This window comes from Lithobates pipiens, unplaced genomic scaffold, assembly GCF_037356315.1.
Source record: "Lithobates pipiens isolate NorthernLeopardFrog02 unplaced genomic scaffold, aLitPip1_a1.2 Scaffold_16, whole genome shotgun sequence".
Taxonomy (NCBI): Eukaryota; Metazoa; Chordata; class Amphibia; order Anura; family Ranidae; genus Lithobates; species Lithobates pipiens.
Window position 1 is genome coordinate 536,067,061 of NW_027507748.1, and position 144,179 is coordinate 536,211,239.

A 144,179-nucleotide genomic window follows, 5' to 3' on the forward strand; every position below is an offset into this window, starting at 1 on the left:
CCTGACCATGTTCATCTGACCTGCCTACTTAAAGCTGTCCAGCTCACTTCACCTCTGCCTTCGCCTTGGTCACATCACAAGAAACCATCTCCTGCAATTCTGTTTAAAGACTGGCTTGCTGACATCCCTTCTGGCACCTTATCCTGCTTGCGGTTGCTCTACTTGGATCCCTGACTTCTGGCCTGGCTGATTACCTGATCTGGTTATTGAACTCTGGCCTGGCTGACTACTCGATCCGGTTACTGGACTCTGGCTATGCTTTGACTACGCTTTTTCCATTTACCATTTTTATTTAATAAACAAGTGTGATTTAATTGTAGTTCTGTCTCGGCCCGATTCATGGTTTCTGACAGCCACATAGGGTTCATAATGGGGAAAGCAAAACTTGCACCCATTTCCCGAACACACCATACCCAGGCTGGAACTTTGTGCTGCAGTATTAGCCACAGAGCTAGGTGAATTCATTGCAATCAGAGGCCCAGTGAAACTTGTTCGCGCTGACAGAGGGTCTAACTTTGTAGGAGCAGTAAAAACTTAAAGTTCCTTCTAACTTGGATGTTCTCAGAGTAGAAAGATACTTGAGTGAACCAGACTGCATGTGGATCTTCAACCCACCTCACTCTTCTCACATGGGAGGTGTTTGGGAGAGGTTGACAGGCATAGCCTGCATAATTCTTAACTCCATCTTCCTACAAGTAGGAACTGCAAGGCTTACTCACAAATGTTTAGTGACATTTATGGCAGAGGTTACAGCTATAATTAACACCAGACCTTTGACATCAATTTCAAGTGACTCAGTGGTCCTCACGCAAAAGACTAGTCTTGCTGGTGCTCCAGCTGGAGAGTTTTGTGAGAGGGACCTTTACAAACGTGAAATGGAGACAAGCACAAACCCTTGCCAATACCTTCTGGAGCCGGTGGAGGGAACAATATATATCTACTCTACAAGGAAGGAGACTGAACACACAGAAAAGCCTAATCTTAAACCTGGTGCTGTGCCAGACACTAAGGAATATGTGGCCTTCAGGTCTAGTCTCCAAAGTACTCCCAAGTAAGGATAATTGTGTCCGTAAGGTCGAGGTCAAGATCTTTCAACAGAATGAGGCTAAAGTACTCTTAAGACCAGTGACCAAACTTATTCTGTTGCTTTCTACAGGAGGACTCCGTTAGTGACATCACTTAACGTCAGGCGGTGAGTGTTCTGTCCACCAGATGTCTATGCAGATTATCTGCATCTGTGTTAAATTTACATGTAAAATGTGTAATTTACATAAGACAATCATATGTCGTGTGCAAGCTCCATCTAGCGTTCCTTTTTGGTATTGCTGCAGTTATTCTGTTTGACTCACTGTATCTGTATTTAAGGAAGTTGTTCGTACGCAGGGAATTCTGGGTAGAAGCCACCATTCTTTTAGAAGATACTCGGCAAGCAACACATGTATTTCTCAATCTATCGCCATCACCCCTTCGAGAACTTAAAAAAATATGTTTTTACCATCACATCTTGTATTGCAGGGATATGCAATTAGTGGACCTCCAGCTGTTGCAGAACTTCAAGCCCCATGAGGCATAGCAAGACTCTGACAGCCACAAGCATGACACCCAGAGGCATGATGGGACTTGTAAACAGCTGGCGGTCCGCTAAATTGCATATCCCTGTTGTATTGTATATCATTGTTTCTGCAATGTATGCTGTATTGTATGCAATATTGTACTTAGAGGTAGATTTGTTATTTTGCAGTTTCCCCTGGCTTGTTCTAATAAAACAGATGAAAGGAATATGGTATCTGAAGTTATTGGGATAAGAAAGTTAAGCTATATGTCCTTGAGACAGAACACTGGGTCAGCTGTTCAAGTGCCTTGTGTTCTGGTGGAGAAAGGTTAGATTTGATGTAAATATGCTTGGACATTTTGCACATTTGCTTTGACACTTTGCACATTTTAAGGAGGTCGGAATATACGACTTAGTAAAAGGTCTGTAGGTAGGGACCTTTATTGTGTGTGGGGTTAAAGATTGATTTGGGACGTAGTGTGGTATGTCTAACTGGGGGTGAGATGGGGCAATGTTGGGTAAGCCACTCTAGATCTGTTATAATTCTCGTCATATAATTCCTCAAGTTGAGCAAGTGCGAGTTGGTCTGTCTCATCGAATGAGACATTATCTGTAACAGATGGTGTCTGATAGGTAACTTCAGAGGTGGGCGCATGTTTGGAGGATTGGATGTTGAAATATCTCTGGACCGTAAGGTCTCTAATAAGTTTATTAAGATCTTTGAATAGTGTAAAAGTATTGGGTAGGGGCAAAGGTTAGTCCCTTACTAAGGAGGGAGATATTGTATGCGGTTAATTGAGTACGTGAAAGGTTGTAAATTTTTATAGCTTCCACATCTCTCCTAGTCTGCCTTCCTCTCTCCCCCCGCCCCCCGTTTTTTTCTGGTGACGACCGGCGGGGGTAGGGTAGATCCTAAAAATTAATTGTCTAGGTTTGAGGCCAGGGTGTTAGTAGTGGCCACAGTCTTAGGAGATTTGGGTTTATACAATTGGATAAGAGGTAGATTTTCTATCCAGGCTAGTTATTGCTGTTTATCGGTGAATTCAGGATGATTACCAGATTTATTTTGTAGATCATTCTGAGGATCCTGTTCTTGTGTAAGAGAGCTGGCTCGGTAGTAGGCAAGAAGGTAGAGAAACAAGCGCCACCTGAGTGTAGCATTAAAGAAAGCTTTAATGACACAGTATAAGGACACACTTACAGGAAATAGGAAATAAAAGGCTCATCTGTATGTTAATGATCCATTTGTGTTGCAGAGATGTAGGGCTGCAAACCGTTGTAGCTCGGCCTAGAGCATATCCTGTGGCCATCAGGACGAAGCTGGAGTTGGCGTGGAATGCATGCGACGTCACGGGTCACGCGATCACTTCCTGGAGCACTTCTGAGGAAAGACTTCCACAAAAGAGGAGGCTGGATTGGCTATGCTCTCGGAGCTACTGCTCTGTCAATTGGCCTGAAGCCAAGGTGTCAGCAATGTGCTATTTAAATGCAGCACTGTGGGACAACAGGTCCCAGCGTTGGCCAAAAAGCACAGCGCTGACGTTGGACCAAACAGCGTACAATAAATAGATAACCAATACGCATTATACAGATATCAAAATTCATATAAAAGAATAGCATTTAAAATCATGGGAAGAATCAATTAGTAAGTGAATGATTAGATAATGAATATAGTCAATAAACAGCTAATAATTGGCAATTACTTAAAAACTATACTACATCCAAGCACTTAAAATAATCCTATTTAAAAAAAAAAATGTTTAGCATGCGTGTAGGGTAGACAAAAATACATGCAAGATTGTATGATCGCGTGACCCGTGAAGTCACATGCATTCCACGCCAGCCCCAGCTTCCTCCTGATGGCCACAGGATATGGTCTAGGTCGAGCTACAACAGCTTGCAGCCCTACATCTCTGCAACACAAACTGATCCAGATCTGAGGACCACACCATGGACCATTAACATACAAATGAGCCTTTTATTTCCTGCTTCCTGCAAGTGTGACCTTATACTGTGTCATTAAAGCTTTCTTTAATACTACATGCAGGTGGTGCTTCCTTCTCTACCTTCTCCTGGCAATTCAGAGTTGTGGTTAAATTATTTGATGGAAAAAAATGTGGACTTATCTAAAAAAAAAAAAAAAAAAAAAACATATGTAAAAAATAAAAGTATATAATAGATAGATAGATATATCTATCTATCTATCTATAAATAAATGAGCCTGCAAAAAGGTTTACAGAGACCTCCAGAACCACTAAGGGCTCATTTACACTTGCTTCGACTTCAACACACATTAAAGCGCCTACAGCTTTTATGATGCGTTTTTGATGCTTCGATTAAGCTTCCTTGTTTATATAGGCAGACTGCCATTTTGTGTCCTCTGAACGATGATTACTTGTTTTCTTGTTGACCAAGTGTGGAACAATTTGACGTTCACATAATTGTCATTAAGGAATACAGTAAACCTATGAAGGGAGGTCAAGTTGTCATTCCAAACAATAAGTATATCATCGATATATTGTTTGTTAAATTATAGGGCGGACCAGTATCTCCCATACATTGGGTCATGTTCCCATCTTGCCATAAATTCGCAAAGCTGGGCGTGAATTTGGCGTCCATTGCCACACCCTTAACTTGTAAATAAAATTGACCATCAAATCGAAAGTAACTAGAACATCGCAAAATAAGATGTAAATTTTTTTTTTTTTGCATAGGGGGAATATAATCCACTGTCTTTAAATAAAATTCCACTGCTGGTAAACCATCCTCATGGGAAATGTTGGTATGAAGTCACATCAGCAGTGACCAAGTAAGCACCTGTGGGGATAACTAGTGTTTCAAGATCATAAATCACCTTTTATGTATCCTTAATATAGAATTTTGTATGGACAACCAAAAGATGTGGGGGGGGGGGGGGGGGGACACAAACAAACAAAAAAAAACAACAAAAAAATAAATAAATACATTATTCCCCTATTCTGGAGACCAGAGAATTAATGCCACTCGGCCTACCTGGAGGTTTTGATATATTGTGTATTTTATTCAATAGATCACTGGAATCCTAGGGGAACTGGGGGTTAAATAATCTGTCTTATTTAATATTTCATATTGAAAACCCCATTTGATCTTTTCAGTAAGGGATTTATAAATACTGGTATCCCCCAAAATATTCTTCATTTCAGCCATATAGTCCTGTTTTTCTAGTAACACTAGACCACCACTCTTATCGGCTGGACGAATGAGGTCATTCCTCTTAGCCAAACTTCTCATACCCAAAAATAAGGATCTGTCTTCATGCGTCTCATTCACAGGTAAGTTTTCTAAATCTCTTATGACCAGATCTCTGAACAAAGTGATGTGTGCGTTTGAACCACCCAGAGGGTTAAAGAAACATTTCTCAAATCAGTATGGTTTTAAACTGAAGGAACTGAATTATTTCTAGTAATGGTATTTAGCATAAAGTGTTTCTTTAAAGAGATCTGTCTGAACCGTTGCAATTCAATAAAAGTTTGAAATTGATTGTTTTTTTGGGGCAAACGTAAGGCCCTTATTGAGCACCAATAATTCATCCTTATTTAGTATTGCACTATTCAAATAAAAAATCCCTGAGGTGTCCAAGTTCTCCTCTTTTTGTCTTTTATTCATTTTCCTGCCTCTCCGTTTTTATCCTCCAGCCTCTGGTACTTTTGCATCCTTGAGCTTCCCCTGAAAAATGCTGGTAATAAGGAGCACGATTGTCCTGCTGAAGATAAGATGTATTGGACCTCTGATGGGATTCCCGTTGTTGATAGGGTCTATTTTGGGGTGTATGACCCTACTTGGCATTAGGTGGGCGAGTAGGAAAATTTCACCCTTGGGGTGTGGAGGGGGGGACCATATGTTGATGGCCCCATCACATGGTATGGGGGTCTAAAGTTATCTTTGGGCATTCTCAGGGGGGCCTCCCCATGGGCCATTCCTGGATTTACTAGGGGGATAATGTTGTGGCCCTCTATTATATTGCCAACCACCCCTTTTATTACTCAGCCCATCAGTGGATCATTGTGGGCATTGATCAGAAGGGTGATGTTGAATAAATCTATCCCTCAACTGCTCATCTTCCAGAGAGTATAAAGGTTTATATTGGTTATATGCATCTACACTAGGGGTGTCCAACTCCATTTAATCAAAAGGTAAGCAGTACGATTACCCTTAAAGGGCCAGTTGTATCTGGAGTGCACTATGTGCAGAGTTCAGGAGTGTGCTACGTGCAGAAATAAGGCATGTGCAAAGTTCAGGAGTGTGCACTATACAAAGTGTGCTACATGCAGGGTCCATGGATGCACTATGCATAGTGTGCAACCCAATCCCCCCTCCCAAAGCTTTCCCGCACCTTTCTCTCCTACCTGGCCTGTCTAGTACCTACCTGTGTAGGTGGCTCTGCCTCATCTTGCAAAGAGGTCATCTTTCAGCAGCGGGAGCCATCAATCTATTCAATCAAGACACGAGACACCAGCTAGAGCTGGTATGCTCGTTCCCGGCCCTTTAAGATGAAAAACCTTCTGCCTTTACAATCACTTTTGAGCCATTACTACTGTTGGTCCAGTGGTGTCCCACCATAAAGCAGAACTACACTCCACAAATACCTCGGCTCCAATGTCCAAAGTACTTCACTTGGCTTCTTATGGATGCTGGGTCTTTGGTTGCACAACTCATTCTAAAGACAAAACAGGCAAGTAAATTTGTTTCATTGCAGGGGAGAAATAGGAAATAAGATGCCTTTTGTGCAATAAAGAGCCTGCCTGCATTTTTCTTCTTTTATACTAGTTTCACTTAATGCAGCACTGCCTATAGATGAACCAGTGTTAAGGCTCTCCTACTTGTATGCTTGGAGAATATCATCAGATCAAAATTCACTTAGTATATGGCCAGTTTTATTCTTCCTTTAAAAGATGCCTAAAAGGAAGTTGCAGTGCATCTTCAGTGAGCTTACATTTTATATCTTTCCACCATTTACTTTAGTCCTGGTTCACACTAGTGCGACGACAGACATTGCATGTGATTCACATTGCTGCACAGATCACATGCAATGTCTGTACGATGCAATTTCAGCCATACAAACTTTGTCTGAAACCACATTGCATACTCACCAAAATGGTGCCGAACCCTTTTTTTGGTCCGCACTGGAATTGGATCGCATGGGTATTAACACCCATGTGATCCAATTCCTGCACCATTTTACAGTTCGCACTGCAATCTGCAAACCAATCTGGGGGCGTGTCTTTAACTTTACAGTGACACCCCCCAGCAGTTCGCAGATCTGTGTGAACCACGGTGCGATGCTGGAACCCGCACTGGATATGCAGGCCTCCCGCATCGCACCAATGTGAACTCAGTCTTAAAGTGCAACTAAAAAGGTAAATTTTTTATTTTTTTTGGTGTTAACGTTTTGGATATAATGGCAGGGGATTAGAACACCCCTCAAATTTTTATTGCTGTCTGTGCCCCAGTTGGAGAGATTCACCAACTCCATTTGTCCTGTTTACCATTGAAAGTAAAAGTAACTGAAAATTCCAAATTTTGGGTTGACATCAGAACTGTAACAGGAGAAGGAAAATCTCCCCAAAAAGGGGTACAAAGGACAAAAAAAGGACAGGGTTTATAACCCTCCCTTACTCGATCCAAAATGTAAAACTTTGATTTGACCTACACATGGTTACCAGTTCCCTATATTTAATGAACTGAAATAAAGCATAAACTAAATGACTAAATGCAGCATAGATTAGCTCTGCTAATAAACCACCAGCTACCATTGACCACCTCCCCAAGCCTTCATCTCTCCACAATTCAGATTGCTCTCATTCACTGATTGGAAACATTTAGCTAAAAGTAGTGGGAAAAAAAGCAAGTCTCCTTTTATTTCTTCTAGAATGAACACACTATATATTCACAGAAAAAAATTACATTATATACACAGAATATTTTCTTTTACGGTTTTAATAGCATGAAATGAAACCAAACAAACAAAACCTGAATTATCTTATGTAAACATGTAAGATGTCAAGTTCATTGTAAAATGTACTGGTCATAAAAACAATAAAACTGTTATAGGGGAATAAGAAATGTATGTCCAACCTTTGTTTACTATAGGTCTGTTAAAAAAATTAAAATCAATTGATTGCACATCACTCCAAACTTGCTTAAAAAAAAAACAAAAAAAAAACAAACAAACACACACCACACACACACACACACACACACACACACACACACAACAAAAAACGCACCATCTTCTTAATACATGTAAAGTTTTTTCAGAAACAAATCAAAAAACATTTAGGATGCAATGTTCTGTATATGAATCCAGAGGATATTGTAACTGTGTGCCATAGTCATGTACATTCAGAAATGCGGACACACACACACGTCTTTGCTTTACTCTACGAAGATGCCAGGTTGCAGGAAACAATGCATGCTAGCCCTCACATCCCCTTGTGGGGAATTGTATATATAAAAAACATTTTTAGAAATGGGGTTGTGGGCTTCAGCAGATCACATTACATTTGTCAGATGTATGAAAAATGAATTAGACTTATACCGAATTATTAGCCTAAAGCTATGTCAACAGTCTTGTTGGGATGAGCACAGAATAGTAGAAGAGATTAAGAACCCTGCTTTGCTATGAGTTTAGTCACATGATCACTACTGAGCAGGGAGGATCAGTGTTCAGATTGGATGACACGCTTGTCCAGCACAAGTCACATGACCTAGGCAATTGTGTAGCCATGAAATACATTCTATTCAAAGAGTCACAAGTATTTCAGCACTTGATTCACTACATGCATCTATCCCAGATGACTGTTAACAAAACTTCAAGCTGACATTTAGGTATAATCCAATCTGAAGATGAAAAGTATGTTGCAGATAGAAATCAGATGGATGACTTGTTTTGTATCAAAACACACAGAGAAATCCAAACTTTACATCAAACCTAAAATACAAAAATGTACCAACTTTAAAACCTGATAAAATACTTCTTGAAAAATATACATTCAGTCTGAAACTAGAGCAGTTACATCCAGAAATATTTTCATAAATAAAGCTTTGTACATTTTAAACACTAATATACAAAATGGAAAGTACTACATGCAAGCTACTGCATAGGGTTTGAGTCCATTTCACCACTTGATGTAAACGGAGAGACCGTTTTCAAGGCTTCCCTTGCCTTTATTCTTGTACATTTTGGGCACTCGCAAGTCTTAAAGCATTGCTTGTGATAGCAGGCCTTGCAAACTAGATTAAAAGAGAAAAAAAATGGTAGAATGTAAACAGTTATTGGGAATGAGCATAAAAAGGATGCGTGCAATATCCTTTAAGAAGCACACATTATCTACTCTAAATTGCTGGAAAGCTAGAATACAATTGGCTATCAAGGGTAAGCACATTGTTGTTTATATAAAGAGAAGTTTTTCAGTCTAGTACAGCAGTTTAACGTTCTTCTAAAGGCATCCAAAAAATTCCACCCTTTAAACAAAGTTCTAGTGGTTTTTGTTTATCATGCCACATGGAATTTCCTATAACATGGGTGTTAAACCTGTGGCTAGAACTTAAAGCAGAGTGCCACCTTGGAAAAAAAAAAAATTGACATCACAGACCTTTAACCACTTAAGCCCCAGACCATTTGGCTGGCAAAAGACCAGATCACTTTGTGATTCGGCACAGCGCCGCTTTAACTGACAACTGCACAGTCATGCAATGTGGCTGCCAAAATTGGCTAAACGAAATTGTCTTTTTTCCCCACAAATAGAGCTTTCTTTTGGTGGTATTTAATCTAGAGCTGAAACAAAATCAATTAATCGACAACTAATCGATTATGAAATTAATCGATTACTATTTTTATAATCGATTAATCGGCCAGTGACATAATGGGGCTAAAAAAAACCTAAAATAAGCCCTTCATAGAGAAAAAAAAAAAAAAAAAGCAAATAATCACTACTGTAAATATCACTTTCACTGTTCTACAGTAAAAATAAATAACCCCTTACAGTAGTGATTATCTGCTTTTTTTCTACTATAAAGAGCTCATTTTAGTTTTTGTTAACCCCATTATGTTACTAAACGTCTTACATCTGGTTCACACCTATGCGTTTATGGTGTTTTTTGCAGAAATGCACTACAGTTCATTTACATGGTTTCCTATGGGACACGTTCACATCTGAAAGGGTCAGGGAATTTTAAAGCAAAAAGGTCCTTTATTGGTTCAATACACTTCAATGGAGAAGCTGCAGAAAAGAATCTAATGCGTTTTTGCAACAATTTGTGTTTTTTAATCTGCCCAAAAAAAATGCAAATTGCAGTAAAATCACGTGCACAAAAATCAAAACGCACAGCAAAAAGCACTGCAGAAACAGATCAAAAGCAAACTGTATAGGTGTGTACCAAGCCTTATGCTGGCCACACGGATCAATTTTCAGATGAGAATATTCAGACGAAAAATCTTTGTACATTCGCTGAATGAAAGAATTTTGTTTGAAATTTTCACTTGTTTTTAACATTCTGTTTTTAAAATGAAAACCACTTTGACTAAGAAGTTTTCCATTTCCAAATTTTCCTGTCACTGTGGCTGAAAATGAACGTCAATTTGACCCACTTATTTTTTAAGATTATTAACTGATTAATCGAAACAGTAATCTGCCCACTAATTGATTATGAAAATAACCGTTAGTTGCAGCCATAATTTGATCACCTCTGCGGTTTTTATTTTTTCCACTATAAACAAAAAAAAATTAAAAAAATTTTGAAAAAAAAAAATGCATTTTTTTTTACTATTTTCTATAATAAATATCCCCTCCCAAAAAATATATAAAATGTTTTTTTTCCCCCCTGAGTTTAGGTCGATACGTATACTACATCTTTTTGGTTAAAAAAAAAAAAAAAAAAAAAAAAGCAATAAGCGTGACTGGTTTATGCAAGTTATAGCGTCTACAAAATAGGAGATAGTTTTACGGCAAGATTTTTTTTTTTTTTTTTTTACTGGCGGCGATTGGCGATTTTTATCGTGACTGGGACATTATGGAGGGCGGATCGGACACTTTTGGTGCCATTTTGGGACCACATTTATACAATGATCAGTGCGATTAAAAATGCATTGATTACTGTGTAAATGTGACTGGAAGTGAAGGGGTTAACCACTAGGTGGCGCTGTAGGGGTTAAGCGTGTCCTAGGGAGTGATTGTAATTGGTGTGGGGGGCTATGTGTGACATGACAGAGTCCGCAGGACCCGCGATCACACTCATGGAACTCTCGGTGGGCGCAAGCTAACCACACTTACAGGTGCAACGTACAGGTACGTTAATATGCCTGTACGTGCCCTTCTACCAACGTATACCGGCGTGAGCCGGTTGGCAAGCAGAAACATTTGGGGGGGGGGGGGGGCATTTTTTTCACACCTACCAGAAACACCCTGTTGCTATGTAGTGCTCCTAATCTGCCTCTTCCTGGTCCACAGCGCTCATCACTTCCTCCCTTGCCTGTGCTCCTGGGAAATAAGTCATTTCCCAGGAGTCTGGGCAGTACTGTGAACAAAAATTGCTTTTTTTCCAACAGGAAATGATGCAATTTAAGGCGGTTGCCATAACAACGGGGCAGGACCTTCCTCAGTCGCTGCCCGTTATGGCAACTTTCAAAACAATTGGCGCTACATCCGCTGGAGACTCGCGCATGAATGATATTGAGAGGTGCATGCTGGTCACCCAGAATGCACCTCACCATTCCTAATCCCGGAAGAGGTATCGATTGGGCTTCACATGCCCACAATTATCATGACAATGGCCAGAAGAGGATTTAATAAGTTGTGAGTATAAAATAAAATATATTAACAAAATCCACTAGCAAACAAAAAAAAAATCATTTATGATAATGCATTATGTTTGGCTACATGAAAAAATAAATAAAAAATGTGTCTGGAACTCCGCTTTAAAATGGTATTAAACCCAAAATAAATGTAATCTATATTGCAGTTTACCAAATCATTAAATGTGGTGGCTGCATTCATTTTCTTTATTTAGGCTTAGTGTCCCCTGCCCCCCCAGTTTTCACCTGTATTAGAGTGCCCCCACTCTGGTTTAAGGAGCAGACAGACACCTTTGGACAGCAGCATTGTCAAACAACACTATCAGATTCAAATACACCAATTGAAGCCAAACGCCAGCCAACACTTTATAAGCAGTTACAGCAAACAGTTTTGTTCCTTTTGGGATAAAAGTTTTACATAAATAAAAGCCGACCATTGTAAGCACTCTAGCCAGTAGTAAATGGTTTGTCTCAACTCTCTAACATTAACATCTGCAGGACAGCGTGTTCTGTTGAAAGACAAGACTTACTGGTCAGATCACTAGGTGAAAATAAAGGAAAGAAAGCCTAAAAAGAAAATAAATGCAGCCATCACATCTAAGAACTGGTAAGCTGCAATATAAAAAAAATATATATTTACTTTTGGGTTTAATACTGCTTTAAATGGTTTGTAACCCTACACTACAATTCACTGCCAGTCCCCCTATTTTAAGCGGCCATAATGCACTGTGTAATTGTTAGAAAAGAATCCTCCAAATACCTTTTTGTTATTTAGCTTCAGGCCGGTCACGTCACTCCCGGCCGCTCTAATACTCAGATCCAGGGCTACAGCAGGAGGGGCCAAGATCTCCCTCTGACATCAGCCTGGAGGTCACATGGCTGCTCTGCCCCTCCTGCTGTAGCCCTGAAAGGGATTATTAGAGCGACCAATAATCATGTGACCGGCCTGAAGCTACATTACAAAAAGTATTTAAGAGGCATTGTTTCTAACAATTCCATAGTGCATTATGGCAGCTTAAAAGAGGGACTGGCAGTGAAATTTTTTAGAAGTTTAGTTTTAACAGCAGGAGGGGGCGGAGATGGCTCTCACAGACTCCCGAGCTGACAGGCAGGGAGGGGAGAGAGGACAGAGAAGAGTGGAGACGAGAGCTTGCATATGACGGAGGCAAGTAAATTGACCACGGTGTCAGGACACAGCAGCCATGATAAACCGTGGCCAGTTTACAGAGGAAAGGGCAGAAACTGCCAGGATCATCCAGGTTTTTTACAGCTTCCAGAGGGAAATGGTAGACTATAATAAGGCTTACCTGTAGGTACTGGAAAGAGCTCCTAAACCTGTGAGATATTTAACATATATACGATTGCGCTGACGTCATTGGCTCATGCGCACTATAGAAAGGGCAAGATTGTGCCGTGACTGTGAGCTCCCACGTGCATGCGCGGGAGTGACGTCACATGACTCCAGGCAGTCACAGAGCTGGCGTTCACGTCCCCAGAAGAAAGAGGGGTGAACGTGGACGTGGGCGTGGCCACCAGCGGGAACTTTGCAGGCTTAGTTTGGAGGCAAGTGCCACATAATGGACTAGCATGCAATGCATACTAGCCCATTATGCTTTTAATTTGCAGGGGTATAAAGAGGAAGTAAAACCCATCAGGGTTTACTTCCTCTTTACGTTTGTTGTATGACATTGTGTCAGAGGACACTCTAGGATAATTTGACACAGAGTTGCCTTCCTTTGACTACACACCTTTTTGTATAACGGTTTAACTTCATTTAAATGCAGCTCTCAAATCCAGAACGCAGGTTTAGTCCTGGTTTGGATTGCCTACAAATATGGTGCATGTACTAGTCAGAAATAAAATTATATTTAAAAAAAAAAAGCTATTACATTTTTGCCTGGCTGTAAGCATATGTAGATATAATGAAATGTATAAAATGCACAAATGTTTAAGAAATAAAGTGATGATTATTAGTACATTCTAAACATGGTCGATATTTTGTGGACAAGTACTCCTAATAAGAGGCTACTAATAGTCATCTAATAGCTCATAATACAATCAATGGGAAACTGTTGGCAGCAACAGCTCTGTTACACCAGGAGAGTCAGAATTTTAGTGTCGCCTATAAAGGCCGGCAGTGACTGCTAGGCTAAAGGATAGGTTAACCTTTCTGAGCATATTACACCCATATTTAGGGTGCAACATGTTCAGCAACCTCTCCCAGCACTGCCACACATCCTCTCTCACACCCACTGTCACAATTTGAAAACCGAGTGGGCATGCAGGCCTCCACCCACAGAGTTCTGTCAATGATTGACCATTGCTGCAGATGGCTTGTAGTTCTTTATGAGCTCTCCAGTAAACAAAGGTTTGCTTTTGGGTTTAGTACTGCTTTAAGGCTCTGCAACCGCCCATACAGAAGAAAATGCACATCAATGCAGCAAACCACTACACAAGGATGGAGGAGACTGATTACATTTACAATACACACCTTCACATCTTCTACAGGTTTGTGTCTGGAATGGAAAGATCACCTCAGCTTCTTGGCATAATTCACAAATAAACCCCTTGGCTTGGCACAACTGGAAAAACAAACATCAGTACAAGTTACTGACTTTAAAACAGATTAAAGGAAACAGGCAGTTAATACTGTACATAGAGTTCTAGTTTTACTTTCATCAATGAAAAACTCTTAAAGCTCAACTCTAAGTAAAAGTGATATTTTGATCAGTTGTCAATGAAAGGTGAATGTCATCCTGGCTGCCAAGATATTTAAGGGATTTTGAAGGGAAAGATCTATTCACCAGATTTTAGTCCTGCTTAACAGCTGTGGTGGTTACAAAGCCCAATGTTGGTGTCCCTCTCCTAGTGAGACCACAATTACATTATGCCCAAGTTAAAATTCTCTGTTCTGGAGGGAGTTCACCCTGACCAAGACAAGATGGGATCTACACCAACTTCTGAGCAACATATCCCCCCCCCCACCCCCGCCCCCCCCCAGGATTAAACAAAATGGCCTTTAATAGACCCTTCTTGATAGATTTGTTTCTGGTGGTCAGAGCAGTTCCTCGGATTTTCCACTGGATATTTTGTGATTCTGTAGTGCGATTGATTTTGTATGTATATCCCTTGTTTATGCATTACTGTAAATAAATGAGCAAGTTTATTTTTGCCCTGCAGTAATCAGTTGTCCCCTAGGTGGCGGCATTGAGGTTGGCACCAGGCAAATTAAGCCCCTGTTCTATTCCCTTATTGTTTTTGCTGGAGTGTAGACAGTGACTTTCATCCCATTCTGGTGGGTTTGTCCATCAGCTGGAGGTGGGACCTGGTGAGTTCTATGGAGGTGGAGTTGGTCCCTGCTGCTCTTCTCCCACCTTCGCAGAGGTAGCCACCTCACTGGGCAGGAACATGTGTGCGTCAGCATCCCTCTCTGGCATATTGGCTTGTTGCTTCCTCTTCCTCCTTTATAGTACTCGTGTGCTTTCCCATGGATTGGTGCATTATGAATGGTTTATGATTGGCGCTGGTGGTCACATGGTCTTTCCTCTGCCCATTTTTTGGTACATCTATAGTTCGTTCTTAGGAAGTCAGATTTGCTGCTGCGGTTACTATGCCCATAGAGATGATCACATTGGATGATGGGTGGATGATCCATTTAGCAAAATTTAGTTGGACTGTGCCTTGTTCTTCTAGCGCCTTATTTTTAATCGATCCGTATTTTTTATAATTTTGACCTTTTGTATGTATTTTCTGCTCCAGTGTCCTCCTTGTTGGGGATTTGTATTTTAGGTTTACATTTTTGGATTGAAAACACACCCTTTGTGGATTATGGGCATTCTCAAGTCCTTTTTAAGTAGTTTCTGCTTTGCATTTCCTCACCTATATATTGTTTGGCATTAGGACACTATATATTTGGTATATAGCGTTATAATTAATATACTTTCTAGTGCCTACTCCATTGAGAAATCTTTGGTGTTCCCTGTGTCTCTTCAGATGTGGGAGTCATTGACCACCTTGCATATACAATTCTCAATTATTGGGTTGAAAATAGTGTGTACTACTCTGAGTCTTTGTGGGTAGTTCCCCTTGTTTCCTGCCCCTCTTCCACAAGTGGGTAAATGCTTGAGTGAGTGATATAGATACAGATTTAGATTAGTTTTGGGCACACTCATCTACTCATTTTGAAATTATATTAATTTACTGTATTTTCGTGTACAACCTATTGAGGCATTCCTTGTACTCATTCTTGCTTCCCCTTTCCCTACACTATGGGGGTCACCAAAAACCTACTGGCTTACTCCAGGACATAGGCTGATAATTTCTCCTCGTTTGGTAGTTTCTCATGCAAGTTGGTTCTTTGATTACCACTATAAGCTATTTATACACAGTGTACACTATATACATGAGAATATCCTTTGATGCATGTACAGATACTCCAACGACTTGACTGTTTAACGACTGCTTGGACTTACGAGCTTTCCCTACCCCAACGACCCGCTATACATCATTGTATTGTACAGTACTTGTATTCTGTACTTATGCAAAGTAAAACAACGTTATTGAGCTGGAGTTTTGCGTTTAGACTTTTTTTTTTTTTTTTATTTTTACAATACAGTAGTTAAGAATGCTTAAAATATGGATTTCTTCTGACTCCTCGTTTAACAACCGATTTGTTTAATGAACTGGTAATTGGAACGGCACCTGGTCGTTAAAGGAGTACCTGTATTCACATTCTAGATTGACCACCAAGCTACCCCTGAAGATTAACTTGTAATCCAAACACTGTGGGATTTACATGCAACAATTTGTCAAAATGTGATTGCTCCAATACAATAATTTGTGACATGTATAGTGTTGGGTGGTTATGATGTATTGGGGATTTATAGATTTATCTGACATCCATGGCTTTTTTTACCAAAGCTTATTTTGTTTAAAATAATTTTACAGAAATTTGGTTATTATCAGTGTTTTTATGTGGTGCCTTAAAAATCCCAGTTTGCTTTTTTGCTTCAATTTTAATAAGTATGGATGCGGAACCTTGGCATATATCAGAAAAGAATCTCACGCTCCTAATTCCAGCTTCATTGAGAGCGGAAACAAATTGAGTTGGGTTTTATTAGAAGTGACAAAATGACTGGCTGTGGTCGGCCTGCAGAGCTCAACAGGGCAAGATGAAGTTTACAAGATGACATTTTGAATAAACCAGAGCTGTAACTCCCATTCTTCCTCTGAATGACTCAAGAGGAGACAGCCATCTTGGGTATTTACTATGCATACCAGCAAGGGAATCAATAGATATTGTGTGAAACAGACAGCTACTTTACCTCACACTGGTCCACATGAGCCACCGCAGTGGCCAACAGTTCCTGAAGTGACGGCAAGAGGGATTTCTGTTTAACTTTGTAGAGGTCACTTAACGTGTAGAGATGTAGCTCTTGCGTCATATGAGAGGGCACCCCTTCAAAAGCCTTTATAATGCTGGTTGGTACAAAAAAGGATTTAAAAACACATCATTAGGAAAATTATACAATTAAAAAAGGTCAATATATTTTATTTGCAGTGCCCAGAGCGTACCAAGCCACTTGTGTCACTCTTTGCCCAAAAAGGAGATTACAATCTTATGCCCCAACTTCCAAACACATTCATGTACCTTGGAGCCAATACAGTCAGCTGTTCATGAGCCAACTGTGTGCTATGGAGAACCCTGGAGAAAAGCAATCAGAATACAGACTACTTCCACAATGAAACTGCCCCAGACATTACTGTAATCCATGCAGCAAGGCAGCTTCAATAATCATGGTCTATCAAGATCTTTAAAGTAGTTGTAAACCGCAGACCTAAAATATAAACAAAGAATCCCTCTATTGTGTGCACGTCTCAATCCAGAGCACCAAGCGTCATTTCTGTTCGCTGCCTCGTTGCTGTGCTATAAGCATGAGTCACTTGAGACGAGTTTTCCTAATGCCAAGAGAAAAAATGATGACAGAGGAGGGATCTCCAGCTGATTGACAGCCAGGTCCTGTGTGCAGGGGTGTGTATCCCTTCTCTCAAACTAGCTCTTAGAGCTCTCCTCCCCCTGCTTTTCAGTGCCGAGAGATCCTATGTAAATTCTTCAGGGGGAAGACAGCTGTAGTTAAACAGGTACAACTTAGGTAGGAGGATTGGTTTCATCTGTGTATATGTGAGGGTTTACAACCACTTTATGCAACAAAAACTATTCTTATTCCTCCAAAAGGTTGGTTTACATAAACAAAGGAAGAATTAACATTTTTGAACTAAACTACTGCTATAAAGTTGCCAATGAAATGTGAAAACAGAAGGATTTATTAGGCAGTGAACTATGACTGCCTGTGGGCAACAAGAAAAACAAATGTGTTTGTTTCAGGTAGGTTTCTGCCATGCAAAACATAAAAATTGTTAAAAGTGGAAAAAAAATAAAAAAATAGAGATAGCTAGACAGAGATGTGTGTGTGTGTTAAAAACTCAAACGAAAGAACAGGTTTCAGAATAGATTGCCATTGGACTTATATGCAAGTTATTGCCATAAAAAGTGTTTGGGAACTCGTCATGTATCAATGCAAAAAAAGTTTAAAAACTGATGTTTTTTTCAGTAGCAGTGATTTTAATAATGCTTAAAGAAACAATACAATAAAAATGAAATATTTTTGCCCCAGTAGAAGGACGTTTAGTAAGAAACATGTCGGGTAACTAGCCTGCTTGGCCTTATATACCGCAATGTTCTTATTTGAGGTCTGTGATAACGCTATGTACACATCTTGAATGATGTTTTGTACATTTTTTTTACTTATTTTATTTGAATACATTTTTATCCCAGATTTACCTGCATTGTTGAGGCCTTTTTGTTTTACCTTTTTCCCATGATTCATGCTGTCATTTGGATGACACACACCTATCTATTGTAGCCTCTACTGCGACCATTTACTACTGACCCCTCTGGAGGTTGATGCTGGTACATATTTTCTCTGCAGGAGTTCTCATTGGAGAGTTCGCTTTGGAGGATAATTTTTTGCTCAATCGAGCCAGCTACGCTGGCATGTCCAAGTTTTGGGGTAAGAGTACCCATTCCCCTCCTCCGGTGGTGGATGCACATCCCAGAGTGTCGTGTGTACAACTCACTTCCTACACTACATATTCATAAATTTTTCCTTCTAAGAATGATTGCATCTCTGTGTCATTTGTAAGAGACTATACATCTTTTATTAGCCCTTGTACACACGGTCGGACATTCCGAGGGACAATGTCCGATAGGACCACGTTGTCGCATAATCCGACAGTGTGTGGGCTCCATCGCACTGTTTCCGTATGAGTATCCGACGGACCAAGTTTTCCAGCTGGGCTATAAAATTTTCCGACAACATGATCCGATCGGACTCTGTCCGATTGGAATTCTCTACACATGATCGGACAAAGTGCCACGCATGCTCAGATCAAATTCCTAGACCAAAGCTATTGGCTACTAGCCTGAACATAGTCCCATCCTAATGAAATAACGTCATCATGTTAAGTACGATCAGATTTTCTGACAACTTTGTCCGACTGTGTGTATGCAACAGTTTGACAAAATCAGATTTGATTGTCGGAATGTCCGACCATGTCAACAAGGGCTTAGAGTCTCCACTGACTTTTCAATGTGCAGTATAGGCATATTGTGAAGCTGATTGGCCTCTGTGACAACATTCTATGTACAATTATCTTATGGACTATACGTATTCTGTTGGCTTTTGATTATGCCATATGAGTTCATTCACTGTTCTCACTTATGCCCTGAGCACTTTTATTGTATTTTGAATATTGTACATTTAACCACTTGCCGACCGCCGCACGCCGATGTACGTCGGCAGAATGGCACGGGCAGGCATAAGCACATACATGTACGTCCTTTGCCTCCCGCGGGTCGGGGGCCCGATCGGGCCCCCGCCCGGTGCCTGCGGCGGTCGGTTTTCGTTCGGGAGCGATCCCGGACGAGGGGACGGCCATTCATTCATGGCCACCCCCTCGCGATCGCTCCCGACGAATGGAAATCCCCGGTGACATCACTTCCTCTCCTGTAATGTAAACACAGGAGAGGAAGTGATGTATTCTCTCCTCCGTGTCGGTATTTTTCGTTCCGACACGGAGGAGAGCGGATCAGTGAGTTGCACCAACACATCCCACACACAGTAGAACATGCCAGGCACACTCACACCCCCCCTTTACCCCCCGATCACCCCCCCCAATTACCCCTGCCCCCCAGTCACAGTGACACCAATGTCATTTTTTTTTTTTTTTTTTTTTTTTTTGCATTGGTGTCATTTGTGACTGTAATAACTGTTAGGGCAGTTAGGGTTAGCCCCCTTTAGTTCTAATGTACCCCCCTAACCCCCCCAATAAAGGTTTAACCCCGTGATCACCCCCCGTCGCCAGTGTCACTAAGGCTGGGTTCACATTGCAGCGGTTTATGAGAACGAATGTGATTCGCACCGCACTGCAGTGCAAATCACATCCGATCTCTGTGCGATTCGAGTTCAGCCATTCGCCGCACCCGCCACACCCGCCGCACCCGCCGCAAATTCGCACGGGACCCTTTTTTTGGCCCGCAGCAGAATCGGATCGCATGGGTGTTCACACCATGCGATCCGAGTTTGCAGATCGCACTGCGATATGCGAACTGATCTGGGGGTGTCAGTAACATTTCACTGACACTCCCAGCAGTTCGCATAGGGCAGTGTGAACTGCCGCCGGGAGGCATGCGATGCGGGAACCCGCCGCGGATTCGCGGCGTTTCCGCATCGCTCCAGTGTGAACCCAGCCTAATAAGCGATCATTTTTCTGATCGCCGTATTAGTGTCACAGGTGACGCTAGTTAGGCAGGTAGGTATTTAGGTTCGCCGCAGCTTTTTATAGCGCTAGGGACCCCCATATACTACCGCATAAAGCCCCCTGATTGCCCCCTAGTTAACCCTTTCACCAGTGATCACCATATAACTGTTACAGGTGACGCTGGTTGGTTAGTTATTTTTTTATAGTTTCAGGGCACCCGCCATTTATTACCTAATAAAGGTTTAACCCCCTGATCACCCGGCAGGTGTCATTTGTGACTAATAACTGTTAGGGCAGTTAGGGTTAGCCCCCTTTAGTTCTAAGGTACCCCCCTAACCCCCCCAATAAAGGTTTAACCCCGTGATCACCCCCCGTCGCCAGTGTCACTAAGGCTGGGTTCACATTGCAGCGGTTTATGAGAACGGATGTGATTCGCACCGCACTGCAGTGCAAATCACATCCGATCTCTGTGCGATTCGAGTTCAGCTATACAGATAGTATGGCTGAATTCGTGTCGCACCCGCCGCACCCGCCGCAAACTCGCACGGGACCCTTTTTTTGGTCCGCAGCAGAATCGGATCGCATGGGTGTTCACACCATGCGATCCAAGTTTGCAGATCGCACTGCGATATGCGAACTGATCTGGGGGTGTCATTAACATTTCACTGACACTCCCAGCAGTTCGCATAGGGCAGTGTGAACTGCCGCCGGGAGGCATGCGATGCGGGAACCCGCCGCGCATTCGTGGCGTTCCCGCATCGCTCCAGTGTGAACCCAGCCTAATAAGCGATCGTTTTTCTGATCGCTGTATTAGTGTCACAGGTGACGCTAGTTAGGCAGGTAGGTATTTAGGTTCGCCGCAGCTTTTTATAGCGCCAGGGACCCCCATATACTACCGCATAAAGCCCCCTGATTGCCCCCTAGTTAACCCTTTCACCAGTGATCACCATATAACTGTTACAGGTGACGCTGGTTGGTTAGTTATTTTTTTATAGTTTCAGGGCACCCGCCATTTATTACCTAGTCTCACTAGTGTACCCCTAAATTTAGGGGTGTCTACTTTCTAAAATGGGGTCATTTGGGGGGGGGGGTTTGTGCCATCTTGGCATTTTATGGCCTTCAAAACTGTAACGCCCTTAGAAAGCCTGAAGGCGGTGCTTGGTTTTTGGGGCCCCGTACGCGGCTAGGCTCCCAAAAAGTCCCACATATGTGGTATCCCCGTACTCAGGAGAAGCAGCAGAATTTATTTTGGGGTGTCATTTCACATATGCCCATGGCATGCGTGAGCAATATATCATTTAGTGACAACTTTGTGAAAAAAAAAAAAAAGTTTGTAATTTTCCCGCAACTTGTGGCAAAATATAAAATATTCCATGGACTCAACATGCCTCTCAGCAAATAGCTTGGGGTGTCTACTTTCTAAAATGGGGTCATTTGTGGGGGTTTTGTGCCATCTTGGCATTTTATGGCCTTCAAAACTGTAATAGGTAGTGAGAAGTGAACTCAAAAAATTACGCCCTTAGAAAGCCTGAAGGCGGTGCTTGGTTTTCGGGGCCCCGTACGCGGCTAGGCTCCCAAAAAGTCCCACATATGTGGTATCCCCGTACTCAGGAGAAGCAGCAGAATTTATTTTGGGGTGTCATTTCACATATGCCCATGGCATGCATGAGCAATATATCATTTAGTGACAACTTTGTGAAAAAAAAAAAAAAAAAAAAGTTTGTAATTTTCCCGCAACTTGTGGCAAAATATAAAATATTCCATGGACTCAACATGCCTCTCAGCAAATAGCTTGGGGTGTCTACTTTCTAAAATGGGGTCATTTGTGGGGGTTTTGTGCCATCTTGGCATTTTATGGCCTTCAAAACTGTAATAGGTAGTGAGGCGTGAAATCAAAAATTTACGCCCTTAGAAAGCCTGAAGGCGGTGCTTGGTTTTCGGGGCCCTGTACGCGGCTAGGCTCCCAAAAAGTCCCACATATGTGGTATCCCCGTACTCAGGAGAAGCAGCAGAATTTATTTTGGGGTGTCATTTCACATACGCCCATAGCATGTGTGAGCAATATATCATTTAGTGACAACTTTGTGTAAAAAAAAAAAAAAAATTTTTTTTTTGTCATTATTCAATCGCTTGAGGCAAAAAAATAAAATATTCAATGGGCTCAACATGCCTCTTATCAATTTCCTTAGGGGGTCTACTTTCCAAAATGGGGTCATTTGGGGGGGTTTTGTACTGCCCTGTCATTTTAGCACCTCAAGAAATGAGATAGGCAGTCGTAAACTAAAAGCTGCGTAAATTCCAGAAAACGTACCTTAGTTTGTAGATGTGACAACTTTTGCGCAAACCAATAAATATACAATTATTGACTTTTTTTTTACCAAAGACATGTGGCTGAATACATTTTGGCCTAAATGTATGACTAAAATTGAGTTTATTGGATTTTTCTAATAACAAAAAGTAGAAAATATCATTTTTTTTCAAAATTTGCGGTCTTTTTACGTTTATATCGCAAAAAATAAAAATCGCAGAGGCAATCAAATACCATCAAAAGAAAGCTCTATTTGTGGGAAGAAAAGGACGCAAATTTTGTTTGGGTACAACATTGCATGACCGCGCAATTACCAGTTAAAGCAGCGCAGTGCCAAAGTGTAAAAAGACCTCTGGTCATTTACCAGCAAAATGGTCCGGTCTGAAAGTGGTTAAAGTATTATTCACTATTTCACCAGTTAATTTTCTACTCCAAGGTGACTCTTGGAGTTGTTATAATTTTCTTAGTACTGCATTTTTTATACTAAGGACACCCCCCAGGCTCGATATTTAAATAAATATTTCATTTTTATTGTTTCACCTTAAGCTTTATTAAAAGCACTGCTCCTGAAAAAACTGCCGCTTTTAAAACTTTTTTTGCATTGATGCATGCCCCCTGGGGCAGCACCCAGGTTCCCAAACACTTTTTATGGCAATAACTTGTATAGAGGCCTTTAAAATTAGCACTTTTGATTTTCCATAGACCAACGTTGTTTGCAAGTTCTGGTGCGAATGGAACCGAGGGGGGGGGGGGGGGTGGATGTTCGTCAGCTAATCCCTAATGTATATTGTGTCGGAGGGGGAAGGAAACATTTTTAAGAATTAGATTTAGTCTTCACTAAATACATTAAGGAATGAAAGTTATACTGACCACGATGGATTGCTAAAGGGACTGTAGCTACATTGAACACATAAAAATACAAAAAGCAACAGAAAAAAAATGAAAACATCTTTCTTCCCTACTTGGCGACAACTAAAGTTTAGTTCAGTGGTTTTCAACTTCTGTCCTTGGGACCCACTAACAGGCCAGGTTTGCAAGATAATGGAAATAGATCACAGGTGATATAACTTTCTGCTCAGTGATCGCAGTATTCTAGTCTGCATCTCCCCAAGGTAATACTAAAATCTGGCCAGTTAGAGGGTCCTGAGGACAGGAGTTGAGAACCACTGGTGCAGTTTCTATAAAATGATTCCATATTGTTAGTCTGCCTTGCTAAATAAGATTAATAGTGCCATCAGTATAGTGTGTTAATATTGTACAATATCTCAAATTATTAACCTTACCCATCTGCAAAGCGACAAGTTGACACCAGTTTTCTTATGTGAATTAACTGTTCTTGAACTTCCTGAAAAAGAAGTCATCGAACCTTCAACAATGCAGAAAATGACTTTTCCCAGCAAATATCCATATCAGGACTAATTACTTTTTTTATTAGTATGGTGTATATATTTTTTATGTTAAAAGACTAAACAATTTTATAGTAGGCTATAAAAATATATTGCATAGGCATTGCATATATACCACTTGTAGCCAAGCAAGTGGTACACTTGAATCTGCCTCCACACTACTTCTGCCGCACTATTTTACTGCTACAGTAAAACCTCAGATTAACGGTATCATTAGCAGTAATCAGCATGGATTTTATGAAGAATCGTTCTTGCCAAACCAATCTACTAACCCTCTATGAGGTGGTGCGTTGCCAGCTAGATAAAGGAAGGCCCGTAGACTTGGTGTTTCTGGATTTTGCAAAAGCATTTGACACAGTTCCCCATAAACCTTTACTGTATAAAATAAGGTCTGTTGGCACAGACCATAGGGCGAGTACATGGATTGAAAACTGGCTACAAGGGCGATTTTAGAGGGTGGTGATAAAAGGGAGTACTCAGAATAGTCAAGGGTGGGTAGTGGGGTCCCCCAGGGTTCTGTGCTGGGACCAATCCTATTTATTTGTTCATAAATGACCTGGAGGATGGGGTAAATAGTTCAATCTCTATTTGCGGACAAGAAATAAAAGAAATGTTGTAAAGAATGCTAATATACAAATCAAATTTTGGCGTGACTAACCTTTGGCATCAAACCAGCTTAATGTTTTCTAGGTACACAGTTTCTGAAGGTACTCTGTAGCCAAGTTGTTCCAGAAACACCTAACCACAGATCTTCTGTGGATGTAGGCTGTCCCAAATCCTTCTGTCTCTTCATGCAAGATCGGGGCTCTGTGGGGGCCAAACCATCACTTCCAGCACTCTTTGTTCTTCTTAATGCTGAATATAGTTCTTGAACATTAGCTGTGTGTTTAGAGAAGCTGTCCTGCTGCAGAATACATTTGGGGCCAATCACACCTCCCTGGTATGGCATGATTATCTGCCTGTATTTCTCAGCATTAAAGCAGAGTTCCTGCCAAATAATTTTTTATTTTTTTTATTTTTTTTATTAGCCGAGCATTATTCATTTTTTAAATTACAAAAACGATTGTACATGGTAAATTATGGAGTTTTCTAAAATAAACCTTACTTCCAATTGTCTCCCTCCTGTTGTGGCCATTATGATTGTGGGCATGTGAAGCCCTACTGAGATCTCTTCCTGGATAAACTTTGGAGAGGTGCATGCTGGATAACCAGCATGCACCTCTCGATCTCGCATGATTCACCAGCGGCTGTGGCACAGATTGTTTCTAAAGTTTCCATAACAATGGGCGGTGATGGAGGAAGGTCCCACCTGTTATGCAACATAGATAAAATACATCTTCGGCGCTGTGATCTGTCCTAAATCATGTCATTTCCTGTCAGGAAATAACACAATTTTTGATCACAGTACTGTCATCAATTCCCAGGAGCACAGGCGAGGGAGGAAGTGACAGATTCTGGGAAGTATAAAAAACAAATTCCTCCAAATGTTTTTTTTTAGGTTTAGGGGAGTTCAATTAAAAAAAAAAAAAAATAATAATTCAGGGTGGAGCTTTAAGGACACTACTGATCCAACATCCACAGAAGATCTGTGATTAGTTCTCCAAGATGTTTGCAAGTGTACCTAGAAGGATTGATGCTGTTTTGAGGGCAAAGGCTAGTCACACCAATATTAATTTCTCTTCAGTTCACTGGGCCAGGGGCAGTGTGGGTTCTAGAGGCAACATTACCATTCATTTGCCATAGAAATCATTGCAGTCATTGGAACAACACTTATGGTTCCAAAGTTTACTTACTTGGATTCTGTTTAGGTCCTTAACTTTTTTGTACAGTGCTGGGTTTTCAGTCTGCACATTGAACAGATGACTGTCCCAGATTTTGTCGATGACACTCTTTGCAAAGTTGCTGACGTAGTATTTACTGAAATGCCATTTAGAGAGAATGCGACCTGGAATGAAACTCTCTGTATAACCGTGACAGCAGTCACAGAAATATTTCCCCAGGTAATCACAATATCGCAACCTATTAGTGTACCCTGGAAACGAAACAAACATTACTGCACAAATGTCACATGCATAAAACAAGAACAAAGGTCCAGTATAATTTTTTTATAATAAAAAAAAAAAAAAAAAAATATATATATATATATATATATATATATATATATATATATATATATATATATATATATATATATATATATATATATATATATAAAATTATAGAAAATATATATATATATATATATATATATATATATATATATATATATATATATATATATATATATATATATATATATATATTTATATTATATATACATATATACACATATATACATACACACATTCATTTTTCATATGGTTTATCATCTGCTAAAACTCTAAAGATCTCAAGTATAAAGAATTTACTTTCCATAAGCCCATCAAAACTGTGCTCCGAATACACATCACCTGGTGAGAAACAGCACTTTACATGTCATCAAATCTTATGTTTAACTGAAATAGCTTACATTACCCAAAATTTGCCAAAGGTTTGCCAAAAAGTGTACATTTTTTTCAGAATGTTAAACAAACAAAACTGATTTTATGTAGTAGCAATGGTAAGCTCACTTGCTTTAACATCGTTCTGTCTACATATTTGCAGACAAGAATCAATGGTTACGACACCAGATTTAGCACATTGATTTTGACCATCAGGTTGTGTAATGAGTCGATACTAGATAATGGCAAGTACCATGAAGTGTAGGAAGAACTAATCACATTGAGATGTCTAACCTGTAGAAAAATCTATGAAAGGGGGCATCAATTAATATAAAGTTTTCACCTTATGTGAGCCACACCGACATGTGCATCAAGTTGCAGAGAAGATCAAAGTGGGTCACAATGCCATCGTTGCCTTCTTTCGACTAACGACCTGGCTGTCTCTGGCTTCAATACTACAGATCTGTAATCTTGTTACCAGTCAGTGCCTCAGAAGCACTGGAGCCATTTAACAGTATGGTATTCAGGCAAAATATATGTTTTTAATGGCAGCCTCTGCATTTTTTTGCAGGCAGTTTTCCTCAAGTCCAGCTTTAAGACTGCACTACTAGATCTGGTGATTCTTTGCCAACGGAGGGTAATTTCATATACAAGTACTATTCCTTCACTGAATTTTAAAAGGACTATAAAAAAAAAAAAAAGAAGGTGAATATCTCTCTTTAAGGGTTAAACCCTTGAAATGAATGGGACCTTACATTTTATATAAATACAGAAAACAAAAACAAACAGCACTCACTTGGCTCAACTTGTGTTCCACAGCCAGCACATAAATAGTTTTGCGATGCTACAATTACATCTCTCCTGAAACAAAGAAATTTCAAGAATTACTAGCAGTTATACTAATGTGCCTAGGTTTCAGATATATAAAGGGTGCCAAACAACCAGTTTTCTGAAAAAGGAGAACATAAAAGGCCAGTTAGTCCAGTTTCCTGAAGGTAGGAGGAACTTAAAAGCAAGAAACAATTATTTTAATTACTACAAGCGTATAATCAACCTTATACCCACCTCTGCTGTCAGACAAAAGACTGTAGTTCTATTGGACCAAAACTGGCTGTGTGAAGGGGCAACTTTGTAACACACATGTCCATTTGTACAGTAAATGCTCTAATTTTACCAAAAGGCCTGGTGTATACACCTAGAACATAGAATATGCTCACCCAAATGTATTTGTTTTAGTGCAAAATGATATGGGAGGCAAGGAGATCATCTGCTACATGACATGTGAGAAAAGAAAACATGAATTACAATTTGACCCCAGATATCCTGACTAGTATTCAAATATTGTTTTGTTCAGGTGCAAAGATCATTTTCTTCTAAGATCTACACATCAAATATCTTATTCAGCATTCTCTTTTCCTAGAAAACATGACTTCACAACCTGCTAGGTCAACAGGCCACATGACTCTAGAGGGCAAAAATGTGCCACATTAGCAAGTCTGGCTACAGCAATTCATTCCATTTATGACTTTTTTATATGGCAAATCAATGACATAGTGGTACCATATCACAAATACAAATAGAGCAAAGGGCATTGGGGCATGTAGGTGTTGACATTGTTTCAGCAGGTTTGTCAAAGCTTATAGAATTGAAATTTACAAAAAGCTGGAATATGAAATAAGGCGGAAAATGGTAGGTGGCTGCATGAGTGACTAAAAAAAAAAAAGTTTTAACCCCTTCACAGCAACGCAAGCACTGCGCAAACTGTTGGTCCTGTATAATAAATCCTGTATAATCCCGTATAATAAATCCTGTATTATTATTATAATAATAATAATAATAATAATATGCAGCCTTTGGCTTGAAGCGCGCATCACCCTGGTACTTTTTTTTTTTTTTTTTTTTAAAGAGCCGATGGTCAGCTTTCTTGTGATGACGACCAATGTGGCTCAGCAGCTGCTCAGCTGTTATCCCAAGCAGTGGGAGGGGACAACCTCCCACGGGTCGCCCGGGCTCTTTTGTCCCATCGGGAGGCCTGAGCGACCAGCCGACACGGAATCGGCTTTGATTGGGTCTTGGAACTAGTAACCTGGAAGCGATGTCATAGCGTTTTGAATGCTTTTACGTGCAAAAGGAGGGATTTGGGGTCTTATAGACCTGTCACTGCCCATTACTGTTACAAGGGATGTATACATTCCTTGCGACAGCAATAAAAAAAATGATCAGAAAAAAAAAAAAATCCCATTTGTATACACTGTCCCTTTTTCATTTTTATTTTTTAAGGCACGCAGAAGTGAACGCATATGCAAGGCCTGCCTGCAAACGTAAACAGTGTTCAAACTGCACATGCGAGGTATCCCTAGAGCAAAAGAAATAATTCTAGCACAAGACCTCCTCTGTAACTAAACTGGTAACCTGTAGAAAATTTGAAACTATGGAGATTTCTTAGCACCATAGTTTGCCAACATTTCACGAGTGTGTGCAATTTTAAAGCATGACAGGTTAAGCATCTATTTACTCGGTGCAACATCATCTTTCACTTTATACAAAATTCAGCTAACTTTATTTTTATTTTATTTTTTTAGTAGAACTACAAAAAAATAAATGCATTTGAAAGACCACTGTGCAAATACTGTGTGACATAAAATAGTGCAATGATCGCCATGAGGATAGACAGTCAACATAACAGGACAGTCACTCAGCATCAGCATAGGCAGTCTTGAAGGGATGTGATATTTAAAAAAAAAAAATAATTATTCGGTTACATCAGCTTCAGGTTCTTGGTAGCTGGTGGTGATCCAAGACCGATTCATCTTTATGAAGGTTGGTTGATCAACCGAGTCGGTGGACAGGCGCACCCTACGATCGGTTACAAAGCCAACAGCAGCACTGAAGGGGAGTTCCGAAAGAACACTGGATGCAGGACAGGCCAGTAGCTCAATTGCATACTGTCCAAGCTCTGGCCAGTGATCCATCCTCAAGACCCAGTAAGCCAGAGGATTTTCGGTGGGAAAGGTGTCCAAGTCTGACCATGCCCCTAGGTATTCCTGCACCATGTAAATCAGACGCTGGCGATGGTTGCTGGAACCGATCATACCTTAGGGCTGCGGACTAAAAAATTGTCTGAACGCATCGGTCAGACGGCCACCTTCTCCACCGCTCCTTCTGACCGATGCCTCAGCAACACGTTGTCCAGGAGTTTGTAACCTCCCAGCCTCTGGGAACGTGTTGCACAGACCTTTCTGCAAGGCCTCCCGGAGAAGTCTCATCCTCTGCTCCCTCTGCGATGGCAAGATAAGGTCCGCAACCTTACCCTTGTACCGTGGAGAGTGGCCAGCCAGTGATGGTCCCTCTCCTTGATCCGAAGAATATGAGGGTCCTTCCGCAGGCTTTGCAGGATCAGGGAGGCCACGCACTGTAGGTTAGCTGAGGCATTCGTTCCGGAGTCCTCTACGTCAATAAGGACAACATGATCCGCAGCTACCTCCTCCCAGCCACGTACAAGTCCACGGGTTTCTTGGGACTGTAAATCATCCCTACAAGACTGCTGCTGCTGATGCTGAGTGCCAGCCTCCACCTCCATGCTGACACAATCATCCTCCTCCTCCTCCTCTTCCTGTGTGATGGGTGGAACAGCAGGAACACTGTCTGGATAAAGGGGGCCTTGAGAGGCAAGGAAGTCCTCCTCTTCCTGCCTCTGTTCTGCCTCAAGTGCCCTGTCCATTATTCCACGCAGCGTATGCCCCAACAGGTGGACAAGAGGTACAGTGCCACTGATGCATGCACTGTCACTGCTCACCATCCTCGTGGCCTCCTCAAACGGTGACAGGACAGTGCATGCATTCCTGATCATGCCCCGCTGGCGTGGTGAGAAAAAAAACAGAGCTCCCCTGACCCTGTCCTGGTGGTAGTCGCACAGGTACTCCTTGATGGCCGTCTGCTGCGTGTGCAGCTGCTGCAGCATGGCCAACGTTGAGTTCCACCTGGTGGGCATGTCACATATAAGGCGGTTCTTGGGCAGGTTCAACTCCTTTTGCAGCTCAGCCAGCCGAGCACAGGCATTAAATGATCTGCAGAAATGCACACAGACTTTCCTGGCCTGCTTAAAGACATCCTGTAAGCCAGGGTACCTGCCCAAGAATCGCTGCACCACCAGGTTAAGGACGTGAGCCACACAGGGCACATGGGTTCCTCTGTCGGAGAGGAGGTTGGTGCCATTGTCGCAAACCACCAATCCTGGCTTAAGTTGGCGTGGTGTCAACCACCTCTCAGCCTGCCTCTGCAGAGCGGACAAAATATCTGCCCCAGTGTGGTTCTTGTCCCCTAAACAAACCAGCGCAAGCACGGCATGGCATTGTTTTGCCTGCGTACTTGCGTAGCCCCTTGAACGCCTATGGAGCACCGCTGGTTCCAAGGAGAGAGCACTAGAAGAGGCCATGGAGGAAGAAGAAGAGGAGGGGGTGGAGAAGAGAGGTGTGTCACAACCAGTAGTAGCATTTTGGAGGCGTGGTGGCGGAACAACCTCCAACACTACTGCACCTTGTCCTGCATCCTTCCCAGCTGCCAGAAGAGTGACCCAATGGGCCGTGAAAGACAGGTAACGTCCCTGTCGATGCCTGCTGGACCATGAGTCAGCGGTAATATGCACCTTAACGCTGACCGCCCTGGCCAGCGAGGCAAGGACATTGCCTTCCACATGCCGGAATCGCTTCCATGAGAAAAAGTGGCGTTTGGGGACCTGCCACTGAGGAACCGCACATTGCATAAACTCACGGAAGGGGGCCGAGTCTACCAACTGAAAAGGCAGCAGTTGAAGTGCTAGCAATTTAGCCAAGCTAGCATTCAACCGCTGGGCATGTGGATGGCTGGGAGTGAACTTCTTTCTACGGTCCAGCAGCTGGGGCAGGGAAATTTGCCTGCTACAATCGGACGTGGGTGTACTGCTAGCAGAGTGTCCGCAAGTACTTGGCTGTGACACACCTAATTCTACACCTTCATTCCTCTCAGTGCAGGTTTCAGAGAGGACTGCAGGTCTAGTGGGGTTGGAGATCCCAGCTGATGAGGAGCAAGGAGAGGTCCGCTTTGTTCTTTGGTGTGGGTCTATGAGGTAAGCTTGCCAATGAGCTGCATGGCAGGTCAACATATGTCTGGTCAAGCATGTGATGCCCAAGCGGCTGATGTTTTGGCCACGCGAGATACGCTTGAGACATATGTTGCAAATAGCAGCGGTGCGATCTGATGCACACCAAAGAACTTTTAGAATAACGCACAGAGGCAGTGCCCTGCACAGGCAGAGCTCTGCGGTGCGATTCAGTTGGTGTGCTGCCCCCCCCCCCCCCCCCGAGGGCATCCTGCCTCGTTGGAGATGTGCCTCCTCCTCCTCTCTCCTACCAGGCACCCACGTGGAGTCAGTGCCCTCATCATACCCTACCTCTTCATCACTGGAGCAAACCTGGCAGTATGCTGCAGCTTGTGGAACATGACTGCTAGATCTGTCCTTCTTGAGCATCCCCCCTCTCTGCGCTCACGCTACTGCCTATCTCTAGCTGAGTATCATCATCAGAGCCTACAAAACACTGGGCATCCTCCTGGAGCATGTACCCAGCACTGTGCTCAAACAGTTCGGGGGACTCCTCAGGGGGACGTGGTGGGTCTAGGGAAGGAGTCACTGATGAGGACATTGAGATGAGGGAAGAGGATGCGTTGGCAGCTGCTTTGCTAGTACCCTGAGCCTGGGTGAGAGAGGATGGAGGATGAAGAGGGCTTGGTCATCCACTCTACCAAGTCTTCGCCATGATGCAGCTCAACACGTCCAGTTGCTGAAAACAAGGACAAGCATGTCCCATGGCTACGTGCTGATGACAATGCACCGCGTCCACGACCAGCACTGTTATCTCTAGACACAGAGCCTGCTTGCCCTCTTTTATCGGCTCGTGCCTGTCTGCCTCTCCTTGTTGACCTTCCAGACATGGTAATGGCCTGCAAAGAGATGGGAAAACCAGCAATTGGGTAGTGTATATTGTGCTGGAGGCACACAACACCCACTAACTCCTGCAGATGGCTCAAATAGAGAAGAGCAATATAGGTAGATACAGGTGTATACTGCGCTGAAGGCACACAGACAACACCCACTAACTCCTGCAGATGCCTTCATTATAGAACACCAGCAATAAAGTGCAGATACAGGTGTATATTGTGCTGTTCTGGAAGCACACAACACCCACTAACTCCTGCAGATGGCTCAATTAGAGAAGAGCAATATAGGTAGATACAGGTGTATACTGTGCTGAAGGCACACAGACAACACCCACTAACTACTGCAGATGCCAGAACACTGCACAAGGCGTACGTGTACTACACAGCCTGAGCTATAATTGGCCACAGGCATCCTGCCTGTGGCCAATCATGGCTCTCTTCGCTGCCAGCGCTGTGATTGGCCAAGCATGTGGGGTCACAGTGCATGCTTGGCCAATCATGAGCCAGCAACGCACTGCGATGGCGCAGTGCATTGTGGGCCGTGAGCTTCACACGAATTTGGCGCGAACGGCCCATAACGGTCGGTATTCGCCGGACGTGTGAACAGCTGTTCGAGTCGAACATACGTTCAACTCGAACACCAAGCTCATCCCTAGTCTACATCATCAAATTCAAATCCGTTGGACTTTTGGAGTGATCGTGTGTGGCCAAGCCCGTTCGTTTTAAAGTCTAGTGGACCTAAGCTGCAAAGTCCGTCAGATTGTCTGCTGGACCAAGTCCGCCGAAAAGTCCGGTCATATGTATGTGGCATTAGAGTCACAAATGGGCGTATTCAATGGAGAGTTCTAAATTCTTAAAAGCAGATCTAAAAATACATTCTGTTGAAGGCAGAACTGTAAAAGATTAATTCCACTTGGTTGCTATGGAATACTGTATCTAAAGTATTTTATTATGAACTCTTTATAAAGCCAAGAGAGTCAAAATGGGCAGTGAGCTATTCCTTATTACCACAACTGTACTGTAAAGTACAAATGTTTAAAATCTTGTGTAATCACACAGGTCCAGAGTTAGACAGTAAGGATAGGGCTCCAGACATCAAATTGAAAAAGATTCTGAAGTTTTGTGACAGCAGGGGTTTTTTTTTTTTTTGCCACTAAAGCAATTTTTGGTAGTTTTTATCCAATTCTGCTTTCAGGTCTTTGAGGTTTGGAACAGGAAAAAAGGGAAATATGGAGGCTGCCAACAAACATTCTGGCAGACATAAAAAGCTATACCTGCTATATTTTTTTTTTTTACAGTAAATGCATTTCAAGGTAAAAAAAAAAAAAAAAAAAAAAAAAAAAAGGGCCGTGTCAATGACCTGGGACCATGCATTTCAAGAATCTTTTCTGCTGCCTCAAGCCATCATGCAAGAGAAAATGCTTTTTCTATGCTATGCTTTTTTTCTTTGCTACCATGATTTATTTTTACACAGCTCCTAGTCAAAGGATAAAATAGATCATATAAAAAATAAAAAAATAAAAAAAAACTAGATTCTTGTTTTGAGCAAGGTAGGAATGATAAAATCGATGCTTCCCCTATCCTTTAAAACCCAGGTTTCAAACAGACATGTTATTACAGTCAGTAACTGAGAACAGCAGGGTAAAGCAGGGTAAAGCAGGGTAAAGCAGGGTAAAGCAGGGTAAAGCAGACAGAGGGCCTTGTGGCAGGAGGTCTGACCTGTTTGGAAGATCCCATGGCTCCTCCACTAGGAGTTCGAGTATGTCTGCATACCAAGTTCTCCTGGGCCAATCTGGTTTGGGGCAACAAGGATCTCTGGAATAAATTCCCCCTCCATCTTGCCAAGAGGCTGATGGAGAGGTTTCATTGGAGGGAATGCATACACCAGTTGATCAGGGACCAAGGAATCAACAGGGCACCCACCACGCAGGACAGGTGTCCCTTGGTCTGGCCACAAACCTGTTCAGTTTCTTGTTGAAGCATAACCCATGATGTTCAAATCTGGTGTCCCCCACCTCTGACAGAGCATCTGAAAGATCTCGCAGTGGATGGAGTTCAGATATTGGCAACTCTGGAAATCCAATTTCCATTCTCAGTGTGTAGATGGCCAGGAGTTGGAACAAGGTTCTCCACCCAGAAAAGAATCAGGCTTACTTTCTTTAGGAATTCCTGACTTCTGGTTCCCTTTTATGTAGGTCACAGCCACTGTCTGAATGCACCCTACTGGAAGCCCACGTGGAAGTCAATCTTATGGCTCTCAGTTTCAAAATATTGATGGGGAGCATCGGCTTCTGTGGGAACAATGTGCCCTGGTCAGTTAGGGAATTGTAGATCTCACCCAAGCCCAACAGGTTGATGTCCATTATCACCCTCCAGAGAGAGGAAATGCAAGATTTCCCAGATTCTAGGGCTGAGAATCCACCAGGGAGATGTTTGCCTGGATGGACAGAAGTTGAGAGGGATCCAGAGAAGGGATCTGTTTGTTCCACAACCTGAGCACGTTTCACTTTAAAGGTCTAGAGTGAAACTGAGCAAAGGGAACAAAACTTGAAGGATACCATGAGGCCTAGAACCCAAAATGCAAAAAAAGGGAGACGAGGGATGATCAGATGACCCGCAAATTGGACTCCGGAGAAGCAAATTTTTGTGTGGGAAGGATATATTTTGATTAGGTCGTATCTACAATCAGTCCTAGATAGTCCAGGTTATGGAAAGGCTGGAGTGCAGATTTCTTAAGTTGGATCACCCATTCCAAAGTTTGAAAGTGCTGGATCAGCCTTTAAATGTTGGAATCAAGTCCGTGGAGGAGGACTCTTTCAGCAACAGGCCATCCAAGCATCCTGGGACATGTATGGCCCAAGACCTTAGCAGGGGCAGAATCAGAGTAAGCCTCTTTGCCACTGAAAACTCTTAGTGCAGAAGAGAACAGAAATGGCAGGGCGACAAATTGAAAGTGTTGGTCTCCCACAGCAAAGCGCAAAAAACATTGGTATGCAGAAAATACGGGAATGCACAGATAAGCATCTTAGATGTACACCAATGCCAAAAATTACACTGTGGAATTTTGGAATTTGGGGACACGTAGGCATCTGTTCAGGTATTTTAGGCCATTTGGTTTTGGGCCCAAAAAAAAAAAAAGAAGGATGTAAACTTTTCCTCTGCAGAACTGAGATGACCCCCTCCTTGTGCCTGTGATTCAGGGTTGTTCCTTGATCTGCATGTTTGGAACTGAGGGGCAGGGATAGAAAATTACATTATTTAACACCAAGAAGGACCAGATTGGGTCAGCGATGTCCTGCTCCTCTGGGTCCACACTGGAGCCCATGCCATCAGATGTCCCACCGCTTACACCACTTCAGTGCTAAAGTTTAAGGGGACAGTGGCTAATGTACATATCATATGTCAATCAATTTTGCTGGCTTCATACTTCTGCAGGTAACCAAATAAACTCCAGGCTTTGCTGCATTTTTTTCAGACGTGTAGGAATCCTTAAATACGCCAAAGAACACAAAGGGTGAACCAGCCTTGAGCATTACCCAAGATACCGTTTATTAAATTAATACAAATCGTTTATAGAGAAGAAAAGATTGATCGTACACTTGAATCCAAAAGATGCTGTAGAAATTTCTTTATAGTCAGGAGCCAGACAAAACTGCAATGATCAGTTGATGCGTTTCACACGAAAAGAACCGGGCTTGCTGTTGTGAACAAGCACGGTTTTTTACGAGTGAAACGTGTCAACTGATCATCATTGCAATTTTGTCTGGCTCATGACAAAAAAAAACACGACATTTCTACAGTATCTTTTGGATTCAAGTGTGTGATCAATCTTTTCTTCTTTATATTGCCTATGGCGATGAGCCGGGATTAGCACCTTGAATCTGGCGTGTCATTTTTTTTGTCTGAAGCGGTGCGTGCACCCTTGTTCTGTTTCCTCGTTACAAATACTTTATACTCACAAACTGAATAGCGAACTCATAAAAATTACTAGAAGACAGAGCCAATAGGCGGACCAGGGCAAGATTCCATGGCAGAAGCAAAGGCTAACACAATTAAAGGAGCATTCTGAAAAAGGGATACCCTCTTCGAGCTCTTTAACTGTTACCTTAGGTAATGCAACTAGGTTGGTACACCCTTGTTCTTTCTCATTAGGAGGTGCAAGGCTTGTGATGAAAGGATGGACTCCTCTTTGACTAGGAGGACGCCTCCTCTGAAGCAAAAGGACCCCGTTTCAGTGAGAAGGTAGTTGCCATAGATAGCTTAGGTTGTTTTTTTGTGGGGTAGAAGTACTACTAGTAATGGCTGGTTGTAAGGCAGATCCATTAATAACAAAGGAAGCCTAAAGCCTTATACACACAATGCGATTGTTGGCAGGGGATTGTCCATTGACAGACTGTTGTCCTAAAATCTCACCTTTAGTATGCTCCTTTTAACAATTGTCCAACAAAATGTTGGATGGCAGGCTAGTAAATTTTCGGCAGACAACAGTTTGACATCAGATTTTCGTATGGTCAGTACACAAATTCGTCACACAAAAGTGACAGATTTGATGCTCGCGAATCAATGCTCACCAAGTACAAAATTAGCAGAAGGGGCCCAAAGGGTGGCACTCAAGAGCTGAAATCGTAGTACGTCACTAGGTTCGTATTTGTTGCATGAGAATTTTGTACCGTTAGTATGCAAGACAAGATCCTGGCACACTCCCTTAGGACAAAAAGCATCAACAGAATCCTTAAAGATGCAAACATACTCAACAGGAACATTAAGAATCTTGTTGAGACCAGAAATGTCAGGATCCACTACTGGGACAGACCATTAATTCCTTCCCCGCAAGATAACAAAGAATTTGAGACATGAATACCTTGTTAGAGTTTGGCTCATGATGCAAAGCCCAGTTGTCTTTAGACTTGGACAGCCATTTAGTGCCTATAGGAGCCCGTTTTGGGTGAGGAGATTCCGTTGCTGGTAGACAATGGCTACTACCCTGATTCCCCGAAAATAAGACCTAGCGTGATTGTCGGTGATGGCTGCATTATAAGCCCTACCCCCCAAATAAGCCCTAGTTAAAGTCCTGGCAGGTCTTCTTTTCAGGGAAACAGGGTAGGGCTTATTTGGGAGGTAGGGCTTATATTGCAGCCATCACCGACAATCACGCTAGGCCTTATTTTCGGGGAAACAGGGTATGTACCACATCAATAAACATTGCTCACAGTAGAAAGCAAATGGTGTGAAGCTTTAGCTTGTGTCTCAAAATGCAAAAGGTGAAAAATTCCTCTTCAGGATCCTCCGAGTACACCCCCACCTTCCTCAACATCTTCCTTGTAGAGGTTAGAAGAGTCAGATGGTGGAGAGGCAAAAGAGCACTTATGGACATGAAGTTTCCCAAATAAAATCAGACAGTTACAGTGAAATTCTCCATCTCAGTGAATGCTAAGTGAGGGGATCCCCCTGTGGGTACTCACAAAATGGGTATGGGAGCCGCTACAACCCAGGCGCCAACTGATGTCTTGTGTCTGTTTTTTAAAATCAGTTAGCAGATATGCTTCTTGTGTTCCCGGAGGGAGGAAGTGAAAAGTAGAAGTGCATCAGCCAAAGTACGTCAGCACACAAGCATCAGTAGGCAGTAAACTTTACTGCCGTTTAGCTACTACATTTACAGAGAAGCATTTCCCACCAAAGTTGATGCCAGTGTCCAATCACCTGAAGGTAGCGCATTGTATAACCCATAACGTGTCTCATTCCCTATTCTAGTATAAGCAATTTGTAAGCCAACCGCTTTATCCAAGAACAGGTGACTTACAAGTTAATTTGACACCATGATATTAAATGTAAAATGTAAAGAGTATAATATGCACAAGAAAACTTACTTGATATATGGATGTACGGTGCTTATGATCTGAAACCGTGGAGACCACTCTTCTGTGTCCCTGATCCTGAACTTCTTTATCTCTTCCACAAGACTTACACTAGATTCAAATTCTTCTACTGTAGCTTGGTCATCAGCCAACTAGAAGAAAAGAGAAAATGTGTATATAAGGACTATAATCGATTAAGCCAGGTTTCCACAAGGAAAAAAAAAAAAAAAAAAAAAAAAAAAAAAAAAACACACAACACACACGACAAAACAACAAGTGAAATTCACATTTTTCTGTTGCAACTTAAAATTAAATGCAAGTTAAAATGGGATTGCTTGTTATAGGTGATTTTCTGCCACCTTCCTGCCAAAAGTGTTTATTCAACCAATTTTTTTATACAATGTGGCCCGGTGGAACTAAACTCTGCTTCCTGTTTTTTTTAAACTGAAAGACACGACACACAGCATTTCTATTCCTGCTATAGAGGTTTACAAAGTTTTAATTTTTGAACACCAAAAGCTATTTTGCTCACCTCTTGTTCCATTTACAGTTGTTATGGTGCTATGCACTTAACCAGCTACTGTATTTGGGGGCTTAAAATCAATTGAGAGCTGAGGGACACATTGGAAAGGTATTACCAGTATTAAAATCGGTGGGTTTAATTCCACTTTAGTATTAATACAGAATTAAAGGGAAAACAAAAAAGAAGGAGGAGTGTAGGAAATAATTCCGCCACCCTCCAAAAATCACAATTTCAGGTCAAATATTTGAAAAATATTCTGTATTCTATGTGGAAGCTTGAATTGTAGGTTTCTTAAAAATGTCATGTCAATAGATCAGAAAAGTTAAAGGGGTTGTAAAAAACTTTATTTTCTAAATAGGTTCCTTTAAGCTAGTGCATTGTTGGTTCACTTACCTTTTGCTTTGATTTCCCTTCTAAATGTTTTTTCTTCTGTCTGAATTTCTCACTTCCTGTTTCTCCTCAGTAAACTTCACACCATCATCTGAGTGGTGTTTAGTCAGCCAGAACAGCTTACTGAGTGAGGAGGAACAGGAAGTGAGAAATTCAGACAAAGAAAAAAAAACATTTAGAAGGGAAAATCAAAGGAAAAAAACGTAAGTGAACCAATAATGCACTAGCTTAAAGCGGAGGTCCACCCTAAAATGGACCTTCCGCTCATCGGATTCCTCCCCCCATCCGGCGCCACAATTGGCACCTTTCAGGGGGGAGGGGGGGTGCAGTTACCTGGATAATCCAGGTAACTGCACCCACTTCCGGGCTAGCTCTCTGCGGAAAGGGGCGTACGTTACGCCCCTTTCCGCAAGCGCCCGCCCCCTTCAGCAAGTGCCCCGCTGCCTGCTGGGAAACACACAGCTCCCAGAGGCAGCGGGGACCGTCCTCATTGCGCAGCGCGGCTCGCGCATGCGCAGTAGGGAACCGGGAAATGAAGCCGGAAGGCTCCATTTCCTGATTCCCATACCCAAGATGGCGACGGCAGCACCCGACAGACGACCTAGCGATCGGCTTCGGGTGCCGACATCGCGGGCGCGCTGGACAGGTGTCACTATTTTAAAAGCCAGCAGCTGCAGTATTGGTAGCTGCTGGCTTTTAAAAAAAAAAAAAAAAAAAAAAAAAAACGCAGAGTCTCGGTGGACTCCCGCTTTAAAGGAACCCATTTAGAAAATAAAAAAATAAAAAAGAAGGGGGGGGGGGGAAACATGTGCACAGGATCCACACACTGGATGCTCATGTGGAAAGCGTGTGGTTTCATAATTGGGTCATATATGGGAGTGGACAGCTCAAAAATCAACAGATCTAAATAGACTAATCATGAACCATACTATACTTCCATACCACAAGGAAGCACAGGATTGTCAGAAAAGATTTGCAGGGAATGGGCACAGTCCATCATAAACATACAGACACATGCTCCGATGTTGGTCGGTTACTTTTTTGTCTGTACATACGTCGTCAGCTGAGATCCTTGTTGGTAGTAGTTCTTCCCCATCAACCTGTGTCCATTGCTGTCGGAAAGCTCGGTATAAATTCTTGGCAATTTGTTCAGCAGAGTTTAAGCCCTGTCTGGAATAAAAATATTACTATATAGTAGGCTGTATATACAATGAAGTTGATGAATTAAATATAAAGATAAAAACTTACATGGCCTGTAAGGAAACAAAAAAAAAAAGTGATGACATAAGAGTGATCGGGCCTGGATGCAGGCTTCCATGCATCCAGGGCCGATCACTGCTTGAGAGCTTAAATGCAAGTGGGCGTAATCAGCAGTGCAAGCCGGAAGCTTCCCATTGCTTTCAATGGGGCTGCCCACTGGAGTTCTCACATGTAATCTCAGGTAGGGTGCATTTACAGGTTTGAATGCACCCTACCTGCGATTACATGCGAGAACCCCAGTGAAAATCCAACCTTTTTTTTTTTAGAGCACAAGATATTTTCAATATGTAAAACGTAAAATAAAAAATTTGCTTCTAGACAAATGGAGTAAACCCTTATATATGTCAGTTTCTATTAATTCGTGCACACTGGTTATTTGCTTTGAAGCCAAAAAACTAGATATACATTTATACCTATGCATGAAATGAGAAATGGTTATTTAATATAATTTAAATGGGTTATTGCTTACCCCAATTGAAGATGAGCTTTAATGAAAACTGCACCAAAGATGCAGCAAGCAGGGCATTTGTTTTAAAGCACTGCACCTACAATACACCAAAATGTAAGGGCATAAATGCACCCTAAAATTCAATCCAATGCTTAATAAAAAGTGCTGGGCAAGTACCATCATAATTTGCATATGAGATTAAAATTCATGCATCATCCTTTCCTGTATAATATACTGAGAGGGCGCGCGCACACACACATTCATTCAGCATTACATCCTTAGGTCCCTTTCACACTGGGACGGGAGCGGCGTCGGCAGGAAAGCGGCGCTATTTTTAGCGTCGCTTTAGCGGCGGTATGCGGCCGCTAGCGGGGCAGTTTAAACCCCTGCTAGCGGCCGAAAAAGGGTTAAAACCGCCCGCAAAGTGACGCTGCAGCGGCGCTTTGCCGGCGGTATAGCCGTGCTGCTCCACTGATTTCAATGGGTAGGAGCGGTGAATACACTGCTCCAAAGATGCGGCTAGCAGGACTTTTTTCACCATCCTGCTAGCACACCGATCCAGTGTGAAAGGGGCCAGATTTTTTCAGGCGCTATTTTTTAGCACTGTAGCGCCTGAAAAATGCCCCAGTGTGAAAGGGGCCTTAGGGTGCATGGCCTAGCTCCCCCCCTCTTCCATATTCTACTCACCTTTTTTTTATTCTCCTGCAAACTCATCCTAAGGGGCCCCACTCTTCCACCCATCTTGCCTTTTATAGTGCCACAGCTCAGAGACATTCTTCAATATTTTTTTTAAATGTCATACTTTTTTCAGCCTCCGCTCTGTCACTTAGTACTAGGGATGAGCCAAACACCCCCCACCCATCCAAGTTTAGTTTGCGGCAGAACATGGAAAAAAAAAAAAATTTCGAACACGAACACCGTTAAAGTCTATGGGACACGAACATGAATAATCAAAAGTGTCAATTTTAAAGGCTTATATGCAAGTTAGTCATAAAAAGTGTTTGGGACATGTATCAATACAAAACTACGTTTTGTACTCAACGTAAAATCCTTTTCTCTGTAACTCACCGACTGACACGGCTTCTCTCTTTAGACCATTGGGTTGTTATGCCACCTTCAGGAGAAGACTAGGCATTACGTGTTAACATGTAATAAACTAGAACTTTCTAGTTCCGCCCAAGGGGTGGTCCCTTAGGTAACAACCCCTCAGCATGCTACTGCAGCCTCAGTATGGTCAACAAGCAGTATAACGTAAAGAAAAATATGAGGGGCGGGGGCTGTGTCAGTCGGGGAATTACAGAGAAGGATTTTATGGCGAGTACAAAAAAAACTATTTTCTCTTATATTCACCGACTGACACAGCTTCTCTTTAGACCATTGGGACGTCCCCAAGCAGTGCCAAAACAAGGGGAGGGAAAACCGCATAAAACTTCATTCACCATGGCATGTGGGAGCTAGTACAAACGAATGCAACAGCGCATCAACTTAGAAAGGTACTGCGTTTTTACCCAAAAAAAAAAACAAAAAAAAAAGGAAGATTGCAGATGCAATTGCAACTATACAGCCACCTGCAAAACTTTTGCGGCCAAAACAGGCATCAGCCGATGCACCGACGTCTACCTTGTAAACGTGTGGACAGACGACCAGGTCGCCGCTTACACACTTGAGCGGCAGGCGCTTGATGTCAGAAGGCCCAAAACATTCTGCTTGCCCTCGTGGAGTGGGCCGTGACCGGAAAGGGGGGCACCTGCCACTTCAAGGTGTAGGCTTGTACCACAATCTGTCTGATCCACCTGGAAATGGTGGCCAATGAGACAGTCATGCCTTTCTTTGGACCAGCCACCGAAACAAACAAGGAGTCCGACTTCCAGAAGGGAACCATGGCAGACAAATGCACCTAAAGAGCCTGAACCATGTTCAGAGCATGAAGGATCACCTCCTTAGGATGTGTCGGCTTAGGACACAGAGATAGTATCCCAACCATGACACTACCAGCCTGGAGTTTGTGTGTTTTCCCTGTGCCTGCATGGGTTTCCTCCGGGTACTCCGGTTTCCTCCCACACTCCAAAGACATGCAGGTAGGTTAATTGGCTTCTGTCCAAAATTAGCCCTAGTATATGAATGGGGACCTTGGATTGTGGGCTCCTTGAGGGTAGGTATAAATGTGAGTGTGCAATGTACAGGGATAGGGACAATTGTAGACACTTAGGTTGAACTAGATGGACTGGTGTCTTTATTCTATGTAACACAATGTCCTCATTGATGTGAAACGCCGAGATTATATTCGGCAGAAAAGATGGTTGCGGACGCAACACCACCTTATCCTTGTGGATAGCCAGTTAGGGCGACTTGCAGGACAAGGCCAGTTCCGAAACCCTCCTGGCCGATGTGAAAGCTACTAGAAAGACCACTTTCTGGGAAAGAGTCAACAGGGGAAACTGATCATTTCAAATGGCGGTTTCTGAAACGCCGATAATACCATGTTCAGATTCCACGGGGGTAACGGTGGACACACCGGAGGGACTACATGTCGCACCCCTTGAGAAAAAGTACTCACTATAGAGAGAGGCCAAGGGTCATTGACAAAGGACAGCCAAAGCTGATATTTGTCCTTTAATGGTGCTTAACGCCAATTTCTGGTCCACCCCTTGCTGAAGAAGCAGCAGGATCCTGGATATAGAAAAAGGAGCGTGGATGCCATCCTTTCTCCTCACACATGGAGATGTAAGCCTTCCAGGTACGAAGATATATCTTCCGAGAAGAAGATGATTTCCGTGCTCTCAACATAGTTGGGCTCACCGAGTCAGACAGACCCCAGTTCCTCAACACATGGGTCTCAATAGCCATGCCATTAAAGCCAGTGATGGTAAAGCAGAATGGAGAATCGGACCTTGAGACAGAAGGTCCTCTCGCAACGGCAGTCGCCAGGGAGCGTCTGCCACCAGGCGCACTAGGTCTGCATACCAAGGACGCTGAAGCCAATCTGGGGCAACCAACCAGCATTACTGGAATTCCCTCGGCCTCCACTTTGCAAAGCAGACGTGGTAACAGTTTCAGTGGAGGAAAAGCGTAGATCAGCTGGTACTGATCCCACAGAGCCACCAGCGCTTCTGCCCATGGATCTCTTGTCCTGGACACGAATCTTGGCACCTTCCAATTGAGACGGGAGGCCAGAAGATCCACGTCTGGTGTGCCCCACCACAGGTACAGTAGCCTGAACACCTTCGGATGCAAACGCCCATGCTCCTGGGTCCAGCATCCGATGAATTCGATAGTCCGCCTGCCAGTTCTCCACACCCGGGATGTAAATGGCCAACAGGGCCGGTACATGATGCTCTGCCCACCGAAGTATGTGAGTGACCTCTCGTGTGGCGGCAGAGCTTTTTCCTCCTTGATGATTGACGTATGCCACAGCAGTGGCGTTGTCCGACTGGATCTTGATCAGAAGCCCTTGCGGTCTCATTGACCATGTGGAGAGGCATAGCCTGATCGCTTTCAGTTCGAGCAGATTGATCAGCAACTTGGATTCCTCCGTCGACCAGAGGCCCCGAGTCGACTGAACTCCCATCACTCCACCCCAGCTGAATAGGCTGGTGTCCGTTGCGATAACCGTCCATTTCAGGAGGTCGGAACGACTTACCGGACTGAAGCACCGGGGACCTCAGCCACCAGATGAGGGAACCCCTGACTAACTGGCTCACCTGGATCTGTCAATCCAGGGACAATGGAGATCTGTCCCACTTTGTCAAGATCTCCTTCTGCAGGACTCTGGTGTGGAACTGGGCATATGGTACTGCCTTGAAGGAGGCCATCATGAGTCCCAAGTCTCGCATGCAGAAGCGCAGCGACGACCACTTGCGGTTCATCAGCAGTTTTACCACGGCTCTGAGAGTCTGCAGCTTGTCTGAAGGGAGAAACACTCTCGCTTCCCTGGAGTCCAGCGGCAAGCCTAGGTACTCCAAACACTGAGTCGGTACTATCACCGACTTTAGATTCAACAGCCCCAAATTCTTGCAGGGTCTGCTCGGTGATCTCCACATTCTCCAACACTGAGGCAGAAGAAGCTCTCAGGAGGAGATGGTCTAGGTAACCCACAATCGTGATCCCGCGTTTCCGTAGCAACACCAACACAGGAGCCAATACCTTGGTAAGGACTCAGGGGGCTGATACCAAATCAAAAGGGAGAGCCACAAACTGGTAGCGGGCTTCCCCGACTGCAAATCGCAGAAACTTTTGATGCCGGAGGCATATGGGTATGTGCAGGTACGCATCCTGGATGTATAAGGACGCCAGGGAGTCCCCTCGATGGAGTGCAGCGACTACTGAGCAAACAGATTCCATTCTGAACCTCTGCGCTTTGACAAAGTGATGTGAGGGCTTTTAGATCCAAAATTGGACGTACCCCTTTCCTTCTTGGGAACTACAAACAGGTTTGAGTAGAACCGATTCTGGAACAGGTACAATCACCCCGTGATTCAGCAGGTCCCCTACTGCCCCCAAGAGGGCCTCTCAGCAAGCTGGGAGAATGGGTATGCTGGAGGGAAAGAATCCGTTTTGCGACCAAGAGAGGAAATCTATCTTGTAGCCGTAGGAAATTAGATCGCAGACCCATTGGTTGGACAGTCGAGAGGACCACCGGGCTGCAAACTCCTAAAGGCGACCCCCACCGAGTCATTGGTGGGGGCAAACCTTCATGCGGTAGCACTTTTTTTCGCGGGCTTGTGGTTCCAGGGATGTTTTTGCCCTTCCATGGTCGTCATGTTGGGCTGGGGACGTTTAGCCGAAACTCCGGGCGGACGAGAAAAAAAAAAAAAAAAAAAAAAAGGAGGAGGCCCTTGCCTACGGCGTGGCTCCTTAGCCTTCTTGGCCTGTGGGAGTAAAGTACTCTTACCACCTGTGGCATTCTTAATAATGTCATCCAAAGACACTCCGAAGAGCCGTTTTCCAAGGAAGGGAAGATTCGTCAGGGCTTTTTTTCATGCCTGGTCAGCAGACCAGCATTTCAAGCAAATCAGGCGCCTCAGCACCACTGCTGACACTGAAGCCCTGGATAACAGGGGGAGGGTATCCAGGGCCGCATCACAAACATACTTAAGGCCATGCACTAGTTGGTCTGTTAGTTCCACACAGACATGAGAAGCCTGCTGTTCTCCCAATTCGTGGGGCAACAGTTTTGCCCACTCAGTGTCTGCGGTATAAGTGCGGATGCCAGTACTGGTCGCATGGCTGACCCCACAACCTTAAAAAAGGAACGAGCCACTGCTTCGGCCTTCCTGTCCGTGGGATCCTTAAATGCAAGAGTCCCCTCTAGCGAGATCGTGGTTACTGGGGGGGTCCACGACCAGAGGAGCCGACCACTTTTTGAGAAGGCTCGCACCGGCAACGCACCGCCATGGTCCCAAAGGTCCGTTGCGGTCCCCATTCCTTGGGAATGAAATTGTCAAAATAAGTCAGATACAGGAACACCTTAGGTGAACAGCTGGCTTACGGGATTCAAAAGGGACCGCTACATCAGCAGAGGGATCTGCTGGCTCCTGAATCTTCAGGGTATCACGCAAAGCTGTTATAAGTGCTCCAACAAGCGCTTTTTCGTGCACGGACCCGGACTCATCCTCACTGTCCGAACAGTCCTGGTCAGCGTCATCTGAAAAATGACAGAGCAGGGGTCACCAACCTTAGCGGGGCCCCGGTCTGTGTCAGAGCTCTCCCCAGAGGACGGGGGGGGGGGGGGGGAGGGGCCACTTTTTAGCACCTTGCGCCCACGCACCGCCTCCATCTTGGCAGCAAACTAATTGAGGACCGCCGACAAGGCATCCAAGGACACTGCGCATTCCGCAGGCGAACTAGTTGCAATTGCCTAGATTTCAGGGGAAGAAACACCAGTTTCTGAAGCCATGCTGACCCTACCCTGTCTGCCACCCGAAGGGAGACTTAGGACAGTGACAGTTCCACCCTCCTTACTGCTGCTGGCTGAGGGGCTCTTTCCCGCAGGACTCGCCACCCTGAAGGGTTCTGCGCTATCCAGCAAGTAGTGCCTGTGGTCCATGTTGGCTCCCAGGTGCAGAGGGATCCACACTGTCAGTGGAAGCTGCTGCTAATGGCGCTGAAACCGCTCTGCAATGTGCTCAGGCTCAAAAGAAATGGCCGCCCAGCGTCCAGTATAAGGACATAAAACACAGGGTAAATGGCCGCCAGAGCACGGGGACACATGCTGCCGCTAGAGAAAGCTGAAAAATGTGTTAAGGCTTCTAGAAAATGGCCGCCGGCGTCCAGTAGAAGGGCAAATCACAGGGAAAGTGGCCGCCGAAGCACAGGAGAGCATGCTTTCCCTTGCCAACACCTAGGATGGCCGCTGATGCTGAAACCATGAGGGACGGAGCTGAACAAATGGTGGTGAGCAGCGCTGCAAGGGACACAGGCACAGCCTCACAGGCACCTCCAGGGACATGAGAAACAGGACTCAGGACACAGCCAGCCAGAGCAGCCCCCTACAGGTGAGAGCCCCTGTACAGACACACACTCCGCTCAGCAGCCACATGCAGCATCCCCCATGGGGGGGGGGGGGGGGGGGGAGATAGGGACAGGGAGAGAAGAGAGGGAGGTGCGGGACCCCTGAATCAACCTCCCAGGGAATGCCCAGCTGCTCAGCCCCACCAAGGCAGGGAGAGCTGTACTTACCAGTCCTGAAGAGCTGGGAGACATTCCATTACAGACCCACTCTATGATAAGTACAGGGTGGCTGCTGGCCTCGGCACACTGATGCAGACATATGGACAGATGGGCTCGCAGGGTTCCTAGGTCCTTCTTCACTAGGCAAAATAAAACCGAGGCTGCAGTAGCATGCTGAGGGGTTGTTACCTAAGGGACTAGGTTTATAATCACATGTTAACATGTAATGCCTAGTCTTCTCCTGAAGGTGGCATAACAATCCAATGGGCTAAATAGAGAAGCTGTGTCACTCGGTGAATATAAAGAGAAATCACTGCTTCTGAAAAAACAGCCATTTTTAAAACTTTTTTTTGCATTGATACATGTCCCCTGGGGCAGGACCCAGGTCCCCAAACACTTTTTATTACAATACCATGCATATAAGCCTTTAAAATTAGCACTTGATTTCTCCCATAGACTTTTGGGTGTTCCTCGGCTTTCGAATTTTCCGCAAACACACCAAATTGTTCGCTATTCTGCGAACAGCTGATGTTCGATTTGAACTTACATTCGACTAACATCAGGCTCATCCCTACTTAGTACCCATCCCCACCCTCCCCAAATACATCCCACTACCACGGTTCATGCCATGTTAGTTCCCCCTAAACACACTGCAAGAGAGAGAAGGTGTGGGACCTGACTAAAACTGGCTATACTCAGATTAAAACTCAGCAGACTCCTGCTCAATCAACTGAAATTTGTTTTGGAGCTCACTCTCTCAGCACCACCTAGCTGAACAAGTGCTTTGTTGAAGGAACAGGATGGAAAAATCACAGCAAGACAGCCGGCTGTCAGAATACAATAGCCTGAAATGCTGATTGGAGGTAGGTAAGAGGGGGCAGTCATTATTGCTCTTGTACAGCCCACAAGGCTGAATGAGAGAAATCATAAGCGGAGTAGACACTAGGTTTTTTTTTGGTCAACCAGCAGGATTCTCGCATCCATACAGCGATGTGGATGCAGGAATCTCAGCCACTATTTTATTCAGACATCGGGGAACAGCCCCCCCCCCCGCAAGGCTGTTCGACAGAAGCCGGTCTAACGATCGACATATGTTGAACAGTCAGGACTATACAAAAATCGATACTCAGCTGGTTTCTGCTGAACTCGCCAAATTTTGAGAAGTGTATACCTAGGCTTTACCATGAATTGTCAGCTTAAGCTGCCTTAATTAAAAAACTGGATGAACAGGATTACAAATCCTTTAGCAGGTAACCCAGTTTTAGTATATGTATTTGAACAGTATATTTCTCTGCTCAGCTTTAAAAATGTATAGGTTAGTAAAAAAAAAAAATATATATATAATAATTTTTATATATACATCTCCATCTCTCTATATCTCTATCTAGTGCCTTGCGAAAGTATTCGGCCCCCTTGAACTTTTCAACCTTTTGCCACATTTCAGGCTTCAAACAAAGATATAACATTTTTATTTTTTGTGAAGAATCACCAACAAGTGGGACACAATTGTGAAGTGGAACGAAATCTATTGGATTTTTGAAACTTTTTTAACTAATAAAAAAATGAAAAGTGGGGCGTGCAAAATTATTCGGCCCCCTTGCGTTAATACTTTGTAGAGCCACCTTTTGCTGCGATTACAGCTGCAAGTCGCTTGGGGTATGTCTCTATCAGTTTTGCACATCGAGAGACTGAAATTCTTGCCCATTCTTCCTTGCAAAACAGCTCGAGCTCAGTGAGGTTGGATGGAGAGCGTTTGTGAACAGCAGTTTTCAGCTCTTTCCACAGATTCTCGATTGGATTCAGGTCTGGACTTTGACTTGGCCATTCTAACACCTGGATACGTTTATTTGTGAACCATTCCTTTGTAGATTTTGCTGTATGTTTGGGATCATTGTCTTGTTGGAAGATAAATCTCTGCCCCAGTTTCAGGTCTTTTGCAGACTCCAACAGGTTTTCATCCAGAATGGTCCTGTATTTGGCTGCATCCATCTTCCCCTCAATTTTAACCATCTTCCCTGTCCCTGCTGAAGAAAAGCAGGCCCAAACCATGATGCTGCCACCACCATGTTTGACAGTGGGGATGGTGTGTTGAGGGTGATTAGCTGTGTTGCTTTTACGCCAAACAAATCGTTTTGCATTTTGGGCAAAAAGTTAGATTTTGGTTTCATCTGACCAGAGCACCTTCTTCCACATGTTTGGTGTGTCTCCCAGGTGGCTTGTGGCAAACTTTAGACGAGACTTTATTTTTATGGATATCTTTGAGAAATGGCTTTCTTCTTGCCACTCTTCCATAAAGGCCAGATTTGTGCAGTGTACGACTGTTTGTTGTCCTATGGACAGACTCTCCCACCTCAGCTGTAGTTCTCTGCAGTTCATCCAGAGTGATCATGGGCCTCTTGGCTGCATCTCTGATCAGTCTTCTCCTTGTCTGAGCTGAAAGTTTAGAGGGACGACCAGGTCTTGGTAGATTTGCAGTGGTCTGATACTCCTTCCATTTCAAAATGATCGCTTGCACAGTGCTCCTTGGGATGTTTAAAGCTTGGGAAATCTTTTTGTATCCAAATCCAGCTTTAAAACTTCACCACAACAGTATTACGGACCTGCCTGGTGTGTTCATTGGTCTTCATGATGCTCCTTGCGCTTTCAACAGAACCCTGAGACTATCACAGAGCAGGTGCATTTATACAGAGACTTGATTACACACAGGTGGATTCTATTTATCACCATCAGTCATTTAGGACAACATTGGATCATTCAGAGAGCCTCGCTGAACTTCTGGAGTAAGTTTGCTGCACTGAAAGTAAAGGGGCCGAATAATTTAGCACGCACCACTTTTCAGTTTTTTGATTTGCTAAAAAAAGTTTAAAATATCCAATAGATTTCGTTCCACTTCACAATTGTGTCCCACTTGTTAAATTTTATATCTTTATGTTTGAAGCCTGAAATGTGGCAAAAGGTTGAAAAGTTCAAGGGGGCCTAAGACCTTTGCAAGGCTATATATATATATATATATATATATCATTTTTTTTTTTTAATCTTTATGGTCAAAGCAAAGTTATTTACCTTTCAGGCATGTCATTGGATTGCTTAGGTGTGCATAACTTCTCACAGTCTTCCACTTCTGTAAAAGCGAGCAGAAAATTAAATATAAAAATGTTGTCCTGCATAAACTGTGCTCTAGCTGTGTTTCCACATCATTTGCAAACAATAGAACTGAAAAATTCATAAAGGTGAAAAAAAAAGAAGAAAAAAAAAAGTGACAAACAGCAGTTGAACAGTTCCCCCCTTCCAATGGATATATATGCGTGTATGTGTGTGATAAATAAATATATAATTTAACACACACACACACACAGAGGCCTACCCACATTTGAGGACAGCGTATTGGCATCTGAACACAGTAGATATGATGTGGGATATATTCACTAATGATTTCTGCACAACTAAAATAGAACTATGATTTACCTATAATTACATAATCCTCATAGTCTTCACATACTTCAGTCTTGATGGAGTGCTGAGTTTCATCCTCCTCAAATATAGTTTCCACAGGAGAATTCTGCAATGCAGCCAATCCTAAAAAAGGACAGTATGCGCAGATATTTAATTTTGTATCAACATTTCTAGATTTAAGAATAGAATGTAGGGTAATGGAAGCCGATACACCGCTTCAGCTTTCTGGAAAAAAGATGAATCCCAAACCTAAATAAAGAATTTCCAGGCAAAAGATTTCTAATGCGTCTATACCAAGTGATGAATTACAGAACCAATAGCAAAGGACAATTAGTTTAAACTACTGGAAATATTTTAATATGCATATTTTTTATTAGACATCACTAAATGTTCCATCATTCTACATTGTTCCATCCGCAGTCATCCTTATGGAGTGGTTATCAGTGGCAGAACAGCTCTACATGGACAGCAGAAAAATTACATCAGAGGCAGTACAGTTCCGGACGGATGGCGGTAGCTGCCTAGTCAACTAGCAGGCTATTGGTTGCTAGCAACCAATCACAAGCTGGTTACCAGAAACCAATCACAAGCCAAAGTTGTGCAGCTCCCACCCTCTATCTGGAGCTGTCCTGTCACTGATGACCTCCACCTGCCTCCCGGAGTTTATGCAGAGCTGTCCTGCCACTGATGTGCCCTTCCTACCTCCGGGGTCCATGCGTAACTAACCTGCCACCACCGTCAGCCTCCTGCCATTCAGGTGAAGCTGTCCTGCCTTGGATGTTAGCTATAGATGTGCCTCCCGCCTTTCACCCCGTTTAGATAGGACATCAAAGAGAGCTGTCACTACTGTGAAAGATGTGTGGGAAGCCGGGGTCGATGTGAAGGGGGCTCGAGGGGGGAATGAGGACGGGAATGTAAAGGGGGAGTGGGTGATACAATGGGGAATGAGGTAGCAATGTAAAGTGGAGTGAGGACAGGAATGTGAAGGAGAAGATACAAAGTGGGGGGTGATATGAAGGGGGGCTGAGGACAGTAATGTGAAGGAGGAAGAGGCTGATAAAGGGGGCAGAGAACAGGAATGTGATGGGTAGGTGATATTAATGGGGGAGTGAGGTGGGGGGGGGGGGTTGAAAACACTTCTGTAAAGGGGATGATGTGAAGGGGCTGTGATGTAGGGTGGGGTTGTGATGTGCGGGGTTTGGGGGGGGCTGAGAACACTGTTCTGATGTGAAGGATCTGAGGCTAGGTTTATATCACTGCTACCCGTGTTCTGTGTGTAGGCTATTTTACATGCAGAAAAAGAAGTCCCCGACACATGTACTTTTCCCCACCATGCACTATGAAAGGGTCACCGCGGCACCACATTGGTAATCTGGCCGCAGGCCCTCCCCTGTTTTCACGGGTCAGGAGGATACTTCCACAGCTATAAACCCTATCAAAAGCTGCAGCGGGTGTTCTGGGGCTAAAACCAGGAGTCTCACAGCGCTGGAACCCGGATCAAATTCAGGGTAAAAGTCAGGAGCTATGTGGAGAAGCAGCTGCTTACATGCCATGCTGGCCACGCCCCGTGCATTGTGTAATCTAATGTGCATACCTTTTATGGAGTGCGTAAGACTTTATCACTCCAATATCCTCAACCCTTCTGATCCATTGCTGAACTGTGGGAGAAAAGGGGATATCCGCAAAGCCAGTGTGCCATGTTCACAAGGTTGCACAGCACTGATTTTTTTTTTTCGTAGGCGGCCATCAATATTCGATTATGATGCTGTATGAAAAACTCAGGTGCTTTGGGGCGTTTCTGGTCAGTTTGGGATATATCATGAACCGGAGTCTAAAAAGTGATGGTCAGGATCAGAATAAAAAGCCATGTTTGAATATGATGCAGAATTGCAGCCATCTTCTCTGGGGCAAAGGTCATTTAAAATGGTCAGTTGCAAAGTGGGAAACTGTTCTGTGGTCAGAAAAATAAAAATGTGACAAAATGTGATAAAAAAGCCTGCATCTCACATGGTATGGGGTGCATTAGTGTGTATGGAATGGGCAGCTTGCACTACTGGAAAGATAGCAGCAATGCTGAAAGAGAGAATATGTTCCCATCCAGAAGATGTCTTTCAGGAGTGGCCTTGCAGATTTCAGCAGGACAATGCTAAACCACATACTGTATCTATGACAACAGCATGGCTTTGTTTTAGAAGACCCTGGGTGCTTAACTGGCATGTCTACGGTCAAAAATTTTCACCAATTAAACCACACATTATGTAAGAATTATCGACCAATTTCGTTGACTAATATAGATATTAGATTATACTCCAAAATCATCTCTAACAGATTAACATAGATTTTACCTGAATATATAAAATTAGATCAGGCAGGTTTTCCAAAAGGGCGAGAAACTAGGGAAAACAATTAATCTGTACATTGGTGGAATATGCTCAGAGGGCCGGCATCCCAGCATGTATTTTAGCTATAGATGCTGAGAAAGCATTTGATAGGGTGGGATGGCAGTTCCTGGAGGAATAATAATCCAGATAGGAATGGGTCCTAAAATGTTAGGTAGGATTGTCGCATTGTATACCAACTCAAGAGCTAAAGTAAGAATAAATGGAATTTTATCAGAATATATAAAGATATATAATGGTACCCGACAGGGATGTTCTTTATCCCCATTGTTATATATAAATTGTGATGGAACATGTTATTACTGCAATAAGGAAAAATAAAGACATCCAAGAGACAAAAGTGAAAGAAAGAATATAAGACAACGGGTATATGCAGACGATTAATATATGTAACTAACCCCATTATAACAATCCCAAATTTAATAAAATAATTCAAACAATTTGGGGAATTAAGTAACTTCAAGGTAAACTATGATAATCGGAGATTATGAATATTAAGGTAAAAGAAAAAAAATACAGGCACTTTTACAAAAAGATTTTCCATTTAAATGAAAGCAAGAAGCGATCAAATATTTGGGAATATATATGACCACAAGAATTTGAAGCAGCTACAAGAATTGAATCACAATGCGGCAAACCGAAAAGTAATAAAACAATTGCAAAAATACGATAAAATAACACTCATGGATGGGAAGAATAAATATAGTGGAAACGGAGATACTGCCAAAATTACTATATATTTTTCAAATGATACCTATAGCTCCACCAAGGAAATTAATGATGGACTTAAGAAAAGCCGTTCAAAGAAATTGTCGAAAATCGCTGTCTATCTGATGTATTTTCACTTATTGTGTTTTTAGCATAAATGTTCTATTTGTCAATAAATTTATAGTTTTTTATCTTTAATCTATTTCTTTGATCCTTTGTGGTTTTCATAATTATCTTTTTATAATTGATACCCTTAAAAGTCCCTGGAGGTTTGTTACCTCTTCCCCTGTTCTTTATTTTTTCATAAATTTTTGGGATGTGGTATCTTTCGATTTGGTCGCTTCACCTCAGTTTATAAAAAAAAAAAAAAAAAAAAGCCGTAGGTAGTTTCATATGGGCAAAAAAACAAAACAAAAAAAAAACCCTCAAATAAAAAGAAACATTAGAACCAAGGAAAATGGAGGGTTAGCACTACCTGACTTTTCAAAATATTTGCAAGCAGCATCATTAAGTAGAATAATTGACTGGCACCATAGTATGGAAAATGGGTACACAACTTAAATTCTTACCCTGGATAAAACCAGAGTTGAGACCGAAAAAATAAAAAAAAAGAAACGCAGATTTTTTAAGAGCTACATTAAAAATATGGGATGTGGTACTAAAAAAAGGGAAACTCTCCACCAGGGTCAGACCAATGACCCCACTGTTCTCCAATTCAGAATTTAAGCCAGCTTTAGAAACCACAAAATGGAATAAATTGGAGAGCATAAGGGTGGCCTAGATCCTGGTGGATGAAAAAATGCCAAAGCTTCAAGATTTGGGACCCGAATATAAAAAATAATTGGTTATAATACCATCAACTAAAAACATTTATTGAAGCGAATAAAAAGTTAATAGAAAAATAACTAAATTTGAACAGATAATAGTAAATGAACAGAAATCGATTAAGAAATTATCTAAGATATATGAGCTATTACTTCCTGCTGGACCTGTTAGGGAATTAATAGGAATGAAAAAAATGGGAAGAAATAGGAAAGCTAATTACAGAGAAAGAATGGAATTTTTTTTTTTGGGAATAATACATAAAACATCTACAGCGATTAAATACCAAGAGAGAAATTATAAAGTGGCAATGAAATTGTATTGGAGGAGTCCAGTGGCGTTGAATACAACAAAGGAAACACAGAGAAATGTTGGAGGCTTAAGGTAGAAAGGGGGACTATGGATGTGATAAGGTGAGAAGCTTTCGGAATAAGATTTTTGAGATATATCAGAAAGTGGCTAGAGGAAGACAGAAGTTGGATAAATATATACATTTTTGTTTTTGGGTGAGGAAGAATGTGGCGAGAATGAATGTGATGAGAATGAATGTGATGAGAATGAATGAAGAAGGTAAAGGAAAAGGGAAATAGAAGAAAGGTAATAGACAAGATGAAATCCCCTTGATATATAAAAGATAGAAATGTTTGTATTCGTGTATGCTGCTATTTGGATAAATGTAAAGCTTGTATTTTATTTGTGATAAAATTAAATAAAAAAATAAATGATTTGATACAAAAAATTTCACCAATTAAAAATATTTGGCAAATCTTGAAATTAAAAAATAGGGCAAAGAAAACCCAGGACAGGAGAGTTAGAATGCAATATCAGGCAAGAAGCAACACTACTCTCAAAGCTTCAGCAAATGGTCTCCTCAGTTCCCAGATGTGTTAAAATAGGAGGGGAGGCTAAATTGTAGAAAACACGGCCCTGTTCCAACTTTTGAGAGATATTGCTGGCATCAATTTAAATGTATTTTTTCTTAAAATGGTCAATTTTTTCAGATTAAACATCGATATGTTTTCTATTGTGAATAAAGTATAGATTACCTTTTTAAATCATTTCTACACTATTTTAATTGTTTCATTTATATGCCTGCTCTTTTTGCAACCCAGTGTGCTAGTATACAGGTTTGGAAGAGGCAGTTTCTAAAATGAGGCATCCGACATTTCCCTGAAACATCTCTTGGGCCAGCACCCAGAATCTGCAGACCCACCCTTAAAATGATTGTAAAGTCTCAAGGTTTTTCACCTTAATGCATTAAGGTGAAAAACCTTCTGCGCTGTAGCTGCCCCCCATAACCCCCCCCCCCCCCCTTGTTTTTCTTACCATAGCCCGAGCTGATCCAGCGAAGTATGAGCTGAGTGGTGGAAGCGGCTGTCTCTATTCATTTGGACAGATTTATAGCAGCAGAAGACGGGGGGGGGGGGGGGGGGGAGAAGGGGGCGGACGGACTAGTCAGTGAGCCCGCAGGGGTACCCGATGAAGTGGAGGAGCCAGGAGCAACAGTGGGGCACCCCAGATGAGGACTGGGGCTGCTCTGTACAAAACCTTGCACAGAGCAAGTATAACACTTTTTTTTTTTTTTTTAACAAAAACAAACACCACTTTAATGCACAATAGAGATGGAGATATAGCTATAGATGTAGAGAGACACTACATCTACCTATATCTCTATATACACACACACACACACAACCGTGCAATATTTACCCTCATATCCACTGTCAACAGAAGCAGCAGATTCAGAATTTGCCTTCTTCCTGTAGAAACAAGGCTCCTCTTCTCTCTTTATCCAGTACATGCCTCCCTCTGTCTTCCACTGTTCATACTGCCAATTGCTTTTAATTCTCTCAACCACAGCTATAAACAGTTCTGCTGCCAGAAAGTGCTCATTCTCCTAGAGAAAAAAAATAAATATATATTATATTATATATAATGTTTACAATATAAAAATCACATTAACCTAGATAGCCATGACTGACTGGGTTATGCTGGCTACATTTAAGTATCCTTTAAAACTGTGGCATGCATTGAAACAAGTAGAATAAGGTACAAATGTACATTACACAACTACAGATGGATGCGTTTTAGTACAAAGATGGTTATTTAATTAGGCTTCATTCAAACAGCCATAAAAAAAAAAAAAAACCCACAACACACAGACACCCCCCCCCCCCCCCCACACACACACACACACACACACACGCGCGCGCGCGCGCACACACACGCGCGCGCACACACACGCGCGCATCGTTACATATTTAAAAAGCATCTATACGCAAGTATTTTCCCCGATTATGCAGGAACTTTCTTCCTAGAAAACACATGTATTGACAGCAGTAACATTTTTATGGCTGTGTAAAGAAAAAGAATGCAGTAACCAACAGCAGGCAGGTCACTTTACAGAAAACATTTGATTGGTTGCTATGGGTGGTGGCAATTCAGATTCAGAATACTTTATTAATCCCGAAGAGACATTACTTAGCATCGATGCATTTGGCTCTTCACAATTAAGTAATGGGGAGAGAACATATGTATACCAGTTCTAGCGAAAGCAAATGAACACAGCATAAAGAGGGGTCCATAAAACTGTTTGCAGCAATCAAAGTGTTCTTCTTGAAGATTAAAAAAGGCACACATTTAAAGCTGGCCATACAGGGATTGAAATTTGGCCAGTCCAACAAGGGGCGGCTAACATTTATCAGTATATGAGCTCCCCTGCTTTAGGCTGCACTCACACCTATGCATTTTTAGTGCTTTTTGCATATTTGCACTACAGAACATTTTCCATTAAAAAACATGTTAAAATGGACTGTAGTGCAAATCTGCAAAATGCACTAAAAATGCATAGGTGTCAATCAAGCCTTACAAAAGTTGAGATTTTATTGTACTTCTCTCAAATAAGAGACATGGCGTTAAATAGTCCACTGACCAAAGGCGTCAGCCAATCCTAAATAGAAATATAGTAAAGTATAGTTGAACATTACATTTTATTAAGAATTACCAAGAAAACACCCCTCCCCCCCTTAAAAAGGACATTATGCATGTAGTACACCATGTCTAGGCAGATTACAAGCAAACATGAATATGTGCAAGAAATATAAACTATGTATTGAGGCGCCATGCAAACTAGCTGTTTTTGTAACTTAAAAAATGCTGGGGAAAAAAACAAAAACAAAAAAAAAAAAAAAAACACTGGTAATAGCTTTATGTAGCAGCGTTTAGGAGCATTTAATTAGCGTTTTTGCAGAAAAAACAAAAATAAAAATGAATAAAAATGAATAATAATAATAATAATAATAATAATGGCATTAAGGAGAGTTTTTACTGGAAAAATGCTCCAAGAAATTTGACAAACTTTCTGCTCCTAGACACCGAAGTTCACAAAAAAAAAAAAAAAAATTAAAAAAAAAAAAACCCTCTAATAATAATAATAATAATAATAATAATAATAATGATCTTCTAGTAGCAGAAAAAAAAAAAATACTATTAGCAGCTTCTACAAGCTTACCAAAATGCTTGTGTGCATGGAGTCTAATGATGTAATGATTTGATTAAATTTTTACAGCAAAAATTAGATTCATGCTGCTTTCAACAGGGACTTATACAGAGGTCTAGATCTGTTACTGGGTTCCTTTTCAAATTACTATTTGTGGCTTTTATTTTATTATTTTTTCACAATTAGGGCTAAAATAATAGGATGTAACCTGTAAAACTTTGCAAGACTAAAAGGCAACCCAACATTGTAGGCTACAAACAGTGTTACTAAAATGTAGAAATCTACATTTATTAAAATTTCACAACATCTTTACGCCGAATTATAGAAAAATAAAAAGCGTCAATTTCGACCACCATCACAACATTTTGATACCCATAATTAAAAAACACTATAACCACTTGCCTAACTTCCCAGTATCAAGGTCAGAGTTAGAATGCTTAACCCCTTGTTTTACATCAGTGTGAACAAAACACTTAAAAGTGAAAGTCAATGCAAAAACGAAAATCCCTGCATCTATAGCCATCAACATTCTAACATTAACCCTATCTAGACCTGATATCCAGCGGCGGAAGCTCCCATACCACGCTGAGCTATCAGCCACAGCTTTGCTGTGTGGGTAGGTGCAAGAGGTCACATCTGTCAATAGAAGCCCCATAGCAAATATGGGTGACGTCACTTCCCATTCATTTCACAGCCGTTGTCGGACGTGTACTCAGCAGAGCTTTTGCCGCTGGAGATCGGGTCGGATCAGCTTCAGAAAAGGTATCTATACTAATTTTATGTTTACAGGACTAGGACTAGGGAGGTTAATGTTAGAACATTGGTGGCTATAGATGCAGGGATTTTCGTTTTTTGCATGGACCTCCACTTTAAAGGTTGGTTTACATTTGCGGCAGGCCTGAAAAGTGATCCACCACTTGTTTTAACCTGTTACAGGCATCACCACAATGCACAAGGTTGCAGCTTGGCCTAATACTTGAATAGGTTATGTTCGGCGGTGGTACCGTCTACTAAACAGGTCACTGGGTATAATTTTTGATATGTGCACAACTTCATGCAGACGTAGTCCTAGGTTTAAGCAGTATTAAACCAAAAAAGTAAATGTGCGCGTGCACACACACTTAGATGTGGTGGCTACCACTAAGTCTCTTTTTCAAACAGTCCAATAGCAATTAGAGGGTTCAGACGAACCATTTACCACCGACGGAGGTGCTTACTACGATCAGCTTTTTTATAAAATCATTATCCCCAAAAAGGAACAAAAAAAAACTGTTACTGTAACAGCTTAGAAAGTGTTAGATTGAGTTTGGATTCAACTTGTTACTGTATTTAAATTAGCTAGTGCAGATTTCCCGCCCCCCCCCCCCCCCCCCCGACAGACAATGGACCTGTGCTCCTTCATCCAGAGGGGGGGGGGGGGGGGGGCACTCTAATACAGTATGTTACTGGCAGGATCACCAAGTGAAAAAAAAACACACCAATGTGGCCATCATATCCAATGTTGGCCCAACTGCCCATTTTTGCCACCCCCTGGCTACGGATATGAATGAGCCTTAAGGATATTAGAGCACTACACTGTCTTAAAAAAAAGTATTCATACCCCTTGACATTTTGGCATGTTACAACCAAAAGCATAAATCTATTTTATTGGGATTTTATGCGATAGACCAACAAAGTGGCACATAATTGTGAAGTAGAAGGATAGTGATAAAATGGTTTTCAAAATGTTTTCCAGATATAATTCTGAAAAGTGTGGCATGCATTTGTATTCAGCCCCCCTGGAGTCAATACTTTGTAGAACCACCTTCAGCTGCATTTAACGCTGTATAGTTCTGTGTGTTGCTGCATGTTTGATGCAGTATATTATAGTGTATCCGTGGAGTGTCTGTGTAACCAGCTGACATTGTCTGCAAGTCTTTTTGGTTATGTCTATACCAGCTTTGCACATCTAGAGAGACATTTTTGCCCATTCTTTGCAAATAGCTCAGGCTCTGTTAGATTGGAAGAAAGAGCATCTGAACAACAATTTTCAAGTCTTCCACAGATTCGCATTCAATTAAAAGCCTCTCTTTCACACTGGACGGATCCGTGATGATCCACCCCGTGGACAATCTGCTTGCTCAGCAGGGATCACTCCGTTGATCCCCACTGAGCAGGAATATGACAGTTCTGTCTCTGCACACTGTGCAGGGACGGACCGGTCAGAGTGCCGCTTTCCCCTATGGGAAAATCGCATGACAACGTAACCGCAGAGTCCGTCATCACCAGACCCGATGGCAGATGGAAAAGTAGGTTTTTCCTCAGTCTAACTTTTTTGGATCTGAGCGGGTCGGATGTCAGTGGACATGTCACCGCTGACATCCGACGCTCCATAGAGGTCTATGGAGCATCCGTTCAGGTCCGCCTAAAAAATAAATAAAGGAACCTTCTCCACAACTTTATCCTTGACCTGTCTGGTGCGTTCCTTGGCTTTTATGATGCCGTTTGTTCACCAAGGTTCTCTAAAGAACCTCTAAGGTCTTCACATAACAGCTGTATTTATGTTAAGATTAAATTACACACAGGTGGACTCTATTTACTAATTAGGTGACTTCTGAGTGCATTTGGTTCCTCTAGATTTTAGTTAGGGGTATCAGTGTAAAGGGGCTGAATACAAATGCGCACCACACCTTTCAGATATTTGTAAAAAAAAAAAAACAACAACAACACACACAATCATTTTTCTTCCGCTTCACAATTATGTACCACTTTGTGTTAGTCTATCACATAAAATCCCAATAAAAACACATTTACGTTTTTGGTCGTAACATGACAAAAATTTGGAAAATTTCAAGGGGTATGAATACTTTGGCGAATGTCACATATACAGTGCCTTGATAAACATTTACTGCTGTTTTTCTGAAATATTTTGGGTGCATGCGTTTTAAATTACAGCGATTGATTCACCTGTAAGGAATATTTTAAATGCGGTTTCAAAATGACCCTTTGTAAGCAAATTTCCAAAAAAGCATTTCAATTGAGTAAATCTTACCATGGACATAAAGCGATAGATCACGCAGTCTGGCCAAAACTTTAGGACCCTTTCACACGCGGACAGTATGTCCATATTTCATCCATCCGTTTGCGGATGAAATACGGACATACATGCATCCCTATGGGACAGCGGGTGTCTGCGGATGAACATCCGCAGACACCCGCTATTGTCCACTTCCGCAACAGTCCGATTCTGCAGACGGAGGAAAATCCTATTTTTCTATCCGTCTGCAGAGTGGATTGGATGAACACAGACAGACGGTCCGTGCTCATCCGATCCCCATAGAGGAGAGTGAAGAGCTAACAGGGCGGTCCCTGCACAGTGTACGGAGACCGACCTGTCCGCTGCCGGCTCAGCGAGGACAACGGAGCGATCCCCGCTGAGCGAGCGGATCATCACGGGGGGGGGGGGGGGGGGGGGGGGGGGATCATTACTGATCCGCCCCGTGTGAAAGGGGCCTTATGTTTAAGTCAGTGTCAGAAAACTCCTGTCTGACTGTTCTTACCACTTAAGGACCGAGCCTCTTTATGAAATTTTGGTGTTTACAAGTAAACAGTTTTTTTTTTTTTGCTAGAAAATGACTTCGAAAAAAAAATATAATATTTGGGCAGCGGTCTTACAAGCATATGTTGGGAAAAAAATACACTTTTTAATTAAAAAGATAAGACCACAGTAAAGTTGGCCCGAATTTTTTTATATTGTGAAAGATAATATTACGCAAAGTAAATTTATAAGCAACATGTCATGCTTTAAAATTGCGCTCACTGGTGGAATGGCGACAAACTTTTACCCTTAAAAATATTCCACAGGTTGCATGTTTTTAGTTACAGAGGAGGTCTAGGGCTAGAATTATTGATCATGGCGATACTACACGTGTGGTTTGAACACCAGTTTCATATGAGGACGCTACTCACGTATGCGATTGCTTCTGCGTGCGGCTTGGCGGGGGCGGGGTGTGTTTTTTTTTTATTATTTAATTTATTTATTTTTACACTTTTTTTTTTTTTTTTTTTTTTTAAGAACAAAGGGTGTCCCTTTTAATCATATTACAAGGAATGTAAACATCCCTTGTAATAGAAGAAAAGCATTACAGGACCTCTTAAATATGAGATCTGGCGTCAAAAGACCTTGGATCTCATATTTACACTAAAATGCAATAAATAAATGCCCCTTTAAGAGCTATGCTATCCACCCTGCAGTGGTATGGAGACGGGTGGGAGCCATCTTCCCCATCACTCGTCTCCATGCCTAACAAGATGAATCTCATTTACCGGAGGGCACGGAGCCCTCTCCCGCCACGGATAAGTGATCTTGCGGTGAATCTTCCGCAGAGACCACTTTCATCTGAAAGCCAACCGCCTGCTGAAGAGGATACCAGGATTATGGCAGCTAGCTGCCATAACAACAATATACCTCTTCAAATTAGCGACGTAAAACGACGGCGGGCGGTCCGGAAGTGGTTAATGAAGGGGGAGTCAAACTGCCACTGTTTACCTAGGATAAGCCAGTACAAGCCAACCACACTATTAGTGATGATGTTGCCGCTGAACCAGCCGAGATTTGAACCGTTTATGGCCAGCCCAAGTAAAGTATACAGCCAGGCTATATCTCTCTCTATATATACACACACGCACACGATCTGTATGGAGCTTCTAACAGAGCAGACACATTAGGCTTGGCACATTCAGGTTAGGACATACAAGTGGTGAAAGCACACCTGGTTATGATGTAATATTTTTAAGCTCACACACTATGGACAGGGAAAAAATAAATAAATTCAAGAAAATTTGTTTCTTACTTTCTCCAAGTTTACAGCTGGTTCAAAGAGATTTTCAGCAGTGTCATGGAGTTCTGAGCTTGGAGTCAAATTCTCAGCTGCTGGAAAAAGAAAATAAGATGTAAAACAAGGTAAAGTAACTGAATGACCTTATAGTTTTCAAGTGTTGGAATGTTGAGCTAACACCTTATTCAAAAGAGTCCCCAAACATTGAACCAGGACATAGAAACAGAAAAGTGACAGCAGAAAAAAAAAAGACTAAGTAGTGGTGCATCAAATTTGACAGTTTTTTTTTGTTTATTTTTTACACAGGTTCTTTCATCTAAATATAGATCTAGCTTTGTCCCAAGCATGTTTAACCACTTAAGGACAGAGACTTTTTTTTTTACACTTGTTTACAAGTTAAAATCATTTTCTTTTTTTGCTAAAAAATTACTTAGAACTCTCAAACATTATATTTTTTTCCTAAGAATAAAATGGTGGTTGTTGCAATACTTTTTCATACCGTATTTGCGCAGCAGTCTAGCAAATCAAATACACTTTGAATGAAAAAGTAAGACACCAGTAAAAAAGTTAGCCCCATTTTTAATTTTTATTTTATGAAAGATAATGTTATGCCGAGTAAATTGATACCAAACATGTCACGCTTGAAAATTGCGCCCAATTATGGAATGGCGACAAACTTTTACCCTTAAAAATCTCCATGGGCGAGGTTTAAAAATTTCTACAGGTTATCAGTTTTGAGTAAGAGGTGGTCTAGGGCTAGAATTATTGCTCTTGCTCTAGCAATCGCGGCGATACCTCGCGTGCGGTTTGAACACAGTTTTCATATGTGGGCACTACTCCTGTATGCATTCGCTTCTGCGCGCAAGCTCGCCAGGGTGGAGAACTTGAAAAGACTCTTATTTTACTTTTACATTTTTTATTTTGAGAGTTTTTTTTTCTGAATTTTTGGGTCACTTTTATTCCTATTACAAGGAATGGAAACATCCCTTGTAATAGAAAAAAAAAAGCATGGCAGGACCTCTTAAATATGAGATCTGGGGTCAAAGAGACCTCAGATGTCATATTTACACTAAAATGCAATAAGAAAATAAAAAATCTAAAACAAAAATTCTCCTTTAAGAGCTATGGGTCGCAGCGACGTTGGTCATTGCTTCCACCCTTCCATGCCATGGACCCGAGCAGTGGCCATCTTCCCCTCTGTCAGCAGTCAGGCATCCACGGAAGAGGACACGATGGTCTCCGCCACTACCAGCTGGTCCGGTAAGCAGCGGAGATGACCGAAGTGCGGTAGGAGGGGGGTGGGCACTTCTCCCGCTGCCGATAAAAGTGATGTTGTGGCAGAGACCACTTTTATCTTAGAGAAAGGCACGGCGTTACAGAAAATACCGGGGTTATGGCAGCTAGCTGCTACCATAACCCCAGTATTTAATCGGCAAAGTACAGATACGTTGTTTTGCGTGAAGTGGTTAAAGCCATTTACTGTTAACTGGCCCACTAGCTCTGCTGGAAGTTTATTCCAAGCATCAACTACTCTAAGTAAAAGAATACTTTCTAAAAAAGTAGTTTTGAACTTTCCTCCAGTTAGTTGGAGGTCATGTACTCATGTTCTTGATTTTATTTTGAAAAAACTGCCCTTCTGAACCCCATTCACCCCCTTGATGCTTTTTTAAGGCTTCAAGCCAAAAATAGCGCTGATTTACTGCAGATGCCCACCCACTCCATTGTGAAAGCAGCCTTAGAGCGAGAGCAACAAATTCTATTCTATGACCTCCAAGACAGGTAATCTGTTAAACACACACACACGTTTGGGAGTAATTTTCTAGAAAAAATAAAAATGATTTTTACATGTAGGAGAGGAGTGCCAGAATTGGCCCAGTATGGAAGTGGTTAATGAGTTAAATAAGTATTTGACCCCTTTGTAAAACATGACAGTACTTGGGGGCAAAATCCTTGTTGGCAATCACAGAGGTTAGACACTTCTTGTAGTTGGCCACCAGGCTTCCACACATCTCAAGAGGGATTTTTCCCACTCCTCTGTGCAGATCCTCGCCAAGTTATTAAGGTTTTGAGGCAGACGTTTGGCAACTCGAACTTTCAGCTCCCTCCACGTATTTCTATGGGATTAAGGTCTGGAGACTGGCTAGACCACTCCAGGACCTTAATGTTCTTCTTTTTGAGTCATTCTGTTGTCTTGTCCATGTGTTTTAGGTCATTGTCATGCTATTATATCCATCCACGACCCATTTTCAATGGCTTGGCTAAGGAAGAAGGTTCCCACCTAAGATTTAATGGTACATGGCCCCGTCCATCTTCCCTTTAAATGCAGTGAAGTTGTCCTGTCCCCTTAGCAGGGAAACTCCCAAAAGCTTAACATTTCCTCCTCCATAGTTGACGGTGGGTATGGCATCATTCCTCCTCCTCTAAACATGGCGAGTTGAGTTAATGCCAAAGAGCTCGATTTTGGTCTCATCTGACCATAACACTTTCACCTAGTTCTCGTCTAAATCATTCACATGTTCATTAGCAGGCTTCAGATGGGCCTGTACACGTGCTTTTTTGAGCAGCGGGATCTTGCGGGCACTGGAGGATTTCAATCCTTCACAGCGTAGTGCGTTACCAATTGTTTTCTTGGCGACTAGGACTCCAGCTGCCTTGAGATCCTTGACAAGATTCTCCCGTGTAGTTCTGGGCTGATTCCTCACCGTTCTCACGATCATTGAAACGCCACAAGTTGAGATCTTTCATGGAGCCCCAGACCAAGGGAGATTGACAGTTATTTTGGGTTTCTTCCATTTGCGAACAATGTTGCTGTCACCCTGTCACCAAGCTGCTTGACAACGGTCTTGTAGCCCATTCCAGCCTTGTGTAGGTCTACAAACTTGTGCCGACATCCTTGGATAGCTTTGGTCTTGGTCATGGTGGAGAGTTTGGAATCTGAAAGATTGCTTTTGCAGACAGGTGTCTTTTACACCGGTAAAAAGCTGCAGCATCCGAAAAACTAAAGATCCAACATAAACAAATGCTTTATTTTAGTTTTTGTTGCGACAACAGTTCAATATCGATAGGAGATTCGACATAACGCGGACAATAACAATCTGTGTCTATCGAACCTGTGGTCAAATGTGCCTAACCTTAACTCTATTAGTCAAAGATGATTCGACAGAGAAAAGATCGCTGCTGGAATTGGGTGGGGGAAGTAAAATAAAAACAATGATGAATGTTATTGGCTGATTGTAACCAAAGAGGAGGAGCAGTAAAATAGCTAAAAATAAGTACACACGTACAGCCAACTTACTTTCACTTACAATTGCTAGCAGAGAGACGCACACACTGAATCATTTCAGAAGACAGTCAATCTTAGCTGGTTCGTTTGTCAGAGAACCTGAATTATTTAGCAATTAAGCATACGCACAGCAGCAGAATAGTGAAGCAAGCTACAGTTCAACTTAACTTTTTCATAATCTGCTGCTAATGTGTTACTGTTGTGAACTTGATAGTGATACTAGTGTTGCGATAGCCTCAGAGGCTGCCCGTGTTGTGGGGGGGGGTCATTATTATAGATTGAGATTCTATATACCCTATCGTGTTACCTATCTGATCAGTGATCACTATCACAAGTCCATTTTCTGTTTGAACTATATACATTCAACATGAACGACAAAGCAGCGAAAAACAAACAAACGTTGACTCTTTGGCTTATGGAGTCTGTCGAAAGTTCTAAGAAGATTCGACAGAGCAGCTAAACTATACGGCGTCGTACAGTTTAGCTGCTCCATCGAATCTTCTTTGAACATTCAATAGATACCATAAGCCTTCAATGACAGATTCGACCTTAATGTGGATTTTCGGACTAATGCATTTTTGAACAAAAAAAACAAAAATAAAAACCAATTTCAGGAGTAACTAAATTGATTTTTCGGACGAAAACGAAATTCCGAAACAAAATATTTCAGTGTGCACATGTCTATCAGTAACACGATTGAATAAAAAGATGCTCTTTTTATACCCAGAGAGTTAGAGTGATCAGCAAATAATAAATTGAATTTGCAAAAACCTGTGAAAAATCCACCACCATATAGTTCCCACTGTAATGGACATATCCCCCACTGTAATATTGGTAGAGTATGGCTGGGTATGGAGGGATGGCTGCGACTGCAATTGTCACAGAGCAGCACTGTGGGCACTACAGATCCAGCCCACAGCACTGCTGCCATCCGATCTCTCCCCTCCACTGTACAGATCAGTACACCGAGGGGAGAGAGGAACTGGACATGACGTTGGTTTGTTTACAAGTGATCGCTCAGTCATTTGATGGAGCGATCACATTGTAAACGGCCGCTGGGTGTACAAAGATGGCCGCCACTCCAGAGCTAGGCCGAAGCCGCGGCCTTTCCTAAGGCAGAGGGTGCTGAGGGCCCCACTGAACGCAGTGTGTGCCAATCGGGACAGGGTGACCCACTGGGATCACGGATCGGTGACTATCCGTTGCACCCCTACCATTAGGTACTTACACACAGTACTGATGTATAAATAGATTCCTGGCAGAAAATCCCTGCGTAAAAACACAAGGGTGGGCTGTATAGTAAATGTGTTTTTAGGAGTACACATAAACACTTGTAAAAATTCTTCTAGCTTTTGAGGTGTGTCCTATGTGTGTATATACATACGTATGCACATATAATATATTGTCCAGCAACAGATTACCATATTTATTGGCATATAACACCACATTTTGCCCCTTAAAATAAGGGGAAAATCAAGTGTGCGTGTTATTCGCTGAACAGCCGCCTCGGAGGGGGAAGGAGGGAAGGAGCGAGACCGAAATAGAGCCAGACCTCCTGTGTACTCGGCTCTGCTCGCAGTCACGTCCAGTCCCGCCTCCTAACATTGACATCCCGCCATTGGACTGGTGTTATGTCCATCATAAGAGCCGGGCCAAGGGCGGGACTGGGCAGGACTGCGAGCCAAGCACACAGGAGATCCAGCTCTGTTTATTTTGGCAACAACAAGGCTGCAGATGCGCACTGGTCATGCTGCAACGAGGGGCAAGAATGCAGATGGGCACCAATCAGGTGCATAATTTGCTTCAAAATAGGTTTATTAAATTTAAAAAAATAAAAAAAAATTCCTGAAACTGCCCTCTTAAATTGAAGGTGCGCGAAATTAAATAGATTAATTTTTTATGCTGATCTACATGCAGCACAGGTTCATGCACCCGTGTATACAAGGTGAAGATACCATCCTTTAGCCATATCATTAAGTGTTATTGCCTCTGGACGTAAATCTGTCACATACACTTTGCTTTATAACAAGATATTAAAAGAATATATTAGAGCAAGCTGCACTTACACAGTAAGACAACTGATTTTATATGAATAGGTTGTTTCCAGCATTAATTAAGCACACCTTATACTCAGGAAGGAGTTCTTGCAAACACTCCTTTAAAGTGGTTGTAAACCTTACACATATGCCCACTGAATTGACTATCCTCAGGTGATAGAGAGATGAAACAAATCTAGCTTCATAAAGCGGTGCCTGTTTATCTGAAGTCCTCTCATCTTTAGATCAGTGCAAAATGAAAAAGATTAAAAGCCATTTTCTCAGATCCAGAAGGCGGGGGGGCAGAGATCTGATGTCACACACTGAACAGCATAACACAGTCTCATAGGCAAACATGCATAACTGTGGCCTTCTGTGTGCTTTTTGTAGGGGGGGGGGGGGGGGGTATTGTGCGCATCATCCCAGGATTATGTGGTATTGAAATAATCAGTTAGAAGTAATTTAGATAGAGGGAAGACAAAAGCAGACAAAAATCGCACTCACTGGTTTGAATTGAAGCACGTACACACTACAGAAGGATATGCTTTGTTCATTTTAGGGGTTTACGACCACTTTAAGATCTTGATTTCTGCTCTGCTGGTTAATTCACAGTGCAGTATTTCTGTCAGTGTAGTCTGACTGAATTGCACAGCTATGTAACAGGTATTCTTTTATGTACACCGATTCTTTCATACACCAAGGGGGAATTTCTCATCTCAGGAGTCACACTAGATAAAATTATGAAACATGAATCAAGGGAGTTGTTCCTCCATTTGTTATTCTAAAAACCTTACACGATGACATCACCAAAGAATAGCATCCACTTTACAAAAGCAAGCTGTAAATACTCTTAAAACTAATGCGGTCCTACTGGTTCTTCTGGAATGTAAGAAACTTGGAGAACAGCTTTAGTACAAAGATTATCCCAGCTTGGCAAGTGGCTGATTTGAATAATGACGTTTTACTATATCTGCCATTCTCCGGTTATTATAAAATTTGCCCCTCTCTAAACATTACTTATTACCACTTCACTGCAGGCCTTGCAATTTTGAACCTCATTTTAAGTCTCAAAGCTGGTACCACCATCACAAATAACATGTGGCGCTGAATGGTGCATGTGCCTGCAATGCAAAAAAGGGTAAAGGGCCCAATAGCAGAGGAGGTGGGAGTCTGACTAGGTTATTACCTACTGTTATCATTTGATTATGCTTTGGTAGTTTTATGCAGAAGCATGCCCCTGTGTTTGCTAAAAGCTGCTCTGCTGGCAAAATCCTGCACTCAGGTGTTTGGATGACATAGTACTGTCAGGGGCGCGCCAATTTTTTTAAAGTTTTCTTGCAGATGTAAGGAGTGCCCTAGATAGTGAATTGCGTTTCAATTTTTTGCCAATGGAATGGATGGGGAGGGAAATCCCCAAGTGGGAAGTGCTCAAATGTAACGATCAAACCTGAATTTTCCCAGTTTGTACAATTCCTTATCTGCAGTAGAGAAGAGCCCTCTTAAGCCCTGTTCCAAGAACAAACAGAAAGTAAAGTGAGATCTCCCAAGAAATAATAATAAAGTTGACAGAAGTCCGACTGGGTATAGGGTAAAAAATTGGCTGCGCCAATGGCTCCTGCTGCCGCCTCAGCCAAGTGAGAAAAAAAAAAAACTGTAAACTGTAGAGGCCAGCACCAGGATTGCCCGTTAGGGCAGACATCCTTAGCACTTAACCATACACCGAACTAAGCCAGTGGAAGAAACAGGAAGTGACCTGTACAAGGAAACCCTAGCATATTAATCAAAAAAATATAGAGATCTCAAAAGCAAAAACACACACAAAAAATAAATTAAAAAAAACAAACACACACACACACACACACACACACACACACACACTACAGAAAACAAGCAAGTGGAAGTAATGCCATCAAGGTGAAACTACACTTTATGCAACACAGAAATTCTACAACCAAATAACACCAAGATTGTGTGCCAAAAGCACAGATTACCTTTAGGAATGTTGGAATAGGACTTTGACCTACGGTGGAAAGTCTTACTGTCTTCTACAGTACAGGTGTCAGGGTCCACTGTGGCAAGTAAGGGTATAAGGTCTTTTTCTGATGGGGGATCATGTGAATTGAGATTCAAATTTAAGTTAAAATTCAGACTGGAAAGATTAGGTGAAGAGAAGCGTCTGTCTTTTTGGGAGTTCAAAATGAAATTCGGTTGTGAGGCGCTGGATCCAGTTAAAGGTACTTCTGCACATTGGTCATATTTCAGGAAAGGTGAAGGTCCCATTTTAGTATCATTAGGCGTTGAGCTCGTAATGGGATCATTATGTGAGGAAGTGTTTAACTCCACTGCAAAAGTTACAGGAGAGTCTGACTTAGAGTTATCCCATGATGCTTTGTGTCTAGTTAATCGAATGTCACGTTGTGAAGAGCAACTTAATGGGGCACATTCAGAATCACTGTCTGAATCATCATTGCTGCTTTCCCCCCAGTTCTCCGCATCACTGTCCTGGATATCCATATTCACAGTTAATGTGGATTTTGCAGTGCTTGGAATTTTTAAAACAGAAGCTAGAATTTCCTTTATGGCTGTAGCACTGTCTACATATGATCCATTGCTTCCTCCTAGTCCAATGACAGCTGGCCGGGGTAATTCATCTAAACGAAAAGAAAAAAAAAAAATTTGCAATAGAGATCAGACTAAATAAACTCATCGAGAAAAAAAAAAAAAAAAAAAAAAAAAAAAAAAAAGGACAGGAGGCTTAATGGTTAATTGTCCCTTTTCTAGTAGGCATGTAGGTACATTCATGAACAGGTAGGTCATGGCAAAATCAACATTTAACTGAAAATGGGTGAACTGATGGGAGTTCCACCTAAAATATTGTTATGGTAATTTAATGGAGTCTACAGGGTTGAATGACAATCTCTAATGGATTCCAGTGATGAGACCTAAACCCGAGGTACCAGCATTACTCTCCATTAGGGATGGGCCGAACACCCCACCTGTTCAGTTTGCAGCAAAACTCACGAACAGGGGAAATGTGCCCATTTTCAAGGCTTATATACAGATAATTGGCCATAAAAGGGATATGGTGATCTGGGTATTGCCCTGGGAGACATGAATCAACAAAAACTTTTTTTTTCCAGGAGCAGTGATGCTTAACCACATGCCGACCAGCACACAGCGATCTACGTTAGCACAATGGCATGGCTGGACAAATAGGCATACAGGTACGACCCCTTTAATTTGCGGCATAGTGGGCATGCGCCGAAGTCCGCGATTGTGTCACGGATTGGCAAAACAGGGAGATGCCTATGTAAACAAGGCATTTCCCTGTTCTGCCTAGCAACATGACAGATCTACTGCTACCCTGTCATCGGGAGCAGTGATCTGTCATGTTCAAGTGAGAAAATCCCCCCTACAGTTAGACTCATTCCCTAGGACACACTTAACACCTTGATCGCCCCCTAGTCAAAAATAAAAAACTGTGTCCACCCCCTGGTCCAAACCAGACCCCCCACCCCCCCAGGTAAGAGATTCAGACCCCCCCCCCCCCCCCCCCACGTAAGAGATTCAGTCACTACAATCTCTAAGAATGTATCTTCTTGTATCTATGGGTGGGTGACTTAAATTGTCCTGCATCTGCCAAGAATAATTTTGACTAATCCTGTAAAAATGCCAATCCTTTGGATGATATGACATTAGTCAAGTCTCAAAATACAATATAACTTCTGAAGTAATGCATTAGGTTTATGCCAAGATCCAAAAATCTTAGAATGTAGCAAATTTCTAATACCTGTAGGAAACCGAATGGTGGGAATCCTGGGCATCTTTGTCAAAAGAGGATCTGGAACCTCCTTTGTTTTCAGGCCACTGTAAAGATTGACATCACTACTTGCCTAAAAAGAGAAGTGAAAAAAATATCCATAAAATTTCTTTATATTACACTGGAAACTGTGCAGTCTATAAGTCAACTAGGTCACTATAGTAATTGCAATAATAATAATAATAATAATGAAAAAAAAAAAAAGGGGGGCCAGAAAAGCAAATTACTTACATTACATGCTATTCTTAACCGCCATGTATTATATTGTTGAATATAAGAAAGACCCATTGCCTATTCCCAAAGTGCTGACCACCACACAATCATATCAAGAATAATGTGGTCCCTGAAAAATAAGAATTTTTTTTTTTTAATGGGAAAACCACACACGTTGCTGTTCTGGGTTGACTAAGGGAAATTTTTCCAAATACACCCACCCCGATTCAGCAGGGACTGGCTGAATGTCGATCCATGTATGAACTTCCTGGTTTTACAGAAAGGGACTACTGTAAATGCCAATCAGAGCCAACAGCTACAGCGCTGGATCAGTGTATTCTGATGGTGGGGAAGTCTCCCCACTGATAACAGAGGGAGAGATTTCCCCATCCACCTTCAAAATGTATGGATGGGGGAAAATCGGGTCAGTTTTTTTTTCCCATTCAACCCGCTGGTAGAATTAAAAAAATAAATAAACCTGACCCATAAGTGGCCAGCTTTAGTGGGGTACTTCCAAGCACCTTTAAGTTTGCTATACAGAAACTAGCATCTTTCTAATAAGCAGAGAACCTTAGGCCAGAGGGTAATAGAACAGGAAGAGAGTGGTGAAGAGCAGAAGTCTTCCCCACTGCATTCACTGCTATTAGGGTGGGGGGGGGGGGGGGGGTGTTCCCTTTCAAAACCCGAAGTGCTTGGTAAGGATCTGCCTTTTTTTTTTTCAGCTGTCAGTGGGGAACCCCCCTTAAGGACACGGTGGACAGCTTTTTGCATCCTGCTTAGCAACCAGCTATATACAATTTAAAATAAAAACTGCAAAACGCATCAAAAATTGCATCGCAAACGTGACCTTGTACCAAAGGAAATCATGTTAAATGGACTGTTGTGTGTTTCTGCAAACCACACAGGTGTGAACCTAGGGTAAAGGACCAGCCATAGATTAGTCCAGACTGTTCTACATCCATCAGACAATGAAGTAACCGGTGCCTGTTCCGTACTGAAACAGTTATGCCCTATTTGAAGTAAAGCGCCCACAGGTGCTAGGTTTGTTTGGAATACATTGCAAGCATGTATTTTAATGTTCCATCAGCCATCTTAAAAACAAAAAGGTCACTATATAAATGGCGGGACAAGAAATTCACTATGTTGTATACAAGTGAGAAATAGAAAAATGACTGAAGTGTGCGTCTCACAGACCCCGGAGCTTCCAATCACATCCTCTCTTAAGCAGCACAGATCCTGCAGACAAAGTGATGAGGCTGCTAGCATAGACTTAAGATGGGCTGCAAGTGTATGGCTAAATATTAGAGCAAACTAAAGTCAATGTTGCTAATAGAAGGTTGATACATCAATATGATGTATTGCTGCAGAGCGGGCAGAGGAATAATACATATAGAACAGGCAGACCCTGTGTTATTGCTTTTAAGATAGGTGATGGGACATACACTGATATACTATGTTGGCAACATGAGTCACTATACTTTATATTTTTGATACATTAAAATACATGCTTGCAATCTATTCCAAACAAGCCTAGTGTTTGCCTAAATTAACCGCTTATGTTACTACCTGTGGGAGCTTTACTTTCAATAGGGCGTAACAGTTTTTGTTTATGATGCAATTGGTTAGCAGACAGACCACATTAATTGGTGTATTAGGCATTTGGCTTATGCCGAAGTAGTCAAACTTTATATTCCCCCCCCGCCCATTTCTGTTTTTTTTGGCCTGTTCCGTACTGCACCACCCAGCAGCCAAGATTCCAAATGGACACAAACAGAACCAAAAACCATCAAAACAGGATGCAGTGTGATCTGAGCTCTACCATCTCCCTTTCAGTGTGGTATGAAAGTGGGGAGAACATTGTGGGGCTATGTCAATTTACAGTTTATACTGCTTGGCAGACTGAACATTAATGATGGACTTGGTGTGTAAATCAGAGTTCAGGCGGAACACAGCTAGAGGGATTACACCATATAAAGCAATTCAATTGTGCTTGAATACACAGCAAAACAACTTGCTGACCTAGCAGTATACTGAAAGCAATAGGATCGGGTACTTCTCCAAATCTGAGTTAAAAAAAAAAAATAATGCACATCAGCAATCCGCATTCCACTCTTTCAACTACTGTTACACATATATGCCGTGGGAAGAAGAAGAAAGAAGAAGAAGAAGAAGAAAGAAGAAGAAGAAGAAGAAGAAAGAAGAAGAAAGAAGAAGAAGAAGAAGAAGAAGGAAGAAGAAGAAGGAAGAAGAAGGAAGAAGAAGGAAGAAGAAGAAGAAAGAAGAAGGAAGAAGAAGAAGGAAGAAGAAGAAGGAAGAAGAAGAAGGAAGAAGGAAGAAGGAAGAAGGAAGAAGAAGGAAGAAGGAAGAAGAAGAAGGAAGAAGGAAGAAGGAAGAAGAAGAAGAAGGAAGAAGGAAGAAGAAGAAGGAAGAAGGAAGAAGAAGAAGGAAGAAGGAAGAAGAAGAAGGAAGAAGAAGAAGGAAGAAGAAGGAAGAAGAAGAAGAAGGAAGAAGAAGAAGGAAGAAGAAGAAGGAAGAAGAAGAAGGAAGAAGAAGAAGGAAGAAGAAGAAGGAAGAAGAAGAAGGAAGAACACACATAGTTGCGCAAGTGTGCACGACCTTAAAGTGGTTCTGTACCTTTAAAAAAAATATATATTAAAAGCCAGCAGCTACAAATATTGCAGCTGCTGACTTTTAATAAATTGACACTTACCTGTCCCGGGGTCCAGCGATGTCGACAGCAGATGACGAGCAATCGCTCGTCTCTCTGCTGCCCCCCCCCCCCCCCCGCCATCCTGTCAGGGAATCGGGAAGTGAAGCATTGCGGCTTCACTGCCGGGTTCCCTGCTGCGCATGCGCGAGTCGCGCTGCGTGTCTGCTGGTCCCCGCTGTGTCCTGGGAACTGTGCGTTTTCCCAGAACACAATGGGGGGAGGGGCATCTGCGGCGGTCTTGTCCCGGAAGTGGGTGCAGATACCTGGATTATCCAGGTAACTGCACCCCCCTCCCCCTTGAAAGGTGCAGATTGTGGCACCGGAGGGGGGTGAGGGATCAGATGAGCGGAACTTCCACTTCAGGGTGGAGGACCGCTTTAAGCTACTTTCACACTGAGGTGCTTTACAGGCATTTTAGCACTAAAAACCAGCACCTGCAAAGCACCTCTAGTCACTCCAGTGTGGAGTGTTGTGCTTGCGGAACGTTAAAAAAAAAAAAAAAAAAAAGTCCTGCAAGCCACAGCTTTGGGGCAGTTTATGAACAGTGAATACATCTCTCCTAAAAATGTCCCTGCCCGTAGAAATGAATAGGCACCACTACCAAAGAGCCTGCAAAGTGCTTCGGCAGCAGAGCTTTGCAGGTGCCATTAACTCCTTCCTCGGCCACTAGCGGGAGTTAAAAGCGCCCCGCTAGCGGCCAGAAAGCACTGCTAAAACTAGCATCACTTTACTGCCTCAGTGTGAAAGTGGCCTTAAACTAATACTTTGTTGAAGCACCTGTTGATTTTATTACAGCACTGGGTACGAGTATCAGCAAGGCACATCTTCACTTGGCAATATTTGGAGTATTTTTTGCCAAAACACTCCAAACCTGTCAGATTACGGGGGCATCTCCGGTGTACAGCCCTCTTCATTTCATCCCCTAGATTCAATTGGATTCATGTTTGGGCCATTTGAAAACATTAATCTTCTGGTGAAGCCATTCCTTTGTTGATTTGGATGTATGCTTTGGGCTGTTATGCTGAAAGATGAAGTTCATTTTCAGGTTCTGCTTTCTAGCAGAAGCCTGAAGGTTTTGTGCCAATATTGACTGGTATTTGGAACTGTTCATAATTCCCTATAACTAAGTACCCTGTTCTAGCTGAAGAAAAAACAGCCTTAAAAAGCATGATGCCACTACCACCATGCTTCACTGTGGATATGGTGTTCTTTTGGTGATGGTGCAGTGTTTTTGCACCAAACATATCTTTTGAAATTATGGCCAAAAAGTTCAAGCTTGGTTTCATCAGCTTAGAACACATTTTTCCACATGCTTTTGGGAGACTTCATGCGTTTTTACAAAATTTAGCTGGGCTTGGATGTTTTTTTTTTGCTTTGTTTTTTTTAAGATTTTATTGGGTTTTAATAAGACAAAACAAGGGAAAACAGCATCTCTCACATTTTGATACATAGCCATTGGGGTGCCAATAGAAGGCTTGAATAATAATCATATTTGAACCTAGTAGGTACTTCTGGCATCGTGCCAGATGGAGCAGGATGTTATCCTCCACTCCGGAAGCTCCATCTAGGAGCACTTGGTGTCCTAAGGCTGGATTCACACCTATGCATTTTTAGTGCTTTTTGCAGATTTGCACAACAGAAAGTGTTCCATAGGAAACCATGTTAAATGGACTGTAGTGCAAATCTTCAAAATGCACAGGTGTGAATCCAGCCTTAGAGGGGGGAAAACACTGCCGCATCTCATGCCTCCTGCTTTTTATAGTTATACCTTTGAGGTAAACAAGAACACTAACTGTTTAGAACATCTGTGCAGTTGCAGCTGCTTCAAGAAAACATACAGGCAAAGTAACGTATTCAGTGGGAACTTAACATCGAAGGTATACGTTGTGGTGTGCTGTGACTGATTGTGTGCCTCTCGTCACTGGTTGGATAGCCGCATGATTGTGGGCCGTGCTTGTTCTTTATTGCCATTCACATGTCCGTACTGTATGTTTTCTGACCTGCGATCTGTGTTAAGTTATAGCGTCTTAGTCTGTGAGTTACTATGAGGGTTGGGGTTATGAGGTACGTGTCTGGGGGAGGGGGGGGGGTAGGATTACAGTCACTTGAGTGGGTAGGATATGTCTAAATGTCGCCTGGGGATATTTTGAGGGGGTTGGGGGGGGGGGGGGTAGTCTGGATTTGTCCATCTCCGTCTCCCCCCACAGCACCCGAGGCACTTTTAGGTGGTGGAGTTTTTGTATTCTTCCATCGTGACGAAGTATAGCCAGCATGACCATATTTTGCTGAATTTGGAGGGAGTGTCTCTTGCTTGATGTATTATTTCTTCCATGCCCCCTGTTTTTTGTATGTGTATAAACCATTCGAGTACCGATGGCGGTTGTGAGGATCGCCATTTGGTTGGAACGCACATCCTCACTGCGTTCGGCTTGGATGTTTTTCTTCATAAGAAAATCCTTCCGTCTTGCCTCTCTACCCCATAGCCCAGACATATGAAGCATTCACATGTACCTCAGAAGGCTGAGCATTTTTATTTCCTTTCATTTTTCGGATCTGGCGGACGTCGCAATTGACGATGGATTTACATCGAGGGGCACTTTTTTTTTTTTTTTAAAGGAATAAAATGGTTTCATGTGGTTATTACTTTTTTGGTGTATGGGTACCCAGTGCTACAGCTAAAATTACATTTATAAAGATTTTTTTTTTTTTTTTTTAAGGAGTCAAATGTCATGTAAAATGACTTGCGATTAAAATTTTTCAATAGCCTTCAAAATTAGCACTTTTCTTCCGGTCGTGCGCCCATAGACTTCAATAAGGGATCGGGTTAGAAGATTGCCCCCGTTTGGAAGTTCAGCAGCAAACTGAACAGGGGGGTGTTCGGCCCATTCCTATTCACCAACAGTATATTCTATACAAGTGCATATAAAGAACAAATATGAAGCCTTCCTCAATCTTCTACCAGTAAAAAAAGGAGAGCTGGTAATATAAAATTTACAAAAAAGCAGAGATTAACAAACCTAAAAACAGACAAAACTAATACTGACCATCAGGGAACCCACAAACTACACCAGAACCTCATGGGCCTCCCCATTACACTGATTTCACGTGGCAGTTTCCACCCACATGTGATAAAAAAAATAAAAAAAAGAAGAGGATAGAGAGATAGATATAGAGATATGAGATATATATATATATAAAAATTTGACCTGGGTTACAGCAGTTTAATGATCAATATGAATTGCCTTTTCCAGCTGGATACTATTTGGCTTGGAGCCATGTTTGTTGGATTTGTTTTTAATGCGTTATATATGTGTAAGGGGATTTAAATAGGAAGCGTGTTCATACAGCCTTTACTTTTCTGGTGGTTTTGCGACTTTAGGAGATTGGTAGTTTGCCAAAAAAGCATTAAATGTTACTTATTTATATGCAGTTATGTAGAAATTTTAACAGGAACGATTGAGATACCTCAAGTATCAGTTTAGTAGTTTGCTTAGCCGTCCTTGACCTGAATTCCTAGTGATGCTGGCCCATTTTGTTAACACACCTGGCAGTATTCACTCACATCAGAAGGCTAGGATAGAACTATTCACAGATTAAAAAAATAAATAAATAAATAAATAAAAATAAAGTGATAGGTAGTGGCAGGACACCTGATCGTTTTCTCTTACGACATAAAGAGGTTGGACAGACCCGGTCAGAGGACTCGGAGTGAGGACACCGATCAACCCTTCCCGAACATCAGATGCCAGCTTTCAACTTGAACTTCTGTCAGCAAATAGTTTTTTGATAATGGGCAACATCATTGTACTCAAAAGGTTTTTTTTTACCTGAATGCATTCTCTGCAAAGGTACATACCCTCAATCCAGTGCTGTGCCCGACAGCAATGGTTCACTCTGCTCTCTTCCCTCACAGTGCAGACTGATAATAGCGTGAGCCATTGGTTCCTGCTGCTGTCTATCAAATCCTATGATGTGGACAGCGGGGCTCAGGAGTGAGCCCACATGGGAACTATTGCATGGAGAAGGCAAACAAAACGAGTGGTGTGCGCAATAAATAAATATATTACACACACACACAAATATAATATATTATATACACACACTTCTCCATCTCTCCCTCACATAACTTCCACCACATGGCCTGATCTCCCAGGTGCTGAATACATTAGAGCTGCTTCAAATAAGAGAATATTATATATAAAATATCTCTCTCTCACACACACACACACACACACACACTGCATGCATTTTTTCTGAACCAAAAGTGTACCCTACACACACCCAGGTGGTTGTGGTTTGAAAAGCACTCGTGCGAACCTTAGATGAGCACATCCACAGTTCTAAATTAAGCTGACCTCTACAAGCAGTCATGTGATATGCACTTAAGGGGTAAACTAATCACCAGGCTTGTCAGAGAGGTGATTTTCCCTAAATAGGTCTATTGATAAACTGCCTAACACAGAGGTCAGAGTGCATACAACAGAAGAATTAGGGAAGAGAGCAACCTGAAAATTTTACAGCACATTTTAAAGTGGTAAACTCCCATGCACGAATCTTACCTATAGGTAATGTAAATATCTCCTAAAACATGCACCGTTTAGGAGATATTTACTGTGCATGCGGCTGGTGATGTCCACGGCACATGCGTTCTGTAGAACAGCATACCCATTCCATTCAGAGTCCTGTGCCATAAACGGCTGCACCCGCAGATGTGCGGGAGTGGCATCATCGCGGTTTCGGCCACTCACTCAGCCAGAGTCTGAACCTGGAAGGAAGACCAGGTGGAGACTGAAGCGCTTTCAGCGATGACATTGCTCTGCTGGAGGGCTTCGTTCTAAGGCAAGTTTCACATAATGTGCTAGTATGTGATGCATACTAGCACATTGCCTTGCAGGTTAAAAATAAAAATGGCGGTTTACTAACGCTTTAAGCTAGAACACATGTAAGGGTGGCCCAAAAAAGGCAGTTTGACAAAACTGTAGACTGATGGATTTCCAGCTTTTTCTTCTTTCGCAAAAGGGATTTTCAAATGTGTGATTTTCCCCACTTTTATAGGGCTGGGTTGTTGCAAAAGATGGCGAAAAATCTGTCATATTGCAATTCGAAGGATGTCCATATAGAGCCATATTGATAATAGCAAGCAAACCTTAAGCTTTGAGAAATACAACTGTGAAAACGATGGCTCTCATTATCAGACACGTTCTACCTAGAAAAGTTTTCAGTAGGTTTTAGGTCTTTACGATATATCCACAGAAAAAAAAAAAAAAAAAATCTAGGCATTTAAAATAGAAAGTAAATAAATATCTTGCACAAGGTGCAAGGACTCACCTGTGTCACACTTGTACAAGGCTGAACTCTCTTTGTTTTGTAGTCTGTCAAGGTCAAGGCGTGTACAGACATGGCTTGTAATCCATAAAGGTTGCAACCTAGAAACATACACAAAAGTGACATCAAGACACAAGATCAAGCTCAACTGAACATTTTTCAACCAACGCTGAACATAAAAAACCCACACATAAACCTATTATTTAGCTGTGTTATGAATAACAATCCAGGTTTTAAAAAAAAAAAAAAAAAAAAAACGACATTGCATAAATTCTCCACTCTTGAGAGAAGACAATGTATTCTGTAGAGGGGGAAAGAAAATACATTATCTCTCTCTATATATTACTGTCTTTAGACAACTTTGAAAATTCAGTTTTTGTAAAAATAAATAGAATTACATAAATACAGTGAGGGAAAAAAAAAAAAATATTCGATCCCCTGCCGATTTTGTACATTTGCCCACTGACAAAGAAATGGTCAGTCCGATTTTAATGGTAGGTTTACTTTAAACAGAGAGACAGAAAAAAAAAAAAAAATTATCCAAATGGCTCCCCAAATCAGACTGTGGAAAAGTTTGCATTTCATTTGGAAATTAAGGTCTCAGTCTGGAGGAAGAAGATTAGAAAGTCACAGCATTCAAGTTGTATGAGGTCCAGTGTGAGGTTTCCACAGTCAAGTGATCATTTGGAGAGCCTTGTCATCTGCTGGTTTTAGTCCACTGTGTTTTATCAAGTCCAAAGTTAGCGCAGCCCTCTAGCAGGAAATTCTAGAGCATTTCATGCTTCTCTCTGCTGACCAGTTTTATGGAGATGCGCATTTCATTTTCCAGTAGGACTTGGCACCTGCCCACACTGCCAAAAGTACCAATACCTGGTTTAATGATCATGGTACTACTGTATTTGATTGGCCAGCAAACTTAACTAACCCCATAAAGAATCTGTGAGGTATTGTCAAGAGGAAGATGAGACACCCCACCCAACAATGCGGACGAGCTGAAGGCCGCTTTCAAAGCAACCTGGGCTTCCATAACACCTCAGCAGTGCCACAGGCTGATCATCTCTAGGCCACGCCACATTGATGCAGTAACTAGTGCAAAAGAGGAGCCCCAACCGAGTATTGGTATAGTGCATGCTATACTGTACATACTTTTCAGTAAGCCAACATGTCTGTATTAAAAATACTTTAGTCTTAAGTAATATTCTAATTCTGAGATACTGAATTTTGGGGTTTCACTAGCTGTAAGCCAGAATCATAAAAATGTAAAAAGCTTGAAAATATAATCACGCTGTGTGAAAACACATCTATATAAAATATGAGTTTCGCCATTTGAATTGAATTATTGAAATAAAATGAAACTTTTTGAACATACATACATGCATTGGACCTGGGGGCTCTTAGATCACCATCAAGATGGTAATGTACAAAAAAAGTTTACCCCATTTTTTATGTTTCATTTTACACGGAGAGCCAATTCATAATCTACCATTAGTATACATTAGAAAAATGTACTTTTTGTTTAAAAGAAAAAGCTCACTTAATTTGAACATCTTCACCATCAATATTTTAGTGTCCTGATAAGGAGGGACAATATTTCTGAAGAAAAATTTGATGACTTCTAACCAATACTAGCCATTTTTTAAAGTTACCACTAGTCAACCTAGAAAAAAAATAAATACATCTTCTTTGCCTTTAAAATAAAAGATATTAAATAGCACTTGTAAGACATTACCACCAAAAAAATAATTTTTGATCCACAAAGTGATATGTATCACATTTCTATCATTGCTGCAGAATTATTAGAATTGGAAAAATGCTTGTGGAGTTAACTGGCTAAGAATACCAGTGGTAAATTCCTCTCAAAGTTATCAGCTCTACCCAGACTATGCCTCCACCAGCTGTATCCTTTGGTAAAAAACAATATTCCAAAAGAAAAATTGTGACATCCTTTGTAATAGCTGTGACAGGAAGCCGGGTCTGGGGAAGTCAGCCACAGATCTTGTGACTGGGGTCTTTGAGGAGGTATAAATATAAAACTGATAAGATCTACTCAAAATGGAAGCGTCGAAAAACTGAAAAGGAACTGTTCCTTAGGCCGCCCATACACTATTGAATCTCACCAGTTTAGCAGGAACTGCTGGGATTCGAACCATTATTGGGCAGGCTAAATGTGCCAAGTTGATCAACTTGGGTACAACCAGCCCGCCAGAATCACTTGTGATTAGCACAAGCGGTTGCTATAGCCGCTAGCGATAATCACAGTCTTCTCCTGGTGGGGGTGGCTTCCCCCCCCACCAGGAGAAGAAGATTGCTCAGGCAGTGGGATTCTCCTGTCAACACTTTCTGTGTGGATGGGGGAATCATGCAAATTTATTTTCTGCAACCTGTGGTTGCAGGAAAGAACTTTGGACCGTCTATGGCCTGCCTTGGGCCTCATGCACACTGCAGGTCAAAAAAGGTGCTTCAAATGTTTGAGCTTTTTCACTCTGCCTGTAAACTCCCCTGCATGTTAGCTTATGTGTCCATGCACACTATAGTTTTCAGGAGTTAGTGGTAGGGGAGTTTACAGGTAGAAAAAAAAAAAAATAAGTGCTCTAAAAAACTCCTTAAACTCATAAACGCTAGGCACATTCCCATGTTGGCCAAAATTCTGGGAAATAGAATGCATTAACACCAGAAGCGGGAACGTCTAAACAGGCTGTTTTACCACGTTTTTACTGCTGTCAAACTCCTGTGGGGGGGGGGGGGGGGCATCAAGAGCATACAGTGTGCATGAGGCCTACTAAGGAATACAGGAATCACAATGTGTACTACATAGGAAATTGTGGCTGTTTTTATTACTGAACTGCACATCCAGCTAACACGAAGAAAGAATACTCAGAAGTGGAGCTGAAGAAAAAAAAAAAAAAAAAAAAAAAGTTCTGCTTTACGGTCCCCTAGTATGACGACATCACTTCACATGGTAAAGTTCACAAGGGCAATTTCACCACGCTTGAACTATACCCTTCCTATGGAGAACACATTCAGACCCAGTTAGAGCTTTATTAGGCAGTTCATTGTTGCAGAAACTCATAGTAAACAAGTTGAGCCCTCCTATACTTGTATTACAACCACTGAGCTTCTGTATCAAAAACTGAAACCTGAAGCTGACACAAACTAAATTTGTAAACAGTATTGTGTCCTCTATAAAACCCGTATAAATAGTGAAGCAATAGTGGTGCTAAAAAAAAAAAAAAAAAAAAAAAAAAAAAAAAGGGTGTATAAAATTATATATAAATACACACACACACACACACACACACGTGTGTACGTGAAGTCACACTTCAGAGTGTTCCCAACTGAAAAAAACAAATGGAGGTTCAGCAACCTTATTGATGACAATGATAAAAATGCAGTTTCTCAACGAAAAATCAAAAAAAAAAAAAAACAGAAATTCAGTAGTGCCCACTTAATCTATGATAAGTCTCTACTAATATCACCCTGTGATAGGTGTAAAAACAGTCTGACGTGAAGAATTCCTGTGCACATAAATTCTTATAAACGTAAACAATCCAATGATGTGCATTTTCTTTTTATGCTCCCACTCTCGTATTTGTCTAAATCACTTTTAAACCAGACCAAAGGGGTTTATAATGACCGAGCTCCAGCCGTGAATTTCCAGAATTACTCCACATGTAAATATAAAAAAAATAAAATAAAAAAAAAGTGCTCCACTAGTGTATTAACGTAAAAAACAAAAAAAATAAAAAATAAAAAACACATAATCCAACACTATTGCACTCACATGAATCAAATGTAAACCCAAGCAGAGACTTATCACAGCAAACGAAACTTGTACGCAATATTAAATTGATGTATTGCTGTTGCGGTGGACCCAAGGTGTGCTGTGGCCAGAAGATACTCACCCACTCCTCAGACCCGAGCTTCCACTTCCTGGTGCAGTGTCTTGTGTCACAGCATATTACATCACAGGGTAACAGTTGTTGATTGCCGTACAGCCACGCAATGACATGTTGTTTCGTCACAAAGACTTAATCATGGGATTGGCTGTACGGCAATCAAATATAAATATATAATATACACACACACACACTTCCTGTCAGTCACGGGCGCAAATGACTCCCCCGCACATGTGCACTCCTTGTGACCCCATTACCGCAATACAGCAATGTTACAGCTAATTCCGGCAGGTAACGTATAAAAAAAATAAAAATAAAAAAAAAAAAAAAAAAGAAGAGGGGGGGGGGGGGGGGGGATTGGTGTCACTGTGTTAACCAAAGGTTCTCACAACTGAACAGTGCGACCTGGAGATGTAAGCCAATGCCCATATCCGCCACAGCTACCATGTCACAGCTGTAATTCAGTTCATTGTTGCCATTTCTATTCTTGGCAATCTAGGTAAAACAGATTATAAAAACAGCTTGGCAAAGTATTTTTTATTTCAATTACATAGCAAAACCACCGAGAGATTTCAGCTGCCGTGTTAAGTCAACATACTATAGTCATATCAGTGGTCCTTTAATATTATTTATTCACAGAGGCATGCAATAGACCCAATTCACTAAGAAATAAAGACTGATTAGGAATACCGGCAGTTACTTGTAGCAATGTTATTAAACAAAAAAGTCATATGGATCACAATAACAGCGTCTATGGTGAGAGAACACATGCAATAAATCTTAGTGAATTAAGCCTCTTGCAGCATTTCAGAGCACTTTCATCCAGCTATGGCAGTTACCCAGAGTACCAATAGAACATCCAATTTTTAAACAATTCATTATTTTTATTAGAATAACTGTGTCAGTATGCTCTTAAATTAAACTGCTCCACTGGCCACTAAATAATCTAAACCAGGCATGACAGACTTCTAACACTGTCTGCAGTTCACAAGCAGAGTGCACAGTCCAGGCATCTCTTTAGGTCGAAAAGTGAAGCCTAATGGTGGGATGTCACCACTGTATCAAACATATGCAGGAAAAGCAACACCACTAGCTGCAAAAGATGATTAAGAGAAGGTAGAACGTGGATAAGCTGGAACATGACAAATGCATAGGCTAATACTTGGCTCTTCTTGCACGGCCCATAACTATGTTCTTTAAAAGCTACACGGGCTAGAAAATCTTCAGAATCTGATACTTCTAGTAGCATCAGATGCCTGGTCTCCTTCACATGCTGTGCTTTACAGTAATGAGGAGCCCAGATGATGGAACCAAAAAGCATGCATTGTAGGACCAGGTATTCGACAAACTGGGAAAGATTCTGGATGCCAAAAGATACATTTACATACGATACGTTTACATAACCTGGCAAAATGTATGATTTATTGGCCATTTTTCAGACAATATGAATAACACAAAAATGTTTTTCACTTGTGGTTCATGTTTGGCTGAAGACATTTATTATCAATCAACTGCGTTTACTCTTTTTAAATCATAATAGAAACAAACTACCCAAATGACCCTGATCAAAAGTTTACATACCCTGGTGATTTTGCCCTGATGACATTCACGGAATGGGGTTTGAATGGCTATTAAACGGTAACCATCCTCACCTGTGATCTTGTTATTAGTGTGTGTATAAAAGATGAATGAGTTTCTGGACTCCTGACAGACCCTTGCATCTTTCATCCAGTGCTGCACTGACGTTTCTGGGTCAAGAGAATTGTAAAAAGGATCTGCAGTGTTCAAACTCTAAGAAGGGGAAAATAAGGGGTTCTGTTGAAACCAAACCACGGTCAGGTAGACCAACTAAAATGTCTGCCAAAACTGCCAGGAAAATTGTTCGGGATGAAAAGAAATGAATTTATTCTTTATTAAATTTTTCCTCAGTTACAAAATCTCGTAGAAAAAAAAAAAAAAAATACATAGTATTTTCCAGTGTGTTTCTTTTTCCACATTTGGATACACGTCTCCGGTCTTTACCCCTTCCTCCTCTCTCCTGAAAGCTTTCATCTTATTCATTTATCTCTATAGTTGTTTTTATATAGAACTATACATATTTAATATTTTATTTTAGGTGTCACTTCCACACAAACCACTTCATGTGAAATACAGGACTCTCTAAAAACATGTGGTGTGACTGTTTCAAGATGCACAATAAAGAGGCACTTGAAGAAAGATGGGCTGCATGGTCGAGACGCCAGAAGAAAGCCATTACTATGCAAATGTCACAAAGTATCCAGCTTACAATATACCAAACAGCACAGACACAAGCCTCAAATCTGGCACAGTCATTTGGAGTGGAGTGATGAGACCAAAATTTAGCTTTTTGGCCATAACCATAAATGCGTCATTTGATGAAAAGGTACACCCCATTCCTACTGTGAAACATGGAGGTGGATCACTGATGTTTTGTGGATGTGTGAGCTACAAAAAAGGCACAGGAAATTTGGTCAAAATTGATGGCAAGAGGAATGCATTTTTATTCAAAACAATACTGGAGGAACATTTCCATTCATCAGCCAGGAAGCTGCATATGGGACGTACTTGGATATTCCATCATGACAATGATCCAAACCACAAGGCCAAATCGACCTGTCAGAATAAAGCGAAGGTTCTGGAGTAGCCATCTCAGCCTCCTGACCTCAAGATCATTGAGCCACTCTGGGGAGATCTCAAACATGCAGTTCATGCAAGACAACCCAAGAATTTACAGGAACTGGAGGCTTTTTGCCAAGAGAAAATGGGCAGCTTTACCATCTCAGAAGATAAAGAGCCTCATTCACAAATATCACAAAAGACTTCAAGCGGTCATTGGATGTTAAAGGGGGCAATACACAGTATTGAGAACTGGGGTATGTAAACTTGATCAGGTTCATTTGGGTAGTTTGTTGTCATTAGGATTTAAAAAGTGTAAACACAGTTGATTAATAAATGGCCTCAGCCAAACACTAACCATGAGTGAAAGAAAAAAAGTTTGTGTTAGCATTCATTTTCTCTGAAAAATGGCCAAGAAGTCTAATTCTGCCAGGGTATGTAAACGTATGAGTACGACTGTATATCTGCAGCACAGGCAGGAGAAGAGTAAGTATTATTTCTTTATTTGCAGGTATGGCTTTCATTTCAGATTTAAAGCTAAAACTCTTGTTTCTTATGCGATGCGGTCTTCACAAGTAAAAAAAAAAAAAAAAAAAAAAAAAAAAAAAAAAAAAAGGGGGTCGCATTCATTTGTGGTGATAGCGACTTCAGTTTCTAAAGCTTGACTTTCTGTAAGGATTACAGAAGAAGTAGGAAGCAGAAGATCTGTAATTGGAGAACACAGATTGAAAAAGGCAGATTACCTAGTCACATGAAAAAAAAATTTTTACCTGCAGAAACACCTGAATAGAAATCTTGGGGGATGCTTAAAGTCCCTCCTCTAAAATGAACCTGTTGCATTGCCCAATCTGGACAAAAGTACACATTAACATTTTACAATTAGTGCAAAGAATGCAGAGCCGATGTCAAAAGCAGACAGATTAACCTTCCAAAGCAAGCTGCGAAATATCAGTCACCTAAAATTGACACTGCAAAATTAAACCGGCTGAAACTATATAACATGCAATTCAGGCAGTCTGCTTAATCTTTTGAAGCAATTCCCCACTGATGTTTCTGGAGAGTAGACCACTCTGGCATTTTTTTTTTCTCACCCAGACTCCAAAGGCAGGATGTCCTTGCAATAATCTGTCTATTTTCTTACACAAAACCATAAATCTAAGGTTTTCACTCCTGGATTTATCCATTTTACGTAATTGAGATTGCATCATTGATCATCATCATCATATACAGTAACTATGTAATAGCAATCCCTCTAGTTCCCAAAAGACAGATAAAGCCAACTTGATATTCAAGTCTCCAACAATCACATACATCAGTTTAGAGTAAAGGAAATCGTTAAATCCCTTTAACTCACTACCATCAGTGGTCTAAGATCAAATACTTACATAAATCTGTGAATGAAGAAAAATATCTACATTGTACCAAGCAAACATTTTAAATTTAGAATACAGAAACTAGTCAACCCAAGCTTAATCCAAGTATGTATTTCTAGCAAGAAAAAGGTTCATAAAAATTGAGATTATATAGGGATAACTGCATATATATGTTTATTTACACATCTTGCCCTACCTTATTTTTAAGAAAACACAATGCACTTCAAAATCAGATGGATTTTATAGCCAAGATAAACCTAATTAAACATAACACAAACCTTTAACTCACTCACCTGACAGATCTTCAAGCAAGTAAGAGTAGTAGGAGGGACTGGCATGCAATGCGAAAGAATACATCTTGAAAAACACAACACTATGCCCAAAGCTTGAACAGTTGAAAGAACCGGACCAATACTAGACCAAGACTCAAAATATTGTTGATAGGACATAAATCTAGATTTTGTATAATAGGGAAGTCAGTTTTAGCAGTGCTGGGAATTTTACAAAAGCTATGTGGGTAGAACAAAAAGAGGAACAAGAACCAACTCCCTACATTTCATGTAATGACCTTATGCCGGCTAAAACTGAAAGGAAAAAAAAAAAAAAAACAACAGCTGGGGTTCAACTCTAAAGTTGTGCGTGATCTGGGGTGATTGCGTGCTGTATACACAAGCACGGTATCTGCTAGCAGTGAAGTCCTTCCCAGCCAAATACTTCCATAGTAAAAACTGGTTCAAGTGCAATGTAAGATCCACAAACTTAGCCTCTGATGCTAGGCCTTCTTTAACTAGCTGAATGCACAAGAATTTGTGACATTTGATGGCAAAGGGAAAACCTAGCTTTAAGTCCATAGCAAGTATAGATGGCAACTCTAGATGCACTTAAATTTATTAGCTATCTAAAGACAAAATATCCCAAATATGGGATATTGTGTCTTCATATATGTAGCCAATAAAGCATTTATGTTACGAGGACTAAGTTTCCGGCTATGCTTGCTATAGACTAACTGCTGTGAGAGTTTAAACGTCCTAGCCACCTGTCTGCACCGGCGCTGCATAGACCTGCACAGAACAGACGACATTCTGATCTATGCATCAGTCCTCTATAGATGTACAGTGCAGGATAGCGGTTCTCAACCTCAGTCCTCAATTACCCCTGATGAACCATGTTTTCAGGGTTTTTTTTTTTTACTTTGCACAGCCGCTTTAAAACTCAATATCAATGACATGGTATTGATAAGAGCTAAAGGGAAGTTTAAAGGGAAGCACTAGGACACACTTGGATCCCTGCAGGTAGAAGCATCTGCCCGCCCATCATTGATTTCATCAGCTGCCTGCACACACCTGTCTGTCCGGTCTGTCAGTAACTAGGGACTTAGCAACAGCTGGAAAGAATGATAGCAATGAACTGTTAAAACTTGCATAATGGCTTTTCTTTCTAGTCAGAGCAAGCTCCCAGCCTGATCAGCACCGGTCAGTGGAATACGCCTAATGGGGAGGAAATAGATGTTGGAACAGTAGACCCCAAAATCGGCTTAGCATTTTTCTTTTTAGGTTGGAAGCCTCAAAACACCCACAAACCAACCACAAACCACAGAGGCAGTTCTCTTGTTCATTAGATTATAAGCTCACACTTCCATCAGGTCACAACCTGCAGGCCTACTTCTCTTCTGACATATCCAATTCAAGTTTAATAAAAGAAAGGAAAGGCAAACGTGATAAAACATTTGCTCCACCATTCTGACCTTGGAACAATTGGTGCTGTGCCTGAGTGGGGATTAAAGGGTTTGTTACCCCAACACTTCATATTCCTGATATGTGCCTGCTGTACCATGTACTTGAATGAGAGAGAATTTATTATGTTCTCTTTTTATTGCTTCCTTTATGTGAAATACTGCTAGTCTTCTTGCTTTCCTATTAAAAACTGACCACACCAAGCAGGGGAGCACATCGTGGCCAGTTTTCTAGCTATGCTGGGAACTCAGCCTGATCTCCAATGATCAGTCTTGACCAGACATAAACCCTCTGCAAAGCCATTCAATGGGAAGCTCAGCGTGCTGCTGCTTCCCAGCCCCCCCCCCCCCATTTATAATATTTTTTTATATCTATACAAAAATGTTTTGACTTTCATTTCTATTTTAAACTGAATGGGTCGTTTTACAAGGCGATGGTTTACAATCACTTTCAAATAGGTGAACCACTTGCCACCCGCCATATAGCAAATAGCAAAAGGACATCGGCAAAAGTGGTTCTGTTATCCAAACATCATATGACTCGATCAGGATAACAAGCCCGCGCAGGGGCACAGCAATCAGAGGTGCTGTGTGTCAGTCTGACACATCGCATCTCTGATCGTGGTATAGAGCCACTTCTTACCAAGTGATCAGCTTTGACCAATCACAGCTGATCATTGTATGAACCAGGAAGTGTCGGCAAACAGCTTTTCTCGGTTCACGCTGACAGGGAGAGCAGATTGGCGGCTCTCCCTGTCAGAGGGGGGTCTGCGCTGATAATCAGCACATTGATTATCAGTGCAGCCCCTATCAGAGGTGCCCATCAGCTGCCAGCCTGTGCCTCAAAGAACACCTGTCAGTGCCCATCACATTGCCAATCAGTGCCCCATCAGTAATGTCTGTCAGTAGCTCCACATCAGTGCCCATCTATTTTTTTCCCCAAAAATGTTTGTGTTTAGTCAGCAAAAAATAAAAATCCCAGTGGTGATCAAATACCACCAAAAGAAAGCTCTATTTGTAAAAAGAAAAAAAAATTATAAAAACTGTGTTTGTGTACAGCGTTTCATGACCTCAAATCAAAGTCTGACAACCCTGAAAGCTGAAAACTGTCTGGTATTGAAGTAATTAAATAAATCTCAGTAGATTAAATCTGACAATACACTGGCAGGCTTGTACATAAAATATAAATATATATTCTTGTCAATAAAGCCAACAGAGACTTTACGAATGTCAGTCAACAGAAATAATTCCCATTTTCATTTGTTTTTATAATTCCATTTTGGTTTGAATGGAATTTCCCAAATGAAAACAGTCACTGTTAGAGTCCATTCACACAGGGGCAACACGACTTCCAGCCTGACTTTCAGAAGCAACTTGGACACGACTTGAGTATGAATCACAGCGTGACTTACAACAGGACTTCAAGTTGCCCCCAGGCCAGTCACAGAATAATCAGCTTTCGAGGGCGGGAACTCCACGCCAAATTTTAAATAAAAAAAAAAAAAAACAGCATGTGTTCCCCTCCAGGGAAAAAACAGGCCCTTAGGTCTGGTATGGAATTCAAGGGAGACCCCTATGCCAAAAAAAAAAAAAAAAAAAAAAAAAAAAAAAAAAAAACCCCCACACACGACACAGCATGGGGGTTCCCCCAGAATCCATACCCGACCCATATCCGAGCACGCAGCCAGGCTAGTCAGGAAAGGGGGTGGGGACGAGCTCGCGCCTCCCCCCCTCCTGAACCGTACCAGGCCGCATGTCTCAACATGGGGGGGTGGGTGCTTTGGGGAAGGGGGGGCACCCTGTGGCCCCCTCACCCCAAAGCACCTTGTCCCCACGATGAGGACAAGGGCCTCTTGCCAACAACCCTGGCCATTGGTTGTCGGGTTCTGCGGGCAGGGGGCTTATCTGAATCCGGGAGCCCCCTTTAATATGGGGGCCCCCAGATCCCGGCCCTCCACCCTATGTGAAAGAGTATGGGGTACATTGTACCCATTTACCTGAAAATAAATAAAATTAAAAAGCCATAAATCTATCCTCCATTTTGTAGATGCGATAAGTTTTGCGAAAACCAATCAATATACGCTTATTACAATTTTTTTAACCTAATATGTAGCAGAATACTTATTGGCCTAAACTGAGAAAAGGAGGTTCTCTCCTACCCCCAACTTATTTTTTGGATATTATAGCAAAAAGTTATCTTTTTTTTCCCCAAAATTGTCATTCTGTTTATAGCGCGTTGCAGTGCCGCAACGCAAAAAGAGGTCTGGACTTCATGGGAGCACACGTGTGCATCCATAGACACACAGCATTGCTTGGCCACAGCCTCCTCACAAGTTTGATTGACAGCAGCAGGAGCCAATGGCTCCCACTGCAGCCTCTGTGCCTAAGAGGAAAAGCACTGCTGTAGACCGACCACGCTGAATTTATACAGAACTCGGGAACAGCTAGTGAAAGTTTTTTTTTTTGCTTTTATTTGTTTTACCTTAAGGTGCAAAAACAAAAATAAAATAAAAAAAGGCTTTGATTAGCATAGTCAAGCTCTATCCAACAGTTTTACATGCCATCTTCTTACTACATCTCTAGAACACTTATATACAAAAATGCAATACCCTGGATTTCAGAAGAGTTGTATAGAACTAGCTGTGGATGTTTTCTATGCAGCCTGTTGAGCTTCATGGAATTAGCATGATAGCATCTACTTTGTCTTTATGCTAATGGCCAAATGGAACCAAAAACAATGATTCTTTCAGTGCCTTTGTGTAGTGGTTGCAGTATGCTGGGAATGAAAGAAAAAAAAAATGGTTGGATTCCTTTATTGCCAGCCTCATGTGAAGGAGAAAATAAAAAAAAAAGTTAATAACTTTCAGAATCCAAGCAATATCATTTCCTTCTATGATCAATAGGCATGTGCCCCTAAACCTGCAACTGCTTCCTGATCACTAGCAGTTCATGGGTTGACCACAGACAATCAAAAAATAAATATATATAATCTCACACACACTGATTCTGTACTTGCCAAATATTCTGCAGAAATCTCCCCCCCACTGCAACCATTTTAACTGTGGGCAGCTGAAGCCTGTTCACTTCCTAGATTTACAAAGGCACCTCCAATAGAGGGAGAGGATGTCATAAGCCTATGCTAATGACCAGACAAGAAACAGGAAGTGGGCTGTATAAGGTATTTACTGGCAGAAAAAAAAAAAAAAGTTTTACTATTCAAAGTAAAAAACAAGGGCAGAAGATTTAAACTGGTTGTAAACCCACTTTTTGGACTTCTACCTATAGGTAAGCCTTATTCTAGGCTTACCTATAGGTAGTGGAGTCTGCCAAATACTCCAACAGCGCATGCGCGGGGAAGAAACAAAGTGGCGTTTCTTCCCTAGTCTGTGCCGCTCATGGCAGCTCCATTGCACATGTGCGGGAGTGATGGCCTGGAACGAAGAGAGGTCAGAAGATGGACGCTGCCTACATACACAGGGGTCGTAACTGGATTCTTTCTCAGGTAAGTGGTACATAATGGGCTAGTATGCGATGCATAGTAACCCATTATGCTTTATTTGCAGCGAGCAAAAGAGGAAGCAAAACCCATCAGGGTTTATTTCCTCTTTAATAGATGAAAAAATTACCTGAAGGTCCCCTTTAATAAAATGTCAGTCTGTGATATTTCAACAAAAAAAAAAAAAAAAAAAAAATGCACAAATAACATGCAAGTAGAGTTATGTGTACTGGCCATGCATTTAGTATTGCTGATGGTGTGAATGGGCTCTAAAGAGATACAACTGACAAAGTATGCTATATTACATGTACCCACACACAATGGCTTCATTCAGTGACTGCAAAAAAAGGAAATGTGACCACAAGAACAATATTATGCAAATGTGAAGTGTGTGCAGCATGGAGGAGACAAAATAAGACAAGAAAAAGACTTGTACTGACACATATTGCTGGTGAAAAAACTAGTAGAATATCAAAATATTTGCCATACATACATCCCCATCTACATATATCTTTACATACAAGGGGTGTTGCCATTGTAGTTTAAAAAGTAAAGTGGTTGTACACCTCATATAATGAGACATGAAATATAAACAAAGCAGATCCTTTTATAGTGTGTTATGTAATGCTTCAATTAAGAGCACTAAAACTGGCCAGAGGGATCGAATCTCACGCAGCGTAGCAGGGACCAGAGACTCAACACTGACCATTTTAAATCCTTATGCTGCTAATATTAGCAAATAGAGAAGTGTATTATATTTGTTTGAGATATATATTTGGCGGTAAAACACTGCTATTTTTAGCAGCGTTTTACCAAAGGATTTGCAGCTCATTTCGGCCGCTAGCGGACGCTTTTACCCCCCGCTAGCGGCCGAGAAAGGGTTAAAACTGGCCGCAATAGCGGCGTTTTGCCGCCGGTAATGCAGCGCTGCCCCATTGATTTCAATGGGGAGCAGCGGTGGAGGAGTGGTAAACACACCGCTCCTAAGAAGCTGCTGGCAGGAATTTTCCTGACGTCCTGCCAGTGCACCGATGCATGGAGCAGCAGTTTAAGGGCGGATTGCAGGCACTATTTCTAATGCTATAGCACCTGCAAAACGCCCTCGGTGTGAAAGGGGTCTAAAACTGACATTTCTTCAGTTATATGTCATACATCCCCCAGCACTCTTCAGGAGGGGAGGAGGCCTGAATGCCTGACCTAAAGGTAGATGGATTCCATGAAGTAAATGCTACATGAATCATCTGCCTTTACTTAAGAGGGCCTCAGACAAATGCTAGGTGGTGTTTTTCAAAGTGAATTCTCAGCAAAATAATCATGGAGACAGCTCACGATGATACATTAGTTTAATACATTCAAGTTTTAAATATAAGAACAAGTAATGTGGTGCACTCAGTGTCCACTCTAACTATCATGGTCAGTTTAGAAGAAGTGGAAACTTACCCCCTTGCATTAATGATCAGTAAAGGTGGGAGATCAATCCACCAATGATTAAAGCTCAAGGAATCCCTAGCAAACTCAGGAGGAACCCTAGAGGAAACACCTCTCTAGGTGCTGCTAAGGTGTGGTTGTTAAAAGGAGACGTCCAGCCCAAGCTTGTTTGGCCAATTCGTTTTGCACTCCTGGGACCCGTTTTCAGCAGAGAGCGGTCCCAAGTCCGCTCTCTGCTGACGTCACTGGAATCAGTCCAGGCATCGCATCATCATGACAATGGGAGTCTGGATCTGCCAGGTGCCTGGACTGATGCCCGTCTCAGCGAGCCACTGAGAGCCTGAGACAGCCGCTCCCTGCCCCTCCACGGTTCAGTGCTCCAGTGAGCACGGGGGGCAGAGCAGAGAGCTGCTGACTGGCAGGCACAAACACCACACCTTTACTTCTCTTAAAAGCATTGCCTTTGAAATCACTGAAGGTGGCTTACAAGTGTTGGTGCCTCATGAAAGTGACATACTGCTTAAAGCGGAGGTCCACCCTAAAGTGGACCTTCCGCTCATCGGAACCCTCCCCCCCTCCGGTGCCACAATCGGCACCTTTCAGGGGGGAGGGGGGTGCAGTTACCTGGATAATCCAGGTAACTGCACCCACTTCCGGGATAGCTCTCTGCGGAAAGGGGCGTAACTTACGCCCCTTTCCGCAAGTGCCCGCCCCTTCCCGCAAGTGCCCCGCTGCCTGCTGGGAAACACACAGATCCCAGAGGCAGCGGGGAGCGCCCTTATTGCGCAGCGCGATTCGCGCATGCGCAGTAGGGAACCGGGAAATGAAGCCGAAAGGCTCCATTTCCTGATTCCCATACCCAAGATGGCGGCGGCAGGACCCGAGAGACGACCTAGAGATCGGCTTCGGGTGCCGACATCGCGGGCGCGCTGGACAGGTAAGTGTCACTATTTTAAAAGTCAGCAGCTGCAGTATTTGTAGCTGCTGGCTTTAAAAAAAAAAAAAAAAAAAAAAAAAAAAAAAAGACACGCGGAGTCCCGGTGGACTCCCGCTTTAATTTTAACAGGTCACAAACACAAGGCTGCCACTCCTGAGTGAACAGCACTGTGCAGTACCATTGTAATATTGGCAGGCTTTGACCACTTGCACACCACGCCATAATAGATATACGGCTACAGTGCTACTCTCTCCCAGGAAACTGCTTCCTGCGCACCACCTGGGGCGTGCTTCAGGAAGTGTCTGATCACTGTGTCCCTTGCACACAGAGGCCAATAATAGGGATAAAAGGCCAATTACAGTGCCCCTTTACCATATTATCAGCTGTGTCCAATCACAGTTGATCACACGTTAATAGTTTTGCTGGTTATCAGTTGTCTTTTCCTCACAGACAGGGTAAGGAAAGCAGAGCCAATATGATAGGGCACAGCAAGTATAGCATTTAACAGGAATCAGATTTTTTTTCCCTTGCCGGAGCAAAATTTGATCATGCTTACTGGGGTTTTTCGCCTTCCTCTGGATCAACTGTGGGTATAGAATTGTGTATAAAGGATAGTAAATTATTTTGTTCTCCCTTTTATTGGTTGAACTAGATGGACTAGTGTCTTTTTCAAACCAGACTAACTATACAATCCACTTTAGATCCTGTTGGAGCACTATACAACCTCAAAACGTCCAAAGATGGTTTAATGGATCCACCCCCATTACTGGACTTGCAACATTATCACAATACCAGACCATTTGCCCAACATGTTAAACACAAAGGAAGGCTTCACAGCATAAAAACAATCCACTAGTGATTGATAAAAAAAAAAAAAAAAAAAAAAAAAAAAAAAAAAAGCCACACACGTTTTTTCATGCTTTTTACAGAAACACAGGACATTTATAACATGGGTTCCAATGGAACACATTTACATCAATGCATTTTTGAATAGGGTCAGAGACTTTTTTTGTTTAATGCAAATCGCTGCTTTTCTTGCCATTTTTGGTTTGAATAGACTTCAGTGGAGAAGCTGCAAAAAAGCATGCAGTGCATTTTTACTGCTTTTTTAAATCTGACAAAAAAAAAAAAAAAAAAAGAAGAAGAAGCAGCATAACAGCCGCAAAACACAACTAGTGGCAACATTTTTTTAAAAAGTACAGCAGGAAACACTGCAGAAAAGCTCCAAAAAAACATGCATAGATACAAATCGAGGCAGTATGGTATATACGAGTAAAGCTGCCAACTCCAGCTATGAACACAGGTTGTAGGTCAAGGCAGAATCTGTACCGGAAACTTCACTTAGCGAGTCAAAGCGGAACATCACGCGTTTGAATTGTACTGCATCCCGCTGTGGTTACACATGTTGGCAATGGATGTTGTATGACTATAGTGATAAGCATGCCACTTGATAGGTACAGTCAATTCAAAGTAGCATTAATTTGAGTCCCACCTTCGCATATTCTTTAAACTAAAGTTGCTCAGTGTTCAAACATCTTCGGGAGTGACCCTCTCGCCCCAACATCCTTTAAATTAAAAATTTAAGGAGCCAGGCAGAAAAATAAAAAATAAATCAACTTTATTACAACCAGCCTGTCAAATTTTTGGCAAGTGATCACTGCCTAGCAAGGAAAATTTAATTCTATGGGTTACACCCAAGTAGCTTTACCCCTGCTTGCACAAGTGGCTTTGTAGAAGTGCGATAATGTTAATTAGAGATTTCAAAGCTGACAAGGTGGGCGGGATCATGTTCTTCCCAATTTAGAATAGTAGTTTACTTGGCATAGAAGAACAGCAGGTTCAACAAGGTTTTAGCTGCTATAAAAAAAAGGGTAGTTAGTCCTTCTACCAGATTCAATAAAGCAGTCAGATTTGATACAAACCCCACCACCAGCTACCAAAAAGACTCATACCAGAGGTCTTTCCAAAAGATAGAAATATATTTTGCCTAGCATCGAGAACACCTCCCAACAGGACAATGGCCAGGAAGGATAACATTTTGACATTTTAGGTCAGGGGTGGGGGGGGGATCTACCTGAACACAGAAGTCAAAGGGCACCGGCCAGTGTCACCTCTTCACACCCAATTCAAACCTCCAATTGCAGGACTACCATGTCGCAAACGCGTGCATTGCATGGCAATCATGGGTTTAAATCAGGTGGTGAGAAGGCAACATACTGCCTCCTCACCACCTATCAACACACAATCGGATCGCTTTTCAGGAGGAGCAGATCTTGAAAGAGCCCTTAGTTGCATTAAGCAGCGGCCCTTGCTCCTTCACACTTAAAGTTAGGCGGTGGTAAAACAGATGGATAAAATAGAAGTCTATCGCTAAGCACAGCAAATCCGCAGGCAAGCTGCAGGTATACTGCATCCACGGTGTGGTAAACCACAGGACATCAGCGTGAAAGAAGCCCTATATTATGCCCAGTGTATTGCTTCACACTAACCTGAAGAACTTTCCCTGCTGTTGGCACCACTCTGCAGACAGCTACCTGACATAAGAGGTGGTGTGCAGTTGATATCACACCACATAGGACAGGAGCCAGTAGCTTTTGTGGCTCTTGCTCCCTTCTACAGTTCTAAGTTTACAAGTAGTCCCTCTGCATTGCACTATGTTTGAGGCTTTGAAATGGCTGGTCAGCAAGCCTAGACCAAGATCAACCGGTAGGTACAAATTTATACTGAATTAGGGCCCTTTCATGCTGCTCTGCAGCAAAACCGCATATGCATTTATACCGCGATTTTGCTGTGTTTCACAAGTGATTCCTGTGCGTTTTTGGGTTGTCTGCACCTGTGAAAAATGCCCATGTGACTCACCAAAAATGCAAATCGTGTTGCATTTTTACCACAATTTACATTCATTTCAATGGGAAGCTGCCTTTTTAGTGCGGTTATGCGGCATGCAGGACTTTTCAAAAACGCACTGCACCCACAGCGGTGTGAAAGTCCCATAGGTTATTAAAAGGGAAACTTTTTTTTTGGGGGGGTTTTAAAAAAAGTTCAGTGTGAAAGGGGCTTTAATTGTTCTGTGTCACATGCCAGGGTGGTGAAGGATAGCCTTCAGATATCTCAGCGGTCCCAAGCTTTTTGAAAATCATTAGGGTCACCTACAGATTGCATTTTGCCCAATTCAGCATTAATCTGCCAACATTTGAACCATATCTGGCTTCAAAAATATAGTCAAATGCCAGTGTTTTCACAGGACACTCGGTTATTGAACACTGTGGCAACCAAGCAAATATTTTCAAAAGTTATCAACTGCAGCCCCCTGTATTACACTCTGCACAAATTTGCTATAATAAGCGAGAATACCTGGTCATGACCCTCATGCCCAAAGTCTTTTCCATAGTAAATTCCACCATTACTAAAGGCTTTGTACACAGACACAGCTGCTGCTCCCATTTTGACACAAGTTTGGGTGCAAGTGCATGTACCCAAACTCACACCATTTGCATTTGGGGACACGCACCCAAAACCCACACATGTCAAATTGGGAGCAGCAGCCCTGCCCGTGCAGTCCCAACCGACTTGAACGGGACTGCCTCTACATAGAATACTTGTGCATCCCGCAAAGGCAAACATGGCCCTCACATGACTGTATGCTTAACCACTTGTCGCCCACCATACAGCAATATGATGGCGGCAAAGTGGTTTCGTTATCCTGACTAGACGTCATATGACGTGATCAGGACAACAAGCCAGAGAGCGGCAATCTGAGGTGCTGCGTGTCACTCTTATACACCGTAACGCCTCTGACTGAGACTTCTTACCACGTGATTAGCTGTGACCAATCACACCTGATCATTGCGTGAACCAGGAAGTGCCAGTAAACAGCTTTCCTCGGTTTACACTGACAGGGAGAGCTGATCGGCAGCTCTCCCTGTCGGGGGGGGGGGGGGGGGGTGCACACTGATTAGCAGCACAGCCCCATCAGCTGCCAACCTGTGGCCCAAAAAAAGAGTGCCTGTCAGTGCCCTTAAGGTGCCACTCAATGCCCATCAGTAGCCCCTCATCAGTGCCCATTTTAATTTTTTTTATTTAAAAAATTTCGGTCTTTTTTAGTTTAGCAAAAAAATAAAAACCCCAGTGGTGATCAAATACCACCAAAAGAAAGCTCTATTGGGGGGGGGGGGGGGGGGGTTATAAAAATGTTGTTTGGGCACACAGTGTTGCATGACCGCGCAATTGTCAAAGTGCGACAGCACTGAAAGTTGAAAATTGTCCTGGGCAGGAAGGGGCGACAGTGCCTGGTATTTAAGTGGTTAACCACTTCAATACAGGGCATTTTCACCCCTTTCCTGCCCAGGCCAATTTTCAGCGCTGTAACACTTTGAATGACAATTGTACAGTCACGCAACACTCTACCCAGTGACAACTTTTTTGCTATAATAAATATCCCAATTTTTTATAACAAAAGTTTTCCACAGTTTAGGTATTCTACGTACTTTTGGTAAAAAAAAAAAAAAATACAAAATAAAAAAAATAAATCGCAATAAGCATACATTGATTGGTTTTGCTTTGCGCAAAGTTTATAACGTCTACAAAATAGGGGATAGATTAATGGCTTTTTTTTTTTACCTAGTAATGGCGGTGATCTGCAATTTTTATCGTGACTGACAGACAGCGGACACATCAGACACTTTTGATACCATTTTGGGAGCACATTTATACAACGATCAGTGCTATAAAAAATGCACTGATTATTGTATAAATGTCACTGGAAGGGAAGGGGTTAACACTGTGGGGCGATCAAGTGGTTAAATTTGTTACCTAGGGAGTGATTATAACTGTAGCGGAAGGGGACTCACAAGGGGATGGGACCCATCGGTGTTCCTCTGAACTGGGAACACACCATTGGTTTCCTCTCACCCGACAGGACGTGCACCTGTTTACACACGCACAGATCCATGGTCCTGCTCTATTATCAGGCAATCGTGGGTGACCGGCAGACAACGTGGCCGCCGGGCAAGAGCATTGTCTCCCGAGTGACATGGTGGGCGTATGTCCCCTCGACGGCCGGGAAGCCGAGGACGTCATACAACACCTGCCAAGGATGGGAGATCAATCCCATGAATGTCATTTGACGATGGCTGGGATGGGACGTGGTTAACCCACTATGTAAAATATCCTCTGTTTGGTAATGTAATCTGCCCCAGTGCCTGTACTACAAAAAACACAATGACACACTGCTGTGCCCATAGCGTCGGCGGTAAAACAGCAAGAGGGAAAGGGGTGGGCACGGACACAGAGCTGACAGGTAGGGAGGGTGGATGGAGAGCACAGAGGAGGACAGGAGACAGCGGATGATGGAGGCACAAACCGACCACAGTGTCAGGGCTCAGCAGCCATGAGAAACGGTGTTCGGTTTACAGAGGGGAGGGCAGAGCCAGGCATTTCAGGTGGACCAAATTACACAGCACAAGCACTGTGCTGTATAACATGCTTTAAAAAGGAACAGGTTACTATTTTTTTGAGCAACAAACACCATGTATGCCTGTATGAATGAGGCCTAAAAAATTCAGAGTTGGTGCAATCATTTCCAGTTCATTAGAATCAATTCATAGACTTATAAAATCCTATCAAGAGTAAGGCTGGGTTCACACCGCTGCGGCTGGGAGACCCGGATGTGATTCGTACCGCACTGCAGTGCAAATCACATACGATCTCTGTGCAATGAGAGTTCAGCCATACAGATAGTATGGCTGAATTCGCATCGCACCCGCTCCAAACTCACACAGGACCCTTTTTTTGGTCCGCAGCAGAATCGGATCGCATGGGTGTTCACACCATGCGATCCGATTCCTGTCCGAGTTTGCAGATCGCACTGCGATATGCGAACTGATCTGGGGGTGTCATTAAGGTTTCACTGACACTCCTCCCAGCAGTCCGCATAGGGCAGTGTGAACTGCCGGCGGGAGGCATATGATGCGGGAAAACGCTGCGAATTTGCGGCGTTCCCGCATCACTTCAGTGTGAACCTAGCCTTAAGGTGCATTTAACCTCCCTGGCGGTATGATTCAGTCTGGAATTAGGTGCTGAAAGCGGTACAATTATTTTGCATGGAAATTTGGCGTTTTATTTTGTAATTCTTAGGAATAACACTCTTAAATCTCTTCAAACCAGAGTCTAGCAGACATCCCGGGTATGATAAAGTTTATAATATAATAAAGAATAATAAAAATTATTCAATAATGTAATCAAATCCTAAAACACTGAAAAAGGGACACTTTTTTGTTGCTATGGACAATCTCCAAATTCCAGGCAGAAAAAAACGGTATTTATAATATAAAAGTGCATGCAGGGCACTGCACGGACCACTAGGGACAAAGGGGGTGTGTATTTTTTAATACAGTATTATAATCTGTAAGATTACAGTGCTGTGTGCGTTGTGTGTTTTTCCTTTTTTGAATTTGCCACCGTTCTCCGCTCCCGTGCGCCGTAACGCCGCAGGGAACGGAGCTCGGCGGCATTTGTCACTGTGAATCGAGCGGAGGACATCGCTGGATCCAGGGGACAAGGTAAGTAACTCTCCCTGTGTCCTCCCTGTATCCAGCGATGTGATCCCGAGTCTGGCTCGGGGTTACCGCTTCTATCAGTAAATTCCTGACCCGAGCCAGACTCGGGATTACCGCTAGGGAGGTTAAGGGCCCTTTCAGACTGGTGCACTTTAAAATGCACTATGTAGTCTATGCATGAAGGCAAAAACCCTGTGTGCAGGTCCCCCCTGCCCTCCTAATAATTACCTGAGCCCCATTGTGATCCAGTGATTTGCACAAGAGCCTTGGCTCTCCCGGGACTCTCCCTCCTCATTGGCTGAGACAGCCAATTGGCTCCCACTGCTGTCCATCACAACCAGTGAGCCAAGCCACGGCTCTGTGGCTGAATGGACCTACTTGGGTGCCCCCACAGCAAGCGGTTTGCTCTGGGGGCACTTGGCAGGAGGGAGGGGCCGGTGAGGGACCTGAGAAAAGGAGGATCAGGGCTGCTCTGTGCAAAACCACTGTACAAAAGCAGGCAAGTATAATATATGGGTTATAAAAAATAAAGCTACCCCTAAAATCACTTTAACCAGTGGATAACCACACACACACACAAAGAAATCTCCCCCCCCCCCCCATAACTCCCTGGTGATCATCCCCAGGTCCTTTCTGCTAAGACTGGCATAGGAGTCAGTCCAGCAGGGAGCGCCGATACAGAGTGGCCATCACACAGGACACTGCGGAAGGAGGACAACCAGGGGAAACAGCTCAGAACAGCTCAAGTGGCACTGTGAGGGAAGGAGCTGGAGCATGAACTGGGGGTAACCACCATGGAGGTACGGGTCCTTAACTTGGCACGTTTCCCTTGAGTTACAATGGAAGGTGCATTTTTGAAAAGCTCAAAGAGGCAATATAGCAATGTGCAAAGCCACATAGGATTTAAAGGGGAATAATTTCGCACTTTTGTCATGCTGGAAAGGCAAAAGAACACCTGCGTGAAAGGGCTCCAATGCTAGTCTGTAATAAATCTCTGTAACCATTACTTTTATAGGACAACAATTCACTTTGTTTTACTTTAGGATTATAAAGTATCTTTTCATGTGAGAGGATTGATTGCTTTAGCCTTTATAGCTCTGGTCAGCACAAACTACACCGGCTCATAGCAACTAATGTTTGCAATTTAGAAAATGAAATCACTTAACCCTTTACTTCACTCTGCACCAGCTGTAATGAAAGCCAGAAAAACAGATGATTTGATTGCTTGATCTTTCAAAAAGCCCAAAAACTGAAAAATAAATAAAACTCAAGCATGCCAAGCATTTAGACCCTGTGTAGTGGATTCTTGAGTTTTCAAGTAGGCAGAGCTTCCAAAATGGAATTCCAACAGCTTTCAGAGCCAGCAAGGTAACCATTCTACAGAGGTCAAGTGGAAGACTCTCCCACACGTACGCTAGCAACAGTCGCCTGTGTGTTGTCACTCTTAGCCCAGGTTCACACTGAGTGCGGGAATTAAATCGTGCAAATTCAACTGAATGCACACGATTTTATACCGGCATGTCAGTCTCGATTTCGGCTGCAATTTCAGAGACATCTGTGTGGGTTTCTGCACAGATGTCTAAGGAAATCACACCCCGAAATTGCAAAAAGTAGTACAGAAACTACCTTTTGAAGTCGCACCAATTAGGATGTGCCACTGCCTCCATTTCGACATTTCAAATCGCACCAATGTTAACCAGGGCTTAGGCTCTGTTCACACCTGAGCGATCCAGATTGCGGGCGGAATCACTGCGATTCTGTCCTTGAGTCCAAATCACAGGACACTTATGCAATGCCATTACTTCTTAATGGAACCCCAATCGTGCCACAATTTTGGCATGATAAATTGAGGCAAATGGCAACGCTGTCACACCTCAAAAGAAGCTCCAGCTCCTTTTTGAGCGACAAGTGGTGCCATTTGTCGCAATTGCAGCACGATTTATCGCATGGCAAAATTGTGCCACGACTGGGGTGCCATTAATTAGTAATGGCATTGCACAAGTGTCCTGCAATTTAGAAAAGTGCCAGTTCCGCGCGTGATCCGGATCACTCAGGTGTGAACGGACCCTTAAAAGTAAAACTAAAGGCAACGTTTTCTCTAAAGTGAGGGACTCTAGGGGACTAGTGTCCCCATTGGAAGATTTCCCCTCTATCCTTGTTCTAGCGACAACTCAAAATTTAGGATTTTCTTTAACTCTCGTGAGAATGGTAAATATCCCTAATGGGGGCACAGACAGCATTAAATATCTGACAGATTTTCTAATTTCTCTCCACTTAAACCAAGTCTTAAAAGAAAAAGTATACTTTTTTTTGCAGGTAAAAACATGCATTTTTTTAAAAAGTGTTTTTTTCCAACAAAAATGGGTTAATACCGATCTTGAGGGAAGCTAAATCTTCAGCATCTTATACATTTCCGGGAGTGCTGAAAGTGTGACTGGTGTACTAGCACGACTACTGGCCATGCTAACTTGTGGTTTGACAAAGCAACAGCTTAAACTTTTTTTTTTTTTTTTTTTTAAACCAGTCACCAGATATGTGGCCTAGGTTTTGAGGTCATCAGCCATGTAAACTTGTGGTTGGTAATAGAGCAGCTCAGTGGCCTTATTTTACTGTCTTCCCACCATAATGTCCACAGACCCTAAGGCTGGATTCACACCTATGCAGTTTTAGTGTTTTTTGCATTTTGCAGATTTGCACTACAGAATGTGTTCCATAGGAAACCATGTTAAATGGACTGTAGTGCAAATCTGCATAGGTGTGAATCCAGGCTAAGAGCCCATTCACAACAGGTGCAGTGGGCTGCTTTTGCGAACACGCTCCATGCATACACAGTCCATGGTATCTAATGTACATAATTCACATCATTGTAGGATAACAAAAAAGGAAAAGTAAACTCAATGCACTTCATATAAAAGCCTAAAGAAGGAAGTAACCTCAAATCAAATGCAAGCAGAGAAGCCTCTAGCAATGCTAAATGCACCACAAACATGTAAACAAGTGTCAATGCACAGGCAAAAAAACACACAATTTCCAGTGTGAACGAGCCCTTACTTTATTTGAAGTGCACAACGTTCCACTTCATCCATGTCACCATAGAGCAGTGGGCTGCTTTGCAGCAACTACTGGAGGTGCAATATTAAGCGAGAACACGACGCACAGACCATGTTTTCTATATGCCCTTGCAATGACTGGCACCCCTCCAGTGCAGAAAACCATAGGTCACCGCACTACATGAATGGGTCCTCGGGATACACGCACACCTGAGTGAAACAAAACATCAGGTTTGAGGCACATTTGTCAAAACAAAACCCATTCACTTAAAAGAGGGCTGCCCTATGCACACGGCAAAGTAGCTCCTGCACCTTTTTTTGGTAGTAAGCCAAGTGCATTTTGTGTTGCGTGTTTCGTCACGTGACTTATGCCTGCAGAAAGAAATATTGGTACCACAAGTGTGATTTTAGCATTTTTTTTATCTGCTTTTCCAAAAATACTCCTGTTAATGCGGCCTTGACACCAGATGCTCTGGAGTGTGTTTGTGAGCACATTCACAACGCATGGCAAGCAAAAAAAATAATAATAAATGGTTTCCTAGGAGTGGAGCTCACACAAGCACGCTGCATTGCGATGCATTTGCCCAGCTCCGATAAAAAGCACAGCATGTACTACCTTTTTTTCAGTGTAGTGCACCACTTGCTGACCGCAACACACACACACGTTGTGGTTTGCAAGTGATTTACCGGGATAAATGGCTGAAGATATCAGCCATCACCCCGGTATAGTTTTTGGGGGTTTTTTTTTGCAGCCCATGGCCAGCTTGCTCATGAAACTGTTCCAAGCACTCATGAGCCACTGAAAAGATCTCCAAAGTGACCCCCCACGTTTCCCCTTTCTGCCTTTTCACCCAAGAAACGATCCGACAGTGCGGCCAGCTACTCCTACAGGTGATCAAACAGTAGATACTCTGATCGCCTCTATGGTCTTGGAGGAAAAACAAGGTAAAAAAGGGTCTTTAAAAATAAGGATGAAAGGTCTGGGGTTTAATTACAAGGGAAAAAATAATAAATTAAATAGTGACAGTGTAAACAAAAAAGTTAAAGAGAAAAAAAAAAAAATGAAGCGCTCATATTTGAATGCATACGTAGGTCGTGTATATGTAAACTGTATTCCCACCACAAATGTGAGAGGTATCGCCGCAAAGGTTAGCGCGAGAGCAATAATTCTAGCACTAGACCTCTTCTGTAACTCTAAACTCGTAACCAGTAAAAGGCGTTTAAGTACCGTAATTTGTCGCCATTCCAAGAGTGTGTGCAATTTTAACACTTGACGTGTTGGGTATCTATTTGGCGCAACATCATCTTTTACATGAAAAAAATAGAAATTATATGACCTCAGGTTTTTTTTTTTTTTCATTAAAAGTGTATTTTTTTTTTTTTATATATATAAAACAAACACACACACACACAACCCACGCTGTACAAATACCAAGCGACATAAAAGATGCAAGTAACACCTCTTTTTTTTTTTCCACTAGACACCATTTACCCCAGGATTTTTTTTGTATAATGTAAAAGATGTTGCGAGAAATAGATAGTCAACATGTTCAGGCAATAAAATTGCACATGCTCTTGGAATGGTGACAAAATACAGTACTTAAAAAAGGGAACGATGGGATGGGATGAAAGGGGGGGCCGGGAACGATGGGATGGGGCAGGAACGGGCATAATGTTTGGGGTTATAAGTCATTTCCCAGCAAAAAATAAAAATGTAAACAAAAGGGGCCAGAAAAAGCCTGGTCAGCAAGTGGTTAATATGTACATAAACGCAACACACAGCAAGGAAAAAAAAAAAAAAAAAAAAAAAAAAACCCTAAACCAACGCATGTAACATGCACACCAACACATTACAAAAATAAAAGCAACATACGCCGTTGAAAGATGTGAACTTAAACCTAAGCAGCATTTCCAAGTGTTTGTAATAATAAATAGGAGTAGTGGAGTCCAGAAATGCAGCAACACACGGCCAGCCTTCCCCTGCCAGTCACTGCTGAGGGACAGACAGACGCACAGGACAGGAGGACCTGCTCACCTTATTGACCCGCCATTACCAATATGTAACGTAGCAGGAGAACAAAGAGGACACCTCGATGCTCGCGGTGTATAATGTATAATAAGTCTGGACTATCACTGTCCTCCTATACCCACACCACAGAGGTTCTTACCTTAGTGCTCAGTCTCCGTACACACTACACGTGATTCTCAGCCTCAGCTGCTCCAGCATAAATAAACCGGCAATTGTGTAGAGAAGGTCACTGGCTTTCCTCACACAGGGGCCCCTCCCCCCTCTCTGTACCGCCCAGCAGCTGATACTGTCGGATATCCATTCATGGGGTCAGCTGAGTGCGGTGGGGGGGGGGAGAAACTACAACAACTGGTGAGGAGAAGGGGGGCCCCCATGGAACACACGTGCCCCTGGTATGAGGAGAGGGGGCCCCAATGGCTCACGTGCCCCTGGTTTGAGGAGAAGGGGCCCCCATGGCTCACGTGCCCCTGGTTTGAGGAGAGGGGCCCCATGGCACACGCGCCCCTGGTTTGAGGAGAGGGGCCCCATGGCACACGCGCCCCTGGTTTGAGGAGAGGGGCCCCCATGGCACACAGGGCCCCTGGTATGAGGAGAGGGGGCCCCCGTGGCACACACCACCCCTGGTTTGAGGAGAGGGGGCCCCCATGACTCACACGCGTTCCTGGTATGAGGAGAGGGGGCCCCATGGCACACGCGCCCCTGGTTTGAGGAGAGGGGCCCCCATAGCACACTCGTGCCCCTGGTTTGAGGAGAGGGGGCCCCTATGGCACACACGTGCCCTTGGTTTGAGTAGAGGGGGCCCCCATGGCACACACAGGCCCCTGGTATGAGGAGAGGAGGCCCCCGTGGCACACACCACCCCTGGTTTGAGGAGAGGGGGCCCCCATGACTCACACGCGTTCCTGGTATGAGGAGAGGGGACCCCATGGCACACGCGCCCCTGGTTTGAGGAGGGGGGTCCCCATGGCACACTCGTGCCCCTGGTTTGAGGAGAGGGGCCCCCATGGCACACTCGTGCCCCTGGTTTGAGGAGAGGAGGCCTCCCATGGCACACGTGCCCCTGGTATGAGGAGAGGGGGCCCCCATGGCACACACGTGCCCCTGGTATGAAAAGAGGGGGCCCCCATGGCACACACGGGCCCCTGGTATGAGGAGAGGGGGCCCCTGTTGCACACACCGCCCCTGGTTTGAGGAGAGGGGCCCCCATGACTCACGCGTTCCTGGTATAAGGAGAGGGGACCCCATGGCACACTCGTGCCCCTGGTTTGAGGAGAGGAGGCCTCCCATGGCACACACATGCCCCTGGTATGAGGAGAGGAGGCCCCCATGGCACACACGTGCCCCTGGTATGAGGAGAGGGGCCCCCATGGCACACACGTGCCCCTGGTATGAGGAGAGGGGGCCCCCATGGCACACACGCGCCCCTGGTATGAGGAGAGGGGGCCCCCATGGCACACACGCGTTCCTGGTATGAGGAGAGGGGGCCCCATGGCACACTTGTGCCCCTGGTTTGAGGAGAGGGGCCCCCATGGCACACTCGTGCCCCTGGTTTGAGGAGAGGAGGCCTCCCATGGCACACACGTGCCCCTGGTATGAGGAGAGGAGGCCCCCATGGCACACACGTGCCCCTGGTATGAGGAGAGGGGGCCCCATGGCACACACGTGCCCCTGGTATGAGGAGAGGGGCCCCCCATGGCACACACGCGCCCCTGGTATGAGGAGAGGGGGCCCCCATGGCACACACGCGTTCCTGGTATGAGGAGAGGGGGCCCCCATGGCACACACGCGTTCCTGGTATGAGGAGAGGGGGCCCCCATGGCACACACACGTTCCTGGTATGAGGAGAGGGGGCCCCCATGGCACAAACGCGATCCTGGTATGAGGAGAGGGGGCCCCCATGGCAAACACGTGTTCCTGGTATGAGGCGGGGAGGGTCATAATAAAGAGTGACACTAAACTCTGACTAATGCAGACCATACATGGGTCGGATTCCAAATTTTCTTTCGAAAATCAGATATTGAAATTCGACCAACCAAGCCTTCAATATCACCTCATGTTGCTACAAAAAAGTTTTTTTTTGGACGAGGATCTTCTTTTCTTTACGGGAATTTCCTTTTTCTATTTTATTTCAAGCATGATTCTCCCATCATTAATTCGAAAACCGTTTCATCTTCAAAAGATTTCCAACATGTCCGATCACTTAAATTCGATGACCACACAAAATTCGATGACCACACACGCATTTTTGAAAAAAAAAAAACGCTCGATCACACGGTCATAAGAGCAAACAATTTTAACGTCATGTAATGAAGAATTTTGAGTGCAAATTGTTCAGGTGAGAAACATATTATCAATAATTTTACTAGTGATGACACTCTAGATGTGTAAAAAAAATTGTGTAGCTACCCCTTTTAAAAAGTGAAAAAAAAAATCATTCCTAAATAGACATTGTCAACAAATAAAGGTGTTTGCACTTACAATAGTCATACAAATAGTGAAAGGGGGGAAAACACTGCGCTATATCAGAGAAAACAAGTGAAAAAACAGCTGCCAACACTTCAAACAAACAAAGTTAAACAATTCAAAACAATAAATAGTGTAGCGCTTCTATTAAATGGAAGTGTGATCCAAAGGAAGAAAAACCCAGAATGTGATCACAAAAAATCGACATAGACATAGAGTGTCTTCAACGCGTCGGGCTTGCTTTTGGCACCCCACATTGCTTTTATTTTGTTCATCTGTGATCACTAGCCATAATTTTTATTTTTATTATATGACTTTTAATAAAACCTGATGGTTAATATTCTCTGACCCGCACCATGTGGAGCTTTCTTTTTCTTTTTAATTTTTATAAACCCCTCATCCTTCGCTTGGAGTTGTAACTCTAATTAAGTTACATCTGAATTGGACAACCTGACGAACACTCCAGAGAACCCCCTGTGAGACGTCCCCCAGGATCTACAGTCGTTTGGAGACGCCCCCTGGGGTCTACAGCCACTTGGAGTCTTCTCTACACCTGGTTATATCACCATCAACCTACCCTTTGGTCCTAGGTTCGGACCCCAAGCGCACTCGACTCAACTGTCATAAGACTGTGTGAGTCCATCATATTCGGTAAGAGTACTTTACCCATTTCTTTGATATCTTCAGACAAGCCGATTTACTGGGTTATACCTGATTTCTGAAGCAGTTTTATTACATCTTCTGTGTACCTGTCACACCATAGAGGATTCCAATAACATCTGTGATTGTCTATGGACTTTCCTCATGTGATTATTGACTTTTCTATGTGATTACTGATAAGGTTGATTTTTTTGTGATCACATTCTGGGTTTTTCTTCCTTTGGATCCCACTTCCATTTAATAGAAGCGCTACACTATTTATTGTTTTTGATACAAATAGTGAACAAGGTGCCATTAGGCATACATGCCAACATTTTGAGATGGGAATGAGGGACACCTACTAGCAAATGTATGTAGGCATAGGACACGCCCCCTGCCACACCCCCTTAAAGGAGAATTAAGCCCCCCCAAAAAAGGTTAATTAAATCCGCAACTGCTTTTTTTACCACTACTATTCCTTTATATTGGCTTTTAAAATGTACAATTGCAGCAATTGAGAAATTGGATGAAAAGTTTAGAACTGGGGAACACTTTTTGAAACCTAAAAAGTGCATTTTATATACAAGTATATAGATCAGACCAAAATGAGGGACATTGCTCCAAATCAGGGACAGTCCCTCGAAATCAGGGACAGTTGAAAGGTATGCATTAGGGTTGCCAATTGTTCGGGATTCACCCGGGCCGTTCTGTGTTTTGAATCTTGTGTCCAAGTTTCAGGCGGACTGAAACCCAGACATATTATTCAGGCCGGGCTGTGGCTCTCCAAGTAACCAAGATAGCCATACACAAATCTGTTGCCATCTGGGAGCTGCGGGCCGCTGTCTGGGGGCAGGTTCAGCACCAGTGGTGGGGGGGGGGAGGGCAATGATGTCAGCGAGAGCAATTTTTTTTTCTTCAAAAATGCATGGAAAGTAGGTTATATGGTTTCCAATGACATAGTTCACACCAGTGCTTGCAGTTCCAAACAAAAAAAAGTAGAACATGCTGCATTTTTACCGGACTGGACTGGAAAGCAGTAAAACGCATCAAAAAACGCACTGGACCCTAGTATAGTGGAGGGGGGGGGACAGGAAAAAAAAAAGAAAAAATGCACCAGGAATACATCCGGAAACATATATATATATATAAAATGCACCAAAAATTTACTTAAACGCGTTAAAAACACGCATGCAGAAACACATCTGGAAGGGATTTGCATGTGCATTTTTGTGCTGTGAACCAGCCCTAAGGGCCCGTTCACACCATAGAAACACAGCTCGGATGTGTTCCAGATGCTTTTCTGTATACACGTTTTTGATGTGTTCCAGTGCATTTTTAATGCAGTCCAGTGCATTTTCCCCCCTCTTATTTCTTAACCTTAATTAAGGACACGTGCATAATACTGCATTTTTAGTGCGTTTATGTGCTTTCCAGTGCGTTTTTGGTGCGTTTTACTGCTTTCCAGTACTGACCAGTGCAGTAAAAATGTTCTACCTTTTTTTTTTCTGGAACTGCAAGCACTGGTGTGAACTATGCCATTGGAAAACCATATAACCTACTTTCCATGTATTTTTGAAGAAGAAAAATAAAACCCACCTGACTGTATGTGGTGTGAGCTGGTCCTTAATAAAACACACTACACTATAAAGGCCTTCTTTGTGCCTCTGGTGGAGTCTGTCCCGGTATCTCCAGCCTTATCCAGAGGGAGTTATAGAGTGGATGTAAACCCAGGAATCCATCTGGTTCTTTCCAAGGTGCATTTTGACCTGCTGTAAAAAGTGGTCAGACACCTCTAGTGAGTTGCCGTCTAGCTCATGAGCACTCGTGGGGAAGCTTTTGAAGACACATCTATTTAGAAGCACTTTTTCATGCTTTAAAAGTTATGCATTTGGTGTTGGGTTATGTCATGTTGGACTCTTTGGTTTGCATTTATCAACCAATTTTGACACTCAATATGTAATATGTATGGCACGAGAAAAACTTTAACCTTTCAATTTATCATCCGTTTGGCTGCGGTTTTCCAAACTTTTCCTTCATTTTTTTGGGTTCAAAAACATCACAATCCATTAACTCAGTACCCATTAAAGAGGAAGTAAACCCTGATGAGTTTACTTCCTCTTTCATTCCCTGTAAAGGTAAAGCATAATGGACTACTATGCATCGCATAGTAGCCCATTATGTGTCACTTACCTGACACAGGAGCCAGCGAAGTCACCGCTGTCCCCTGTAGTTCCGAGCGTCCATCTTCATGGTGGGTCTCCATGGGTCTCGCTGCTCCGGTGCTGTGATTCGCCGGAGCAGCGATGACCTCACTTCCGCGCATGCGCAGGGGAGCCGAGACTCGCGGCATTGCCGTCATCGACGATGCCCCGCTCAGTGCGCCTGCGCGCCGCTGTGTACGGCGCATGCGCCGTAGATAGCGGTGCCCGTCTTCGGGCAAATATCTCCTAAACCGTATAGGTTTGGGAGATATTTCTTGGACCTACAGGTAAGCCTTAATCTAGGCTTACCTGTAGGTCAAAGTGGTTTGTAAGGGTTTACAACCACTTTAACTGGGCAATATCCAAACGAACTGTTCAAATGACAGATTTTGGAATGATTTTTCGCCTAATGTATGGGCAGCATAAAGCCTCGTACACACGATCAGATTTTCAGACGGGAATTGTGTGATAACAGGCTGTTGGCAGAAAATCTGACCGTTTGTATGCTACATCGGACAATTGTTGTCGGATTTTCCACGGACAAATGTTGAATGGCAGGTGCATTCTATGCATCTAAAAATACAGAAAATATACCAAATCAAATCATTATTATTCAACCCAAAAATCTCCCTCTCCCTCTCCTCCCTGTAGTGCTTTCTATTGACTAAACAAAAACACCTTAACCTGGAAAACACTTGTAAAAAGCTGCAAAATTGCTTAAACCTCCTCACGCCCGCCCTATAGCCGAAAGACGGCTACAGCGTTGTAATATTCAGAGAGACTGGGGCAGACCAAGTCTGCTTCCTTCTCCCGGATGACAGGAGCACAATTGTCTTGTAGGTTGTTCTTCCCCGCTATAAACTACATGTCCAAACCTCCCAACTTTTTCAGATGGGACACCTATCAGCAAAAGTATGAAGGCATAGGGCACGCCCCTTGCCACGCCCCCTTAAAGGAGAATTGTACAAAAAAACAAGATTTGTTAAACCCACAAATGCTTTTTTAACCACTGCTATTCCTTTTATATTGGCTCTTGGACTTTACAATTGCCTCAATTTAGAAATGGATGAAAGCTTTAGTGCTGGAAAACACTTTTTGATAGATAAAAAGTGCATTTTATATACAACTAATATAGATCAGACCAAAATGAGGGACAAATGAGGAGGAATGAGGGACAAAAAAAGTCTTAATTGCAGAAAACAACGACAGGACAGCAGTCTTATCCTTGTACTAAGTCTCGGCCACAACTCCATCATGCGCAGTATTGAAAAGGCATTGAGGCTGCTGGGAAATGTAGTTTGCACTTGTTGTTATGTGTCTAATTTTGAACATGCACCTGCAGAGATGTGCAAAAATTGATGTTATTGAAGTAAGGTGCACAGAGATTCTGCTATAGGGTAAATATGATGGTACACTACAGTTTATATTATCAGCATGTAGTTCAATAAATCAAGGTATATGTGGCTGCTATCAAAGAGTCAAGGGCCAAATTATATTAGAGAAAGATCTATTGAAAGTGTTATTGATCTGCTGCATTGTTGCTATCACAGGACCAGCAATTAGTACTACTGTACATTCTATACACCCATAGAATTTCATTGGAAAACGTCTGTTTTCAGAACGTTCATTTTATTTTTTAATGGTTAGTGGAGATCAAACCAACATTCATTTTTGGACTGTAGTAATGAAAAAATTTCATGGGGCAGGATAAAGAAGTTTCTCGTACTAACAAAATTTTATCTGTAAATGTGGTTTTCTTGTGGGAAAAATTGTACATATTGGAAATTTTTTTTTTTTATAGGTCTGAGATTCTTTTCAAGTAACAGGTTGGGATGAAATGTTCAAGTGGTTCTAAAGGCAAGACATTTTTAAGAGGCTCTTCAGTGGCCCCACAAATACTGTAGCTGCTGACTTTAAAGTGATTGTAAAGGCTTGTTTTTTCAATAAATATAATAAACATGTTATACTTACCTGCTCTGTTGGAGTGGATTTTCACAGAGCAGCCCAGATCCTCCTCTTCTCGGGTCCCTCTTTGGCACTTCTGGCCCCTCCCTCCTGTTGAGTGCCATGGGTCGGCCCTGCCCCCTCTCTCTCCTGATTGGCTGACTGAATTTGATTGACAGCAGCCTTAGCCAGTGGTGCCGCTACTGTGTCTCACCAAATCAGGAGGGAGAGTCTTGACCGGTCGAGACCCTCATGGACATTTCTGGAGAGAGATGGGGCTCAGGTAAGTATTAGGGGGTGCTGGGGCGGCTGCTGCACACAGAAGGCTTTTTATCTTAATGCATAGAATGCATTAAGAGAAAAAAAAACTTCTGCTTTTACAACCCCTTTAATGCAAGGGCTCTTACCTATCCAGGGATACAGATCCATTCTCACTCAAAATGGTTATTCTCTGGTCTTTGAGTTCCCGACGCCATCATATTTACTATGGGAAGTTGGCTGTGAGTCCTAACAACATCACAGTCAGGTTCCTACTGTGCATGCACGAGCCACACTGCACTTTGTGAATGGTCCCACAGCTTTCAGGGACCTGTGACCTGTACCAGAAAGCTGCAGGGAAAGAAAGAGAGCCGAGCTTCCACTCAAATTGCCTAGGCAATCTAAGTGAACGTGGAAGCTGGTACCTGTAAAAAAAGGTGTTATGTTATGTAAAAGCAGAATTTCCCCTTTTGGGTGAAGTTCCACTTCAATGCATTTTGCATTAAGGTAAAAATGCCCCAGTAGTTGTTTTCCCAACGTCCCCTTATACTTATCTGAGTCCTATCTCAATCCAGCAATTTACCCATCTGCAGCAGCACTGGTCTCTGTTCACAGGAAACAGAAGCAACAGTGGGAGCCATTGACTTCAGCTGCTATCAATCAAATCCTGTGAGGATGGAGTGGGGCCCAAGCAGCATTGTGATTCTTTGGATGCACACAGCAGGGCTCGGGAGCACACCTGCATGTGTGCCCTCAAAGCAAGTGGCTTGCTATTGGGGCACACACAGATGAGGAGGTGCAGAGAGCGCCAGCAAGTGACCTCAAAAGAGTAGATTTGGGGCTGCTCTGTGCAATACCATGTTTATTAATTTTCTTTCAATGGTTTTTATTGAAATCAAGTTTTGACAGATGAAAAGGGTTTACATTGATACAAGTTTTGTGTCAACAGTAATGTTACAATAGTGGGTCTCAGATTAGCACAAATGGATCATTATATAATTGTACTAAAACAAAGGTACTAACCCTGTCCATTCCTGTTCATAAACAAACTGATGGTTCATGAGATGCCTAACACCAGGCCCGGACTGGGACAAAAAATAGGCCTGGGCATTTTAGACTGAGCAGCCAACTTTTGCGGGGGGGGGGGGGGGGCGTTTGGTAGACATTTGCGGGGGTGGCTGGTGTCGGTCCTCCACACTGTAATGTGCAGGGACACGGTGATATAAAGGGAACAGCACTGTAAAGGGGCACTGCAATGATTACAGTGCCCCTTTACAGTGCAGTCCCCTTTATATTACAGTGTCCCAGTCCTATTGTGGCCATACAACGCTAGTACTGCTTGTGTCCTATTGTGCCCACACTGCCCAGTGACACTGACCTCTCTTTTTGGTGGTGCGGTACAGTGTGGCTCTCTCTTTGGTGGTGCTTTGCAGTGTGGCTCACTCTGGTGGTGGGGGAACAGCATGGCTCTCTCTTTGGTGGTGCTGTACAGCGTGGCTCTCTCTGGTGGTGCGGTGTAGCGTGGCTCTCTCTCTGGCGGTGCGGTGCAGCGTGGCTCTCTCTCTGGCGGTGCGGTGCAGCGTGGCTCTCTCTCTGGCGGTGCGGTGCAGCGTGGCTCTCTCTCTGGCGGTGCGGTGCAGCGTGGCTCTCTCTCTGGCGGTGCGGTGCAGCGTGGCTCTCTCTCTGGCGGTGCGGTGCAGCGTGGCTGCAGCGTGGCTCTCTCTCTGGTGGTGCGGTGCAGCGTGGCTCTCTCTCTGGCGGTGCGGTGCAGCGTGGCTCTCTCTCTGGCGGTGCGGTGCAGCGTGGCTCTCTCTCTGGCGGTGCGGTGCAGCGTGGCTCTCTCTCTGGCGGTGCGGTGCAGCGTGGCTCTCTCTCTGGCGGTGCGGTGCAGCGTGGCTCTCTCTCTGGCGGTGCGGTGCAGCGTGGCTCTCTCTCTGGCGGTGCGGTGCAGCGTGGCTCTCTCTCTGGTGGTGCGGTGCAGCGTGGCTCTCTCTCTGGTGGTGTTGGGGCTATTAGTTCCCCCAGCACAGTCCTCTCTTTCGTTTTTTAGATCTCCTGTAGTAGCTGCTACAGGCACTTCTCAGCTTGTTTCCAGGTTTTCTCCCCCCCAGCAGTGTGCATGCTGGGGAGTGTAGTCAGCTCCCTGCTGAAAAGAATTGGGCCACCTATCTCTGGGACTACATTTCCCATGATGCCCCTCTAGTTCTCCAATTGGCCCTCTGTTGTGGCCAATGGTGAGGGAAGCTTTCTCCTCACATTTGCTGCTGACAAGAGAAGGGGGAGCGCGAGCGGCGGAAACGTCTTGGCAGCAGCCCTGCCCCTTGCCCCACCGTGCGGACACCTTGGCTGGAGGAAGAGGAGCAGCCTCTGGGAGCAAAGAGCGGAACTGTCAGCGCAAGGCTGAGCTGTGTGTGAGAGAGTCACACAGTTCAGCCTATGCAGCCGAAAGTTCCGCCGGAGAAGATACAGGAACGGCCACATAGCAGTAGTGTCGAGTGGCGGCCACGGCCTGTGTAAACCATGTTCAGGCCGCGGTTGCCGCTTACCTCCCGCTGTGCGGGCTGAACAGCAACATGTTATGGAGCGGGCGGCCCCGGCCAACCGGGCAAATGCCCGATCTGCCCTATGGCCAGTCCGGGCCTGCCTAACACACACTATCAGTAAAACTGTTCACTGTACACCTAACGATAGTATTAATAACCTTTATAACAAGTCACGGCTATTCTGGTGTAACCCTGGAAGGCCTTGCAAAAAAGTTATAGGGGAGGGGAGAAAGATAGAACAGTGAAATTCCCTGTAGAGGGACTATCGTGTGTGGTGGAATCAGATTCCCCAGCTTGAAGTTATAACAGAAAACCTAGGTATTATTATAAGCTGGGCTTAATGTACTGTAGAGCCCACTATCAAGCATGTGGGAACCCAACTATGGGGACAAAGTAAAAGTTTGTATAAAGAGATGAAAGAAGAGAAAGAGAGAGGAAGAAAAAAAGAGGAAGGGAGAATATGTGAACGATCTCTCCATGTTTATTAATTTAAGGGAAAAAATTACCATCATACTTTATGTACGGTATATATACACACACACAATCGATACACACATTCACATATTAAAGCGGAGGTCCACCCTAAAATGGACCTTCCGCTCATCGGAATCCTCCCCCCCTCCGGCGCCACAATTGGCACCTTTCAGGGGGGAGGGGGGTGCAGTTACCTGGATAATCCAGGTAACTGCACCCACTTCCGGGATAGCTCTCTGCGGAAAGGGGCGTAGATTATGCCCCTTTCCGCAAGTGCCCGCCCCTTTCCGCAAGTGCCCCGCTGCCTGCTGGGAAAACACACAGATCCCAGAGGCAGCGGGGACCGTCCTTATTGCGCAGCGCGGCTCGCGCATGCGCAGTAGGGAACCGGGAAATGAAGCCGAAAGGCTCCATTTCCTGATTCCCATACCCAAGATGGCGGCGGCAGCACCCGAGAAACGATCTACAGATCGGCTTCGGGTGCCGACATCGCGGGCGCGCTGGACAGGTAAGTGTCACGATTTTAAAAGTCAGCAGCTGCAGTATTTGTAGCTGCTGGCTTTTAAAAAAAAAAAAAACGCGGAGTCCCGGTGGACTCCCGCTTTAAATCTTTGCTTGCAAATATAAATATATTAAAAAAACATTTATTTGGGAACCACCCATAATAAAGAATGTGTGGATTTTCTTCAACTCAATTCATACTTCATTGCCCTACCCTTTTGGCCATTCTGGGTCTGGACCCTAAGACATTCATTCAGGATAGGAGGGTCTTGTTCTCTAGGTATATCCCAGAGCCTATTTTTTGAGATGTCACAAGCTTTGTTGATTTGGCTGATTGAATGTTAAAGAGGAAGTAAACCCTGATGGGTTTACTTCCTCTTTGTTTCCCTGCAAAGGTAAAGCATAATGGACTACTGTGCATCACATAGTAGCCCATTATGTCTCACTTACCTGACACAGGAGCCAGCAATGTCACCACTGTCCCCTGTAGCACGAAGCGTCCATCTTCCTTCTGGGTATCGTTGCTCCGGCACTGTGAGTGGGCGGAGCAGCGATGATGTCGCTTTGGCGTATGTACGCGGGAGCCGTAAGTGACGGCGTGTTTGCCTTCACTTGCGGCACACCCAGTGCTCTTGCGCCGTTGTCTATGGCACGCGTGCGCCGTAGACAGCGGTGCCCTATTTTTGTAAAATATCTCCTTAACCGTGTAGGTTTAGGAGATATTTCTTGGACCTACAGGTAAGCCTTAATCTAGGCTTACCTGCAGGTCAAAGTGGTTTGTAAGGGTTTACAACCACTTTAATTTAGCTTGTGATAAATCTTTTGTTATGATGTCATCCTACTGTGTTTATTTTTGCCCACTTTTAGGCATACTGACCAGGTGACCTCGGCACACCTCAGGTCAATGTTCTCTGTTTCTTTTTTCCTTTCCTATACAATCCACAGATTGACTGCGAGTACAGTTCCTTCTGTCTATAATTGAAACCTCCTTTTTATGGTCATTTAATTGAATAGAGAACCGAGAATTTTAAACAAATGTTCATATGAATATTCATATGAACGTTCCTTGGATATCTACTACTGTATGGCCAGCTTTATTAACGTATTTCTGCAATGTGGCTCTTCTCCTGTGCTTGATCTCTGGAAATTTACTAAAGTTCTGTCTACTGATAATAGCGTTCTACGGTTGCTTTGCCAACCAAACCTGCTTCTATTCTCTGTCACTGGACTGTTACCAAGGACAATAGCTTTGGCTTTGCTGGCATATTCATTAATCAGCTGTCAAAATCTGTTTTATCTGGCTCACTTGTATTATTGTTCTTGTATGGTGTCAGTTCAGTTATGCACAGTTCCAGCTTGCTGGTTGATCATCCATCCATGTTGGGCACAGTTTTTATCTACTATATGTGTTTTTTGATTCCTTGCTACTGCTTTTAGATTTTTGTTAAAACTGCTCATTTTGGGAGAGGAGTCCACTGAAATGCCACACCTGTAAACCTCTGCTTGAATCACTTTCCAGTTTAACGGCATTGGTGTTTGTTTGATTTTTGTCACCAATAAAGCTTGTGTCACAAGAATAGACCAAAAACAGCTTACAGTGTTTTATTATTAGCTTTTAAAAATGTCTGTAAAAGTGCATACAAAAATCTTTTTTTTTCTGTGCCTTTGCCCTTGTCAGGCGTTTTTTTAAAGACGGTTCCTAAAGCTGCCCAAACAGCGATTACATGTTTGAAAAAGGTGGCCTGTCCATAAAGTGCACAGGGGCGCCGCTCCTCTAATCCATGCGCATGGTCCCTAATCTACATGCAGGGGTGCAGGAAGCATGGATTTCAACTGAGTTTCTTTTTATTTTCTTGAAACATTAGATTAGAGCCGGAGGCTCTATTGGCTTAAAAATGGGTGGACTTGGAGCGCAGAGCACTGCGCTCCAAGTCCACCCACTTGTGTGACAATAGCAAATTAATATTCGCTCTTGTTTTCCTACTTCTCCTCCCGGCCAATCAGGAAGCGGGTCCCGAGACCCAATTGGCCAGGGAGTTTCGGGACCCACTTTCTGTTCGACTGGGAGGAGAAGCAACGGCCCTGGATCAGGGAGCAAGATCCCTGTCATCTGCCTCCTAAGGTAAGGAGGCCTCTGTCCGTCCATCTCCTACAGAGGGGGTGTTGATTGCCGCCTTTGCATCCGTCTCCCAGGCGTAGAGGTGGGCGTTGGTTTGCTGCCCCCCCCCCCCTCCTCCACCACCAAAATTTGGAGCACCAGCTGCCACTGTGCTAAAGGATTTTTTTCTCTGTGCAGCCACTTTTAGGATTCATACATCTCTGCCAGACAGAAGTAAAGAAACACAATGGTGTCACCATGCCTCCCAAGATTTTGAGACTGGAACGAGGGACACATACTAGCAAAAGGCATAGGACACACTCCCTGCCTCACCACTCTTAAAGGAGAATTATAGGGAAAAAAAGATAAGTTAAACCCACAAGTTCTTTTTTTTTACCATTATTATTCCTTTATACTGGCTTTAGCTACCGTATATACTCGAGTATAGGCCGACCCGAATATAAGCCGAGGCCCCCAATTTACCCCCAAAAAAACTGGCAAACTTATTGACTCGTGTATAAGCCGAGGGTGAGACATGCCTGTCCATCCCTGTGTGTGTGTCCGTCCATCCCTGTGTGTCCGTCCATCCCTGTGTGTCCGTCCATCCCTGTGTGTCCGTCCATCCATCCCTGTGTGTGTGTGTGTCCATCCATCCATCCATCCCTGTGTGTGTGTGTGTCCATCCATCCATCCATCCCTGTGTGTGTGTGTCTCCATCCATCCATCCCTGTGTGTGTGTGTCTCCATCCATCCATCCATCCCTGTGTGTGTGTGTATCCATCCATCCATCCCTGTGTGTGTGTGTCCATGTGTGTGTGTGTGTGTGTGTGTGTGTGTGTGTGTGTCCAGCCTACCTGTGTCCCGAGCCTGTGTCCCGAGCCTCCGTCCCGTGCCTTGCCTCCTTGCCTCCGTCCCGTGCCGTGCCTTGCCTCCGTCCCGTGTCGTGCCTTGCCTCCGTCCCGTGCCGTGCCTTGCCTTGCCTCCGTCCCGTGCCTTGCCAGGATCGCCGCTCTTCGTCGGCGCCTCGGCGGCCATTGTAAAATTCAAAAGCCGCGCCTCCGCCTTCGCCTGTGATAGGCGGAACACTGAATTTCCCAGCAGCCTGTGTTCCGCCTATCACGGACATCGTCTCATCCTCGTCCGTAGTACGAGGATGAGACGATGTCCGTGATAGGCGGAACACAGGCTGCTGGGAAATTCAGTGTTCCGCCTATCACAGGCGAAGGCGGAGCCGGAGGCGCGGCTTTTGAATTATAGAATGGCCGCTGTCTGTCTGCTCGACACGCTGATCGAGCAGGCAGACAGCGATGACTCGAGTATAAGCCGAGGGGGGCACTTTCAGCCTCAAAAAAGAGGCTGAAAATCTCGGCTTATACTCGAGTATATACGGTACTTAAAAATGCAGCAATTTAGAAATTGGATGAAAGGTTTAGTACTGCAAAATACCTTTCAAAGATGAATAGTGCATTTTTTATACAACTACATAGATCAGACCAAAATTAGGGACACATGAGGAGGAAAGACGAGACAGAGGGACTTTGTTCCAAATCAGGGACAGTCCCTCAAAATCAGGGACAGTTGGGAGCTGTGGTGTCACCTCCCTGCCCAAAGCTTGCTGACAGGACAATAAAGGAACTACAACACAATGATTGATAGGCCATTAACTCTGGTCAGTCTTTCCTGTCAGCACATGTGCTTGCAGTAGTGCTGCCCCTTCCTGTCCTAGTTTGAGTGTGGCTGTACAAGGGATGACACAGGCTGATATCAGATACATTAAAGCCCTGTTCACACAGGTAGAATGTCAGAAGACATTTGCCGGTTCAAAAAAAGGCTGACATTCTGCCCATATACATTACGGTCTGTCCAGCTTCTCACAGACCTGCATGCTGGAAAACCAGCAGCCGACCAACTCCCGATCAGCGCTCTTAGCCAATGGCAGAAAGCGCTGATCGGAGTGTTCTGGCGGTAGGGCCTGTCAGAACACAACAGCTCAATGGGGGAGATCGCTGGACTAAACCTTGCATGGTTAGTACAGTGTCCGGAGCTTTTAGGTTTCTTTCATGCAACCCGCTGGATTGCATGAAATAAAACTTTAGTGTGTACCTGGCTTTGGGTACTTAAATGGTGTCACCTATCACAAATGTTACGCTTGTTGTCCCCATCACTTTTCTCTGATTAGGGTAGGTCAAATGAACATTCAAAGAGGGACCTTGTAAATATTTCTGACTCCTACAATGCAAACCCTGACCATTGGGTGTAAGATAGTAGTAAATAATTTTGAACAATTGCGCAGTTACTTTGATCAAAGTCTCTGTTTTTTCAGTTTTTACACAATTTCACTTTTCCGGGTATGATAAGATAATATACTTTATTGCTATTGTATACATACTACAAAATTTATCAGGATTCGCTTTACAACAGCAATAAAACATTTCTCAATACAACCACACAAGCATACTCCTAGCACATGCTCACAACCATTTCAGATTAAGAACCATTTCACAAATAATTTAAACCCTTGATGGGAAACAAGTAGATTTCTTGATAATACACAGATGCAGAGTAAATATACAACAGACATGTACTGAGAATTTAACAATAAACAATTTCATATATAAAACTCTTTCTATATGGCACAGATTATTACTTATGCTGGCCAAATTTAGCAGGAATCGGCTGAAATTTGAGTCATGGAGCCCCATCACACCACCTGCCTCATCAAACTTGGGGTACAAAAATGAAGGATCTGAGAAGAAAATTGTCAGCCAAATAGTGACTGCATCCTATCAGTTACAGTCAGTGTTTGGGAATTTAAAGGAGAAGTATGGGTTTGGCGTTTTTTTGCAGTTTTATACTTACCTAGGGGATGCAGCATCGTTCTGATGCTGTATCTGTCCCCGGCCGCCTCTTCACTGAGAACCGAGCCACCAAACATCGCCAATGGCTCGGTTCTTTCACCCCCCTGAGCCTATCAATCAACAGCTCTCTTGCTCTGCTCCTCCATGCTCATTGGAGTGCTGAGCTGTCTCAGCAGCCCGCTGAGAGACTGAGACGGCCATCAGTCCAGACACCTGGCGGATCCAGACTTCCAGAGTCGGGATGACGCAGAAACTGGACTGATCTTGGTGACATCAGCAGAGAGCAGACTTCAGACTGCTCTCTGATAAAAATGGGTCACAAGAGTGCAAAATGAGTTGCACTCCTGTGATCTATAGGAGAAGCCCAGCCAAACAAGCTCAGGCTGGACTTTTCCTTTGATCAGCTGTGAGTGTCACAGCTGCTTGAATGCAATAGCAGGCAGCAAGGATTTCTCCATCTATGCTGTTGAGCTTGGTTTGAGAAATCTCTTTCATGTCTCCCATTCAGCCTGTGGGCTAAACAAAATAACTCTATATGCGTATGGCTAGCCTTAGACAATCCACTGTAGACCCAACAACATCACGCATATGATGATCGTGATCTCTATATGTTCAGCTTATAAAGAGCTGTCATTTAACCATATAATTGCTGATCTAATAAAATGTAATCCTTTCTTAGTCAGGAATGGCACATGGTGGTGTCTAACAAATGCATTAAAACATACTCTTATGTTAACATAGCACTGGGATATTGAGTGCTCCCCAAGAAGTCCTAAATCTGTGTTACATGAATGCAGCCATGCATAGCTTATTCACAGAAGACCACAGTAAACAGTATGGATGTATCCCAGAAATCAGCTCATCTATTCATACGTCTGTTCTGCGCTCCATTACAAAAAAACACTGCCTGTGTGAGTTTTACTGCATCATGGGCTGGAATTTGGGAGGCACACAGAAATTCTAGCAATTCTAGAAATTCTAGCAATTCAAGCAATTCTAGAAATTCTAGCAATTCTAGCAATTCTAGCATTTTCTGTAGTAAGTCAACCATTGCAACCTACATGATAACTTTAGTACAAAGACTGTTAAAAGAGAGCAGCAATAGCACCTTCCATGGTTCTCTATTGACCAGTTTACTTTAATTAATACCCTCGAACATGCTTACAGCACCCAATTGGGGGAGCACTATATATTCCTTGGGTCAGCCTAGGTTGGATCGCAGAGAAAACAGAAATTAAGTAAATGTCAATAATCATTTAAAAATACACGAATACATTACATTATATAAATACATATCACCAATTCAACAATAAATAGGTAAATTTCAAGAAGAGTAAACCCTAATAATAAGGCGATTCATATAAGTAAATACTAAAGCTCATGGAACTACACACACAAATCTGTCACTGGCGTATAAACATCCTGAAATAAAAGTGTGTTTTCAGTTCTTTCTTTTTAATCTGGGTACTTATCTGTGTTGTGTAAAATTGTAATTATTATCTTTGCTTGCTTTGTTTCCTAAGAGCTGTGTGGTACACTGTGTTCTAGATATTTATGGCAAAATGGAATCAATTTTCTTTGGCTTTTAAAAGGACACAATGGTCAATTGTATTTTTAATGTGATCTCTGCTGTGAAGCAATTGATGTAAATTATTCTATACAGAATATTGTATAAACTGTACTGCCTGTACATGCCTTTGTCCTGTCTGCTCATAAACCTAGACCCCTGGGGTTAGAACCTCTGAGGGGTTCTGTTAGGAAGATTTGTGAATATGGATGTTTAGGCAGAGTTGCTATCAAATTTATTTGCCAAGCGATAGTTGCCTTGGCCAATTGTTAGGAGATCAATTGATTTCCCCCAATTCTGGAATTTCTGCACTTCTCTCGTCTGTCACTAAGTGGCATGGTAGCTGGTGACATTGGATAAGATAAGGGCATAGCAAGGACAGATTATGACTGAATGGGATGTCTCAGTCAATTGGCAGGGGTTTCTTTAAGTCCCTTAGCCTGCTGGGAGAGCCTTTTTATTTGGGTGGAGTCAGGTGATTGGGGTTCTGTGCCACTTGGATGGCTGCCTGGGTGGACATGTGTTATGCTGCCCCAGGCTGCTAGGCCGTAAGTCTGAGGACATCTGGCTGCTAGGCTGTCTGAGGGCCTGTCTAGAAGCAGGAGAGCAGCGTAGGGTTGGGACTACTGGCTTGCAGTCCAACCAAAAGTAGCAGTTCAGCCGGACGGGGAACCAGCTGTGGTTGGAGATAGGAAAGTTGTCGCCACTAAGGGACCACCCACCCACTGGAAACCACTTTGAGTAAGCTGAAGCCGGTACCTGCGAAGGTTTCTCACCAACTGGGGACGGGGAAGAAGTGGGAAAACTTCAACGAGTCCCAAGCCAGGGACCCACTGGGACAGCAGAGGTGACGCTTGCGGAGCATCAATGGGTGACAAGCCAGGGACCCAGTGGGTCAGCAGGGGTGACGCTTGAAGAGTATCTGTGAGTGCCAAGCCAGGGACCCAGCAGGGAAGCAAGGGTGATGATTGAGGAAGATACTGAGTGCTACAAGTGGAAAATCTCAGGAGATCTAGTGGCTATTAGATCCGAAGTCTAGTGAAAGACTGGGGGTTGATTGAGAGAAGACCCACAGTGAGTGGTTGTGGAGTAAGGCCTCATGCACACGAGACGCAGTTAAACGCGCGTTCAGATGCAGTTGGACAGTTTTTTCAGCTGCCCCTGAACTCATTCAATGTTATCCTATGTGTCCATGCACACAGTCTCGTTTTTTTCCGTTTTTATGCAGTTGCGTTTAATCTCGTTTTTCCAGAAGCAAAAAAATGCGTTCAGAAGCAAAAATTTCCACGTTTCAGACGCAAAACGCGGCAAAACGCGGTAAAACACGGCAAAACGCCGCTACCGCGTTTAGCCGCGTTTGCGTTTATATGCGTTTTTAAAGGTGACCTTTTTTTTTACATAAAAAAATCTCAAAAATGATTGTAAATGATGAAAAACCATTAGAAAAATATTTTAAACAATTGCAATTGCAAGTGGACAATCCACAACTTGTGGCAAGTGACATGGCAGGTGGCAAGTGATGTGGCAAGTGGACAATCCACAACTTGTGGCAAGTGGACAATCCACAACTTGTGGCAAGGGACGTGGCAGGTGAAGTGGCAAGTGACGTGGAAAGTGGAAAATCCACAACTTGTGGCAGCTGACGTGGCAAGTGACCTGGCAGGTGACGCGGCAAGTGACCTGGCAGGTGACGTGGCAAGTGGAAAATCAACAACTTGTGGCAGATGACTGGCATGTGACGTGGCAAGTGGACAATCCATAACTTGTGGCAGGTGACGTGGCAAGTGGACAATCCACTTGTGGCAGGGGACGTGGCAAGTGACGTGGCAAGTGGACAATCCACTTGTGGCAGGGGATGTGGCAAGTGACGTGGCGAGTGGACAATCCACAACTTGTGTCAGGTGACGTGGCAAGTGGACAATCCACAACTTGTGGCAGGTGATGTGGCAAGTGGACAATCCACTTGTGGCAGGTGACGTGGCAGGGGACGTGGCAAGGGACGTGGCAAGTGAACAATCCACATCTTGTGGCAGGTGACGTGGCAGGTGACGTGGAAAGTGATGTGGCAAGTGGACAATCCACAACTTGTGGCAGGTGATGTGGCTGGTGACGTGGCAAGTGGACAATCCACATCTTGTGGCAAGTGGTGTGGCAAGTGGACAATCCACAACTTGTGGCAGGTGATGTGGCTGGTGACGTGGCAAGTGGACAATCCACAACTTGTGGCAGGTGGCATGGCAGGTGACGTGGAAAGTGGAAAATCCACATCTTGTGGCAAGTGACGTGGCAGGTGATGTGGCAAGTAGACAATCCACAACTTGTGGCAGGTGATGTGGCAGGTGACGTGGCAGGTGATGTGGCAAGTCACGTGGCAAGTGGACAATCCACAAATTGTGGCAGGTGATGTGGCTGGTGACGTGGCAAGTGGACAATCCACAGCTTGTGGCAGGTGATGTGGCAAGTGATGTGGCAAGTGGACAATCCACTTGTGGCAGGTGACGTGGCAGGGGACGTGGCAAGGGACGTGGCAAGTGGACAATCCACAACTTGTGGCAGGTGACGTGGCAGGTGACGTGGAAAGTGATGTGGCAAGTGGACAATCCACAACTTGTGGCAGGTGATGTGGCAAGTGACGTGGCAGGTGATGTGGCAAGTGACGTGGCAAGTGGACAATCCACAACTTGTGGCAGGTGATGTGGCTGGTGACGTGGCAAGTGGACAATCCACATCTCGTGGCAAGTGACGTGGCAGGTGATGTGGCAAGTGACGTGGCAAGTGGACAATCCACAACTTGTGGCAGGTGATGTGGCTGGTGACGTGGCAAGTTGACAATCCACATCTCGTGGCAAGTGACGTGGCAGGTGATGTGGCAAGTGACGTGGCAAGTGGACAATCCACAACTTGTGGCAGGTGATGTGGCAAGTGGACAATCCCCAACTTGTGGCAAGTGACGTGGCAAGTGGACAATCCAAAACTTGTGGCAGGTGACGTGGCAAGTGGACAATCCACAACTTGTGGCAAGTGACGTGGCAAGTGACGTGGCAAGTGGACAATCCACAACTTGTGGCAGGTGCCGTGGCAAGTGACACGCTAAATACAAGTACACTGCAGCTCTCACAGCTGCTGCTACTCACTTTGGTCTCACAAAATTGGTGAAATAGTTAATAATACTGTTTTTTTGAGCTGGGGAGGGTCTATGATGTTAGCTTAACTAAACGCTTCTAGACGCAAACGCGGTAAAACGCCGCTAAATTGCGGTAAAAATCGCGGCAAAACGCGAGTTTCTAAACGCCGGTTTCAACATGTGTCCAGCAGCGTTTGCATCTGCGTCTCGTGTGCATGAAGCCTTAGGGGAGAACTTTTTGTGTTGCTAATAGTTGAATACAACTACCGTTAGTAACTGCTACAAGATTGCTGCCATAGGAGACAGTGGTCCTAGCTATACAGAAGTGGCTTTGCAGGAGGTATAGCAGTGCTGCCCCATTGTTTTCAATGGACAGGGGTGCTTTAGGAGCGGTGAGTGGGGTATAGGAGTAGGACACCCCTGTATCACTCTGTTCCTTTGTATGGCTTCCCAAAGGAACAGAGTGAGAGTGTGCAGCTTACCAGGACTGGAAAGTTGAACACTTTGATACAGGGTAGGATGACTATGAAGAGACCTTGGCACCACTGGCTCTCAAATGTAGGGTTGTGGCTTGGTACATCAGGGCCTCAGGACCTAGGACTGGGAATCACTAGTGTGGAAATGCCAACCAGAGTGGAGTATATTCCCATTAGCACGCCTCAAGTGGGGAATGTAGAGTGCAGGCCTCTGGCTGTAGCAATGTGACAAAAAAAGGCAGAGTTTCTATGTAGCACTACCCCCTGTAGGACATGCTGATGTCAGGGTACCCCACTGCTACACAGCCAGTCACACAGCATTTCCTTCTTTCAGTCAGATGCAGAAATCAGTTCTTTGGCTTTTTTTTTGTTGTTTTATTAGGCGATGATAACTTGGATGTGGTAGGGGATTATGGGATGCCCATCTTGCAAATGTTCAATAAACAGAACCAGGGACAACCCTATTTACAGATCCCTCTTCTTCCTTCCTCCTGTACAAACCTTGTTCCCTTTTTGTACAGCTTCTGCTGGCTCACTCCTGGGAGAACTAACAGTCTCTTGTTAGCTCAGCAACAGCCAGTTACAGGCTAGGAACTCTCAGTTCCTTTGGAAAAAGTAGCACACATATGGAGTGAACAGAATCTTGTATCACCTTCTGCCTCTCTGTAGACACTGATCCAAGTTCTACTGCTTGCAGAAATGCTAGCCTGCCTAGCTGCCTCCAGCCCACCTGGCTGCTTCCTCTTCCCACTCCTCCTGACTGACATACACATGGAGACTCCCCAGGGCAAGGTTGGATGAAGACCTGACACACCCCTGTCTTCAAGAGAGCACTGCTACAGCTGGCAGTCTCTCCTTTGTCTGTCCCTGCACTGTGCCAATCCACTCATTGTCTCTCTTTGCACTTTGCATCCTGTCCAGTTAGCCCAGATCCTCCTTTTCTCAGGTCCCTTTTCGGTGCTTCTGGCTCCTCCCTCCTGTTGAGTGCCCCCACAGCAAGTAGCTTGCTATGGGGGCACCCAAGCCAAGTCACAGATCCCTGTGTCCATTCAGACACAGAGCTGCAGCCCGTATTCACCCCTTTCTCTCCTAATTAGCTTATGGCCTTTGATTGACAGCAGCGGGAGACGATGGTGCCACGCTGCTGTCCCAGCCAATGGGGAGGGGAGTCCCGTGCAGCCGAGCCACTCCTGCAACATCGCTGGATATAGATGGGGCGTAGGTAAGTATTAGGGGGGCTGAGGGAGACTGCTGAACACAGAAGGCTTTTTATCTTAATGTATAAAATAAATTTAGATAAAAACCTTCTGACTTTACAAACACTTTAAAGTCTATAAGGATATAGTCTCTAAGCAGACTGTAGACCAGTCTGCAACAGTTCTAAATGGATATCCCCTCCCTCTGGTGGATGAGGCATCTTTCTGATGCACAGAGCATCCTTAAATCAGTATATCTCCTGCCAGGCGTCAGCAATGTCCTCTTGTGCAAATGCACCACAGAATAGTCTGTTCACCAAATTGGGTGATGGCTGATTACAGTAAAAAGTCTTTGAGTTCTGGTTTCAGAGCTCTCAACAGGTTCTCAGCCAAGGGTATTTCTAGAAGACATTCCGCCCGTGTGTATGGCAGCTGGTCGGACAGAAGCTCCAGCTTCTGTCGGACAAGCATGCTGGAAAATCAGCAGCCAACCCCCTCGAAAAATGCTTCTAAACTCAACTGCCTAGAAACAACTATAAATGACCCTGTGTACATGTACTGATAAGATAACATGGAGGAGAGTTCAGGGGCAGCTAAAAAAAAGCCCAACTGTTCCTAAACTCCGTTTACCGGCAGCAGTGTACATAAGGTCTAATAGTCTGCCGAAACTGTAAAAAAGTGCTGTACACATCATTGCTGTACACTTTACAATATGTAATGTCTGTCCTTAAACATTTTTTAGTGGGAAGATGAACTGAAAGCCCATTCCCCCAAGAGCATTGATGAGATTCAATGGTATGTGAGCATCTTACCAGTAAATTGGTAACAGACTACCTTATAATTATTACAGCGTGAGTGGTTCAGATTTCATATAGACTCTCTGGGTTTGGCTAACAATCCATCGCACATGACTTTTCAGTCATGTGTTTCAGTTTCAGGAGACTGCAATCTTGAAGTAGTATTTCTTAACATACATTTTTCAGTCCAAAATACTAAATATTAAATAATTACTGCTGTCACGGATAGGTTTCCTATCAGGTACCGATAATGGTATAAAGGTTGGGTATGCAAATTTAGTATTATTTTAGCAAGTGCTTTGCCTTCTTAGTTTGTATGTAATTTAAATAACCCTTTAGACCCCTTTCACACTGAAGCGCTAGTGGGCGAAAACCTCAGCAAAAGCAACGGTAAAACGCCGCAATAAAAATACTGGTGTGAAAGCAGCCTTACTGAATCCTCCAGCATGAATGAAATTAATAACTATGAAATACAATAGGCTACACATACTGTATATTTTATATTTTCAGCTTGAACCACCTAAGAGTGTGTGTACTTCTGCTGTATGCTTAGCAAAGGACAAAGTCCACAAGCTGCGGACCTAAAGACCCCTTTCACACTGAGGCGTTTTTCAGGTGCTTTTGGGCTAAAAATAGCACATGTAAAGCGTCTAAAAAACACCTCCCCTGCAGTCTCAGTGTGAAAGCCAGGGTGCTTTCACACTGGGGCAATGCGCTGGCAGGACTGTTAAAATAGTCCTGCAAGCAGCATCTTTGGGGCGGTGAAGGCACGCTGTATACACCACTCCTCCACCACTCCTGCCCATTGAAATGAATGGGCACCGCTGCTAAAGCGCCTGCAAATCGCTTTTGCAGCGGCGCTACACGGGGCGCATTTAACCCTTTATTCGGCCGCTAGTGGGGGTTAAAAGTGCCCTGCTAGTGGCCGATGAGCGCCGGTAAAGCGCCACTAAAATTTGCGATGTTTTACCATCAATGCCAGCCCGCTCCTGTGTGAAAACAGTCAAAGCTAAAGTAATGTTTTGCTTGTAGGGCCACCTGTGTGCAGTAAGGGTCTTCTCTTCGGGGCATTTGCTCATTTGTGTGACAGTAACAAACCATTGCTGTGTATGCTGTGTGTCTGTGTTCCGTCAGATTAGGCGACCCGTCAAATCTTGTAACGGAAGTGACAGTCCGTTGCGGCCATCTTGGTACACCCGCACTCGGCCTCAGTAAGCCTACAGTCTGAAGTCACCAAGTGGACACACCCACCAGAATCTTGCATTTCACACTTATTTTTACGAGTAAACTGAGCTTATATCCTGAAATACAATATTTAGAAGTCTGTGACACTGTTTTGATGTTGAATTATAAAAGCAGTCTCTGTCAGATTAGCAAATGTGTGACACCAGCAGGCTTGGCCCTGTTTTTAAAATTCAATATCAAAACAGTGTCACAGAGTTCTAAATACTGTATTTCTCTATATAAGGTCAGTTTACTGGTAAAAATAAGTGTGAAATGGAAGACTTTGGCGAGTGTAAAAATATGTCCGCTTGGAGACTTCAGACTGTAGGCTTACTGCGGCTGAGTGCGGGGTGTACCAAGATGGCCGTGACCGAACGTCACTTTTGTTGCAAGTTTTGATGGGTCGTCTAACCTGGCGGAACACCTGTCTTGTTTTTCTTGGGGTCAAGCAATCAAAAACCATAAAAATACAGTATATACATCAAGATGGTAGACATGATACCTACCTCATAATGTTTAGTGAATTGAGCTGTGACGTGCAGGTCTATTCTACAGGATCAAAAAACAAGATGAAGTTTCCATAACAAGTGATCAACACTTTTCTTATTCCAGTCCAGCACATATGAAGTTATTTACCACAGGTGACTGCACGTTTTTCTTGCACTCTTTATTAAAAAAAAAAAAAGATTAAATGTCATATGTAGATGCTTTCCTTCATTGTGTATACTACATACTGCAATCATTGCAGTTAGTAGCATATACTAGGGCAGAGCTTTAATGCATCTACATTGTGTAGTGCTCAGAGGCACAGTCTGAAGGCTGGGTGCCACATGGGGAGCCAGAAAATATTTCTTTGATCCCCAGAATGTGATAAGTCTAGTAGACTACACTGGGGATCCATAATGAAAAGAAAACAAGCAAAAGAAATGCTCAGTCTACCCAAAATGTGTTGATTATAAATAGAACGTGATTTTTATACAAAACAAAATGAAAAAAATCCATCAGGGACAGTGAAATGGTAACGCATAATGCAGAGAACTGTGCTCATGCAGTGCATCATTCTCTTGTAAGGCGTATGTCCATGATGGCTTAGGCTGACAGGAAGTGGAATAAATGGCGCTGGGTTTCATTCAACATGAAACAGGACCAGTAGAACCTGATGGAACGGTGTATTTTTTTATTTTTAAAGTGGTTGTAAAACCTTAACATTTTCACCTTAAAGCACCTTAAACTCTGGGAAACATGTTTTTTTTCCCCATGCAGTAGGGCCTGCACTTACACCCCTTTCACACCAGGGCGTTTTGCAATAAATAGCGCCTGCAATCCGCCCTAAAGAAGCTGCACCATTGTGTGTAGTGTGAAAGCCCCGAGTGCTTTCACACTACAGCGGTGCGCTGGCAGGACTTTTTTTTCTGACGGCTTCTTTGGAGCGGTGAAGGAGCGGTGTGTTTACCGCTCCTCCACTGCTGCTCCCCATTGAAATCAATGGGGCAGCGCTGTAATGCCGCCGGCAAAACGCCGGTATTGCGGCGTATTGCCGGTGGTTTTAACCCTTTCGCGGCCGCTAGCGGGGGGTAAAAGCGTCCCGCTAGCGGCCGAAATGCGCCGCAAATCCGGCGGTAAAACGGCGCTAAAAATAGTGGTGTTTTACCGCCGACGCAAAGGGTGATGTGGTGTGAAAGGGGTCTTAGGGTTGCCAACTGTCCAGGATTCCCCCAGACAGTCCAGGTTTTAAATCCTGTGTCTGGGTTTCAGTCCACCTGAAACCAGCACACATCAGTGGCAGCCCTACAGCACCAGTCTTCCTATCCAGACTCTCTCCCTTAGCATCCACTGCTTTTAATTGATTGATCAATCTGATGAGAGGGTAGAATTACATAAACTATTGTAGGTTTGGATGGACTTGAGTAACAATTAAAATGGAACTAAACTTACCATTCGCTTCTACACTTCCTTCCCTCTCCGGCATCTTCTGCTGTGTGATGGTCTTCAATGGCCGGCATGGGATGACATCGCTCCTATGCATCCGCAGGAGTCGTTCATCCCAGAACTCAGAGACCGGGCTGGCGGTGTAAGCTGAGCTGTGCATGAGCAGTTCAGTTTACATGCCAGTGAAGACAGCAAGCAGGCAGGTTGCTTATTGCTTATTGCAGAACATGCATGTCTTTTCCGCAATAAAGAAGCTCCCTGCTCAGTGTTTGTGACAGTGGAACTGTAGTTCCCCTCATAGGTGTGTGCAGCCTATTCCATTAGAGTGTGCACCCCAAAGCTCAAACACACAGCCTCAGCTGCATTGGATAGTGAATAAATTGGAAGTGCTCTGTTCAGAGGAGCTTCCTGTTCATTCACAAACTGAAGCAAAGTAAACACGGTTTGTTATGCTTCGGTTGTGAATGAACACAGTGAGTGACTTTGTTAATTTAGAAAAGAAAGGGACTAGTAAATTACATATTTACTTGCCCCTTACCCACTCTCCATCCTGATACATCTCCTGCAGTAGCCAGGGGTAGAGGAGAGGAGGGATGCCAGCAGCACTGTGGGGTGACGGGTGGGCAACATGGGGGGTAGTACGGGCAGTAGGGGAATCGGCCCTGCACGTAGTGATTAGGGTGTGCCCTGGCACACCTAGCACACCCCCTGTGCATGCCTATGGTTCCGCTTTAAAGATGAACTCCGGCTAACGCTTTTCAAGCAGTTATAGTAACAGTTTTTTTCCTCTTGGGATAAAGTTTTACATAAATTAATGAAAGCAGACCATTGTTAAGCACCTCTAGCAGCAGTGTTTAATTGGTTTTTCTAACTTCCACTTTTTTGAAAACAGCTTGGTCTGTTAAAGGAATTTGAAAAAAAAATAAAACAGATTCGCCAGGTGAAAATAAGGGAAATGTACCTCAATGCCAAATATTATTCATACTTTATTGTTACATCGCAGTAAAAATACATCCATGTTCTGGCGTAAAGTCACAGCTGAATATGATCACTATAGGCTTATCATTTTTGATAAGACTACATGTAGCCCGCCTTATTTAAATTGGAACTATAGTCACCTTGAATCCAGCGATGCACCATCCCAGAACTCCCCGCCGGCCACTGATATCTTCGGGCGGCTAGATTCCGGGTCTCAATCTCCGGCTGCTGTAATTGGAGATGATGTCACTCATACGCATGCATGGGACTTCCATCAGCTTTGGCATTGCTGAGTTTGTGCAGTGAGCTGTGCTTGCTCAGCTTAATGTACAGGGGGCGGACAGGCAGGTAAGCAGCTTTAATGCAGAAGAGACCAAGACTGTCTCTTCTGCAACTAAAAACTCTACATGTGCATACCTCCCAACTTTTTGAGATGGGAATGAGGGACAGGTATTAGCAAAAGTATGTTGGCATAGGACTCACCCACTGCCAAGTATCCCTTAAAGCAGTTGTATAGTCTTTTTTTTTACTTTTACCTACAGGTAAGCCTATAATAAGGCTTACCTGTAGGTAAAATGAATATCTCCTAAACCTGTACAGTTAAGGAGATATTTACGTTTAATGCAGCCGCTGATACCATGCGGTGCATGCGCGTTTAAGACCCGGCTGAAGGTCCGGCAGAACTGCCAGACCTTCCCGGGAAAAAGACTTCCGCACGCATGCTTTGGCCACTCACAGCGCCTGAGCCGTGATACCCGGAAGACACGCCGAGGCAACATGTCAGCTCCCTCGGCATGGATCGGGCAACATACTGGCGCCTAGTTCTAAGGTGAGTATTTCATAATGAGCTAGTATGCGCTGCATACTAGCTCATTATGCATTTGTCTTGCAGGTTTTTTTGTTTAAAAATAAAAAAAAAGTGCGGGTCTACTCCTGCTTTAAAGTAGAATTAAACAAAAAATAAAGATTAGTCAAACTTTTTACCACTACTCTTCCATTATATTGTATTTTCAGGTTTACAAATGCAGCAATTTAGAAAATTGATGAAATGTTTAGCACTGTAAAACACTTTTTGAAAGATAAAAAATTAATTGTATATACACTTATATAGATCAGACCAAAATGACGGATAAATGAGGAAGAAAGAGGGACAGAGGGACATTGTTCCAAATCAGGCACAGTTTGGAGCTATGCATGTGTGTACATTTTTATTTTCTAGCCTAAAGTTTCACTTTAACGTGTTTGTGTGTGCATAATAAAAAAAAAAAAATCAATATACTAAATTAGTATATCTCCCCTATTAAGCACATTTTCTCCATGTCTCTTTATAAATGTTGAAAATACAGAAAAAAATTGCTTTTTATTCAGCCACAAATTCGATGAGCCTAAAATTTCCTGGACACTGCTGCAAGTGGTGTTCTAATCCCTGCCTAATTCACCCCTAAGAAATGCAGAATACACCTCCCTTATGTTATGGAGCTGAGGAAAGGAAGAGATGTTTTGTAGTACAAATCAAACGGGTAGATATACCGCTGACCAGCATCAAATGGGGATATTCAGCACTGACTATGAAAGAACCAGGGCATGCTGTGCTGAAAACCTATGAACTGGGTCACTTCAACACTTACTACTATTGTAGTCTATAAAGGTCTATTTAGCACTGGCCATCAGCAAAAAGAAGCACTTACCACTAATCACGGACATAACAAGGCACTTACCACTGACCTTTCAATTTATGAGACATATTACTCATGGCCATTATTGTTTAAAGCAGTTTTGTCTTCAGCTTCTGATATGCATTGAAAAATTACATATAGAAGCTGGCTGGTTGCCATGCAGAGCTGCTCCAGATTCTGTCCATTCCAGTTTTGATCATTTTCCCCACTGTATTTTAACATTTAAAGCTGTTTCCAGCGAATATGGCCACTCAGTTTTACTTAGGCAGGCCATACACAGAGCTTCTTTTTTATTTTTTATTCTGCAACCATGGAAAGAACCTTGATTCCCCCATCAACACAGACAGTGTTGACAGGGGAATCCCCCCCACCCCCCGGGAGAATTGCTATCAGCTATGGCAGATGCTAGTGATAATCGTATCTAAAATACACAAGGCAGGTTGTGCCCAAGTTGATCTATCAATCAACTTGGGTACATTCAGCATTCCAATACATGGTTTGAATCACAGCCAGTTCCTGCTGAACCGGCTGTGATTCAAACTGTCTATGGCCAGCCTAATGCCTAACACGATCTGACTTTCCAACAACAAAACCGTGGAATTTTGTCCGAAAGGTGTTGGCTCAAACTTGTCTTGCATACACACGGTCACACAATTGTTGGCCAACAATTACGAACGTAGTGACGTATTAGACGTACTACGTGTTTTTTCAACTCTTTAGCACCATCCTTTGGGCTCCTTCTGCTAATTGTGTGTTAGTAGAAGTTTGGTGAGTGTTGAATTGTGTTTCTTTTCACACTTTTCATTTTCAGTTCGCGTTTTTTGTTTTCGTGTTTTTCATTTCCTGTAAGTAAAGGGGTTTTAAGGGTTGATTGTGCAGGTTTAACTTTGGCCTCAGGTTGGCTGGGCTATGTTAGGGTTCTGCCTGGTCATGTGTACAGTTAGGTGCACATGGCAGGACCAGAACCAGGCCTGGTTGGACGCTTTGGGTATCAGCTTTCCTTGGAACCAATCAGTGGGTGAGTCTGGCCCCGCTGAGGAGTCTGAGGAAGGGTACTTAAGAGGCTGAAGTCACGTGTTCGGGGTTCGTTCGTTAGGCCAGAGCTGCCTGTTCCTGAATCCGGACCGGGGTAGCCCCACGAGGGGTCCTGGTAACGGGAGCGTATGCCGCCCCGCAACATGGTCCATTTGACTAGCCCCATTAGACCTGCATGGTCTGGGGCAAGGACCCATCTGTTCCCGAGTCTCAGAACCGGCTGGTCCGAGGTGCAGTAACTGAGGGAGGATTCAAGGCGTCCGGATGTGCTCTCAACTTGGAGGGGCACCGCAGCTTGTGTACGCGACCGGGGGAAGACTCTTCGGAGGAGGGCCAACAAGCTGGCATCCCAAGAAGTGCCTGCTTGCTGGGTTGTCAAGGACACTACGGATCCACGCTTTTCTAGTACTGCCAAGGAGACAGAGAGCATTACAGGTACTGAGGAAAGGTTCCTGTTCACTTTCGGCTGCAAATTTGTTCAAGGTTAGAGATTTTGCAAGTTCCAGATTAAAGTGCTGACTGCCATAATCTCTGGCTAGAGATTTGTTCAGCTTTGAACGCCCAGCTGCGAGTGGCTACTCTCTGGGTTGTATTAGAGACTTTCTAGTGATTAGCAGTTCAAGGTGCCTGAGTTTCTTCGCCCTTGCCCTCTGTTCCCATATGAGACTGTGTTTGTTGGATGTTACCCCTGCAAATAAAAACCTTTCTAAAGGACTTTTATTGTGTCAATGTCCAAAGTCGTTGGGTACTAAGGCCGCGTACACACGCGCGGACTGTTCGCCCAACCTTGTTCGGCAAACAGTTTGTCAAACAGTCCGCTCTAAATTTGCATGAGCGGACTTGCCCACACACGAGCGGACTGTTTGACGAACAAGGTTGGGCAAACAGTTCGCTCAACTTTTGAAATGAACGGACTCGCCCACGTAAGGCGGAGGCAAGTCCGCCCATTTCGAGCGCGTGTACAGGTAGGCGGGGCCCGCGAAGGAGACGTCGCGGGCTCCGCCGCCTGGAATGGGCTTAAAGGGGAACCCCAACGCCGAAAAAAATCGGCGTGGGGGTTCCCCCCAAGTCCACACCAGACCCTTGTCCGAGCACGCTACCCGGCCGGCCAGGAAAGGGGGGCGAGCGAGCGCGCCCCCCCTCCTGAGCCGTACCAGGCCGCGTGCCCTCAACATGGGGGGGTGCCTTGGGGAAGGGGGGGGCCGCGCGGCCCCCCCACCCCAAAGCACCTTGTCCCCATGTTGATGAGGACAAGGGCCTCTTCCCGACAACCCTGGCCGTTGGTTGTCGGGGTCTGCGGGCGGGGGGCTTATCGGAATCCGGGAGCCCCCTTTAAGAAGGGGGCCCCCGGATACCGGCCCCCCACCCTATGTGAATGAGTATGGGGTACAATGTACCCCTACCCATTCACCTGTGAAATAAAGTACAAATAAAAACACAACACAGGGGGAAAAAAATTTTTATTGCACAGCCGGGGGTCTTCCGTCTTCGGGGGTCTTCTCGCCGGACTCCTCCGCTATGTGTGTGTAGCTCTTTTGCCAGCGGAGGAGTCCGGCTTTCTTCCTCCCCGCCGCCGGCCTCTTCTCCCGACTTCGGGGGTCTTGTCCCCCTCTTCGGTTCTTCTGCCGGGCCACCGCGCCTGGTCCGGTGGCCCGGTCTTCTGTCGCCGTCTTCCGTTCTTCTGTCGCCGCCTTCGGTTCTTCTGCCGGGCCACCGCGCCTTCTTGTAGCTCTTTTACAGGCGGTGGCCCGGTCTTCTGTCGCCGCCTTCCGTTCGTCTTCGTCTTCTTCTTCTTCTTCTTCTTCTTCTTCTCCTGGAGATGTTGACTCGACGAGCTCTCCGGCCGGAATGCCGGGGACGCGCTGTGCGGTCACTTATATAGTGACAATGGGGCGGGGTCACATGGTATATGTCACATGGGTTGATGTCACATGGTGACCCCGCCCCCTTACGATGTCATAGTCCCCATGTGACATCAACCCATGTGACCAACCCATGTGACATATACCATGTGACCCCGCCCCATTGTCACTATATAAGTGACCGCACAGCGCGTCCCCGGCATTCCGGCCGGAGAGCTCGTCGAGTCAACATCTCCAGGAGAAGAAGAAGAAGAAGAAGAAGAAGAAGACGAAGACGAACGGAAGGCGGCGACAGAAGACCGGGCCACCGCCTGTAAAAGAGCTACAAGAAGGCGCGGTGGCCCGGCAGAAGAACCGAAGGCGGCGACAGAAGAACGGAAGACGGCGACAGAAGACCGGGCCACCGGACCAGGCGCGGTGGCCCGGCAGAAGAACCGAAGAGGGGGACAAGACCCCCGAAGTCGGGAGAAGAGGCCGGCGGCGGGGAGGAAGAAAGCCGGACTCCTCCGCTGGCAAAAGAGCTACACACACATAGCGGAGGAGTCCGGCGAGAAGACCCCCGAAGACGGAAGACCCCCGGCTGTGCAATAAAAAATTTTTTCCCCCTGTGTTGTGTTTTTATTTGTACTTTATTTCACAGGTGAATGGGTAGGGGTACATTGTACCCCATACTCATTCACATAGGGTGGGGGGCCGGTATCCGGGGGCCCCCTTCTTAAAGGGGGCTCCCGGATTCCGATAAGCCCCCCGCCCGCAGACCCCGACAACCAACGGCCAGGGTTGTCGGGAAGAGGCCCTTGTCCTCATCAACATGGGGACAAGGTGCTTTGGGGTGGGGGGGCCGCGCGGCCCCCCCTTCCCCAAGGCACCCCCCCATGTTGAGGGCACGCGGCCTGGTACGGCTCAGGAGGGGGGGCGCGCTCGCTCGCCCCCCTTTCCTGGCCGGCCGGGTAGCGTGCTCGGACAAGGGTCTGGTGTGGACTTTGGGGGAACCCCCACGCCGATTTTTTTCGGCGTTGGGGCTCCCCTTTAAGCCCATTCCAGGCGGCGGAGCCCGCGACGTATCCTTCGCGGGCCCCGCCTACCTGTACACGCGCTCGAAGTGGGCGGACTTTCCGAGCGGGAACAGTCCGCTCATTTCGAAAGTACAGCGGACAGGCCCACACACGGGCGGACTGTTCGCTCAAACACAGTTTCAGCGGACAGTTTTTCGGAATTTCCGAAAGACTTTGTCCGTCCAACTGTCCGCTGAAACTGTCCGCTGAAAGCCCACACACGAGCGGACTGTCCGCCCAAACACTGTTCAGCGGACAAGGTTGGGCGAACAGTCCGCCCGTGTGTACGCGGCCTAACCCTGGGAACCCCTAGACATGGAAGAACAAGCCAAGCGGAGGTAACCGGTAAGCCCAAAAGTCAAGGCTGCCCCATTGAGGGTTATAACTGCTACAATTGCATAATAAAAAATTGTGTAGAATAATACTTGGCTATGCGTTTTACTTCAAATTACATTTTGGGAGTAGGCAGGTACATTTTATAAAATACAATGTGAAATTAACAAGGGACACCAACATAGTTTTATCTTTGATCTTAAAAACTACGGGATAATGGTGTTGTGGTAACTTGCCCAATAAAATAAAAAGCATAATAATATTATTCTTGATATCACTAGAATAAAAAAGCCTTTGAAAATTTGTTTGCAATAACTCTATCAGTATCACCAGTAAAACAGTTTCATTATTATCCCATTAAAGAAGAAGAAATATGTGCTGTATTTCGAGATTTCATAATTTGCCACGTCACGAATGTGAATTCTCCTGTAAGAACGCTAGTTTACAACATCGACTGGTTCTGGCTCGTCCTTGCTTCCGAGCATGCGTGTTTGTACTTTGGACTTTTGTCCGACGGACTTGTGTACACACAATCGGAAAATCTGACAACACACATTTGTTGGCGTAAAATTTGAAAACTTGATGGCCAACATTTGTTGGCAGAAAGTCCGACAACAATTGTCTGATGGAGTGTACACATGGTTGGATTTTCCCCCAACAGCCTGACATCGAACATTTCCCATCAGAAAATCCGATTGTGTGCCTTTAGACTCGGTTGGCTACATCTGCACAAACGAGGAGCTTTCCCCTTTAATAAAACACCCCAGACGCAACATACACCCCATCCAAGACCACTCCCCTGTGTCCTCTAGGACCCTCGATCATCTTATCCAAAATGCACATATTTAAATACAAATGTTAACATTGTTCTGAAGGTTTGTTCATTAACAGGTTTTAATTTATTTTTGTAATAGTGCCACTTCCTGCTGTGATGTCTACAGTTTCTTTATACATTCTTATCTTTTTCTTGGTTTCACATTAATTCACCTTTGTTGACATCATGTGCAAAATAAAGTGTTATTTTATATCCCAATACAAACCCTTTGTATGCATGTTTTGAAGTGACAAATGCTCTATCAGTCCTGATTATGGATAGACTTTCTGAAGATTGATGTGTGGCCGCTAATCCATTAATGTCTTAATAAAACATGAGAATTTATGCTGGCCATACACGATTAGAATATCGTTCTGAAAAACATCCGCTACGCTCGATCGTTCGATGTTCGAAACGTTAGTGGTTACATTTCGATTCTCGAAATGCAAATTTTGTGCTGGAAAAAAAAACCCAACATGTTGGATTTTTTTCGCAAAAACTATTGATTTTCGAACGATTAGTAGTGTAATCGAACGAAAATAGTTTGAAAAATCGACAGCGCATGCGCATTTCCACTGCTTATATAATCGATCGAGGGCAGTTGTACTATTGATGTTGTTATCGATCGCTAATATGTCGAATATTGGGCGGCATCTATTGATACAATGTTGGCGTTCTCGCATGCACGTTCAACAAGTTTTACAATTTGTAAACGTTTTTTCCGAATGATATCCTAACCGTGTATGGCCACATTAGTCACTTGACCTCTTAACTGCTATGGGCATTTAAAAATATCACCAGCTTTGGAAAACTGTTCACTCTGTACTACTATGTACTACGTCTTTCTATCAACCACAGTGTTGACAGGGGAATTCCTCCTGCCGAGCCCGAAGGTGTGCCCACCGAGAGAGGACAGTGATTATTGCTAGCGGCTATACAGTACAATCCACTAGCGATAATCGCATGTAAAATCCGGCAGGCTGGTTGTACCCAAATTGATTGATCAATTTGGTAATTGAGCCTGGTAATTCAGCCTACCCATACATCTATGGCTGGCCTTAGGACAGTGTTGGTCAACTTATTTGATATGGGGACTTCAAGTGTGGCCCCTGACATCACATAATATTCAGTAAATGTAATGCTACAAAAAGCTGTTAGAGACTGCAAATATGCATTCGATGGAAAAAAAAGACTAAAGAGATGGTCAGAAATTGCAGACATGCCACAATGGATATTTCTCTCATCAAATCAATTCTAAAACATAAAAATAAAAATATAATTGCGCTACCAGAATAACGTAAAAAGTCTAGCCGCCAGCAACAACAATGATGAATTGTGAAAACATAAAAAACAAAAATTGCAGCGCTAAATAATGTGACAATACACACCAGAAAAATATAAAAAAACTATTTGTGATAAAAAATCTGTGAGCGTAAACTCACTGAAAACAGTGAGCCACAACAATAGTAGTGAAACTAATAAATATTAATAAAAAGCAAATGAATATCAAATCCAAAATGCATAACATTAAATTATAAAAACTACTCTGTGCAGTTCATAGAAAATCGCAGAGAATGGGAAAACGCTAAGCACATAAAAAAATCCTCACGAGAGGTCAAGACTCTACAACATCAATGAATCAGTCCTTCATGTAACCCCATCCAATTCTTATACGGGGAACTTCAAATATATGCGGTAGTATGGAAATGTGATACTTGACGTCCAAATTCCACCAATAGCAAACTTCTAAGAAGATAGCAGGTGCACTTATCATAGAACAATAATGGGTACTCTTACCCTAAGGTGTGGACCCACACACCGTAATGGTGGGTCAATCGTGCATCAAAGTGAATCCACCGCAAATGGTCCTCCAAAAGGAACAATCAAACTCCCGGCTCTCAATCGAGATATCCGCTGCAGGTTGTCTGTGTCTCGAACTCCCCGAAAGTGCAATCATGAAGGTAGATATAATGAGAAAACATAGAAAAAAATGACCCCACATAGAGTAGATCACTCAAGAGAAATTATGCATAGGCAGAATAATCGATAAAAAGTGTGGTATATCTGTCCAACAGGCTATGTACCTGACATGTTTCGCACCATAGTGCATCAACTGGGGCACTGTTTTCAGTGAGTTTACTCTCACAGATTTTTTATCACAATTTTTTTTGATATTTGTCTGGTGTGTATTGTCACATTATTTAGCGCTGCAATTTTTTTTGTTTTTTAAATTCTAAAACATAAACAAGAGAAACATAAAAAGAGAATGGATATAAATAAAAATTTAGATAGTATAAAATAAATATAACAAACCATTTATCTACTAGAACCCAGTCTAAAAAACATGCCAGCAGCCAGAATGTGCCCAGGGTCTGTCCTGAGATGCCCAAGGTCTCTG

General features: G+C 43.4%; 1 protein-coding gene across 3 annotated transcripts; it reads right to left on the minus strand.

The window, feature by feature from the left end:
* Positions 1–7,424: 7,424 nt before the first annotated feature.
* Positions 7,425–108,016, minus strand: RUBCNL (rubicon like autophagy enhancer). 3 transcript variants are annotated; one of them, XM_077483248.1, is made up of 16 exons: positions 107,876–108,016; positions 80,605–80,702; positions 72,324–72,426; positions 70,525–71,184; positions 63,230–63,309; positions 56,609–56,795; positions 50,982–51,092; positions 50,580–50,637; positions 40,195–40,309; positions 38,239–38,378; positions 27,195–27,259; positions 25,712–25,950; positions 23,796–23,857; positions 16,709–16,862; positions 13,876–13,966; positions 7,425–8,824 (listed from the first exon to the last, which is right to left on the minus strand). In XM_077483248.1, the coding sequence occupies exons 2-16, from the start codon at positions 80,674–80,676 to the stop codon at positions 8,685–8,687; spliced, it is 2,277 nt and encodes a 758-aa protein (XP_077339374.1). In that variant the 5' UTR covers positions 80,677–80,702; positions 107,876–108,016; the 3' UTR covers positions 7,425–8,684. The 3 variants fall into 3 exon arrangements, with proteins under 3 accessions (XP_077339374.1, XP_077339373.1, XP_077339372.1); XM_077483247.1 differs by lacking the exon at positions 107,876–108,016 and adding an exon at positions 88,801–88,952 and having other exon boundaries at positions 63,230–63,306; XM_077483246.1 differs by lacking the exon at positions 107,876–108,016 and adding an exon at positions 88,801–88,952.
* Between the last annotated feature and the right edge of the window lie 36,163 nt (positions 108,017–144,179).

Coding starts and splice junctions, on each gene's coding strand:
- RUBCNL (XM_077483246.1), bottom strand. CDS start 88,864: ATGTATTCTTTCGCATTGCATGCCAGTCCCTCCTACTACTCTTACTTG. Junction 27,260..38,238: donor ACCGTACATCCATATATCAA/GTAAGTTTTCTT, acceptor TCTTTGTTTCAG/GAGAGATGTAATTGTAGCAT. Junction 25,951..27,194: donor TGGAACACAAGTTGAGCCAA/GTGAGTGCTGTT, acceptor TTTCGTTTCCAG/GGTACACTAATAGGTTGCGA.